General features: G+C 43.8%; 4 protein-coding genes and 1 long non-coding RNA gene across 16 annotated transcripts; 3 read left to right on the top strand and 2 right to left on the bottom strand.

The window, feature by feature from the left end:
* Positions 1–15335: 15335 nt before the first annotated feature.
* Positions 15336–16773, bottom strand: LOC120034555. The gene is made up of 2 exons (XR_005474044.1): positions 16615–16773; positions 15336–16499 (listed from the first exon to the last, which is right to left on the bottom strand). It is a non-coding gene; the product is annotated as an uncharacterized LOC120034555 (long non-coding RNA).
* A 10298-nt stretch (positions 16774–27071) lies between these two features.
* On the top strand, positions 27072–42121 carry LOC120034402 (chromobox protein homolog 1-like). The gene is made up of 6 exons (XM_038980939.1): positions 27072–27228; positions 29422–29543; positions 33814–33971; positions 41416–41599; positions 41705–41799; positions 41956–42121. Exons 2-6 carry the CDS (start codon positions 29472–29474, stop codon positions 42098–42100), a joined length of 654 nt encoding a protein of 217 aa, XP_038836867.1. The 5' UTR covers positions 27072–27228; positions 29422–29471; the 3' UTR covers positions 42101–42121.
* Positions 42122–49429: 7308 nt separating this feature from the next.
* Positions 49430–64932, bottom strand: LOC120034046 (endoplasmic reticulum membrane sensor NFE2L1-like). Its single transcript, XM_038980446.1, has 6 exons — positions 64618–64932; positions 62314–63099; positions 57183–57350; positions 53119–53208; positions 52864–53019; positions 49430–52724 (listed from the first exon to the last, which is right to left on the bottom strand). Exons 2-6 carry the CDS (start codon positions 62848–62850, stop codon positions 51384–51386), a joined length of 2292 nt encoding a protein of 763 aa, XP_038836374.1. The 5' UTR covers positions 62851–63099; positions 64618–64932; the 3' UTR covers positions 49430–51383.
* Positions 64933–65349: 417 nt separating this feature from the next.
* Positions 65350–83691, top strand: LOC120034047 (coatomer subunit zeta-1-like). Of its 11 annotated transcripts, XR_005473999.1 has the most exons (11): positions 65350–65501; positions 67054–67122; positions 67272–67356; positions 68155–68249; positions 78624–78679; positions 79601–79678; positions 79906–80029; positions 80342–80466; positions 80993–81031; positions 81868–81900; positions 83061–83078. XR_005473999.1 is itself a non-coding variant. In XM_038980447.1 (10 exons), exons 1-10 carry the CDS (start codon positions 65442–65444, stop codon positions 83106–83108), a joined length of 687 nt encoding a protein of 228 aa, XP_038836375.1. In that variant the 5' UTR covers positions 65371–65441; the 3' UTR covers positions 83109–83691. The 11 variants fall into 11 exon arrangements, 7 of the variants coding, with proteins under 7 accessions (XP_038836378.1, XP_038836375.1, XP_038836380.1 ...); XR_005474000.1 differs by lacking the exon at positions 81868–81900 and having other exon boundaries at positions 83061–83691; XM_038980447.1 differs by lacking the exon at positions 80342–80466 and having other exon boundaries at positions 65371–65501; positions 83061–83691.
* Positions 83692–95186: 11495 nt separating this feature from the next.
* On the top strand, positions 95187–115946 carry LOC120034436. Of its 2 annotated transcripts, XM_038980998.1 has the most exons (7): positions 109313–109578; positions 109712–109810; positions 110459–110518; positions 110659–110764; positions 110972–111243; positions 112231–112417; positions 115134–115946. In XM_038980998.1, the coding sequence occupies exons 1-7, from the start codon at positions 109462–109464 to the stop codon at positions 115298–115300; spliced, it is 1008 nt and encodes a 335-aa protein (XP_038836926.1). In that variant the 5' UTR covers positions 109313–109461; the 3' UTR covers positions 115301–115946. The 2 variants fall into 2 exon arrangements, with proteins under 2 accessions (XP_038836927.1, XP_038836926.1); XM_038980999.1 differs by lacking the exons at positions 109313–109578; positions 109712–109810 and adding an exon at positions 95187–95315.
* Positions 115947–144179: the final 28233 nt, after the last annotated feature.

The raw sequence follows: 144179 nt of genomic DNA, 5'->3' as shown, positions 1-144179 counted from the left end.
GCGACTCCAGGATGCTGGCCTTCTAGGCAGAGTTGCAAAGAAAAAGCCATATCTCAGACTGGCCAATAAAAATAACAGATTAAGATGGGCAAAAGAACACAGACACTCGACACAGGAACTCTGCCTAGAAGGCCAGCATCCCGGAGTCGCCTCTTCACTGTTGACGTTGAGACTTGTGTCTACACTATATTTCTGATCAATTTGATGTTTTTTTTATTTTTTTATCCCCTTTTCTCCCCAATTTTCGTGGTATCCAATCGCTAGTAATTACTATCTTGTCTCATCGCTACAACTCCCGTACGGGCTCGGGAGAGATGAAGGTCGAAAGCCATGCGTCCTCCGAAGCACAACCCAACCAAGCCGCACTGCTTCTTAACACAGCGCGCCTCCAACCCGGAAGCCAGCCGCACCAATGTGTCGGAGGAAACACCGTGCACCCCCCCCCCTCGGTTAGCGCGCACTGCGCCCGGCCCGCCACAGGAGTCGCTGGAGCGCGATGAGACAAGGATATCCCTACCGGCCAAACCCTCCCTAACCCGGACGACGCTAAGCCAATTGTGCGTCGCCCCACGGACCTCCCGGTCGCGGCCGGCTGCGACAGAGCCTGGGCGCGAACCCAGAGACTCTGGTGGCGCAGCTAGCACTGCGATGCAGTGCTCTAGACCACTGCGCCACCCGGGAGGCCCTAATTTGATGTTATTTTAATGGACAAAAAAATTAGCTTTTCTTTCAAAAACAAGGACATTTCTAAGTGACCCCAAACTTTTGAACAGTAGTGTACATCCTCCTCTACACGTCAATTGCCTTCTCCTCTTCTTGTGTTATGTTTCCTAACACCATCCCCACCTCTCCCTTGACATTCCTAGAACCCCCCCCCCCCGTTGCCCCCTTAACCAAATCAACCTGTTCTCCATCGTCAGGCCCGTCACAGAGCGGCTTATAGATGGTAGTTCAAGCGCCACGCCGATCAGAAGTATTGAGCATAGCGTAGCAGAGTCAAAATAAGTTCAATTGAGCGGGGATGATGGGTAATGGGTTAGGATGAGGCGAGGTGCCAAGGTCCTTCCCCTGGAATGGGATAGGCTGGCTTGGGCTGGAACACAGTGGGGGGGGGGGGGGGGGGGGTTAACATGGTGGATAGGGAAAGAGGGGAGTGAAGAGAAGAGGAAGTGAGGGACCATCGGGGCCAGATGGAGTAGTTTTAAATTGCAGCAGGGGAGAGAGTGTGTGGGGGGGGGTTGGGAGGGGATGACTAGTAGTCACAAAGTGCAAACCGTATGCTCCCAAACTAACGTTGTCAATGTACGTACCCTGCGTGAACTCGCTCAGTCTCAGTGAAAAAGAGCAGGAGAGGGTGAAAGGGAGAGCGAGGGCGTGAGAGGGAGAGTGGGGGACAAGGGGGAGCGGGAAAAGGAGAGAGAGGCGAGAGGGATAGAGAAAGGGCATTACATCAGTGCCTGGGTGCGTTGGCTCGGTGCATCTGGTGATGTAGAAGCATAATAATAAATGCAACGTTGATCCTCAGAAAGCCCTTTTCTCTTGAAGCGGGGGGAATGTAGAGAGAGCGGTGCACAGATGGGCCGGGGAGATGCTAAAACCACCTGTCACAGCAGAGAGAGGAGAGATGGAGAGAGGGAGCGAGAGAGCAGAGGAGGAGGGGGGGGATTTGAGAAGGAGAAATAGAAAAGTCGAGGAGGAAAGAAGGGAATGGAAGGAACGGATTAGGAAAACAAAAGGGACTGCGTGTGTGTAACTTTACTTGTGGGAAGAAAAAAACATTTTGTTGGTCCCCACAAGGTCAAATGCTATTTCTAGGGGGTTCAGGGTTAAGGTTAGAATTAGTGTTAGGGCTAGGTTTAGGGTTATGGGTTAGGGAAAACAGGATTTTGAATGGGAGTGAATTGGGTGTCCCCAGAAGGTTAGTTATACAAGACCCTGTGTGCGTGTGTGTGTGTGTGTCTCGTCATCTTTTCTGCTCTACCAGTCCCTCTCTTGGCTGCACTTGTTTAATTAGCCATCCTCCTGCTCTCTCTTCTCCTCATTCCCTCCATCAGAAGAGAAGGGCAGGATCAATGGTTTGGGATGTGAGAGTTGGGGGCGCTCTCTGGTGTATGTCTCTGTCATTACGGCCAGAGTCTGTGTTCTGTTTGCTGCATTGGGGTGCTGGGGTTTGTAGCTACGTTTATGTGCAGAAATAGAAGACATTGGGAAACAGCTGTCCCTCTCTAAGTCTTAACCTTTATCCCATACGGGTGGTGAAGTCCAAAAATGACCTTAGATCAGTGTCATGGGGAAAAACGTTCTATTTTTGTGACTATGTGCTCTAGCTACACACACACACACACACGTCTTAGTGTTTTTGCAGAATGCTTACACACTGAAAGTGAATGCTTCGAAAAAAGCATCAAAACCTTTACTTTTGTAACCATGCCTCAAACAAAGGCACCAAAAGTACAAACACATTTTCTGCTTTGCACTTTGTTTGCAATTCTGCAACACACTTTGCACTTTGTTTGCAATTCTGCAACACACTTGCAAAACACTACACTGTTTCTTACATTAGACACTTCGTTCAAGAATGAAATCTCTTGCAATCATCGGGAAAACACTTCTATTCAAAATGCAAAACAGACAGAGAGAGAGTGCGAGGACAAGAACAAAGAAGGGGACCAGGCAATAGACGGAGACATATTTCCGACGACATTAGGGCCACTTTGGTGGACCATGTCATAACTCATGGCCTGACGATGAGGGAGGCAGAGAGTCCAGCCCAACCTGAGTCGCTACACGGTAGCATCCAGAATACGGACATTTAGACTGGAGAACAGGTATGTCTTCTACTTTCTACACTAGACTGTACCTATGTAATTGTTGCACATCATTCTGCATCACAGTACAATACAACGTAGTCCTACAATATTAGGTCTATGCTCCTCAATGAACCAAAAAAATAGGTATAGTACTGTGAAGTACATGTAATACAGTTTTGGTGTTACTGTGTACAGTATGACAGTACAGTATGTAAAAAAGAACCTAATCAATGACATCATATTCTGACATTTTCTACAGAACTGCCAGATGACCTCCTGAGGGTGGAAGGCAACGTCTGTTCACCCATGAACAGGAACTTGCCGTTGTCAATCTGGTGTTGGCAAACAACACCATCCGCCTACATCAACTACCAGAGCAAATCATCGCAGATCACACAACATTCCATAATATCAACCGTGTCAGTATGTCGACACTCCGCCGCGTCAACACCAACTTACGATGAAGCAGCTGTCCAGGGTTCCATTTGAGAGGAACAGCGTTCGATGTCCAGGGTTCCATTTGAGAGGAACAGCGTTCGATGTCCAGGGTTCTATTTGAGAGGAACAGCGTTCGATGTCCAGGGTTCCATTTGAGAGGAACAGCGTTCGATGTCCAGGGTTCCATTTGAGAGGAACAGCGTTCGATGTCCAGGGTTCCATTTGAGAGGAACAGCGTTCGATGGCCAGGGTTCTATTTGAGAGGAACAGCGTTCGATGTCCAGGGTTCCATTTGAGAGGAACAGCGTTCGATGTCCAGGGTTCCATTTGAGAGGAACAGCGTTTATGGGGGCACATGCAGCTTGTAGTGTTGACTGAATGTGTCTGACCCACCCCCCACCCCCACAGACATTGTAGTCCTGTGTTTTGAGTTACACCATATTCACAGTACAGTGTTTGCATTTTCTGTTACAGAGAGTCTTGGACGTTGATGCAGCTGCACAGCCTCATGAGTTCATTTCCATTGATGAAGCTGGATTCGATCTAGCTAAAAAAAACAGGCGTCGGGGCCGAAATGTTACAGGACAAAGAGCCGTTGTGAATGTCCCTGTGCAGCGTGGGGGAAATATCACCTTGTGTGCCACCATTAGTCTGCAAGGAGTTCTCCATCACCATGGCACCCTGGGTCCCTACAATACTGCTCACATGTTCATATTTCTGGATGCACTACATAATGCAGCTGTACAGGACGGACCTGAGCAGCCCGGGTTTGTTGTCATCTGGGATAATGTTAGTTTCCACCGGGCTGCTCTGGTCAGGGACTGGTTCACCAACCACAATAACTTCCCAGTTGTATACTTGCCCCCTTACTCCACAGTTCTCATTCCGATTGAGGAATTACTTTCGGCTTGGCGTGTGTATGACCGCCAACCACATGACCGCCTGCCTCTTCTGCAAGCAATGGAAGAGGCATGCGGAGACACTGAGGTGGGGTCAGTCCAGGGTTGGATGCAAGGCAATATTTTCCCCGTTGCCCAGCCAGGGAGGACATTGTTTGTGATGTGGATGAGGTGATGTGACCAGACCCTAACAGAAGGCGGGATTCATAAACCATCCACCCCATCCCTTGCTATACTATTTTTTGTAATTATTTTTACAGTACTTTTACTGTAATTATTTTTGTTTTTGTGAGTTTACAGTAACATATTGTATTGATTACTGTACTTCTACTTTTCTTTGTGTTTTTTTGTTGTAAAAACTTGCAAAGGCCAAAAAAATAAGCTGTATATATTTCTTTCTGAAGCCTTTCTATTTTTTGTGTTCATTGAAATGTGAGTAGATGTACTGTGCTGGAACAATCTTTCACAGAAGCCTGTATGAGAAAAATGAAAGAGGTATACAAAGTACTAAAGACAGCAGTGTTTTGTATAAAGTCCATCAGTGTGTTGTTGCTGCTTTGAAAGAGTAATTCAAAATGGTGCAGGTGTGTCTCATTTTGTTGCAAAAATGCCATTTTGAAAAAGGATTGTTAGGTTTTGATGGCAGAGTTTCATTTAGACATAGAAGTGAGATATTTATCTCTTACTTGGCTTGTGTGTAGCGTTTTGACAACAGTGAGCCAAATTCCGCAACAAGTGTGTAAGCATTCGCAAAACACTGTAATTATCAGCACCGTCTGAAATGGTTCAGGGTAGATGACATGGCTCCTAGCAGCTGACAAAAAAAACTCTGTGACCATGGTAACATTAGACAGAGGGTGTCTTCTCTTGTCTCCCTCAACCAGAATGGTTGCCAATCGTAAAACACAGCTCCTGAAACAACTGCGATCCAAGTCATTACAGCATTTGGAGTAGAAAGAGAGGGAAAGAGGGAGAGAGAGGACCAAAGCGGAGGAAGTGGGCGAGGAAGCATATTTTAATTAGATCTGCTACTGTTTGTCTGCATGTTCGGTTATTTTATTTGGCCCCCCCTAAGTTTTATGAGAAATTCGTTTTTAATTGTTGTACATAAAATACTGTAAAAACACCAGTAAATCACCTCCAAGTGATAACATTTTTGTCAATCTGTTCCAAGTATTCCCATGCAGAATAGTATACAAACGTAAGCATGGTTTGAAATAATGTTTTTGTCAAACATTATATTTTTTGGGTCTTCTTGCTCCATTTCCAGTCTATAAAATTATTTGTAATTATGTTCTGGCCGCCGACCATATGCTCAAGACAAAATCGTCCCTCGGCTGAATCTACATATAGTTGACGATCCCTGCCTTACGGTATCAATACAGCTTTAATAAACCTTGCTCTGAAGCACCACCTCGTGGCCAAAAGCAGAAAAGCATATAGCTGTAAAGCATTCAGTATCGGACAGAGGAGGTATATTACGATCCCATTAACGCCTGGGGTGGGATATTCGTATCAAAGCCTGCTATTAGTAGTGGCTCGGTTTATGGCTTAGACAAGCCAACTGAGATAATAATGTATTGATTTTTCTTGTTCACTGTACCGACAGTGCAAGGACTCTACACACTAGACTAGATAGTATACTACAGGATAGGGCGAGTGGGGTCCATAGTGATATGCACTCCCAAGGGCACATAGGCTGAGTATGCACTCTGTTCTGGTAGTGCTCTGCTTGTAAATATTGTTATGTTTGGGAAATGTTTATGTAATATTGCTGTAACTATACCCAAAAGAGGGCAGAAACAATTCAGTAAATTGATTGTGTTTGGACACCTCATTTACCATTACTGCTCTTGTGACCAATGCCTGATTCAGAGGGATTGGGTTAAATGCGGAAATTTCCTCTCCGTGTGATCTGTACTGAGAGTCAGTACATTGGTTTTAACAGCTCACACAAAGGACAGTTTATATCTCTTTCAACTTGTACTTTAACTGCCACGAAGACACGTAAATCACACAATACTACCTAGTGCTACAGCAACATTTTACATGAACCCAATCACATCCAGCTTCCTTGTTAACATGGGATAACAGCTCCCACAAGCAGTCATGATATTCAATTAAAATACCCCTTTATATCAATTGATATACATGATTACACACACACTGAGTATCCAAAACATTAAGGACACCTGCTCTTTCCCTGACAGGCTGACCCAGATGAATCCAGAATCCAGGGTTAAACGCAATATTAGGAAAGTGGTCCTAGTGTTTGGTGTACTCAGTGTACACTACTATGCATATGACAGAAAACCCTACAGTCTGCTTTGCCTATGACAATGGTGCCACGGCTTCCCTTGGGCTGTAGTGTGCCAGAACCTTTTACTTCACTATAATGTTGGACGAAGAAATCTTTACAATTTTAATTGCAATTGTTCTACATTTTATTGTGTCAGTGACCACTCTCAGTATTTGTTTAAAAGAGAGCACTCAACACTATCCACAAGGTGGCAGCATTGAATAACCTTTGGAACTCATTCTTCCACATTAACCGGTGTGGACAATGCAATGGCATGTTCAGAAGATGTGCACTGTATTCCAATACTAACTCATGTGTTACTTTCCTCATCTCCTGCAGTGCCTCTTGACCCATGCTGCGTACAAAGTAGGGTTTTTGAGCACAAAACAGAGACAGAAGTGGGTGATGCCATAAAGGCATCGCAACATCATGACAACATGCAGTAATCAAAAGAAAACATAGCATTTGATTTCAAACTGAGATCATCCTAGAGCGTTATAACACATACAACGTATCCCAACACCACATGGTAACACTAAACACTCTACATTCTAAGAGTGGACCAAAAAACTACATTCTACACCAAATCCAACAGCTCTACGTTGCTACCAAAGAGAAAACACTCACTGCAATTTTGTGGATAAGTAAGTCTATTTGTATCATAAATTAGAGCTTCAACAGATTTGCCATTTATCCATAACTCTTAGCTCCAGTCTCTAAACTACCATAGCAGACAGGTAATGTTGTGTGTGCCTCTGTGTCTCAAAGGATGGGTTCATATACATCCTATCAGCTTTGGGGTCCTATCTCTGCCTTTGAGAAGTCCCTGTGTGGAATGTGGTGGAGCTTGGCCCTGGAGGAGCCTTCAGTGGACAACTCATCGGTCTGGGACCTCCATCCTGTCAACACCACTGATTGGCCAAAGAGCCAATGACCTCAGTGTTTGACCAGGTTGAGCGTGCCATCAAAAGGCCCTCGCCCCATGGCTTTCAGCAGGCCTGTAAAAGGCCTTAGGGAGATGAGCCTCTCTCTCAGCCTCCACTGCTTCAGTGACAGGGCAATACTGCCCACTGACCAGCACTATGGAGACCTTTGCTCACTGTCCCACAACCACACTCCACGAGAGCTCTATATTTAACTAAAACATATATACTCAATAAAACAGAATTGTTACTTTTACAGTAACAACTGTTTCGTGCCTTTCATTTACTAGCGCTTACATTCAGAATGATGATATTCAGATACATTTCATTTTTAGAAATGTGTATTAAACAGTTCTATAAACTGCGTAGTGTAGGTGCTAGATGGCACTGCAGTGGATAGCAGCCTTCTTACAGCCCCTGACCAATTCTGCTATCTTGTGTGTTTTTTTGTACACTGATCTGAATTATTATTATTATTATTATTTTTTTTTTTTTAAATGTCTACTTCAACGAGTCGGCTGCTCCGGATGTTCCGTTTACTCCGGAACAGGCCCTAATCCCCAGGACTCGAAAGAGGAAGCGGCGGTGAAAAAGAGGCAGGCCAGTCGGTACCCTGACGAGACAACATTGGCGATCAAACAAGAAAATGCACATTGAAAGGTTTCTCTTGGCCAGTGATTTTAATGGAGGGAAACTGAAATCCATTTGACCTAATTTTTACCTGTGCAACTAGATGTGAAAAAACTCTAGATCATCTTTATTAAACACACAGAAACTCATGCAAAGCCCTCCCTCACCATCCTTTTGGAAAATCAGACCATAATTCTATCCTCCTGCTTCCAAGCAAAAACTTGAACAGGACATACCAGTTTCAATACGGAAGTGGTCTGATGACGTTTCCCCAAGTACAGACTGGAATATGTTCCGGGATTCATCCCATAACATCGAGGAGTTTACCACATCAGTCACCGGCCTCATTAATAAGTGCATCGACGACATCATCCCCACAGTGACTGTACATATCCCAACCAGAAACCATGGATTACAGGCAACATCTGCACTGAGCTAAAGGCTAAAGCTGCTGCTTTCAAGGAGTGGGACACTAATCCGCAGTAGTTAGTGAAAATCACTGGAGAAGCCAAGCCAGAAAAAAAAGCCATATTACACCTACGTGTTGTGATAATTGCGTTGTTTGCTGTATAACCCGTTTGTTCATATGACTTGACACTGTGATATATAGGCCTAAGGCCGAGACAATAGGAAGACACAGTGGCAGAATAAATTCAACCACACCTTTGTTTTATCACAACACCGGAGAGCAACATCTGTCCAGTAAAGTCCACAAAGCATATTGCATGTAACAAACAGTTACATTATCTACAGCATGTTCAAACAAGTTAATGTTTCCGACATTTTCAGACCACTAAACAACAATTGATTTAGAACCACGGAGAGTTACTGCAAGTCGCAATGAAAACAGATGCTGCCTCCACTATTCACCACCATTTCAACTTCAACATAATCTAATCACCTATACTAATACAGTGACAACTCAAAGATACCAAAAACGATTTAGTCCAATAAACATAAGTTAAATATGATGTGGCTGTCCATGGTACTGATGTGTGTTTGTAAGTAGAAAAAAACATGTTGACTCACCCTATTTGTAGAGAAACGCCAATGCCAACCTCCTCTTTCCTGTTGCCTAAACGGTCAATTGCTGTCATACAGTACACACTTTTAGTTTTTGTTGTCCTAGGCTACCTGGCTAAAATGCTTGCTAGCTAGCCTAACTCCCTTTCATGGGCAACGATGCACCAGGCCAGCTAGTTAACATTAGCCTACTATATCTAGCTACATTTTGAATTACATCCTCTCAGGCAAGGGGCACAGTGTATGAATTTATGGTTGGATTAGAATCGCCATTATAATCATTGGCCAGTATGGAGAATTAAGTAAAACCAGAAGTCCAAATCCCTATCTATGCTAATTTAGGAAAGGGCCAATTTTAGCTAGCTAGCCACCGGAGGATAACGACACAACAATTCAAGTGTTCTTTCTGTCAATGACATTTGGCATCTGTTGTGATGTGATTGGTGCAAAGCCAAATCCCAACTGGCTTCCCTTTTGGGGTGTTCCAGGACCATTCGCAGCTGAGCTTATTCAGTTTAGCTCAATGCTTTTATTATTTACATTTTCTTATCGAGGGAGGCCAAATGCTCGCTGGATTTCCTTGCATTCAATGCTACGGCGGCAACTATGTCATACTCTTTTTGACCAGATGGCATCAGATAGATGGGCTACACATACGACACATGCCGCTTCGTTCGCTTTGATGCTTTCTCCAGTGAGATTCATTCAGCTTCTTGCAAATGTAAGGACATTTATGAAACACAGAGAAGAAAGATAAAACGTACAAAATAATGCAATATTTTTTTCTTGGTACATTTTTTGGGGAAGGCTGGCGTTCATTGGCATCTCTGAATACATGCCACTGCTAATCTGGACAGTTATATGAAATCCTGCTACAACCTCAGATGAGCCATCAAACAGGCAAAGCGTCAATACAGGGCTAAGATCAAATCCTACTAAACTGGCTCTGATGCTCAACGGATTAAAAAGGGCTTGCAAACCATAACGGATTAAAAAAGGGGAACCCAGTCATGAACTGCCCAGTGACACCAGCCTACCAGATGAGCTAAATACCTTATATATGTGCTTTGAGGCAAGCAACACTGAACCATGCATGAGAGCACCAGCTGTTCTGGACATCTGTGTGAGCTCGCTCTCCGTAGCCGATGTGAGTAAGACCTTTAAACAGGTTAACATTCGCAATGCCGCGGGGCCAGACGAAATACCAAGACGTGTACTTAGAGCATGCGCTGACCAGCTGGCAAGAGTCTTCACTAATATTTTCAACCTATTCCAAACCCGGTCTGTAATACCAACTTGTTTCAAGCAGACCACCATAGTCCCCGTGCCTAAGAACGTCAAGGTAACCTTCCTAAATTACTATCACCCCATAGCACTCACATGTATAGCCATGAAATGCTTTGAAAGGCTGGTCATGGCTCACATCAATACCATGATCCCAGACCCCCTGGACCCTCTTCAATTTTTACCCCCCTCAACAGATCCACAGATGACACAATCTCTATTGATCTCCACACTGCCCTCACCCACCTGGAAAAAGGGAATACTTTTGTAAGAATGCTGTTCATTGACTACAGCTCAGCATTAAACACCATAGTGCCCTCCAAGCTCGTCACCAAGTTCAGGACCCTGGGACTGAACACCTCCCTCTGCAACTGGATCCTAGACTTCCTGACGGGCCGCCCCCAGGCGGTGAGGGTAGGCAACAACACATATGCCATGCTGACCATCAACACGGGGGCCCCTCAGGGGTGTGTGCTTAGTCCTCTCCTGTACTCCCTGAATTTTTGTTAAAGTATGTCATTTTGAGAATATATTTTTTGTACATCTCAAAATAGCACTCTACTCATTTAAGAGATCTGTGTTACAAAAGAGATATCAGCTGGCTACAGTAGGCTAGCCAAGGACAATGCTAAAGTGTATTTTTTGTAGGTTTCTTTTTGCAGACAATCAACAGTAACCAGCATATTGCTAGTATGTTGTTCACTACTTAAAAACTTCTTAGGGCTAGGCATCAACTTCCGCTGAAACTGGAGGGCGCACAATTCAAATAAATAAATCATAAAAACTATGGATATTAAACATTTAGGTACATACATGTGTCTTATATTGGTTAAATTCTTGTTAATCTAACTGCACTGTCCGATTTACAGTAGCTATTAGAGACAAAAGTATGTCATGCGATTGTTTGAGGACGGCGCCCCACATTTAAATATTTTTCCACCGGCACAGATTTCATAAATTTACAAATAGCGATTAAATATGCACTTACTTTTTGAAAATCTTCCCCTAATTTGTCATCCAAAGGGTCGCAGCTATAACATGTAGTGTTGTTTTGTTAGCTAAAATCCTTCTTTATATCCCAAAAAGTCTGTTTAGTTGGCGCCATCGATTTGACTAATCCACTCGTTCAACATGCATAGAAAGGAATCCAAAAATATACCTCAAAACTTTGTTGTTTCAACAAGTCAAAATACACTTCTATCTACTCCTCATATACCCTAAAATGTAATCAAACTATAATATTTCTTACGGAAAGAAGTATGTTCAACAGGAAACTGATTTTAGCAGGTGCGTCCTTTCTTAATGGCGCGTGCAAACATGAATTTCCAAGACTGTTGCCCTGTACTAAAACTTCCAAAAATTGTTTTGGAAGTTACAAGCCTGAAACCTTTAACAGACTGCTGACACCCTGCTGACACCCTGTGGAATCCACAGGGTGCATATTGGGAGCTAGAATTGAGTATGCCCTTATACTTGCCATTGTAAGTGCATGGTCTCTCGAAAAATTAATTCTGGTTGGTTTTTCTTTGGATTTTCTCCTATCATATCTATTGTGTTATATTCTCCTACATTATTTTAACATTTCTACAAACTTCAAAGTGTTTTCCTTCCAATGGTACATATTATATGCATATCCTGGCTTCAGGGCCTGAGCAACAGGCAGTTTACTTTGGGCATGTCATTCTGGCGGAAACTGAGAAAAAAAAGAGGCCTAGCCCTAAGACGTTTGTAAGGTTCACTTTTCTAAATTACATTCCCTCAAATAAATAAACTCAGCAAGTAGATTAAACGGGCGCTTCTTTTTGCTCAGGACCGCTTGCACGTGCTGTGCGCGTAGCTATCAACTTCTGTGCTGCTCGAGAAGTTGCGAGTGACTCGTGGGAGTTTTGTGGTGCTTGAATGAACGGCCAAACATATTGCTAAATGACAAATAGCACGACTTTTCAGCATGTAGTTTCCAATGGTTTTCAATGGTAGGACTGCGACAGAGCAGGTAAATGTTGAACTGGAACGCAAAAATGCACTGAGAACTGGCCTGGTAGGTGCTGCTGCTGTCGCCACACCAGATGGAAAAGTACTGGGGTAAATGCGGTCGAGCTCCCTGCCATCTAAGACCTCTATATCAAAGATTCCAGACACCCTAGCCATAGACTGTTCTCTCTGCTACCGCACGGCAAGGGGTACCAGTGCGCCATGTCTGGAACCAAATGGACCCTGAACAGCTTCTACCCCCCCAAGCCATGAGACTGCTAAACAAGGCTGCTAAATAGCTATTCAAATGGCTACCCCAGCTACCTGCATTGACCCTTTTTTTAAATAACATTTTATTGGTCACATGCACATACAATTGAAGTCGGATGTTTACATACACTTAGGTTGGAGTCATTAAAACTAGTTTTTCAACCACGCCGCAAATTTCTTGTAAACGAACTATAGCTTTGGCAAGTCGGTTAGAACATCTACTTTGTGCATGACAAGTAATTTTTCCAACAATTGTTTTACAGACTGATTATTTCACTGTATCACAATTCCAGTGGGTCAGAAGTTAACATACACTAAGTTGACTGTGCCTTTAAACAGTTTGGAAAATTCCAGAAAATTATGTCATGGCTTTAGAAGCTTCTGATAGACTAATTGACATAATTTGAGTCAATTGAAGGTGTGGATGTATTTCAAGGCTTATCTTCAAACTCAGTGCCTCTTTGCTTGACATCATGGGAAAATCAAAAGAAATCAGCCAAGACCCCAGAAAAAAAATTGTAGACCTCCGCAAGTCTGGTTCATCCTTGAGAGCAATTTCCAAATGCCTGAAGGTACCACGTGCATCTGTACAAACAATAGTACGCAAGTATAAACACCATGGAACCACGCAGCCGTCATACCGCTCAGGAAGGAGACACGTTCTATCTCCTAGAGATTAATGTACTTTGGTGCGAAAAGTGAAAATCAATCCCAGAACAACAGCAAACCTTGTGAAGATGCTGGAGGAAACAGGTACAGTGTCTATATCCACAGTAAAACAAGTCCTATAATCGACATAACCTGAAAGGCCACTCAGCAAGAAAGAAGCCACTGCTCCAAAACCTACGGTTTACAACTGCACATAGATCGTACTTTTTGGAGAAATGTCCTCTGGTCTGATGAAACAAAAATAGAGCTGTTTGGCCATAATGACCATCGTTATGTTTGGAGGGAAAAGGGGGAGGCTTGCAAGCCAAAGAACCTCATCCCAACCGTGAAGCACGGGGGTAGCAGCATCTTTTTGTAGGGGTGCTTTGCTGCAGGAGGGTCTGGCGCACTTCACAAAATAGATGGCATCATGAGGAAAGAAAATGATGTGGCTATATTGAAGCAACATCTCAAGACATCAGTCAGGAAGTTAAAGCTTCACAAATGGGTCTTCCAAATGGACAATGACCCCAAGCATACTTCCAAAGTTGTGGCAAAATGGCTTAAGGACAACAAAGTCAAGGTATTGGAGTGGCCATAAAAGCCCTGACCTTAATCCTATAGAAAATATGTGGACAGAACTGAAATGCGTGTGCGAGCAAGGAGGCCTACAAACCTGACTCAGTTCCACCAGCTCTGTCAGAAGAAATGTGCCAAAATTCATCAGGTGCTGTAGGTGTCCTGGAGAGCAGGCAGTGTGCCACCGGTGATGCGTTGGGCAGACTGCAGCACCCTCTGGAGAGCCCTGCGGTTGCAGGCGGTGCAGTTGCCGTACCAGGCGGCGATACAGCCCGGCAGGATGCTCTCAATTGTGCATCTGTAAAAGTTTGTGAGGGTCTTAGGGGCTGTTGCTCTTTCTTCACCACACTGTGTGTGGGTGGACCATTTCAGATTGTCAGTGATGTGTATGCCTAGGAATTTGAAGCTTTCCACCTTCTCCACTGCGGTCCTGTCGATGTGGATAGGGGCGTGCTCCCTCTGCTGTTTCCTGAAGTCCACGATCAGCTCCTTCGTTTCGTTGAGGGAGTTATTTTCCTTGCACCACTCTGCCAGGGCCCTCACCTCCTCCCTGTAGGATGTCTCGTCATTGTTGGTAATCAGGCCTACCACTGTTGAGTCGTCTGCAAACTTGATGATTGAGTTGGAGGCGTGCGTGGCCACAAAGTAATGGGTGAACAGGGAGTACAGGAGTGGGCTGAGCACACACCCTTATGGGGCCCCTGTGTTGAGGATCAGCAAAGTGGAGGTGTTGTTTCCTACCTTCACCATCTGGTGGCGGCCCATCAGGAAGTCCAGGACCCAGTTGGACAGGGTGGGTTTCAGACCCAGGGCCCCAAACTTAATGATGAGCTTGGAGGCTACTATGGTGTTAAATGCTGAGCTGTAGTCAATAAACAGCATTCTTACATAGGTATTTCTCTTGTCCAGATGAGATAGGAAAGTGTGCAGTGCGATGACGATTGCATCGTCTGTAGATCTATTGGGGCAGTATGCAAATAGAAGTGGGTCTAGGGTGCCAGGTAATGTAGAGGTGATATGATCCTTAACTACCCTCTCAAAGCACTTCATGATGGCAGGAGTGCTACGGGCCGATAGCCATTTAGTTGTTACCTTTGCTTTCTTGGGTAGAGGAACAATGGTGGACATATTGAAGCAAGTGGGGACAGCAGACTGGGATAGGGAGAGATTGATAAAATGCCCGTAAACACTCCAGCCAGCTGGTCTGCGCATGCTCTGAGGACGCGGCTAGAGATGCCGTCTGGGCCAGCAGCTTAAATGTCTCACTCGCGTCGGCCACGGAGAACGAGAGCCCACAGTCCTTGGGAGCGGGCCGCGTCAGTGGCACTGTGTTATCCTCAATTCGGGCGAAGGTGTTTAGCTTGTCCGGGAGCAAGACATCGGTGTCCGCGACGTGGCTGGTTTTCCATTTGTAATCCGTGATTATCTGTAGACCCTGCAACATACATGAAGACACATAGGGGAAGACACAAAGGCAAGAAGCTGCTACCTGCTGCAGTTCATACAGTACATAATCAGTCCAAAAATAATAGAATGTAAACTGACATGATAAACCAGCTACTCAAGTTAAAACATGTCAATCAGCTTTAATTCACCAAATAAATTAGCACGTATAGGAATTTGACTATGTGAAATGGTGCTACCACAAACACAATATACATAGATGCAAATCCACATACAGTGTGTACACTATGAGCACAATAAGCTACATTATAAATGATGCATGTGTAAAGGATGTCACTCTGCTTGCTTAGCGAGTACCACTTCCTCCAGAGTCGGCCCATACCTGGCGGAAACTCAGGACCTCTGCCTCACACACGTCTCTCAAGCGTCTTAGCCAATCGCACCACCTCAAAAGCTAGTTAATAACAGGAGGAATGGACCCCCAAAAAATGGGCCCAAAAAGGTGACCCTTTTTTTTGCACTTCCTGCAGCCAGTATTGCTCCAAATGCGCATCACTCGTTCACTTACAGCCAGTAGTCATCCAAAGCCCATCGGATCTACACGTATCACATAGGTCACCTATTTTGGATTCAAAAAGGCGAATTTCGCCAAAAGGTGACTAGTGTCATCCCTGTAATAAGGCGACACAAACGGGACACTTAAGGCTGAGGATTAAGTTTCACACATCCCCATGTGCTACACATGTACGAGATGTGAGGAGAGTGCAAAGAGCAATTTGCAGTTCTAGGATAATAGTCCAAGGTGCATCGTCTGTGGATGAATAGTGCAAAGTCCACAGATGAGAGGTTAATCGTGAACCAGGTGGACGGTTGGTGAGGGCCAAGGCACAGGGGAAGAAACTGTTCAGGTGGCTGGAGGTTTTGGTTGTGATTGACATGAACCGTTTGCCAGATGGGACTTTTTGGAAGAGGGTGTGAAAGGGGGTCGGGCATGAAGGGGTTATGCAGGACCTCGATGGAGGGAAGGTGGTAGCCAATGACCCTCTCAGCAGACCGGACAATCCGTTGCAGTGATCGAGGAAGTGAGGATGGACTCGATGATGGTTGCATTCAAAGGACAAAACAACATGCATTCACCAAACATTGCACTGAGTGAAACAGATTTGTTTACAATAATTGTCTGATTGGGAACTACTATTGTCTATCAATTGTAGAATCTAAAATTATTTCAATTTGGCATGGGAAGTTTTATTGAATATATTACAGGAGTCAAATCGCACAGGGAGTCTCAGATCAGATGTTATCAGCAAGCCAGAGCCATCTGTGGAAAGAGCACAAGTTATAAGTGCAAACAGAATAAATGTATCATTCAACATGTTCCCACCTAAAACAATGACATGAGCTCTGTCCCAATTAATATCTGCTCAACTCCTCACTTCCTCTGCATGCCTCCTTCTCAAAACCCATTGGAGGAGGTCTGAGGCGAAGAACCTTGGGCCGGGGGGTTTTAGGAGGCACGATGGTCAGTCCTTGCATCCATAGCTGTGTCTATGAATTTGAGAGTGTTCAACATTTCTCCAGCTCCATCCCGTAGCTTTTTACTGAAACAGGAGCAGGGAAAGCGCTTTGTTATTGTTTTAACTGCTGATTGCCACTTTAAGAATCAGACATAAATGACCATACAACAGTGGTGGCTGCTGAGGGCAGAACGGCTCATAATAATGGCTAGATCAGAACAAAACCATGTGTTTGATACCATTTCACCTATTCCGCTCCAGCCATTACCACGAGCCTGTTCTCCCCACAATTAAGGTGCCACCAACCTCCTGTGGCATTCGAGTATGTTTAAGCATACATGACTGTTGGGAGTGTGGTGCCATACCTTTAGCTCCCAGGTGTAGCAGAGCTGACACACTGAAGACGAAGTTGCAGCAGATGTCTCGACCACCCTCTGGCTGTTCTCCAGACAGTGGTAACGCTAAAAGGTGTCCCAAGCGCCGTTTGTGACCAAGTCAGCTCCCTCAGAACTAAATGAAGATCTCCAGGTTCTTACAGTGGGGCATCAGCATCATCTATACAGAGAGCAGAACAATACAGGAGATGGAATAAGATTAGGTATGGAGTCAAAGTCCCAACTTAAAATCCTTGCACAATCCTTAGACATTGGTAAAAAGGTCAACAAATGTAAGGCACTGGAGTTGGAGGAAGGTGGAGCGATACATTTGAGCTGAGTTGTGTAAAGCATAAGATGAGTTGGTGACTCACTGGTCCAAACTTGGCGTCCTCTGCCTCATTGGTGTAGTGGTCCTGGGCGATGAAGTAGAAAGAAGCCTGACGTATTCTCTACACACACACACACACTGACATTTCTCCTGAGAACAACTGGAGTGAGACAGAGGAAAATCAGGTGTCAGAAATTAGAGTTAAAATGTGTTAACAAATTAGTGATGCACCGATGACATTTTTTGCCGATACCGATATCCAATATTTTCCTTGCCCGAAAAAACGATACCGATAACCGATATTTAAAATTTTAGCGGCCTTTTAAGCATTCTAGTGCAGTTAAATGGTTAACACACACACATACACACGGATGCAGCGGTCTAAGGCAATGCATCTCAGTGCAAGAGGCATCACTACAGTCCCTGGTTCGAATCCAGGCTGTATCACATCCGGCAGTGATTGGGAGTCCCATAGGGCAGCGCACAATTGGCCGGTGTAGGCCGTCATTGTAAAAAATAGTTTGTTCTTAACTGACTTACCTAGTTAAATAAAGGTTTTAAAAGAAAATTAAATAGCCAACCAAACTTTTGGAAAAAAATTGTGTTTGACCAGATACAATGCTATTTTACAGTGAACAAACTGACAAACTTTCAGCATGCTTATAGGGAAGGACATTCAACAAGCACAGCACTTACACAAATGACTGATGATTCGCTGAGAGAAATTGATGATAAAAAGATTGTGGGGGCTGTTTTGTTAGACTTCAGTGTGGCTTTTCACATTATCGATCATAGTCTGCTGCTGGGAAAACGTATGTGTTATGGCTTTATACCCCCTGCTATATTGTGGATAAAGAGTAACCTGTCTAACAGAACGTGTTCTTTAATGGAAGCCACTCCAACATAATCCAGGTAGAATCAGGAATTCCCCAAGTCATCTCTCTAGGCCCATTACTTTTTTCAAATCTTTACTAATGACATGCCACTGGCTTTGAGTCAACACTATACATGTCAGCTACTACAGTGAGTGAAATCACTGCAACACTTAACAAAGAGCTGCAGTTAGTTTCAGAGTGGGTGGCAAGGAATAAGTGAGTCCTAAATATTTCTAAAACTAAAAACATTGTATTTGGGACAAATCATTCACTAAACCTCAACTAAATCTTGAAAGAAATAATGTGGAAATTGAGCTAGATGACGTGACTAAACTGCTTGGATTAACCCCGGATTATGAACTGTCATGGTAAAAACATATGGATACAACAGTAGCTAAGATGGGGGGAAGTATGTTCATAATAAAGCGCTACTCTACCTTCTTAACAGCACTATCAACAAGGCATGTCCTACAGGCCCTAGTTTTGTTGCACCTGAACTACTGTTCACTCGTGTGGTCAGGTTCCACAAAAGGGATTTAGGAAAATTGCAATTGGCTCAGAACAGGGCAGCACGGCTGGCCCTTGGATGTACACAGAGAGCTAATATTAATAATATGCATGTCAATCTCTCCTGGCTCAAAGTGGAGGAGAGACTGACTTTGTCACTATTTGTATTTATGAGAGGTATTGACATGTTGAATGCACCGAGCTGTCTGTTTGAACTACTGGCGCACAGCTCGGACAGCCATGTATACCCCACAAGACATGCCACTAGAGGTCTCTTCACAGTCCCCAAGTCCAGAACAAACTATGGGAGGAGCACAGTACTACATAGAGCCATGACTACATGGAACTCTATTCCACATCTAGTAACTGATGCAAGCAGTAAAATTAGATTTAAAAAAACTGATGAAAATACACCTTATGGAACAGCGGGGACTTTGAAGCAACACAAACACATGCATTCACACACACACACGATAACATACACATTATGCACACACGTACACATGAATTTTGTACTGTAGATAGAGGTCGACCAATTAATCTGAATGGCCGATTAATTAGGGCCGATTTCAAGTTTTCATAACAATCAAATCGGTATTTTTGGACACAGATTTGGCCGATTTAAAAAAACATTTTTTTTTTAAATAATTACATTTTTTACACCTTTATTTAACTAGGCAAGTCAGTTAAGAACACATTCTTATTTTCAATGACGGCCTAGGAACGGTGGGTTAACTGCCTTGTTCAGGGGCAGAACGACAGATTTTTACCTCGTCAGCTCGGGGATTCGTTTTTGCAACCTTCCGGTTACTAGCCCAACGCTCTAACCACCTGCCTTACATTGCACTCCACGAGGAGCCTGCGTGGCAGGCTGACTACCTGTTACGCGAGGGCAGCAAGAAGCCAAGGTAAGTTGCTAGCTAGCATTAAACTTAAAAAACAATCAATCTTCACATAATCACTAGTTAACTACACATGGTTGATGATATTACTAGTTTATCTAGCGTTCCCTGCGTTGCATATAATCGATGCGGTGCCTGTAAATTTCTCATCGAATCACAGCCTACTTCGCCAAACGGGCGATGATTTAGCACTGTCGTTGCACCAAACCTAACCATAAACATCAATGCCTTTCTTTAAAATCAATACACAAGTATATATTTTTTAAACCTGCATATTTAGTTAATATTGCCTGCTAACATTCATTTCTTATAATTAGGGAAATTGTGTCACTTCTCTTGCGTTCCGTGCAAGCAGTCAGGGTATATGCAACAGTTTGGGCCGTCTGGCTCGTTGCAAACTGTGTTTAGTCCATTTATTCCTAACAAAGACCGTAATTAATTTGCCAGAATTGTACAGAATTATGACATAACATTGAAGGTTGTACAATGTAACAGCAATATTTAGACTTAGGGATGCCACCCGTTAGATAAAATACGGAACGGTTCCGTATTTCACTGAAAGAATAAACGTTGTGTTTTCGAAATGATAGTTTCCGGATTCGACCATATTAATGACCAAAGGCTCGTATTTCTGTGTGTTATGTTATAATTAAGTCTATGATTTGATATAACAGTCTGACTGAGCGATGGTAGGCAGCAGCAGGCTCGTAAGCATTCATTCAAACAGCACTTTTGTGCGTTTGCCAGCAGCTCATCGCAATGCTTCAAAAGCATTGAGCTGTTTATGACTTCAAGCCTATCAACTCCCGAGATTAGGCTGGTGTAACCGATGTGAAATGGCTAGCTAGTTAGCGGGGTGCGCGCTAATAGCATTTCAATCGGTGATGTCACTCGCTCTGAGACTTGGAGTAGTTGTTCCCCTTGGCTTTTGTGGAGCGATGGGTAACGATGCTTCGAGGGTGGCTGTTGTCGATGTGTTCCTGGTTCGAGCCCAGGTAGGGGCGAGGAGAGGGACGGAAGCTATACTGTTACTCTGGCAATACTAAAGTGCCTATAAGAACATCTAATAGTCAAAGGTATATGAAATACAAATGGTATAGAGAAATAGTCCTATAATTCCTATAATAACTACAACCTAAAACTTCTTACCTGGGGAATATTGAAGACTCATGTTAAAAGGAACCACCAGCTTTCATATGTTCTCATGTTCTGAGCAAGGAACTTAAACGTTAGCTTTTTTACATGGCACATATTGCACTTTTACTTTCTTCTCCAACACTTTGTTTTTGCATTATTTAAACCAAATTGAACATGTTTCATTATTTATTTGAGGCTAAATTTATTTTATTGATGTATTATATTAAGTTAAAAATAAGTGTTCATTCAGTATTGTTGTAATTGTCATTATTACAAATAAATAAAATAAAATTTTAATCGGCCGATTAATCGGTATCCGCTTTTTTTGGTCCTCCAATAATCGGTATCGGCGTTGAAAAATCATAATCGGTCAACCTCTAGTAGATACGTGGTAAAAATCTGTTGTTCTGCCCCTGAACAAGGCAGTTAACCCACTGTTCATTGTAAACTGACTGGCCTAGTTAAATGAAAGGTTAAATAAAAAAGTATATATAAAATAGAATGTGGTAGTGGTTGAGTAGGGGCCTGAGGGCACACAGTGTGTTGTGAAATCTGTGAATGTACCATAATGTTTTTAAAAATGTATAAGGAAGTTGCTGCATTGGTAGCAGCTAATGGGGATCCATAATAAATACAAATACTCTGAAACTGTGCAATTTTCCTGTACCAATCCACACTACTTGTCAGTCAGCATGGCTCAGTATTGAACAGCCTGCTGTCATTTCATGCCCAACCCACTTCGTGGAGAGCTATTGTTTAGCAATGACTATCACATACATTCAGTATAGAACCATATTTCTAACCAATAGACAGCAGCTGGTCATCATCCTCTCTACGTGACAAATGTCCTATGCACAATGCCTTCATACAGCGTCAATGAGATTTGAGGAACTCTCAGTACCACTAATGATTAAGTTAAATGGGTGATTGGTGGATGTCATGGTTATCTGCAGGAAGTCTCCAGAGTGCTGTGCATACAGGAGAGCCAAGGTAACCTACTTGGAACAGTATCTCCCGTCTCTGTCAGCTGAGCTGAGAACAACTTCACCACCATATTTTGGTGACAGTGGACCTACATGGAAAGAGGGATGGAGAGAGAGAAATAGTTTAAGGTCAATCTCATTTATTGTAACTGAACAAAAAAGTGAAAGTTACAAATCTTTATTTCAATCAGATTGTATCTCTCAAATTATGCAGTTAGCAGTTTACAATAATGGCTATTATTTGATTAAATAACCTCTACTTCCTCAGAAACCCGGGTCCGGGAGCACCCCCACCAGTAAAAAAGCTGACTAGCATAGGCTAGCATAGCGTCACAAGTAAATAGTAGCATCTAAATATCATTAAATCACAAGTCCAAGACACCAGATGAAAGATACACATCTTGGTAATCAAGCCATCATTTCTGATTTTTAAAATGTTTTACAGGGAAGACACAATATGTAAATCTATTAGCTAACCACGTTAGCAAAAGACACCATTTTTTTTACTCCACCAGTTTTTTACTCCATCAGTAGCTATCACAAATTCGACCAAATAAAGATATAAATAGCCACTAACCAAGAAACAAATTCATCAGATGACAGTCTAACATATTTATTGTATAGCATATGTTTTGTTAGAAAAATGTGCATATTTCAGGTATAAATCATAGTTTACCATTGCAGCCACCATCACAACTCGACTAGAATAACTACAGAGAGCAACGTGTATTACCTAATTACTCATCATAAAACATTTCTTAAAAATACACAGCGTACAGCAATTGAAAGACACAGATCTTGTGAATCCAGACAATATTTCAGATTTTCTAAGTGTTTTACAGCGAAAACACAATATAGCGTTATATTAGCTTAGCACAGTAGCAAACCACACAACAGCATTGATTCCAGCCAAACATAGCGATAACGTATTCACCACCAAAATATATTAATTTTCACTAACCTTCTCAGAATTCTTCAGATGACAGTCCTGTAACATCATATTACACAATGCATATAGAGTTTGTTCGAAAATGTGCATATTTAGCGGCACAAATCGTGCTTATACAATGAAAATAGTGTCCAAATACTCAAGCAATCTGTCCGGCGCCATCTTGGAAAGACACCTATTCTTATCGAAAACTATTCATAAACTTGACTAAAAAAATACAGGTTGGACAGCAATTGAAAGACAAATTAGTTGTTAATGCAATCGCTGAATTACATTTTTTAAATTAACGTTACTGTGCAATACAGGGTGCAATACAGGGTGCGATAACGCAAGGCTACACGGCAAATAATGGCGTCTTATGCATTTTACTTTTTCAACAGAACAACGAATTATCAGCATAAATAGTTCTTACTATTAGCTGAACTCCCATCAGAATCTTGGGAAAGGTGTCCTTTGGCCAAAAGAATCGTTGCTGGGTTGGAGAATGTTTTCTTCCAGGTTGCAATTAGCAGTACACAATGGCATGCGAGAGAGAGATACCCAACTCAATACAACGGCAGAAAATGAAATGCCCGAAAATCGCAATATACTGACATAAACTGATATAAATCGGTTTAAAATAACAAGATTATGATGTCTTTAAAGCCTATATCGAATAAAAACAGAGCCGGATATAACTAGAAGCTAAAACGGGAGCTTCTAAAACGACATCCCAATGTCCTTAGTGCGTCAGCGCTAAGGACTGCACTACCTGAGCCACTTGTGTGGGTTGTAGACTCCGTCTCATGCTACCACTAGAGTGAGAGCACCGCCAGCATTCAAAAGTGACCAAAACATCAGCCAGGAAGCATAGGAACTGAGAAGTGGTCTGTGGTCACCACCTGCAGATTCACTCCTTTATTGGGGGTGTCTTGCTAATTGCCTATAATTTCCACCTTTTGTCTATTCCATTTGCACAACAGCATGTGAAATTTATTGTCAATCAGTGTTGCTTCCTAAGTGGACAGTTTGATTTCACAGAAGTGTGATTGACTTGGAGTTACATTGTGTTGTTTAAGTGTTCCCTTTATTTTTTTGAGCAGTGTATATACACTGTATATTATCTTTAACTATGCATTGTTGGAAATGAAGCATTTCACTGTCAGTCTACACCTATTGTTTATGAAACATGTGACAGATGGGTCCTTGATGCTGATTGGCTGAAACAGCATTTCAGCCGTGTGTATATCGGACAATATACCACGGCTATTCAAAAATACTTGTTTACTGTTCTATTTATGTTGGTAACCAGTTTATAATAGCGACAAGGCACCTCTGGGGTTTGTGGTATACGGCCAATATACCATGGCAAAGGGCTGTCCACTTCGCAGATAAGAATTTAGCTGTGGTATATTGGCCATATATATATATTGCTGTGGTATATTGGCCAACTGACATTTACTCCTGAGGTGCTGCACCCTCGACAACTACTGTGATTATTATTATTTGACCATGCTGGTCATTTATGAACATTTGAACATCTTGGCCATGTTCTGTTATAATCTCCACCCGGCACAGCCAGAAGAGGACTGGCCACCCCTCATAGCCTGGTTCCTCTCTAGGTTTCTTCCTAGGTTTTGGCCTTTCTAGGGAGTTTTTCCTAGCCACCGTGCTTCTACACCTGCATTGCTTGCTGTTTGGGGTTTTAGGCAGAGTTTCTGTACAGCACTTTGAGATATCAGCTGATATACGAAGGGCTATATAAATAAATTTGATTTGATTTGATATACCACACCCCCTCGGTCCTTATTGCTTAATTATAATAGTCATTCCAATGGTAGCACATCATCTCTTGAAAGGTTGATCTCTTGCTGTTATCACTGTATGTAGATTGTAGACACGTTTTTCTACAACACATCACTTTCTCTGTCTTTATTTTTCTCTCTTCATCTGACCCTCTCTTTTCCTATTACTCTGTTTCTCTATATCTTACCCTTCTTTGTCTCTGTCTCTCTCTCACCCCCCCCCCCCCCCCCCTCTCATACCACAGGGCCACTGGTTCTAGTGAGTAATGGGGTAATTAGACCAATCAGGCTGCAGAGACACAAGATGAATTCTGTGTGCTCTCCTCTTTTGTTCTCCGCTAAAACCCAATCAGGTTTCTTTCCTCAACATTACCTGAGAGAGACCCTCTCACCCCTTATCCCCCTCCCTCCTTCCCCACCTCTCCCTTCACCCCTTCTCTCTCTATACCCTCTTTCATCCTACTGGGGTAGACTTCACCCCTCTCAACCTCGGTTATCCTCTCCTTTTTCAGGAAGATCTCACTTTTCCTTGTCCTCGTTTCCTCCCAGTTCGTTCACAACTTATTTCAATTTTTGTTCACCTCTTTCCTCTATTGGGAACTGAGATTGCTGGTTGAAGATAGATAGAGAATGTAATTTCTTTCCTACTGATTTTCAACAGAACATTGTGGCAAGTGGCAGCAACATGCTGATTTATGACTGCAACTTACATTTGAATATAAAATTGGCAATACTAACTAAAACACAATCATTAACTACATAAATTAAGGACATGGACCAGACAATTGGAGAAGTTCTTTGGCCACTATATCATTTATGTCATATACCATGAGAGTTAGGGTTTGTTGAAAGTTCCCACGAAAGTCACCTCTTTCCTACTTGTAATTGACTTGGGATCCTGGGTGAATAATGGGCTTCCTGTTAAAAGGGGTTGCTATTGGCTAATGAAGCTGAACGTGTTGTTTTCCCTGTCCCCCCTACCCATCTCCCTCCTCTCCCCCTCTGCATCTCCTTCCTCTTCCCACTTACTCATACTTCTAATGCAGACACCATATGCGTGCATGTGTTTGTGTACATGCAAAAGGGGGGTAGGGGTGCAGATGTGTGTTTGGAGGGGGAATAGGTGTGTTTGCATGCATGTGCGTGTGTGTGTATTCATGTATTTGAAGAACACATATGTTACCCAGCCTCAGGAGACAGGGGACATGATCACACCACTTGTCATCCTGCCTGACCCTTAACGCTTCGCCACACAGTCAAATCAATTAGGGATCTACATAAACAAATACACATTATACCGTCCACCTGCTCTTATAGACCTATGAGTTCATTCCTTCTCCTCTAATTCAAGCCTATCCAATTGATTCAATTCATGGTTTTGATGGGAAATGGAGAGGCATTTGCATTTCCATTCCAAAAGTACAGGTATGGTCGGACACCTCTTTATTTTTAGTGTCAAAGGAACAAAGAGGATATGACCCTATGTGCTTTGACAAGATCAGATACTGTAGTTGTGGGAGAGCAGAAGATCCTGTTTAATGGCTTTGGTTCGTGCATTCCAGATACAAATAATAATCACAATATATCACACACACACACACACACACACTCATCATCACAAGCACATACACACACAAACACGTTTGATACAGTGTTAGCCGCAAGGCCAAGCTCTGCAGCAGTCTAGTCTTGTTTTTAACAGAACTGTGACTGGTGCATGTGCAGGTAATGCAAGCGTTTTATTGATATTTTGTTAGTACGCATCACTGCCATGCTCTAAATCCTTTACACATTACTTTTGTGTTTTTTCATCTGTTCCTTTTGATTTACATGACAACATAATGAATGCACATTTTGGAAGCATTGTTTGTCTGAGCTATTGCCTGTAAACTATTATGATTAATAAAAATAAAAAATGAACAGGGTGGCTTCTAATGATACAGAGACACAGAGAGGGTGAAGATGGCAGCTCTCATGGGTGACATCTTCATCAGAGGTCTGAGGGTTTTCACATACAGCAGTTTGTCAGTCGGGACATCAAAGATGCTATACCTTCAGAATATGTATGATATAAGTGTCATTGCAGTCAGTTAAAAATACATCTGGCAATGGAGAAGAAGGGAAAGTCTGTCATTTGCCTTTCACTGGCTGAAGTCAGTGAAGGCTAACCAGCCAAAAGGAATAGAGAGAGAAACATGGAGAGCAAGGTGGGGGGAGACGAGTTCAGGCTTCCACAACTGATCATGAAATTCTAGAGTATAGAACCAAGTACAAGACATTGTAAGTAAAGTAATTGCTCTACCCATTTGCATGCTTGACCAATAACTAAACATTGAAAATGAAGATCATCAAACATCTCTGAATGATATGTTTATAATAGAGAAAATAAATAAATACAAATAAAATGTATAAAGACTTCATCTCCCATGGTGCCATACAATAACACGTTGCGTAGCCACGCTTTGCCGGAGTTGGCGGGTACGAGGGAGGCACTGGAGGGCTATTGTCTGTAGCTTTACGCAAAAACAAGAAGAGTGTCCTTTTAAAATATTTTACAAGCTGATCTTTACATAGGATAAGCACAACATATATATATTTTTTAGATAAACCATTGGTGTAATACTGGTTTTCATTTGATAAAATTAACCCAATTTCCGACAATTCATTCATTAGAGTCAAATCTCTGTAAAGGTAAGTGGCTAGTTACTTCACCATCGCCTTCTGCTCTTTAGCGGTCCCCCCAGCGTTAACCTTCTATTATGCACAATGGGTGATAAACATATTTCGATAGGCCAATATATTGACACGGCAATGTGCATCTTGCTACATTGTTGCATGCGGATTCTGTTTTGAGTGTTCAATTGTATTGTTTTCGCGCAAATTCGTGTAGATTGTTCGTGCTATGATTCAGGTCAACATGGACGACTAGTCATTCCATCTCGACAGCTCTGGGGGGAAAAAAACCCCCTAGTACCATAATGTGAAACGGGATCGGCTGATGGCATAGTGAACGGGTTGGTTAATACATTGCAATTGTGTGTAGCCCTTTACAGTTCCCGTGTATTTGACCCTTTTACTTTGTTGCACTGCGTGATTGCCTGTTTATTATTGAAGTAGGAAAACGATTAGGTTGCTACATTTCATTACCCCCTTTCAGTCAGGAATGTGGCTCATCGAATTGGCTACTCACGAAAGAGAGGAAACGTGCTGTAGCAAAGAGAGGACTGCTTACGAGACAAATATATTTGCATCGATTTACAAGTGGCTAAATTCACATCATTGATTAACATTGCCGGTTAAGAACATTATAGCCGCCAGCGAACTGCAGCGTGCACCTAAAATCAATGCTACCCCAATAGGGCAATGGAATCAGAAATCATCACCTTCTTGAAATGACTTAGATTTTGAAACTAACTGTTGAATTGCACGTCAAAAGCTGGCACTCAAATGCGTCGTTTAGCCTACACAATATTTGATGATACTGAAAAACGATATGTTTTATTTAATGATTTTAAAAAAATCAATTTGTGTTTGTATGATAGTGATGCTTTACCCCTGCTTACCCCACTGTTGAGTAAGGAAGGGGTGGGGGTAAGCGTTTTCATGCTGTTGTGTTTTCCATAGGGTAAGAATCAGGATGTCTGTGTGCCCCCTTCCTCCTCCAGACATTCTCTTGTTCTCACCGTGGTTTGTAGTGATTGTTGATTTGTCTGTATGTGGCAAAACTGTGCCTTGATGTCTAGATTTGAAGCTTGACCCCTTCATGCCGAATCTCATGTCATTTTATGTGCTTGACTGCGTAATTGCTGGTCTGATTGATATGATTGTGCTTCTGACATTTTAAACTTTCCAAACATATTAGTAGGTGTGCATTTGTATACACCACATCAAGGCTACAGCCCAATGGAATGTTCAAGAACTCGTATAGTCCCTACCCCCTGCCTAGATCATGTATTCAAGACAGGTACCAACCCCTAGGGCTCTCCTCTGGGAATCACACCAACAGTGTACCATCATTTAGACGGTCTAGTCATAAATATTTCTGGGAGTAGTGATGACAAACCTAAGAGGGCTTCTAGTCAAATATTCGTTTTTCTGTGTATTTATTTGCATTAGTTGCAGACTTGCAGTACAATGCATGCCAGCTTTTTTAATAGAAACATAATATATCGCCGCTCCATGCGTTTTAGTACTGACCACGTAGTAGGAACTGTAGTCAAAGATTATTTTATAACTAACCCAAGATAGACCACAGCCTGTTTCCAATAGGCGCAAATTAATCATAGTGGGCAGAACAAGCAAGGATGTGGGTGGAGCCAAGCACGAGCTAGCGAGATCCTATTGGCGCGTTCTTGCATGTATTTGCATATTTCTGTTAGGGAAAGCCTACTCTGAAGTGCACGTGCAGTAACTCATTTTGTCCTGATCAGAATTTTTTAAAACTTTGGCGAAGGATAAAGTTTCCAAAGCTTAGTCCATTCTGTTTGTAACAGATTGTAGTTTGTCACAGATCTGTATTGAGATCAAATGTTTTATAGATGAGAAAATAAGCAGAATGTCGCCCAAAATCCATCTCGCTCCATCTTCTCCCACTGCCAACCACTGGTCTTCCTCTGGTCACCATATTTGGTGGTGAGTGGAAATGCCAACTGGATGCTTCACATGTATACAGCCGATGGAACATCTGTCTCATTGTTCTATCTGTGATGTAGAGGTACGCATGCATTACACGTTAGTAATCGATTTGACTGTGAGAGATGATACCATGTGTTCTTACCAATGCCATTCTCTCCTGCCTTCTGTGATATCTCCCTGATGCCTCTGATCCACGACCCCCGGTCCTCCCATCACCCATGCCTAAGTAACCCCTCTCACCCTGTTTAGCTCTGCTGACAAGGAACCCGCTGGTTCCACTGCCTTCTCCCAGCCTGAAAATGAGTGAGCCTACCGCTACAGAACCCCCTAGCGATGTGACCCCCAGTGTTACTACTGGCGTTACCACTGAAGTTGTAGATCAACTTTCTACTAATGAAAACGGTAATCCATTGTTTCTGTCTTATGAATACCATAGGGGTGGGTGGTGGACTGGCCAGCTTCGGCAGAACTTAAACGCCCGCGAGCGGAAATTCACTTTTTGTGGGGTAAAAGACGATGCCCATAGCTTACCCATGATGTTACACAAGGATTTAAGTCGGTCGCTTTAGTCAAAGTGTTATATATTTGGGCTTGAAGTGATAACTTCAGATATTTTCCGTGTCAATGCCGTGTATTTCCCCTATGAGTTGACGTGCTAATACTTTTCAGTCTCAAGTTTTTCCACTCCACGTGGAAATCACCTCTGGAAGATCTCAATTGCATAATCCTCGCGTCCTCTCTCCTCGTCTCCTTCTCAAAACCCATTGGAGGATAAGGTCAGAGGGGAAGGACCTCTGGCTTTCTCATCCAATGGGTTTTGAGAAGGAGATGAGGACGTGAGGGTTATGCAACTGAGATCTTTCCCTCTACATTCCTACTCAGCTCTAATTCGTGAATATGTAATGTTGCTTGTATCATTCTTCAGCGGTGGAACATAAACGAGCTTTTACGCTCTAGAAGAGGATTTACCTCAAATGTATTTTTGTGGGGCCTCCAGAGGATTCTCTCTTACTTGGCTGCCCACCTTGACAAGATTAGGGGGATATGTACTAGGCTTGGGCGGTATCCAGATTGTCATACCTTCATAGAGACCTTGTGCCATACCGGGATATAATACTGGCACTGAACACAAGGGGCCATGTTTTCAAACACCACTGATACTCGGTAATCTGAAGGTTAGCAATGCTAAAAAGTACATGTAAAATTCCATAGAGAATACTAACTAAATGCTAACAAGCGCATTGCAAACATTTTGTATAGTTTCTGACCTAAACTATACAAGTAACTCAAAAATGATACTCAGTTTGCTGCACGCGAATAACAAATATTAGCCAGCAAGGCTCTTGATCCCAGAGGGGGTTTTCTGCTGTTACCAAGCGAATGCTTGATTTTGGAAGAAGCTAACCACTTCGCTAGATAGCTAACTAGCTACTAAATTAGCATACTAAATGCACAACTGCGGAGCATTTAGCACATTTAGACAGTTACCTTAATAGTTGTAAGAGATCTAGCTGGCCAACATTTAACTGTGAATTCCATACTGTAATTAGATCACCTGGCACATGCTGCACAACAGTGAGTGACTCAAGGCTCCGCTCTCTCGTCTTTGTGTGCTTGTAAACAAATCACATGACAGTAGACTAACGTAAGCCTCATAATAATGTGACAGCTGAAATCTAACGTATTGCAGAAGTTGACTGCGGGTATTTACTTAAGTAGCTAGAAATATTCCAATTTATTAAAACATTTCAAATAAATAGTTTAAACAGTATTGACGGTATTGGAAAAACCATCCCATAGCTTTTTCCGAATACCCCGGTATACGGTATAGTGCCCAAGCCTAATATGGAATGCGCTGTGTCCACCCTCTATACACACACACACACACACACACACACACACACACACACACACACACACACACACACACACACACACACACGCATTCGTCAATTATGCACTCATCTGTGACTGTTTGCTTTGGTCGTCTTCCTTAACACCATCTTGTCCATCCTATTTCAGATATCCAAGAATCTTATAGGTCGTGCCTTTTACTTTTTCAAGGGTGCAGACCCGCCCTTTGATGTTATGGTCCACGCTAGAGGTGGACCATAGTTTGAAAACAATTGGTAACACTTTTTTTTGTTGGCTAGTCTAACTGTAGATGCTCTACAGACTATCAGTAACATTTCAACTAATTATCTGCCAAACCTTTATCCTAACTCTAAACGTCGCCCTAACCTTTACCCGAAACCCTTATTCTAAACCTAACCTTACCAAGCAGTTGCTTATCAACAGATAGTTTGTTGATAGTTCGTCTGTAGATGCTCTACAGATAATATCCAAATAAAGTGTGACCAAAACCTTTCATTGGCTGTGTGACATCTCTTATCCTTTGCCCAACCTGTATGTCTATTTGGGCTTCAAATCAGCAATGATAGTGCATCCCTCTCCATGACAGTGTATATACGCTACCGTTCTAAAGTTTGGGCTCACTTAGAAATGTCCTTGTTTTTGAAAGAAAAGCAAAATATTTTGTCCATTTTAAAATAACATTGAATTGATCAGAAATACATTGTAGACATTGTTAATGTTGTAAATGACTATTGTAGCTGGAAACAGCTGTTTAAAAAAAAAATGGAATGTCTACATAGGCGCACAGAGGCCCATTATCAGCAACCATCACGCCTGTGTTCCAATGGCACGTTGTGTTAGCTAATCCAAGTTTATCATTTTAAAAGGCTAATTGATCATTAGAAAACCTTTTTGCAATTATGTTAGCACAGCTGGAAACTGTTGTGTTGATTAAAGAAGCAATAAAACTGGCCTTCTTTAGACTAGTTGAGTATCTGGAGCATCAGAATTTGGTTTCGATTACAGGCTCAAAATGGCCAGAAATAAATAATTTTATTCTGAAACTCGTCAGTCTATTCTTGTTCTGAGAAATGAAGGCTATTCCATGCGAGAAATTGCCAAGACACGGAAGATCTCGTACAACACTGTGTACTACTCCCTTCACAGAACAGAGCAAACTGGCTCTAACCAGAATAGAAAGAGGAGTGGGAGGCCCAGAGCACAACTGAGCTAGAGGATAAGTACATTAGAGTGTCTAGTTTGAGAAACCGACGCCTCACAAGTCCTCAACTGGCAGCTTCATTAAATAGTACCCGCAAAACACCAGTCTCAATGTCAACAGTGAAGAGGCAACTCCGCGATGCTGGCCTTCTAGGCATAGTTGCAAAGAAAAAGCCATATCTCAGACTGGCCAATAAAAGTTTAAGATGGGCAAAAGAATACAGACACTCGACAGAGGAAGATTGGAAAAAAGTGTTGTGGAGAGACAAATCTAAGTTTGAGGTGTTCGGATCACAAAGAAGAACATTCGTGAGACGTGGGAAAAATGAAAAGATGCGGGAGGACTACTTGACGCTATCTGTCAAGCATGGTGGAGTAAATGTGATGGTCTGGGGGTGCTTTGGTGGTTGTTAAGTGGGAGAATTGTTCAGGGTTAAAGGGATCTTGAAGAAGGAAGGCTATCACTCCATTTTGCCATGCCATACCCTGTGGACGGCGCTTAATTGGAGCCAATTTCCAACTACAACTGGACAATGACCCAAAGCACAGCTCCAAACTATGCAAGAACTATTTAGGGAAGATGCAGTCAGCTGGTATTCAGTCTATAATGCCAGCATAGTCACCGGATCTCAACCCTGTTGAGCTGTTGTGGGAGCAGCTTGACCGTATGGTACGTAAGAAGTGTCCATCAAGCCGATCCAACTTGTGGAAGGTGCTTCAGGAAGCATAGGGTGAATTCTCTTCAGATTACCTCAACTAATTGACAACTAGAATGGCAAAGGTCTGCAAGGCTGTAATTGCTGCAAATGGAGGATTCTTTAACGAAAGCAAAGTTTGAAGGACACTATTTCAATTAAAAATCATTATTTATTACCTTGTCAACGTCTTGACTATATTTCCTATTCAATTTGCAACTCATTTCATGTATGTTTTCATGGAAAATAAGGACATTTCTAAGTGACCCCAAACTTTTGAACGGTAGTGTATGTCCTTGAAATGTTAAATCCTTGGGTCCAGTCCCCATACCGGACACCTTAAAGCTACCCCAGGAGCATACCAAGCTCATCTAACTCCCTCTAAAAACAAATCCATGAGGATCAGTTGGAGGATCTCTCTTTGAATACAGAAACCCATTGCCATGGTTTGGTTATATTTACAGAGTTACAAAAACCCAATTTGAAAGTGGATCAGCCAGATGCTAGTGATTCAGAGCCAGAGACCTTGAAGCCTACATCAGAGAGCAGCATAGTCCACTACAATTCCATGAACTGTAATGAAGAAAGGGTTGGCAAACAGGGTTGACGATAAAAAGGTACAAAGGTTGCCATGCTGGCACTGCAGCTTAATTGCATAAAAGACCACCATTTGTATTTTGATTGGCAAATCAAGTCCGACAGACTTGATTTGGACGTGAATCCAACGTTTTGCAATGAATCCCATCTGTGTAATCTGACCGTAGTAAAGTGTGCCCATAATCAGTGGGGCTTATAGCCGTGAACAAAGTCTTTGGAGTCTAACCAAACTGTTCTGCACTCCTTCCCTTCACCAGAGCCCCCCAAGGAAGAGGTCAAGTTGGCGGCAACAGCAGGGAAGAAGCAGACCAAGAAGAAGGTGGAGGAGGTGGTAGAGGAAGAGGAGGAGGAGTATGTGGTGGAGAAGGTGCTGGACCGACGGGTGGTAAAGGGACGCGTGGAGTTTCTGCTCAAATGGAAAGGCTTCTCCGAGTGAGTTGAGACTTAATGCTTGTAATACTACAGTCACAAATGAAATTATCATACATTACATACAATCCTGTATACATTTTTTATTATAATTTTGCATCTCTTTATTGGTACCTATGGGGTAGTGGCGCTTGGGGTAGCTGGGGGTCTTGTTGCCATGCAACAGGAGTTGTAAAACCCCCTGAGCCCTCCGGATCTGCAACAGGTCAGACATATTGGTCGCCATTTTCCTCACAGAGCATGTTGCGCAAGGTCTACAATGGTCTCTAATGTCTCTGGCTTGAGACAAGTCGTGGTGTGGAACGCTTGCCAGTGGTTGGCAAGTACAGTGCATTTTGGAAAGTATTCAGAACCTTTGACTTTTTCCACATTTTTGTTACGTTACAGCCTTACTCTAAAATTGATTTTTTTTTAAATCCCACATCAATCTGCACATAACTCATAATGACAAAGCCCTTTTTTATTTTGCTCATTTTATTAAAAAACTGATATCACATTTACATAAGTATTCAAACCCTTTACTCAGTACTTTGTTGAAACACCTTCAGCAGCGATTACAGCCTCAAGTCTTTTTTATGTATGACGCTACAAGCTTGGCACACCTGTATTTGGAGAGTTTCTCCCATTCTTCTTGCAGATCCTCTCAAGCTCTGTCAGGTTAGATGGGGAGCGTTGCTGCACAGCTATTTCAAATCAAATTTTATTTGTCAAATGCGCCGAATACAGCACAGTGAAATGCTTACTTACAAGCCCTTAACCAACAATGCAGTTTTAAGAAAAATAAGTGTTAAGTAAAAAATAACAAATAATTAAAGAGCAGCGGTAAAATAACAGTAGCGAGGCTATATATAGGGGGTACCGGTTAGTTGAGGTAATCTGTACATGTAGGTAGTTAAAGTGACTATGCATAGATAATAAACAGAGTAGCAGCAGTGTTAAAGATGAAAGGGGGGGGAGCAATGCAAATAGTCTGGGTAGCCATTTGATTAGCTGTTCAGGAGTCTTATGGCTTGGGGGTAGAAGCTGTTAAGCCTTTTGGACCTAGACTTGGTGCTCCGGTACCACTTGCTGTGTGGTAGCAGAGAGAAGTCCATGACTAGGGTGGCTGGAGTCTTTGACAATTTTTAGGGTCTTTCTCTGACACCGCCTGGTATAGAGGTCCTGGATGGTAGGAAGCTTGGCCCCAGTTGTATACTGGGCCGTTTGCACTACCCTCTGTAGTGGCTTGCGGTCGAGGCTGAGCAGTTGTCATACCAGTCAGGATGTTCTCGATGGGGCAGCTGTATAACTTTTTGAGGATCTGAGGACCCATGCCAAGTCTTTTCAGTCTCCTGAGGGGGAATAGGCTTTGTCGTGCCCTCTGCACGACTGTCTTGGTGTGTTTGGACCATGATAGTTTGGTGATGTGGACACCAAGGAACTTGAAGCTCTCAACCTGCTCCACTACAGCCCCGTTGATGAGAATGGGAGCGTGCTCGGTCCTCCTTTTCCTGTAGTACACAATCATCTCCTTTGTCTTGATCACATTGAAGGAGAGGATGTTGTCCTGGCACCACATTGCCAGGTCTCTGACCTCCCTATAGGCTGTCTCATCGTTGTCGGTGATCAGGCCTACCACTGTTGTGTCGTCGGCAAACTTCGTGCTTGGCCGTGCAGTCATGAGTGAACAGGGAGTACAGGAGGGGACTGAGCACGCACCCCTGTGTTGAGGATCAGCTTGGAGGATGTGTTGTTACCTACCCTTCCCACCTGGGGGCGGCCTGTCAGGAAGTCCAGGATCCAGTTGCAGAGAGAGGTGTTTTGTCCCAGGGTCCTTAGCTTCGTGATGAGCTTTGAGGGCACTATGGTGTTGAATGCTGAGCTGTAGTCAATGAATAGCATTCTCACATAGATGTTCCTTTAGTCCAGGTGGGTAAGGGCAGTGTGGAGTGCAATAGAGATTGCATCATCTGTGGATCTGTTGTGGTGGTATGCAAATTGGGGTGGGTCTAGGGTTTCTGGGATAATGGTGTTGTGAGCCATAACCAGCCTTTCAAAGCACTCCATGGCTACAGATGAGTGCTACTGGTCGGTAGTAATATAGGCAGGTTCCCTTAGTGTCCTTGGGCACAGGGACTATGGTGGTCTGCTTGAAACATGTTGATATTACAGACTCGGTCAGGCACAGGTTGAAAATGTCAGTGAAAACATTTGCCAGTTGGTCAGTGCATGCTCGAGTACACGTATCCGTAACCTGTCTGGCCCTGCGGCCTTGTGAATGTTGACCTGTTTAAAGGTCTTACTCACATCGGCTACGGAGAGCGTGATCACACAGAACAGCTGATGCTCTCGTGCATGTTTCAGTTTTGCTTGCCTCAAAGCAAGCATAGAAGTAATTTAGCTCGTCTGGTAGGCTTGTGTCACTGGGCAGCTTGCGGCTGTACTTCCCTTTTTTAGTCTAATAGTTTGCGTGCCCTGCCACATCCGGAAAGCGTCGGAGCAGGTGTGGTACCATTCAAACTTAGTTCTGTATTGATGCTTTTGCCTGTTTGATGGTTTTGTAGGAGGGCATAGCGGGATTTCTTCTAACTTTCCAGGTTAGAGTCCTGCTCCTTGAAAGCGGCAGCTCTACCCTTTTAGCCTAGTGCGGCTGTTGCCTGTAATCCATGACTTCTAGTTGTGGTATGTACGTACAGTCACTGTGGGGACGACGTCATCGATGGACTTATTGATGAAGCCAGTGACTGATGTGGTGACTGATGTCCTCAATGGCATAGGAAGAATCCCGGAACATATTCCAGTCTATGCAAGCAAAACAGTCCTGTAACTTAGCGTCTGCTTGATCTGACCACTTTTTTTATTGACTGAGTCACTGGTGCTTCCTGCTTTCGTTTTTGCTTGAAAGCAGGGATCGGGAGGGTAGAATTATGGTCAGATTTGACAAATGGAAGGCGAGTGAGAGTGTTATATGCGTCTCTGTGTGTGGAGTAAAGGTGGTCTAGAAATGTTTTCCCTCTGGTTGCACATTTTACATGCTGGTAGAAATGAGAAAAAAATGATTTAAGTTTCCCTGCATTAAAGTCCCCGGCCACTAGGAGCGCCACCTCGATGAGCGTTTTCCTGTTTGCTTATGGCCTTATACAGCTCATTGAGTGTGGTCTTAGTGCCAGAATTGGTTTGTGGTGGTGAATAGACAGCAACGAAGAATATAGATGAGAACTCTCTTGGTAGATAGTGTGGTCTACAGCTTATCATGAGATACTCTACCTCAGGCGAGCAAAACCTCGAGACTTCCTTACTATTAGATTTCGTGCACCAGCTGTATTTTAAAATATACATAGACCGCCACCCCTTGCCTTACCAGAGGTGGCTGTTATATCTTGCCGATGCAGCGTAAAACCCGCCAGCTGTATGTTATTCATGTCGTCGTTTAGCCACGACTCGGTGAAACTTAGGACATTGCAGTTTTTAATGTCTCCTTCGTAGGATATACGTGATCGTAGTTCATCTATTTTATTATCCAATGACTGAATATTGGCTACAGCGGAGATAAACCTAGCCATTGAGTGACATTGAGAGAGAGAGGTTTTGTCTCTAGAGGCACCGGTTAAGCCAGGTGAGGTCACTGCATGTGTGGGGTGGTGGGACAAAAGTGCTATCTAAGGCATATTGGACAGGGCTGGGGGCTCTACAGTGAAATAAGACAATCACTAACCAAAACAGCAATAGACAAGGCATATTGACATTAGGGAGAGGCGTGTGTTGCCGAGTGATCATAGGGTCCAATGAGAAGCAATAGGTGATTCAGGGAGCCGATTCAGTAGTCGCTACTACGCTAGGCGAGCCGGAGACTTGGCGCTAGCTGGGCCTAGCTAGAGACTAGCTCAAGGCTAACTGGTGCTTTCTTCGGGACAGATATGTTAGCCAGGAGTGTCCACTCGGATTGCAGCTAGCTAGCTGCGAGGATCCGGTGTAATGGTCCAGAGCTTGCGGTAGGAATCCGGAGATGTGGTAGAGATAAAGCAGTCCGATATGCTCTGGGTTGATATCGCGCTGTGCAGACTGGCAGGTATTGACCGAGCTGAGGCTGGCTGGTGTCCGAGTTAACGGTGAAGACCGCTAGCAGTGGCTAACTGACTACTAGCTAGTTAGTTGGCTAGCTCTGATGGGGGTTCCGGTTCTAAAGTATGAAAATAGCAGATCCGTACCACATTGGGTGAAGCGGGTTGTAGGAGAGTATATTCAGTCTGTAGATGGATAGTGAGATTAAAATATATTCGAAAAAATACAAGAAACTATATTTACAACGGGACAGTATGGGACAAGACGGAACACACTTCCGACTGCTACGCCATCTTGGAATGAGGGATTTACTGAGGGATTTACCATCACCAAATGGACAGGCAGAAATCAACACCAACTAGCGATGGAGAGGAACCACTATTACTGCTCGGCCATCCCTAATTCAACGAGCCAGTCAATTGGGCATTTCTGCAGCATGTCCAGTTCGTGATGGTAAATGCCCATTGTAAGACATTGCCAATGGACAGTGTACAATTGTACAATTGGAAATGTATAAATGAGGGATTTAATATCACCAAATGGACAGGCTTGAAATCAACACCAACGAGCGATTGAAGAGTGTCCACGACACATATGCTATATTGTCAGTGTGAACATGCTCTTCTGCAAGTTGACAGTGTCCGTTGCATATCCATAAGGACTTCCCATTACGAAATGGACATGCTGAATCGACATCAACCTCTCATTCCAGTTCTCTGCTGCCAATGACTGGAATGAACTACAAAAATCTCTGAAACTGGAAACACTTATTTCCCTCACTAGCTTTAAGCACCAGCTGTCAGGGCAGCTCACAGATCACTGCACCTGTACATAGCCCATCTATAAATAGCCCAAACTACCTCTTCCCCTACGGTATTTATTTATTTATTTTGCTCCTTTGCACCCCAGTATTTCTACTTTGCACACTCATCTACTGTCAAATCTACCATTCCAGTGTTTTAATTGCTATATTGTATTTACTTCGCCACCATGGCCTATTTATTGCCTTTACCTCCCTTATCTCACCTCATTTGCTCACATTGTATATAGACTTATTTTTCTACTGTATTATTGACTGTATGTTTGTTTTACTCCATGTGTAACTCTTGTTATATGTGTCAAACTGCTTTGCTTTATCTTGGCCAGGTCGCAGTTGTAAATGAGAACTTGCCTACCTGGTTAAATAAAGGTGAAATAAAATAAATAAATCAATGATAAATTCTTACTTCCTATGATCAAACTTGACAAATAGACCTTCTAGGTTGATTCGGGGCTTAATAAGGTGATCTATCATTTGGTCAGTATATATGCCATTTGGACATTCCTTATGCCATTTGGACATGGTTCACTGACTTTTGGGTTCGGAATCTGACTTCCTATGATCATTTATGGCAAATGGACAAAACATGGGCCTTATGGAACAACTCAATAAAATAAGACAAATGTATATCCATAAAGTTTCTACATATGTATAATTGACAAAAAAAATCATTATTTTTTTGAACAACAGTCCAAAAAGTGCCAAATGAGGTTTTAAAAGTTTGAATTTATTTTGAGATTTTGAAAATGTCACCCTTGGGACCTGACTTTGACCATTTCCCATATGGAAAATCTACGGTGGAGCGCACTCACCACCTTTGGGATTTTTGGAGTATGACACTTGTCATATGCCATGTTCGGCTTGCAATATGTTTTTGAAGAACTGCCGTTTTATTTGTGGTATTTGCGATTGTGTATATGGTTCGCCCAATGCCAGTAAGATGCCATACATTTTTGCCCATTTCATGGGGGTCTCCCCTTTACTTGTCTTCATGGTTGTCTCATTGTCATGATGACCATCTAATATCAACATCAAGCATTGAAAAATTAGGTTAGCTATTGCTCACCAGTGGCCAGGAATCGCAGAAATGCTGTCCTTGAAATGAGTGTCTTGCTTCCTGATTTAGAGGGGCCACCAACTCCACTAGCTTACGGAATTGTTCAGGATACAACCCGGAAAGATTATGGAACTGGGGTACATCACCCAATTCCAGCTCCCTACACAAGTTTGCGTATGCTCATTTAGGGCCCTATATATATATTTTATTTTCTAATTCCGTTTGTTTTTCCCTCAATTTTTATATAGAACAAAATTGGATGTTGTAAGTCCACAACAGTGCTTAATCCACACCTGCAGACCACTTTTGAGGTCTGGGAAAAATGTAAATTTTTGGGTGTAGATACCCTTTTTTATATTCAAGTGTGCAGCCTGGCACCAGCAAGAGACCTGTAGCACACATGATTTGTTAAACAAATCACCACTGGATTGATGCAAATAATAATTCTGCCATGTAGGCATAGACTACTTTGTAGTAAACATTTAATTGAGAAGGTTTTTGGGAAAGCCTTTCCATCTACCAGAAGACGGTTGTAGTTAGCATCACCGCTAATGGCTATGTGGTAGACAAACGCGTGCACACACAGGGGCATTCCCGGGCCATTGCCTCTTCAAAGTTAAAGGAAAATATGAATCCCTTATGCTTTTAGTTCGTCTTATTATAATCTTGGGAAAATACATTTTCTAAATGATAGGACATAAACTAAGTTCAATACATGTTGGAATATTGTTGAATTCCATTTTAATGTCTGGATTCTGTCTGGGTTCTCCATATCGCATATTTTATAGGGCCCTGATCTTTGGGCTTGGCACTGCATCAGTGGGCTCCCGAGTGGCGCAGTGGTCTAAGGCACTGCATATCAGTGCTAAAGGCATCACTACAGACCCTGGTTCGATTCCAGGCTGTAGCACAACCGGCCGTGATTGAGAGTCCCACAGGACTGCGCACAATTGGCCCAGCGTCGTCCGGTTTAGGGTTTGGCCGGGGTAGGCCGTCATTGTAAGTAATAATTCATTCTTAACTGACTTGCCTAGTTAAATCAAATTAAAACATCTGCCAAGGCCTGCTACCTAATTCTAGGATTATTTGAACCATTGTGTTAAATCGCAAATTATTAGTATTTTTCTTTCCTTTGGTTGGTTGTTGTTCCTCTCGTCATCCTACAAAAAGTCAATAGCCATTACAAACATTTCCATCTTTTTCTGGTCCACGGTGACACAGAGATGGACTTGCTTGGTTGGTCTTCAACTGCTGTATATTTGGCATCCGTCTGTTTTACTACTTCGTCTTCCAGTGTTGCGGTGGTAGTCCTGCCACCTCGGGCCCTGACCCCTTTTTTTTCTTCATGTGCTATTACGACCACATCGGAATAATCTCAATTGTTAGCTGGTCCATGGGCTGGGGAATTTTCGATCAGTTGGTTCTGGGGTTTGGAACCGAATCTAATGGTTGTAGCCCAGGTATAAATGGACCTTTTACAGGTAGTGTCTTATGTTGTAGCCTTTTTAACCTGTATTTGTTCACCACAGTGAGGACAATACATGGGAACCGCAGGACAACCTGGATTGCCCTGACCTGATTGCGGAGTACATGCAGAATCATCATAACAAAAAAGAAAGTTACAAGAAAGAGTCTGGTGGCAAGAGGAAAGCTGGCGAGTCTGACACAGAGGCAGGGGGTGAAGAAGGCAGGCCCAAGAAGAGGAAAGATGAGGTGAGAGCCTGTACTTGGTTTCAATATTAAAGAACATGCCTGATACTATAGACCGTGAACGTAGCCCTGTACTGAACCTTCTCTCCTTATCCGTCACTCTTTCAGGCCGAGAAGCCCAGAGGCTTTGCTCGTGGTCTTGACCCCGAACGGATCATTGGAGCCACAGACTCCAGTGGAGAGCTGATGTTCCTCATGAAATGGTGAGTTCTGGGCTGCATTGGGATTTTGACTTTTTTGGGACTTTTCACTATACGGTACTGGGAGAGTGGAAGATTGGTCAAATACTAGTTGTCCCCTCCAAAAAAGTGGGACATAACTGATTGAAGTGGCTTCACCCTTAAATTCTGTCTCCACAGGAAGAACAGTGATGAGGCGGACCTGGTGCCGGCCAAGGAGGCCAACATTAAATGTCCACAGGTGGTCATCTCCTTCTACGAGGAGCGTCTGACATGGCACTCCTACCCCACCGAGGAGGAAGAGAAGAAGGATGATAAGAACTAGCCACAGGTCCAGGATGAAGGGGAAGGGGGTACAGAGGGTGGGGTGGAGGGTGTGGGACAGAGAAGCTGATTTGTTTCAAAACCTTTCTGCAAACCCGGACTGTTAAAACTAAAACAGAGGTTGACAGATGGGTAGGGATGATAAGACTTGTCAAGGAGGTGGGTTGTGGGGGGGCATGGGTAAATAGAACTCCTAAGTCTCAAGATCACTTTATCAGGCCTCACTTTTGGGTCTCATCAGATATAATCATGGGATATGTAGTTTTCAGTCCCTGAGCACTGAATTGCTTCAAAATCACCAGCTCCTCTTAGTGTAGTTTCGCCTCAGAAAAGCTTTTGTCAAGATACCTCGCTAACTCAAAAGTGTATCACTACAGCAGCTGAGTTTACAAAATGGAATGGTCTGATTCCAAAACACGATCCAGCAAAAGTTCTCAGCTAATAGAATTGAAATAGCCAATCTTAATTTCCAGTTTTCTTGCGTGAAATGTTGAAGTTGATTTCTTGTCAGAACATTATCTTGTACCTACACATCCCTCATCGAGCAACTTGCAGTGCTTTTTGTTTGTCTTTCTACTTTTTATGAAACCTGTTTTAAGTGTTGGCACCTGCCTTCCCTTGCCATATCATTATCATATAATGTGTAAATAGTTGCGGTTATATTTGGTTAGTTTTAATTGGTTATGAGAGCGATCTAAGAAGGATTTTATTTGAATTTTTGGGATGTTCAGACTAGAGTTCATTTAGATTCTGGTTTTTAAGTGTTACACATAGGAGGTGTATAGAGGTGTGAACAATGGTGTGGAGCAGGGTTTCCATTAGCAAAACATGGTGCTGGACATTTGACGGGCAGCATTTTGATTTACCAGACATTTGAGACGTTTTCCCGACCCATATGCATTGTGTGCGTAATCTGATTAGGGCGTACAGCCACGGTGCTCAGAATGACGGATCACATTTTAGATTATGGTCATTTGTTTTAAAAGAACATGCAAATCGAGGATGCAACAGCGGGCATCTTTACCGAATTCCGATGCGCACTTTGAAGATGTTAGAATAACTGTCCACTTTTACTTTTCCTCAGCCAGCAAGGTGAGTAACAAACAGCAAAATCCCTAGCCTATGTCAATATACTATTCCCCATAGTAGAACATTTGACCTATTTATTGGTCAGCTTGTCGTTCTGTGCGAGGAAAGAAATGGCCTACTCCAGACAGACTCTGGGACAACAGATCCCAAATGCATACAACCAGTAGGCCTAGGCTACATAACATTATTTATGAAAATAACCTTCAAGCAATGACGCTGATGCAACCGATCAGAACATTTCGCTTAAAATGTTGATTAAACTATAATTTCTTCACATACAGTACCTTGCAAAAGTACTAATCACCCTTGCCGTTTTTCCTATTTTGTTGCATTACAACCTGTAATTAAAATGTGTTTTTATCTGGATTTCATGTAATGGACATACACAAAATAGTCCAAATTTGCAAAGTGAAATGAAAAAAATTACTTGTTTCAAACAACACAAACAAAACTCAAAAAGATTGTACGTGCATATGTATTCACCCCCTTTGCTATGAAGCATCTAAATAAGATCTGGTGCAACCAATTACCTTCAGAGGTCACATAATTAGTTAGATTGCACACAGGTGGACTTTATTTAAGTGTCACATGATCTGAGTGTGTATATATACACCTGTTCTGAAAGGCCCCAGAGTCTGCAACACCACTAAGCAAGGGGCACCACCAAGCAAACGGCACCATGACGACCAAGGCGCTCTCCAAACAGGTCAGGGACACATTTTTGGAGAAGTACAGATCAGGGTTGGGTTATAAAACACATCCCACAGAGCACCATTAAATCCATTATTAAAAAATGGAAAGAATATGTCCTCACAACAAACATGCCAAGAGAGGGCCACCCACCAAAACTCACGGACCAGGCAAGGAGGGCATTAATCTGAGGCAATAAAGAGACCAAAGATAACCCTGAAGGAGCTACAAAGCTCCACAGCGGAGATTTGAGTATCTGTCCATAGGACCACTTTAAGCCGTACACTCCACAGAGCTGGGCTTTATGGAAGAGTGGCCAGAAAAAAAGCCATTGCTTGAAGAAAAAACTAACCAAACACGTTTGGTGTTCGCCAAAAGGCATGTGGGAGAGTCCCCAAACATACGAAAGAAGGTACTCTGGTCAGATGAGATTAAAATTGAGCTTTTTGGCCATCAAGGAAAAATGCTATGTCTGGTGCAAACCCAACACCTCCCATCACCCTGAGAAGACCATCCCCACAGTGCAGCATGGTGGTGGCAGCAACATGCTGTGGGGATGTTTTTCATCGGCAGGGACTGGGAAACTGGTCAGAATTGAAGGAATGATGGATGTTGCTTAATACAGGGAAATTCTTGAGGGAAACCTGTTTGTCTTCCAGAGATTTGAGACTGGGACAGAGGTTCACCATCCAGCAGGACAATAACCCGAAGCATACTGCTAAAGCAATACTCGAGTGGATTAAGAGGAAACATCTAAATGTCTTGGAATGGCCTAGTCAAAGCCCAGACCTCAATCCAATTGAGAATCTGTGGTATGACTTAAAGCTTGCTGTACACTAGTGGAACCCATCCAACTTGAAGGAGCTAGAGCAGTTTTGCCTTGAAGAATGGGCAAAATTCTCAGTGGCAAACTAATAGAGACACCCTGAGAGACTTGCAGCTGTAATTGCTTCAAAAGGTGGCTCTACAAAGTATTGACTGAATAGTTATGCACGCTCAAGTTTTCAGTTTTTTTTGTTTTTGGTCTTATTTCTTGTTTGTTTCACCCAAAAATATTTTGCATCTTCGAAGTGGTAGGCATGTGTAAATCAAATGATGCAAACCCCTAAAAAATCTATTTTAATTACTGGTTGTAAGGCAACAAGATAGTATTCACCCCCCCCCCCCATGGCATTTTTCCTTTTGCAAGCCACTGTATGTGCAGCAATGTACACAAGGCAGTAGGCTTCGCGTGAATGTTCGTTCCAAAATGCAATTAGCAGGAAAACACTTGTGAAATGCGCACTGCACATGCGAGCGGTTTTCATGAGATTAAAATATCCATTAGATCTCCCCTCTTAATCTAAAGATGCAACAACTAGCATGGGTTGCTAATATGACTAGGATTGTGCCTTTGATTACTGGAAAATGAGAGTGAGTTGATTTGAAAACCAATAGAACATGAGAGAAATAGGCTACTGGTTTCAATGGCATATGGAACTTTAAAACAATTGCCTTTACGTTTCTATGGTCGGATCTTGGCTAGGCTACTTTGACGCAAGGGAAGACAAGTCTCATATGAAGTAAAACATTCAGGTTTCAAACAATTACGAATGTTTTCTAAATGCATACTGCCTCCATTTCATTGCAAAGTGGTGTCTGAAGCCTGCATAGCGTTGCCTAGGCACTTAAAATAAGCACGCTTCAATTGTCAGTTAAGAAATACAAATAGTTGCTATTTTTAATGGTGGCCATCAACTTTTTTAACACGCAATTGCATTTAGAATTGTTGCGCAATGATTGGGCTTGTAAAAGCACGTTTTACTCCAGCAGCAACAAACAGGCGGTTTGAGAAGCTTTACCAGCAGCTCCTCAAACCGCAGATTTTTCCGCTCAAATTAGCCTCTGCATCTGTATGCTGTGTGCCTGTGATAAATAAGATGCATAAAGACTAACGGAAATACACATGCAGCAATTTAATTATGCAAATTAACCTATAGACTGATAAGCTTGACCGGTCAAATGTATTTGCATCGACTGGTATTTCCATCAATGAATAAGCTAAAGAGCATTATTTTGCAAGGGGATTTTTTTTTCTTCTCTCACAGACAATTGGCTGGTCGGACATTTTATTTATCGGCTTTTCACTTTTTTCATCTGCCAAAAACCGTCTATTACCGGCTAACAGAAACCCTGGTATGGAGCTACTAACTTTGTTGTGGAGCACCAGTATGACCTATGTAACCTGAGTTGTTTGTGGTCTCGTACCCATGGCTAAAAAGACTTGATTGGTGTGATCTACTTTCCTGCCAGATAACACACCCTCAGAAAACAGGAACCAAGTAAGAAGCTAGAGATGAAGATGCAAAAGATAGGCTTTCACTCAGATTAATCTTTGGTGGAAAGCTTTATTTACTATAACGCCCACATATTCTGTCCTTATTTCTTGTCGAGCTATTCCCATGTGCAGCACATGCTCACCATTCACAGGCTTCCTTGAGGGGATTGGGGCTTTTAGGAGGTTTGGTATTGTTGTCAAACTGCACTGGAAATACGTGGATTTGGATTAAGGTGGTGGGAAGGGTTAGGCTCAGTCAAGGCCCATGGTTTTAATGTGGTTGCGAAGATGAGGGATGGACAAAACAAATGGCTTTTTAATTTTTTTTAAATGCAACCAAATCTATCCCAAGAGGTATACACAGAGGAAAATGTAGTGTCTATGCCAGGGCTCTCCAACCCTGTTCCTGGAGAGCTACCATCCTTTAGGTTTTCACTCGAACCCTAATCTAGCGCACCTGATTCTAATAATTAGCTGGTTCATAAACTGAATCAGGTAAATTAAAACGGGGGTTGACGAGAACCTACAGTTGAAGTTGGAAGTTAACATACACTTAGGTTGGAGTCATTAAAACTATTTTTTCAACCACTCCACAAATTTCTTGTTAACAAACTATAGTTTTAGCAAGTCGGTTAGGACATCTACTTTGTGCATGACACAAGTAATTTTTCCAACAATTGTTTACGGACAGATTATTTCACTTATAATTCACTGTATCACAATTCCAGTGGGTCAGAAGTTTACATATGCCTTTAAACAGCTTGGAAAATTCCAGAAAATTGTCATGGCTTTAGAAGCTTCTGATAGGCTAATTTACATAATTTGAGTCAATTGGAGGTGTACCTGTGGATGTATTTCAAGGCTTACCTTCAAACTCAGTGACTCTTTGCTTAACATCATGGGAAAATCAAAAGGAATCAGCCAAGACCTAAGAAAAAAAATTGTAGGCTTCCACAAGTCTGGTTCATCCTTGGGAGCAATTTCCAAACGTCTGAAGGTACCACGTTCATCTGTACAAACAATAGTACGCATGTGTAAACACTATGGGACCATGCAGCTGTCATACCGCTCAGGAAGGAGACGCGTTCTGTCTCCTAGAGATGAATGTACTTTGGTGCGAAAAGTGCAAATCAATCCCAGAACAACAGCAAAGGACCTTGTGAAGATGTTGGAGGAAACCGGTACAAAAGTATATATATCATCAGTAAAACGAGTCCTATTTTGACATAACATGAAAAGCCGCTCAGCAAGGAAGAAGCCACTGCTCCAAAACTTCCATTAAAAAAAAAAGCCAGACTACGGTTTGCAACTGCATATGGGGACAAAGATTGTACTTTTTGGAGAAATGTCCTCTGGTCTGATGAAACAAAAATAGAACTGTTTTGCCATAATGACCATCGTTATGTTTGGAGGAATAAAGGGGAAGCTTGCAAGCCGAAGAACACCATCCCAACCTTGAAGCACGGTGGTGGCGGCATTATGTTGTGGGGGTGCTTTGCTGCAGGAGGGACTGGTGCACTTCACAAAATAGATGGCATCATGGGGCAAGAAAATGATATGGATATATTGAAGCAACATCTCAAGACATCAGTCAGGAAGTTAAAGCTTGGTTGCAAATGGGTCTTCCAAATGGACAATGACCCCAAGTACACTTCCAAAGTTGTGGCAAAATGGCTTAAGGACAACAAGTCAAGGTATTAGAGGCCATCACAAAGCCCTGACCTCAATCCTATAGAAAATTTGTGGGCAGAACTGAAAAGGCGTGTGTGAGCAAGGAAGCCTACAAAGGCCTACAAACCTCAGTTACACCAGCTGTCAGGAGGAATGGGCCAAAATGTCCCCAACTTATTGTGGGAAGCTTGTGGAAGGCTACCCGAAACATTTGACCCAAGTTAAAAAATGTAAAGGCAATGCTACCAAATACTAATTGAGTGTATGTAAACTTCTGACCCACTGGGAATGTGATGAAAGAAATAAAAGCTGAAATAAATAATTTTCTAGTATTATTCTGATATTTCACATTCTTAAAATAAAGTGATGATCCTAGCTGACCTAAGACGGGGAATTTTTACTGGGATTAAATGTCAGGAATTGTGAAAATCTGAGTTTAAATGTATTAGGCTAAGGTGTATGTAAACTTCCGACTTCAACTGTACATGACAGTGGCTTTCCAGGAACAGGTTTATAATGCCTTGGTCTATGCACATGCACCTCTGTTTTACTAAACCCCTGTTTTAAATACAGAGACGACGTGTCCCTAGGTAGTCTATATTGTGATTCAAAGTAAATAAAACGGTTTTATGGTGGTCTGTTTTTATAGTGTAAAGTAAATCTATCCAAGGTGTTGGCAGCCATGGAATATAGATCAATCTAGCAACTTATTCATCTCGCACAACTGACAAACTGAAATCGCAAGACCAGATCAAGACGACCTCTCCAACTAAGCTAATTCTCCTTTCAGACTTTACCGTTGAGCTCTGATGTTAATTCTCGCCGTGTCTGGATCTGTTATATTAAAATGAGCTGCCAATTTAAAGAACTGACCCTCACAGAGGTGGGTGGGTTATATTCAAGTTTGGTTTGCGGGGCTTTGCTACCTCTGGATTAATTGAAGAATTGTTCACTGCTCTATTGTGTCTGAATATCCCTCTTCTGGCATCTTTTAAATCCTAAATTGTTAAGTAAAGAATGTAATTGATTCATCACAGCTAACAATAGCTTGTATGAAAAATTGTTAATCGATTTAACTGGTTAATGGTGTCTAACATTTAAATGTTTAGGTACTGAAGACAACCACCATTACCAGGGGTTTTACAGCCCTGGTATAGAGCCTGTTGCTTTGGATTGATTTTGCATTTGGGCTCATTTTATCATGACAAGTCTAAGAGGGCCTGCGTGTCTTTTCTAATATACCAGACTGGAAGATCTCTATATATACATTATACCCTAGTCAAGTGGCTCATATGTAACCTTTTAGTTATTTTGTCTTTGACTCTTTCTTGTGTCTACTGAAGAGGCATCTCTTGTTGCATGTTTCTTGCTTTCAATCAGTCACCATTTGCAGTGGTTACTTTTACTTGTTTAAATGTTTTTTGGACAATAAATCATTTTTTTGTTAACAATGGTGTTTCATATCGTTTGTCGAAACAAGTTAAGCTTGTAATTCTTTGGTACGTATTAGTATTCCTAGTAATATCACTAAATCGTCAAGGAACAAGGGATCAAAAAGAGATGTAGGTTGAAAATGTTTTATTCACCCAAAAGCAACATCCCTTGGTTGCCAGCAAGTATTCAAAAGTATGAAACCGAATGGGGCGAGAACACCTCCTAAAACAAAATCTTGTTCTTTTCAAACCAATAATACAATAAAGCACCTAATTCAGTGTTTTTGTTAAATACTTTTCTGTTGCTGATATTGGACACTTGGAAAGTGCTTGACAAAGCATAGCAGTAGTGTGAGGACACAATCACAGTACTTGTAGTGGCATTTAATACATTTAAAACTTTTTAACGTTTATGAAAATGCTGTGATATTTTATGCAGCTTTAACAGCTGTATTCCACTATGATGACCGGTGATAAGGCATTCAATTTCAACTTGTTACAAATCAAAGTCCACAACCATATCATTAACACAATATTGTTAGTATCTACTAATAGTATCTATCTCCAGGTACTTTAAACTAGTCTATTTCCTGAATATCATTGTACCATGTCATGCAGTCACATCCCCTGAGAACCACAGATAGCTGTGTGGGTAACTAAGGCTTTACTAAAGGCACTATCCAACTCCTTCACTACCAGTTAATGGCAACTTGTGTTCGGTTGGCTTTAGACAGGAGCAAACCTTTTTGGTTCCCTTTTGTTCTCAACCAGGCTCCCCTGTCTTACCCTTTTTACTTGGGTATACACTCACCGGTCAATTTCTAAGGTACACAACCCCGTTCATTAAAATGGATCACTCCTACAGACAGTGAGTCTTGTGGCCGAGGCTTGCTATATAAAGCAGGTAGATGGGCATCGAGGCATTCAGTTACTGTTTGATTGAACATTACAATGGGCAACGAGTGCCCTAAGTGACTTTGAGCGTGGTATGATCGTCGGTGCCAGGCTCGCCGGATCCAGTATCTCAAACGTCCGCCTTCCTGAGTTTTTCACACACAACGGTGTCTCGGGTTTACCGAGAAGGGTGCGACAAATAATAAAACATCCAGTCAGCGGCAGTCCTGTGGGCAAAAACAGCTTGTTGATGAGAGAGGGCCACAAACAGTTGGGCCACAAACAGACAAATCACGCCGTAGTACAACAGTGGTGTGCAGAACGGCATCTCGGAATGCACAACTCGTTGATCCTTGTCACGGATGGGCTATTGCAGCAGACGCAATACCGGGTTAAACTCCTATTAGCTAAAAACAAGTGACTCCAGTGGGCATGTCATCACCAACACTGGACAATTGAGGACTGGAAAAACATTGCCTGGTCTGCTGAATCCCAGTTCCTGTTGCGTCATGCTCATGTCAGAGTCAGGACTTGGCATAAGCAGCACGAGTCCATGGACTCATCCTGCCTGGTACAGGCTGGTGTAGGTGGTGTACTGGTGTGGGGAATGTTTTTCCTGGCACATGTTAGGTCCCTTGATACCAATTGAGCAACAAAAGTTTCCGACATCTTGTAGAATCCATGCCCAGAAGAGTTTGTGTTGTTCTGGAGGCAAAGGGGGGTTTGAGCCGGTACTAGATGTATACCTAATACACTGTCCTGTGAGTGATGACTTCAAGGAACCTAGGCCCAACCTCTCAACATATAGGCACTGGAAAACTGGAACAGCAATGTGCCCGCATTGCGCAAAGGGCCCGGTCTTGTCTTTTGGCTGAAGGCCTTAGGCTAGCCCTTCCTCCTTGTCACCTTTTAGTGTTTTATGTACTGTATTTCTTTATTAACAGTTATTTTGCTCCTGAGACAGGTTTTCCCTTTTGTTTTTCCATGATGCTCACAAGATTCTTGCATGATCATATTTGTGCTACATGTCCTTTCCAGCAAATAAACTATCGGAGCAGATTAAACCGATTTTAGGAAGAGCATCCTCTTGCATCTTTCCTTTTCAGTTCCCTCTTATTGTGAGAAATTCTTGTAACTTTACAGCCATCTCCTTGTCAATCGACTCCAAACTACACACCGAACTAATTTTTTCACTTTTTTCCGTCCTTCTGTTTCTTGTGGGGCTTGCAGTTTTGCTCACTGGCTGAACCGTTCCGTGTAGCAAGCAGGACCTGTCCATCATTGCCAAATTGGAGGCTGTAGTCAGTGGCAAGCAAGGGTCTTCCTTGCTCATCCCGCAGACGGGAAAAAACCTCCTGGTACAGACCACTGAGCCGCTGCTTCATTTCCCGGACAGAGCGAAGGTTCTCTGCCTTTTCCTTCAACAGGCGGGCCTTGTGGCGGCATAATCCTTCTACCCCCTCTTCGAGCCCAAACAGGACATCAAGCTTGCGCCGGCGGCAGTTCTGAGCGGCCATCTTGTTTTTGCCCCGCCTGCGAATGTCTCGGATCAGGTTGAGCTGGGCCTCACTGAGACGATGCTTGGTCAGAAGTTCGTTGAACTCCTCCACGGGCAGGTTGACGATGAGATCGTTGGAGAAGGGGATCTTCATGGTGCGAGCCCGGCGCTCATCACGGCCCCAAAGCTTATCGGAAATGTCATGCTCATAGGGTTTGCTGTAACGCGACTTTGGTAGCTTGAGGGAATTTCCCTGCCTGGGAGAGGTGGCCCTAGGCTGGTTGTAGGTATGGTCGTGGCCCACTTGTTCCAGCCAAGGGAGGTTGTTGAAACGCCCAGGCTTCTGGTAGCTTGTGCTGCACATCTTGCTGACTTCTGGGGAGTAGCCTCCCACAGCACCCTCCTCTCGCTCCACAATAACCTCCATGTCAGAGCTGTAGCCCACAGCCCCTTCTTCAGAAAACACAGAAGAGTCAGACGATGAAGAGGACGAAGAAGAGGAATAGGATGCCTCCGAGCCGCTAGGGGATGCAGGGCTGTGGCTGAAGTTCAGAGAAAGTCCAGAGTCAGAGTCTAGCTCCTCCTCAAGTTGGGAGGCCTGTGTTGGGTTGAAGCTCTCCTCCAGAGCCAGGCCCTGGAAGCTAAGCTCATCCAGCAAGGCATCATCCAAGAGGGAGCCGAGTGGGCTAGGCAGGACTGGTTCCTCCAGAAAGAGACTTGACTGAATGGAAGGCATGGGGTTGCCAACTGTGCCATTGAGTGCCAAAGGTAGGGCGCTATCTGTCAGGTCAGATGGGCCAAAGGTCAAGTTAAAGTCAAAGTCCGGTCCGCTGGAGGACTGACTGAGCAGGGCTAGCTGGAGTGGGGCCTCCAGGGGAACACTGCCCCCGAAGCTGGGGTTGAAGGGGTAACTATCCTGGCTGCTTCTGGGCAGGATTGCCTGCTGAAGGCTGACATCCTGGTGAACGGGGTCCATCAAGCTGGAACTCTGAATAGATCCAGATTGCATTACATCTCTGTCAAGGTCCATATCCTTCCAAAATAGTACAAGAAGTTAGATTAGATTTTCTTTTGAATTACTTTCAGGGCAAGGGTATTTCAAAGTTTATACACTTTTCAACATTTTAAATAAATTATGAAGGGGATAAAATCAGAAACCACTTAGGACATACTTCTGGCTCCATGATGGCGAGAATATCATGCCACTGCTGCTCCAAGTCCAGAGAGGGATCCTCGTGGGACGACAGGGGGGACAGAAGAAGCTCTTGGACAGGGGTTGGGTCCTCTCCGCTTGCTTCCCCCAGATCTATGCCAACTGGGTCTGACGGCTAAAAACAGAAACATCACAATGGTCATCCAATGATCAACAAACCTATCAATGGTCATCTCTTACCCTAGTACCATCAAACAAAACAACTGTGCTGTACCTCTGTCTCCTCTCCAAAAGGGAAGGTGTCTTCCAAGAGCCGTAGACATTCCTGGAAGGACATTGAGGACTGAGCTTCCAAGCTGGCAAACTGATGGAGAAGAGAACAGGAGTGAGCAGAGAGCTAACTGGATGGTGACAATGGATCCTTTCTTCTGGGCTGAACTGACACAGATGGTGGAGATGATTAGGCTTTTACAAAACATGTTATGGCAAGAGGGTAAACTAAACAGAACAGCGTGGCTTTATCTGAATAATTTTGTAGTGTGGTATCGAATGTCAATTTCATTTCACTATACTGTATTTCTCCTTAGGTCAAGCAATCTCATGCTCCAGCTATACACCACCGAGGAGTGCAAATGCCTTTGTAATGATATGTGGCTGCCCCTGTTCCCAAAATTAGGTATAGCGGATAAGCAAAGGTTTCAGGTCTCTTCTAACCCGTAGGAGTGCAAGAGATTGGGGTTAGAAACTGCCCTATAAAAGGGAAGGTTTCTGGGTTATGTTGTTATTTTACACACTTGGGAAGACTGTTTCCTATCTCCACCTCATCTACCCCAAACACTCTATCCTGCTTCACGACGCACAGCCAGGATAGAAAACCCATATTTTGTTTCAAGCAACCGAAGTGTTATGCTTTCCCAAAGTGCACCTGTCAGGGCCTCTCAATCGGTCTGTGAGCTGAGGCGGAAAGTTTCCAGTGTTTGGGGAAAGCGGCTCCTATTCCATCTTGTATGCCAGTCTTGCCATGTCTAACATTTCAGCATGTGCGTTTATAACATAATTGAAGCAGGATGTCCAAGTGTACAGGTATACAGTGGGGCAAAAAAGTATTTAGTCAGCCACCAATTGTGCAAGTTCTCCCACTTAAAAAGATGAGAGAGGCCTGTAATTTTCATCATAGGTACACTTCAACTATGACAGACAAAATGAGAGAAAAAAATCCAGAAAATCACATTGTAGGATTTTTAATGAATTTATTTGCAAATTATGGTGGAAAATAAGTATTTGGTCAATAACAAAAGTTTATCTCAATACTTTGTTATATACCCTTTGTTGGCAATGACAGAGGTCAAACGTTTTCTGTAAGTCTTCACAAGGTTTTCACACACTGTTGCTGGTATTTTGGCTCATTCCTCCATGCAGATCTCCTCTAGAGCAGTGATGTTTTTGGGCTGTTGCTGGGCAACACGGACTTTCAACTCCCTCCAAAGATTTTCTATGGGGTTGAGATCTGGAGACTGGCTAGGCCACTCCAGGACCTTGAAATGCTTCTTACGAAGCCACTCCTTCGTTGCCCGGGCGGTGTGTTTGGGATCATTGTCATGCTGAAAGACCCAGCCACCTTTCATCTTCAATGCCCTTGCTGATGGAAGGAGGTTTTCACTCAAAATCTCACGATACATGGCCCCATTCATTCTTTCCTTTACACGGATCAGTCGTCCTGGTCCCTTTGCAGAAAAACAGCCCCAAAGCATGATGTTTCCACCCCCATGCTTCACAGTAGGTATGGTGTTCTTTGGATGCAACTCAGCATTCTTTGTCCTCCAAACACGACGAGTTGAGTTTTTACCAAAAAGTTATATTTTGGTTTCATCTGACCATATGACATTCTCCCAATCTTCTTCTGGATCATCCAAATGCTCTCTAGCAAACTTCAGACGGGCCTGGACATGTACTGGCTTAAGCAGGGGGACACGTCTGGCACTGCAGGATTTGAGTCCCTGGCGGTGTAGTGTGTTACTGATGGTAGGCTTTGTTACTTTGGTCCCAGCTCTCTGCAGGTCATTCACTAGGTCCCCCCGTGTGGTTCTGGGATTTTTGCTCACCGTTCTTGTGATCATTTTGACCCCACGGGGTGAGATCTTGCGTGGAGCCCCAGATCGAGGGAGATTATCAGTGGTCTTGTATGTCTTCCATTTCCTAATAATTGCTCCCACAGTTGATTTCTTCAAACCAAGCTGCTTACCTATTGCAGATTCAGTCTTCCCAGCCTGGTGCAGGTCTACAATTTTGTTTCTGGTGTCCTTTGACATCTCTTTGGTCTTGGCCATAGTGGAGTTTGGAGTGTGACTGTTTGAGGTTGTGGACAGGTGTCTTTTATACTGATAACAAGTTCAAACAGGTGCCATTAATACAGGTAATGAGTGGAGGACAGAGGAGCCTCTTAAAGAAGAAGTTACAGGTCTGTGAGAGCCAGAAATCTTGCTTGTTTGTAGGTGACCAAATACTTATTTTCCACCATAATTTGCAAATAAATTCATTAAAAATCCTACAATGTGATTTTCTGGATTTTTTTTTCTCATTTTGTCTGTCATAGTTGAAGTGTACCTATGATGAAAATTACAGGCCTCTCTCATCTTTTTAAGTGGGAGAACTTGCACAATTGGTGGCTGACTAAATACTTTTTTGCCCCACTGTATATGGTATATGGACATTTATAGTGGCAAGAAAAAGTTTGTGAACCCTTTGGAAATACCTGGATGTCTGCATGAATTGGTCATAAAATTTGATCTGATCTTCATCTAGGTCACAACAATAGACAACCACAGTCTGCTTAAACTAATAACAACCACACAATTATAGGTTTTCATGTCTTTATTTAACACACCGTGGAAACATTCACAGTGCAGGGTGGAAAAAAGTATGTGAACTCTTGGATTTAATAAGTGGTTGACCCTCCTTTGGCAGCAATAACCTCAACCAAATGTTTTCTGTAGTTGCGGATCAGACCTGCACAACGGTCAGGAGGAAATGTGGACCATTCCTCTTTACAAAACTGTTTCAGTTCAGCAATATTCTTGGGATGTCTGGTGTGAACTGCTCTCTTGAGGTCATGCCAAAGCATCTCAATCGGGTTGAGGTCAGGACTCTGACTGGGCCACTCCAGAAGCCGTATTTTCTTCCTTTTGAAGCCATTCTGTTGTTGATTTACTTATGTGTTTTGGGTCGTTGTCCTGTTGCATCACCCAACTTCTGTTGATCTTCAATTGGTGGACAAATAGCCTTACATTCTCCTGCAAAATATCTTGATAAACTTAGGAATTCATTTTTCTGTCGACGATAGCAAGCTGTCCAGGCCATGAGGCAGCAAAGCAGCCCCAAACCATGATGCTCCCTCCACCATGCTTTACAGTTGTGATGAGGTTTTGATGTTGGTGTGCTGTGCCTTTTTTTTCTCCACAGATAGTGTTGTGTTCCTTCCAAACAACTCAACTGCAGTTCCATCTGTCCACAGAATATTTTGCCAGTAGCGCTGTGGAACATCCAGGTGCACTTTTGCAAACTTCAGACGTGCAGCAATGTTTTTTTTGGACAGCAGTGGCTTCTTCGGTGGTGTTCTCCCATGAACACCATTCTAGTTTAGTGTTTTATGTATCGTAGACTCGTCAACAGAGATGTTAGCATGTTCTAGAGATTTCTGTAAGTCTTTAGCTGACACTAGGATTCTTCTTAACCTCATTGAGCATTCTGCGGTGTGCTCTTGCTGTCATCTTTGCAGCATGGCCACTCCTAGGGAGAGTAGCAACAGTGCTGAACTTTGTCCATTTATAGACAATTTGTCTTACCGTGGACTGATGAACATCAAGGCTTTTCGAGATACTTTTTGTAACCCTTTCCAGCTTTATGCAAGTCAACAATTCTTAATCTTAGGTCTTTTGAGATCTCTTTTGTTCGAGTCATGGTTCACATCAGGCAATGCTTCTTGTGAATAGAGTTTTTTTACAGGGCAAGGCAGTTCTAACCAACCTCTCCAATCTCGTCTCATTGACTGGACTCCAGGTTAGCTGACTCCTGAATCCAATTAGCTTTTGGAGAAGTCATTAGCCTAGGAGTAAGCCTACTTTTTCCAACCTACACTGTGAATGTTTTAAATTATGTATTCAATATAGACAAGAAAACTACAATTATTTGTGTGTTATTCGTTTAAGTACACTGTTTGTCTATTGTTGTGATAGATGAAGATGATTGTTGTGACTTAGATGATTTATGCAGAAATCCAGGTAATTCCAAAGGGTTCACATACTTTTTATTGCCACTGTAAGCCTCAGGACTGAGTCCCACCTGATCAGATAAATCCTGTGCAAGTTCTCTATTCGCACGGTCGTAAGAGCGTCCACCATCCCTCCAGATTTCTCTCCAGGTGTCCCCCACCAGCTCCTCCTCCTCTCCCTCCTCAGGCCACTGATGGCGTCCACGATCAGAGTGATCCTGCCAAAGCGTATCTGTATCCTGTGAACACACAATAATAATTGAAATGTTAGGCGAAGCAACGTTATCTGCACCTCCTTATTAAGCATAATAACTATGACATTCAATCATCCATACAATGCCCTATGTATCGTTGTATGTTTGATTTAAGTTATCGCTGTACTATTTTTTAGACGGGACACATGCCAGGGACAAAATGAGGGGATCGGAGCCACCTTGCGTTTTATCTACTATTGTTTAATTTTTCCATGACGGCCCATACATTAGTAGACATTGCATACAAACAGTGGGATGGCTATGAATAGACTTAACCTTTTCCTTAAGTTGGAGCTCAGTGATACCAACTGATCCAGTCATGTCCCTAAACCAGTTCTATATTTGCAGCTGATCCTCTCGCCCTCCACTGAAAGGGACTACTGGAGTTGGGGATGTTGCCCTTTGTGATGCCCCGATTCTACCTTACCGTACAGCGACCTGAGTGAAACTGACTAGCTGGCCTCTCCTTGGCTTTGACACTTTGACTGATTGGAACATTCTGATCTTGTGACCCCTTGAACCGTATTTGACAACATGTTTGACGTCTGACCATGGGTTGGAAACGAAATGATATACTACACGTTAGGAATATTTTGGTAACAGAAAATAACATTTTTAACTGGTTCTCAAGGTTAGAAAATAACGGTTCTGTTCCGGAAGAATAGAGATCACTTTGGTTCCTGGTTCTGTTTCCCTTCCGCCAATTTTTTTTCTCTCTGGTTTTCTGTTCTGTTCCCTGAACTGGTTCCAATCCCTACCTCTGACCATTCCCTGAGGCCTGTGGTCCTGCTACTCTGGCATCTTTGGGTAAATGTGTACCTGAATGTGACTGGAAGGGATTGCACAGCATGTTTTCCTCAAGCATAAGCACAACATGAGAAGTGTTGGGTAAGGGGGGTGTGAGGCCAAATGCAGCAGCTCTGGACAGATTTGGGCAGTGGATGGGGTCCATGGGGCTATGTGTAGAGTGCTCTGAGTATAGGGCTATACATATACATGCACCTGTCTGAAGAGGTCATATACTACTAGCCCAAGTCAGTAAACAAGCGTTGCGAAACCAAAGGTATAACTGTGTGCTAGAATGATGCCACCTCGTGTTACAAAACAAACAAGCTGTGGTCACAGGGCCAATGTTCTGATTGTAACATAACTACAAAGCTCTGAGTGCTATTTGAGCTCTGAGTCCAAGTTTCCAAGACAAACATCTGTGGTTTACAGCAGAGCTGGCGAGTCAATACTGATGTTGTCAGTTTGCCACCTTCCACAATATTGACGTCACAATATTACTGCCCTGAGATGCTCAGATAGATGAACTTGGCAGCATTTGTGTTTCATTGAGCAAGTCAAGGTAATAGAGCAGAGATGAGTTGTAATAGAACTGAATAACAAGTCTGGGAAGTTAAGACCAATTATAGCACTTGGCCTTAGGAGAGGTCCTTGGCCCCTCTGTACGAATGCACAGAGAGAGGGGAGGGCAACGGTTTCACAGAGCACTATCCCAGAAGAAGCTTAGTTGACTTTTCTCCTCTCACATAATACTGTAGGACTGGTTATGTCTGGCACGTTAGCCATGTCCAGCCTAGCCTTGTAACAATACCAACACCTATAAGAGGGGGAGATGTGGTGGCATGCCCCAGACCCAGACGGTACCACACATTGCTGCCATCATATGATGCAGCTGGAGTTGAAAAATACAGCCCAGCTGTCTCGGTGCGGTTGCTGCTTCACTGATGAGTTAGTCCGGGTGAAGATCGTTATCAGGGACACTTAGATCCTTGGAAGGAACTAAGAGTATCAGTATGTCTGAATCGTTACATCACGATTGCAGCACCTAACTTGGTCTCAGATGCTCATTTCAATATCACTTACTGGAATCTGGGTCGACCCAGAAAGCATAACCATCTATGGTAGTAAGAGCCTCAAGAATATATATTTTTAACTATGTTACAAAATATTTGTCAACAGGACTGTATTCATGGGGGGTTGGTGGAAAACATGAGGCATGTACATTTTAAACTGAGTACCAGTTAGCAATGCCAAAAAACATGCCCTCCTGTCCAGAAATAGCCAACAGGGCTACACGTCCAGTCTGAACTTTATACTTGGTCAACTGTGACAGTGGACATGCCAAATGACACCACTTTCTCTGCCCTGAGAGTGGCTTCTGATTTGGGAGGCTAAACCTAAAGCCTCCGGTGTCTGTGGATGTCTGCAGTCATCGTGGTTGAGACTGGGTACGCAGTCAAATAACCCAAAAGACCAGAAGCCAGGAGATGGCAATGACACGCAGAGGACTAAAACAAAACACCTCCCATACTTTCCCCAATCCAAAACAAGCTCATTATGGAGTGTTGATGAGTCCGGTGTAGGGTGCATACTCAGGCATGTTGCCAAGCAGATATACTGTATATTTAGACCCTACAGTGACTGAAAACTCCCTACACTCCCAAAGTGACTAATATTCTACCTCAGTGCTAAATGAAAGTGATTTTGGAATTCCCTTTCAAGGTCTAGGTTAGAGCAGTAAAAGTTGTCCCCTGTGTTTGCAATATTCAACAAATGGAGAGTAAATAAATAAATACATGTTTTAACTGTAATATTTTAGGTATCTTCCGATACATTTATTTCCATAGTAAAATCAAGTATTATTGTGATTGCACTTCTAAATATGATTGGCGTATAAATACAATTAGCCTACACGGAATGTGTGTACTTCTACAGTTTATTCCTACATCAAATCTGCTGGGCTTCGATGGGTATGGAAAGCTGTATGTATGGGGCAAGACTGAATAGCCAGTGGCTAAAGTGGGACACATTTCCAGTCACACATCCCTCTCTGGCCTACTTTCCTCTGACACAGAGTAGCCTGGGCCCCGGCCAACGCGCCCCTCACAGTTAGTGGACCATATCAACAAGCAGCTCTCCCTCAGCTGTTGGAAAAACAAGGGGAAGTCCAGCCAAGCTTTTGGCATGCTGCTGCACTCACTCCCCGCGATTCTGTCATTCAATGCCCAACACTGTTGCTCAATGAGTGTTTCGGGTTCCAAAACAAAGGCTCGAACAAAAGTGAGCACATGCTAAAACATAATGACGGGGTTGTGACTTGAGTTAATTGTAATTTCTTACAATTACTCAAATGTAACTGTTGCAATACAGTTGGATATCCACACTTATCAAGAATAGACTGGATAAAACAAGACTGTCGATATCTTTCCTGTCTTTAAAGTGATTTGTCGTATTTTCAAGTTCAGCAAGTCCTCCGAGAGTAAATATTGACTACTAATGACCTAAATGGTTTGCCTCGTCATATTGGTCATGATACTAATGCTATTGAAATCTGAAGAGGTCAGCCCACCAAACATCATGCCAAATATACAATCCCCAGGAACTTTATTACTAGAATAAAACAAATGTTATAACAGGAAAAATGTGTCACTTTAAGGCCTTCCCACCCTGTGCGTCGGATTCAGTCTTTTACGATTATTACATGCCACACTGTGAGATGTTACCAAATTAGGTTGTATGATTTGCTTCAGTTTTGTCGTCACATTTCTGCGATTGGCTTGAGAGGTTACGTCAGCCGACGTAGGCTTGGCCAACCACAGCGGTGTATTTGATCAGCACATGTGCCAGCAGTGCAAGCCTCTTTCTATGCTTACGCACGAGTGAATTGAACGTGTGTGTCTGCTAATTGTTTTCACATACAAACTTTTTACACGTCAGAATCAAATATGCGTCCCCAAAAAAACATGGCCACTGTGGTAAAACGTTTATTTTGAGTTGCGATTTTGTTTATTTATCAAAATCCAATTAGCTAGCCCGATTTTTCTGATGTCATGTAAAAGATGAAAGATTATTCGAGAAATCGTTCTTCTTGCAAAGCATGTAAACGTTGAAATCAAACTATTATATTAATCTGACACTTCAATCATGTTATTGTGTGCGTACTCCGTGTCCTGGCTGTGTTCCTATTGGTCGGGCACGGGGATTGGCTCGTAAACACCAGCCCACACTACACGATAAAGGCTCAACACTTTGTCAGAGCCTACGACTGCACATAAGTGGCACTTCATCGGCAGACCTAGACCCTGTCGCACAACAACCGGATGTTCCGGTTTTCAGGGGAAATGGAAAGAGCCTGTGACAAGACTTCCTCTTGTGGGCGTTAACAAGGCGACACTCCATCTTAACTCCTCCTCCACATTTACTTGATCAGTGCAGAAGGGAACCTCCCCCAACATTTTTTCCACTTTCTCGTCAAGACCAGTATGTAAAGGATCTAATTTCAGGCATGTCTTTTACGCCTGCTAAGTTATGTTAGACACACTGAATAAGCCAAGACGTCTGACAATCGTTTACGACCAGTCACTTATTCTGAAAAGTAACCTACACTTCATTCTTGACTTGCAATCTTAGATCCATTCTCTAATGCTGTAAATTAAGGGAGTTATAAATAGTAAATATCTCGCCTTGTGTGCATCGCAATCTCTTAGTTATGCAGGTTTGAAATTAACAGCATGTTACAGCAAATACAACCAGGAACCTTTCGCTTGCTTGAATCCGAGGAGGGTGGGAATCCCCACTGTGTTTCCCGAAAGGCTGTTTTCATACAAGGGTGTTCTTCTCTCCCAGTTAAGCCTCCTTTTTTATAGTGATCTCAGCCTCCGGTAAATCCTGCCCTTGATCCCTAATGATATATGACCGGTGTATCACTTGCCTTCTGTAAATCAACAGTTTGATAGTTGCCTAATTGAACACACTTCCCCAGTGGCAGAGTCTTGGACTGATTTGCAGTAATGTAGTTCCCTATTGTGAATTCATTTGTTTAAGGCACTGCATTGTATTTGAACATTGAATAAGCTCTGACACAGCCAATTCTCTTGAACACCACTCTATGCTGCCACTGGTCTTACTGACATAGAGTGTAGAAGAGTTCACCATAGTTTACCTCTTCATAGAGATCCTCATCCTTATCCTCCTCCTCATGGCTTCTTCTTAGAAGGGGCGCCACGGTGTTCGGACTGTCCTCTCTGATTGGCCCATATTCCGACTCCAGCGACCCCGCCACCACGCTTGACCTCATGACCGACCCCACCTGGTCAACTGCATGAACCTCCAACCCACCTGCACCTCCCTCCAGGGGGGCTGGCTGGCCAGGAGCCCCCACCACCAGGGCATCAGGTTCGCGCCGCACCAGCCAGGTTTCTAGCTCCGAGCTGGGCACCCGGAGGCGGTCCAGGGAGCGGACCCAGCCCAGAAGCCTCCGGGCTGTGAAGAAGCCGTCCAGGTCTACACTCTTGGGGTGGAGGTCCTGGCCGTCCAGCTGGTTGTGGAACTGGGTCTGGGTGAGGGCTGAGGTGGGGCCCAGGATCATCTCGTGCGAGGGGGGCAAGTAAGAGCCCACATCTACTCTGATGCCAACCAGGCTGAGCAGGATGGCTACTTGGATCAAGCCCTCTGTGAAATATTTCTTCAGACACATCATGTCTTGTCTTCAGAGTTTTACAGGGTGAGTGCAAGAAATGAGGGAAAGGGAATGGAGACGTGGTGGGTGGCAAAATGCCAAGTGTAAGCCTCAGAAGACGTATTGTCTGTTGATGGGTTATCTATAGCTTCAAGTCAATGTAATAAAGAGGCAAAATAAAGCTATTTAGGATACACCAAAATAGACACTATGGTGAGATGAAAAAGTGATGTATCCTCTCCTCTTCACTCTTCCAAATATCGTTAAATCCTATACGGACAAACACAACATGAAAGAATAAAGTTAGATAATACAATTAATTGATTAGTTATTTCAAAAGAATATCACATTGAAAAGACAATTCATAAAATAAAAAGTAGTGAATCCAACATAATTGATGAAATAGCAGAGGAAAAGGCTGCTGAATTGAACACCATAAGATCAGGGCCGCTTCCAGGCATAGATCAGGGTTGCTTAGGGCCTACGGCCGCTAGGGGGCCCATAACCCAAAAATATATATTTTTTTATTAGTAGTTAGTCTAGCCAGCTATCTAAACTTGTAGTAATCATGGCTGAATACTGACTGGGCACGTGGGCCTGGACCTCCATGGGGCCCCCAATGATTTTGTTAGTCATTTTCACTCCCGAAATTATATTAATATGCCTAAGTCATTATAAAATGTGTAGAATTGCATGAATGTGCTTTAAAACTGCAGAAATGTCTCTCCACCCCATGGCAAAATGTGTAGAATTGCAGGAAAATTTCCAAGAAACAGATTTTTTTCTATGCCCCATGGCAAAATGTGTAGAGTTGCAGGAAATTAACTTAAAAACGAATAAATGTCTCTCCACCGTTAAGACTGGGGCCACTAAAATGTTTTGAGCGAGATGGGAGGCCACCCAACCAAATCGTGCTTCGGGGCCCCAAAGGGCTTAAGTGTGCCCTATATACGATTATTGTATACTTGATGACCCAAAGCGAATTTAAAAAAAATATTCCTAAAGATAACAAACAGGGGAGTGTATTTATTATCAACAGATACCAGTGACTTCACTTCCACTTACTTCCTTCTATTCGTTCTAGAAGTTGTTTGGTACAGTAGTTAGCGCCAGGGCGGCTACTAGACACACAGTGGTAATCACACTGTTACCCGGGAAATAACAAGCATATTCTGCCAATCAATGGCTCAATGAATAACTTGACAACGCATTACTTCGGTAACTGTAGGCAACTATTTGTAATGTATTACGCCATGTAAATAAACAGGTGACCAATGTTATTCTGCTAGATGTTTTCAATAGGCATGTCTATTGCAGTTGTTCCTGCATGTAACATGTCACATGAGGAGCCCGTTCAACCAAAAATTGATTAAATTACTGAATTTGAACCTGTCTGACAGGGAGAACGTGGATCATTTAACCTGTAGGCTACTTCATCAAAGGGCACTGAACGACCCCGCGAAATCATTAGAAGTTATTTTGAAAATATCTGGAATTATGTATGAACGTCAAGGATCTAAAAACCGTTGACAGTAATTGTTCACCCTCATTCTTCAGAAATGTTCCACTTTTATTGGCAAATAGAAATGGGTCGAGCAACTGAATATCCCATGTAAAACTGTTATCAACTGTCCCATAAACTCCACTTCATCTCAATTTAAGGTATACAATGTGTATAGCCTGTTTACATATTTACTTACAGTAATAACACCCATATTAGGCCTACATAACTGCCAAATAACACAAACAAGTGTAGGAAATGTTAGTTTCCTGGTTTGACTCTCTTACCGGAGTATGGAGACAGAAGTTGACAAAAATGGGCACATCAGTGGAAACGCAGCAAGCCCAATCCTTTTGGAAGATTTTGTATTATGACTCTAAATCAGAGAGTGAAGAATTTTAAAACATGCTCAGTTCACGGAGCCGTTCGCTGTCTCCTCCCTACATGACGTAAAGCCTACCATTTCACTTTTCTGTTTTCTATAACTCCGCGGCGTCAAAAAACATACCCCCCTATAGGCTATACCGCCCATCTATATCAACCCTGCCAAATCAACTGAACACACACACACACACACACACACAGCCACACCGTCCGCAGGCTCCAAAGTAGAATATCCTACTGTCTGTCTGTCAATCCATCCATATGTGCATTGCTGCCATCTGCCGTGCTAGAACGAACTAGAACAGAAAGACATCCACGCTGCTAATCCAGACGAGCCTCGCAACATGGTTTGAATCACATATTTTTTTTAATAAAGTAGGCTATCACTTGTAACAAGAGTAGGTCATTTATGACATATTCTATACACATGAGATTAAAGATAATACTGATAGGATGTATATGCATAATGTCCCATAATTCACTACTTGGCCATATGAAGTAGGTGGTCATCAAAACCCTAACGGTGTTCATTTTGGAGTGACGCGTAAAAACACCACTATAAGAAACTGACGCCATTGTCGTTCCTAGAGAACGAGGACCTAACATCATTCACGAATTTGAGGGAGCCAACATGGCCGACTGAGGGGCTTGGTTTCGCGGAGCCTCCTCTAGGCCAGCAGAGGATCCGCCCACCCATGAGTCAGAGGATTTTGCGAGGTCTACTAGAATGACAGCTCAAACCTGTCCACGTCAACACCAGAGAACCACTATGGAGATCGCGTCTTTGGTAAGCAATCGGTAGGGATATGGAGCTTTATATGTATTTCTAAACGAGTTTTACCTTGAAAATGCATGATTAGGCCTCGTTGACCATTGCTTCAATAGCATTCATTGTAGCCCTTTGCTGCGTAAAATGTTGTATTCAGTGTTTTTGCATCATGCCCAGCCTAAGTGATTTTTTTGAGGTCTCTGACTGGCTGGATCTAATATTTTCAGGTACGATAGCAAACATTAGGAAGTATTGTATTCTGCACGACTATCGTTGTAATCTGAATGTAGTCTATGCGCTATTTGAGTGTGGCGTACTGAAATTCCACAACCAGCTGCAACATGTGTTGCACTTTTCCTCGTCAATGGGCAATTGCTATTGTACAAACTCGAACAGTTGCCAAATTATCCCAGAGAGAGGGGCATACTGTCTAAAAAAAACTACCCCATGTCACATATCTGAGATTATAACCTAATTTGTTATGATTTACACTTAAATGAATGGCATGAGTTGTCGGCTATCCGTTATACTTGTATTATAACTGTGACATCAGCCTGCCCAAGCATTGAATGGTGAACACTGGATATATTGTGTGCCACGTCTACGATATTTGGTTTCAACCGGAGGAGCTGCGTTTCGCAGCATTTTACGCGTACCAAAAACTTGATTCCACAGGTGGGTTTTTCAACTAAATATGCATAGTATAATTTTACACTTTTGAACTAAACTCTAGACAGATGATCATTGCACTACGATAAATTGTTTGTGTTAAGTTTTTTTTACTGTAATTTAAACTTAGAATAAAACAAGCAGCGCTGGACAAGGCCGCAATTACTTTTCGTTGATTAACCAACCTGCTGTACTTGACCCTCGGCCTCGAAATATCTCTCTCTCTCTATATATATTTTTTTTACTGATATCATTTTATCTGATGTATTGTTCAATGTAAATTGGCAGTGTTTTCTGTTAGTAGGCAGAGTCATTATGGCTGCACAGTACAGTGTCAGGATGTGGACTTCATAAGTTATGCACTCTTGATATTGATATTCACTGTGCTTAATGCATAAAATAATGTTGCACAAAGGACCATGGGACTGGTTACCTGACACCTGCACCTCATTGAACTATTCAAGGAATTAGTTAGACTACGGACTGTTTCTAATTGGCACAGACATCTGGATGACTGGTTTGGACTTTCCTCCAGTTCATCTCAATTCAAGGTCTAAAGTCCTGAATGTGATGTTCCTGGCCCAAGTTCTGTGATACACTTAGGCTCTGAGTCTGTGGTAGTCAGTGCATAACAGAACTTTGGCCTGGTTCAAACAATCCACCGTGGGATGGAAAGAACTGAAGGATCTGCGACCATCGACATCTACACTCACGTCTCTTTCTGACATTGTCATATCCCTCATGTTTTTGAATAACGTGACTAGATTGTATTATCATCACCAATATCATCATCATCAGTGTTCTATTAATAACTGTTAGGAATGGGTTCAGTATGCCTAGGTCCCATGGAAATGCAAATGGTCCTTTATTCTAGTCAACGTGTGGTCATACTGTCTTTCAGGAACCCTCGCTGTACACAGTGAAAGCGGTCTTCATTCTGGATAACGATGGCGATAGACTTCTATCAAAGGTATGCCAATAACAGTTGTCCAATAGCTACCCACATTGGCTATTGTTGTGGAGTCGAGACATTGTGAGAACTTCCCCAAATGAGCACTCTTGTAGATGGTGTATTTGTCATAACTAATGCGTCTAATGTCTGTCTTTGGTGCGTTTTAGTACTACGACACAGAGCTCTACCCCTCCATGAAGGAGCAGAAGAACTTTGAAAAGAACGTTTTCAACAAGACACACAAAGCTGACAGTAAGTTTTTCCCCATTCAAAAAAAGGACCCAGGAGACTATTGGAGTAGATGGTTGAGCTTGAAGCCTAATATTCTATTCCATGTTATAGTTTTAATGAACCAATGAGGTTAAGAAAAAAGAAGCTTCTAACAATGTGGTGAGAAAGTTGATGTGCACCGTCAGTGAAATCAGTATCGACGGTATCATAATGTAAATCAATGCATATGTGTACCAGTCTTCTTTGACTTCACGTTAATAGAAAACTGTGTAAATAATGAGTTAGTCAGGACCCGTGGTTCACACACCTTTTGTGTATCCTTCCACCATAGAAAAACACGAGACTGTGTTAGCTGTATAGCGTTAGCCCGCGGCTCAATCCTCATTGGTCAGTTTGTCTAAACATGAGAAACAGTATTGGTTCCTCTGGGTTCTTCAGTCCTCCCAAGCTCGCGTTACATCGAACAAAAGGGGAGGGAACCAGTTCAGCGACAGACAGCTCTCGCACTCTTTTGTTCCAATGGAATTCACAGCAGTCATCCGACACCCCGGGTCCACCTGCCCCTAAGGAGGATGCCCACTCTCTATCTCTATAGCCCTCCTTCCTCTCCATCCCTTCTTCCCCACACACATAGGAGTTGAGCATTTTATATGACAAAACTCACATTTAAATTGGAACCATAAAACATAAAAAAGAACCATAAATCCTCTCACTTGGGTATATCCGTAAATGTGAATAAGGTGTGGATGTGCTTTAATGTTTACTTGGTGGCTTGATCTCTCTTGATCTCTCTTCTCTCCCCCCCCCCCCCCCCCCAAGCAGATGAAATTGCCTTCGTGGAGGGGATGACGATCGTGTATAAGTGCAGCATCGACCTATTCTTCTACGTGGTGGGCAGTGCACAGGAGAATGAGGTAGGTAATGTGATGCAGAGGGAGTACAAGGCTAGACTGGTGCTTCAAAGACTATATGGCCCGGCTCCTTTTTGCACAAACCTTCCATTGACATCAATGCATAATTCACACAGTCTGAGTTAAGCGCTCACATATCAATTTAGAATTCGGGATCTCAGAAAGCAACATGTAATTTGTAGTAGCGGTGCATGGGTAAAATCACTGGGGAAGCCCAGCCTCCCCCCCAGCCCCCCCACCCCCATTACAACCTATGTGTTGTGAGAAATGCGTTGTTTCGTCTTTAACCTGTTAATTAATATGCCTTGCGACCATGATTATAAGAAGACGATAAGAAGACACAGTGGCAGAATGAATTCAACCACACCTTTTGTTTTATCACACAGCCGGAGAGCAACCTCTGTCCGGTGAAGTCCACAAAACGCTGCTTTCACTATTCCAGCACCATTTCAACTTCAACATTTCATCATCAAATCTCCTCTGATTTGTCTAATACAGTGACCAAAGATACCAAAAACAATTTAATCCAGTCCACGTAAGCTAAATATGATGTGGCTGTCCATGGTTCTGATTTCTGTGCGTGCGTGCGTGTGCATTCGTGCAAGTAGGAGAGCATGTTGACTCACCCTACTTGTAGAGAAACGCCAATACCATGCTCTTCTCACATGTTGACGAAATGGTCAATCGCTGTCATACAGTACACGCTTTTATTTTTTGTTGTCCCAGATTACCTGGCTAAAATAAATGATTGCTAGCTAGCCTAACTTCCTTTCATGGGCAACGTTAGCAAGTTAACATTAGCTTTCTACATCTAGCTATACACTACCGGTCAAAAGTTTTAGAAAACCTACTCATTCAAGAGTTTTTCTTTATTTTGACTATTTAATAGTGAAGACATCAAAACTATGAAATAACACATATGGAATCATGTAGTAACCAAAAAAGTGTTAACCTCTCTTGGGTACGTGAGACGTTAGCGTCCCACCTCTTCAACAGCCAGTGAAACTGCTGGGCGCCAAATTCAAATACAGAAATACTCATTATTATAAAAATTCAGAAAACAAAACATATTTTACATAGGTTTAAAGATGAACTTCTTGTGAATCCAACCACGGTGTCAGATTTAAAAAATGCTTTACGGCGAAGGCATACCTTACGATTATTTGAGAACATAGCCCACTAGACAAATCATTACAAACAGTAACCAGCCAAGTAGAACAAGTCAGAAATAGAGAAAATTAATCCCTTACCTTTGATGATCTTCATATGGTTGCACTCAGCAGACATTCATTTACTCAATAAATGTTCCTTTTGTTCGATAAAGTCTCTTTATATCCAAAACCCTCAGTTTTGTTCGCGCGTTTTCTTCAGTAATCTACAGGCTCAAACGCAGTCAAAACAGGAAGACAAAAAAATCCAAATTGTATCATTAAAGTTCATAGAAACATGTCAAACGATGTTTATATTTAATCCTCAGGTTGTTTTTAGCCTAAATAATCGATAATATTTCAACCGGACAATAACGTCGTCAATTTAAAAGGTAAACAAGAAAGGCACTCTCTCGGTCGTGCGCATGAAAAAGCTCTGTGACACTTTAGGGTCCACTTATTCAGACTGCTCTTACTTCCTCATTTTTCAGGATACAAGCATGAAACAATTTCTAAAGACTGTTGACATCTAGTGGATGGCATAGAAACTGCAATTTGAGTCCTAAGTCAATGGATACTGTAATGGTATTGAATAGAAAACTACAAAACCAACAAAAAAAACGACTTCCTAAATGGATTTTTCTCAGGTTTTCGCCGGCCAAATCAGTTCTGTTATACTCACAGACACTATTTTAACAGTTTTGGAAACTTTAGAGTGTTTTCTATCCAAATCTACCAGTTCAATGCATATCATATCTTCTGGGCCCGAGAAGCAGGCAGTTTAATTTGGGCATGCATTTCATCCAAATTCCGAAATTCCTACCCTAGAGAAGTTAAACTAATAAATATATTTGATATTTGATATTTTTCAAATAGCCACCCTTTGCCTTGATGACAGCTTTGCAAACTCTTGTCATTCTCTCAACCAGCTTCACCTGGAATGTTTTTCCGACAGTCTTGAAGGAGTTCTCACATATGTTAAGCAGTTGTTGGCTGCTTTTCCTTCACTCTGCGGTCCGACTCATCACAGACCATCTCAATTTGGTTGAGGTCGGGGGATTGTGGAGGCCAGGTCATCTGATGCAGCACTTCATCGCTCTACTTCTTGGTAAAATTGCCCTTACACAGCCTGGAGGTGTGTTGGGTCATTGTCCTGTTGAAAAACAAATGATAGTCCTACTATGCCCAAACCAGATGGGATGGCGTATCACTGCAAAATGCTGTGGTAGCCATGCTGGTTAAGATTGGCTTGAATTCTAAATAAATCACAGACAGTGTCACCATCAAAGCACCCCCACACCATCACACCACCTCCTCCATGCTTCACGGTGGGAAATACACATGCTGAGATCATCTGTTCAGCCACACCGCGTCTCACAAAGAAACGGTGGTTGGAACCAAAATCTCCAATTTGTACTCCAGACCAAAGGATACATTTCCACTGTTCTAATGTCCATTGCTTGTGTTTCTTGGCCCAAGCAAGTCGCTTCTTATTATTGGTGTCCTTTAGTAGTGGTTTCTTTTCAGTAATTTGACCATGAAGGCTTGATTCACGCAGTCTCCTCTGAACAGTTGATGTTGAGACGTGTCTGTTACTTGAACTCTGTGAAGCATTTATTTGGGCTGCAATTTCTGAGGCTGGAAGCTCTGATTATGAATTTACCCTCTGCAGCAGAGGTAACTCTGGGTCTTCCATTCCTGTGGCGGTCCTCATGAGAGCCAGTTTCATCATAGCGCTTGCTGGTTTTTGCGACTGCACTTGAAGAAACTTTCGAAGTTCTTGAAATTTTCCTTATTGACTGACCTTCATGTTTTAAAGTAATTATGGACTGTTGTTTCTCTTTGCTTATTTTAGCTGTTCTTGCCATAATATGGACTTAGTCCTATTTTGTAAAATACCATCTTCTGTATACCCCCCTACCTTGTCACAACACAACTGATTGGCTCAAAAGCAAATCAAGGAAATAAATTCCACCAATTAAGTTTTAAGAAGGCGAATACCTCATGAAGCTGGTTGAGAGAATGCCAAGAGTGTGCCTTGACGACAGCTTTGCAAAGGGGGGCTATTTTAAGAATCTCAAATATAACATTTTGATTTGTTGAACACTTTTTGGGTTACTACATGATTCCACATGTGTTATTTCATAGTTTTGATGTCTTCACTATTTTTCTACAATGTAGAAAATAGTAAAAAAATAAAGAAAAACCCTTGAATGAGTAGGTGTTCTAAAACTTTTGACCGGTAGCGTATATTGAACTTCCATCCTCTCAGGCCAAGGGCACAACAATATATTAATTAATGGTTGGATAAGAATCGCCATGGCCAGTACAGAAAATGAATTACAACGACAAGTCCAAATCTCTATTTCCATTCATGGCTAATTTAGGAATGTGCCAATTTGAGCTAGCCAGCTAACCACCGGAAGACAACAATACAATGAGATGTTTCTGTCAATGACGTATGCTCTTATTGCGATTTGATAGGAGTGATACCAAAATCCAAACTGGCTTCCCTTGACACTTTTTTTTGGTGCGCCAGGATCATTCACAGTTGAGCTCGGTCAGTTTAGCTCAACGCTGATTGGCAGATTTTGTATACTTTTTTAATTGAGGGAGGCCAAATGCTCGTTGGCTTCCCTTGCATTCAATGCTATGGGCGGCAACAATGTCATACTCGTTTGGACCAGACTGTATCAGATAGATGGCCTACACATAGAGAAACAGAGGGGCGCTGTTTCGCACGCTCGGATGCTTTCTCCTGTGAGATACATTCAGCCTCTTTTGCAAATTGAAGGAAAATTACATATACAGTGGGGAGAACAAGTATTTGATACACTGCCGATTTTGCAGGTTTTCCTACTTACAAAGCATGTAGAGGTCTGTAATTTTTATCATAGGTACACTTCAACTGTGAGAGACGGAATCTAAAACAAAAATCCAGAAAATCACATTGTATGATTTTTAAGTAATTAATTTGCATTTTATTGCATGACATAAGTATTTGATCACCTACCAACCAGTAAGAATTCCGGCTCTCACAGACCTGTTAGTTTTTCTTTGAAGCCCTCCTGTTCTCCACTCATTACCTGTATTAACTGCACCTGTTTGAACTCGTTACCTGTATAAAAGACACCTGTCCACACACTCAATCAAACAGACTCCAACCTCTCCACAATGGCCAAGACCAGAGAGCTGTGTAAGGACATCAGGGATAAAATTGTAGACCTGCACAAGGCTGGGATGGGCTACAGGACAATAGGCAAGCAGCTTGGTGAGAAGGCAACAACTGTTGGCGCAATTATTAGAAAATGGAAGAAGTACAAGATGGCGGTCAATCACCCTCGGCCTGGGGCTCCATGCAAGATCTCACCTCGTGGGGCATCAATGATCATGAGGAAGGTGAGGGATCAGCCCAGAACTACACGGCAGGACCTGGTCAATGACCTGAAGAGAGCTGGGACCACAGTCTCAAAGAAAACCATTAGTAACACACTATGCCATCATGGATTAAAATCCTGCAGCGCATGCAAGGTCCCCCCTGCTCAAGCCAGCGCATGTCCAGGCCCGTCTGAAGTTTTCCAATGACCATCTGGATGATCCAAAGGAGGAATAGGAGAAGGTCATGTGGTCTGATGAGACAAAAATAGAGCTTTTTGGTCTAAACTCCACTCGCCGTGTTTGGAGGAAGAAGAAGGATGAGTACAACCCCAAGAACACCATCCCAACCGTGAAGCATGGAGGTGGAAACATCATTCTTTTGGGATGCTTTTCTGCAAAGGGGACAGGACGACTGCACCGTATTGAGGGGAGGATGGATGGGGCCATGTATCGCGAGATCTTGGCCAACAACCTCCTTCCCTCAGTAATAGCATTGAAGATGGGTCGTGGCTGGGTCTTCCAGCATGACAACGACCCGAAACACACAGCCAGGGCAACTAAGGAGTGGCTCCGTAAGAAGCATCTCAAGGTCCTGGAGTGGCCTAGCCAGTCTCCAGACCTGAACCCAATAGAAAATCTTTGGAGGGAGCTGAAAGTCTGTATTGCCCAGCGACAGCCCCGAAACCTGAAGGATCTGGAGAAGGTCTGTATGGAGGAGTGGGCCAAAATCCCTGCTGCAGTGTGTGCAAACCTGGTCAAGAACTACAGGAAACGTATGATCTCTGTAATTGCAAACAAAGGTTTCTGTACCAAATATTAAGTTCTGCTTTTCTGATGTATCAAATACTTATGTCATGCAATAAAATGCAAATGAATTACTTAAAAATCATACAATGTGATTTTCTGGATTTTTGTTTTAGATTCCGTCTCTCACAGTTGAAGTGTACCTATGATAAAAAATTACAGACCTCTACATGCTTTGTAAGTAGGAAAACCTGCAAAATCGGCAGTGTATCAAATACTTGTTCTCCCCCCTGTACATACACTGCTCAAAAAAATAAAGGGAACACTTAAACAACACAATGTAACTCCAAGTCAATCACACTTCTGTGAAATCAAACTGTCCACTTAGGAAGCAACACTGATTGACAATAAATTTCACATGCTGTTGTGCAAATGGAATAGACAAAAGGTGGAAATTAAAGGCAATTAGCAAGACACCCTCAATAAAGGAGTGATTCTGCAGGTGGTGACCACAGACCACTTCTCAGTTCCTACGCTTCCTGGCTGATGTTTTGGTCACGTTTGAATGCTGGCAGTGCTTTCACTCTAGTGGTAGCATGAGACGGAGTCTACAACCCACACAAGTGGCTCAGGTAGTGCAGCTCATCCAGGATGGCACATCAATGCGAGCTGTGGCAAGAAGGTTTGCTGTGTCTGTCAGCGTAGTGTCCAGAGCATGGAGGCGCTACCAGGAGACAGGCCAGTACATCAGGAGACGTGGAGGAGGCCGTAGGAGGGCAACAACCCAGCAGCAGGACCGCTACCTCCGCCTTTGAGCAGGAGGAGCACTGCCAGAGCCCTGCAAAATGACCTCCAGCAGGCCACAAATGTGCATGTGTCTGCTCAAACGGTCAGAAACAGACTCCATGAGGGTGGTATGAGGGCCCGACGTCCACAGGTGGGGGTTGTGCTTACAGCCCAACACCGTGCAGGACGTTTGGCATTTGCCAGAGAACACCAAGATTGGCAAATTCGCCACTGGCGCCCTGTGCTCTTCACAGATGAAAGCAGGTTCACACTGAGCACATGAGCACATGTGACAGACGTGACAGAGTCTGGAGACGCCGTGGAGAACGTTCTGCTGCCTGCAACATCCTCCAGCATGACCGGTTTGGTGGTGGGTCAGTCATGGTGTGGGGTGGCATTTCTTTGTGGGGCCGCACAGCCCTCCATGTGCTCGCCAGAGGTAGCCTGACTGCCATTAGGTACCGAGATGAGATCCTCAGAGCCCTTGTGAGACCATATGCTGACACATGCACATTTGTGGCCTGCTGGAGGTCATTTTGCAGGGCTCTGGCAGTGCTCCTCCTGCTCAAAGGCGGAGGTAGCGGTCCTGCTGCTGGGTTGTTGCCCTCCTACGGCCTCCTCCACGTCTCCTGATGTACTGGCCTGTCTCCTGGTAGCGCCTCCATGCTCTGGACACTACGCTGACAGACACAGCAAACCTTCTTGCCACAGCTCGCATTGATGTGCCATCCTGGATGAGCTGCACTACCTGAGCCACTTGTGTGGGTTGTAGACTCCGTCTCATGCTACCACTAGAGTGAAAGCACTGCCAGCATTCAAACGTGACCAAAACATCAGCCAGGAAGCATAGGAACTGAGAAGTGGTCTGTGGTCACCACCTGCAGAATCACTCCTTTATTGAGGGTGTCTTGCTAATTGCCTTTAATTTCCACCTTTTGTCTATTCCATTTGCACAACAGCATGTGAAATTTATTGTCAATCAGTGTTGCTTCCTAAGTGGACAGTTTGATTTCACAGAAGTGTGATTGACTTGGAGTTACATTGTGTTGTTTAAGTGTTCCCTTTATTTTTTTGAGCAGTGTATATAATGTGTATATGTAAAAATACAAATAAAATGGGGGGGGGCTGGCTTCCTTTGGCATCCATGAATACACACCACTGGTCATTTGTCGGCATGACGTCATCATTGGAGACCCTATATATTGCATTTACATTTACATTACATTTAAGTCATTTAGCAGACGCTCTTATCCAGAGCGACTTACAAATTGGTGCATTCACCTTATGATATCCAGTGGAACAACCACTTTACAATAGTGCATCTAACTCTTTTAAGGGGGAGGGGGGGGTAGAAGGATTACTTTATCCTATCCTAGGTATTCCTTAAAGAGGTGGGGTTTCAGGTGTCTCCGGAAGGTGGTGATTGACTCCGCTGACCTGGCGTCGTGAGGGAGTTTGTTCCACCATTGGGGTGCCAGAGCAGCGAACAGTTTTGACTGGGCTGAGCGGGAGCTGTACTTCCTCAGAGGTAGGGAGGCGAGCAGGCCAGAGGTGGATGAACGCAGTGCCCTTGTTTGGGTGTAGGGCCTGATCAGAGCCTGAAGGTACGGAGGTGCCGTTCCCCTCACAGCTCCGTAGGCAAGCACCATGGTCTTGTAGCGGATGCGAGCTTCAACTGGAAGCCAGTGGAGAGAGCGGAGGAGCGGGGTGACGTGAGAGAACTTGGGAAGGTTGAACACCAGACGGGCTGCGGCGTTCTGGATGAGTTGTAGGGGTTTAATAGCACAGGCAGGGAGCCCAGCCAACAGCGAGTTGCAGTAATCCAGACGGGAGATGACAAGTGCCTGGATTAGGACCTGCGCCGCTTCCTGTGTGAGGCAGGGTCGTACTCTGCGAATGTTGTAGAGCATGAACCTACAGGAACGGGTCACCGCCTTGATGTGAGTTGAGAACGACAGGGTGTTGTCCAGGATCACGCCAAGGTTCTTAGCACTCTGGGAGGAGGACACAATGGAGTTGTCAACCGTGATGGCGAGATCATGGAACGGGCAGTCCTTCCCCGGGAGGAAGAGCAGCTCCGTCTTGCCGAGGTTCAGCTTGAGGTGGTGATCCGTCATCCACACTGATATGTCTGCCAGACATGCAGAGATGTGATTCGCCACCTGGTTATCAGAGGGGGGAAAGGAGAAGATTAATTGTGTGTCGTCTGCATAGCAATGATAGGAGAGACCATGTGAGGATATGACAGAGCCAAGTGACTTGGTGTATAGCGAGAATAGGAGAGGGCCTAGAACAGAGCCCTGGGGGACACCAGTGGTGAGAGCGCGTGGTGCGGAGACAGATTCTCGCCACGCCACCTGGTAGGAGCGACCTGTCAGGTAGGACGCAATCCAAGCGTGGGCCGCGCCGGAGATGCCCAGCTCGGAGAGGGTGGAGAGGAGGATCTGATGGTTCACAGTATCAAAGGCAACCGATAGGTCTAGAAGGATGAGAGCAGAGGAGAGAGAGTTAGCTTTAGCAGTGCGGAGCGCCTCCGTGACACAGAGAAGAGCAGTCTCAGTTGAATGACTAGTCTTGAAACCGGACTGATTTGGATCAAGAAGGTCATTCTGAGAGAGATAGCAGGAGAGCTGGCCAAGGACGGCCCGTTCAAGAGTTTTGGAGAGAAAAGAAAGAAGGGATACTGGTCTGTAGTTGTTGACATCGGAGGGATCGAGTGTAGGTTTTTTCAGAAGGGGTGCAACTCTCGCTCTCTTGAAGACGGAAGGGACGTAGCCAGCGGTCAAGGATGAGTTGATGAGCGAGGTGAGGTAAGGGAGAAGGTCTCCGGAAATGGTCTGGAGAAGAGAGGAGGGGATAGGGTCAAGCGGGCAGGTTGTTGGGCGGCCGGCCGTCACAAGACGCGAGATTTCATCTGGAGAGAGAGGGGAGAAAGAGGTCAAAGCACAGGGTAGGGCAGTGTGAGCAGAACCAGCGATGTCGTTTGACTTAGCAAACGAGGATCGGATGTCGTCGACCTTCTTTTCAAAATGGTTGACGAAGTCATCCGCAGAGAGGGAGGAGGGGGGAGGAGGGGGAGGAGGATTCAGGAGGGAGGAGGATTCAGGAGGGAGGAGAAGGTGGCAAAGAGCTTCCTAGGGTTAGAGGCAGATGCTTGGAATTTAGAGTGGTAGAAAGTGGCTTTAGCAGCAGAGACAGAAGAGGAGAATGTAGAGAGGAGGGAGTGAAAGGATGCCAGGTCCGCAGGGAGGCGAGTTTTCCTCCATTTCCGCTCGGCTGCCCGGAGCCCTGATCTGTGAGCTCGCAGTGAGTCGTCGAGCCACGGAGCAGGAGGGGAGGACCAAGCCGGCCTGGAGGATAGGGGACATAGAGAGTCAAAGGATGCAGAAAGGGAGGAGAGGAGGGTTGAGGAGGCAGAATCAGGAGATAGGTTGGAGAAGGTTTGAGCAGAGGGAAGAGATGATAGGATGGAAGAGGAGAGAGTAGCGGGGGAGAGAGAGCGAAGGTTGGGACGACGCGATACCATCCGAGTAGGGGCAGTGTGGGAAGTGTTGGATGAGAGCGAGAGGGAAAAGGATACAAGGTAGTGGTCGGAGACTTGGAGGGGAGTTGCAATGAGATTAGTGGAAGAACAGCATCTAGTAAAGATGAGGTCAAGCGTATTGCCTGCCTTGTGAGTAGGGGGGGAAGGTGAGAGGGTGAGGTCAAAAGAGGAGAGGAGTGGAAAGAAGGAGGCAGAGAGGAATGAGTCAAAGGTAGACGTGGGGAGGTTAAAGTCACCCAGAACTGTGAGAGGTGAGCCATCCTCAGGAAAGGAACTTATCAGGGCGTCAAGCTCATTGATGAACTCTCCAAGGGAACCTGGAGGGCGATAAATGATAAGGATGTTAAGCTTGAAAGGGCTGGTAACTGTGACAGCATGGAATTCAAAGGAGGCGATAGACAGATGGGTCAGGGGAGAAAGAGAGAATGTCCACTTGGGAGAGATGAGGATCCCAGTGCCACCACCCCGCTGACCAGAAGCTCTCATGGCATTGCAAATGCCCATGAGAATAAATGACTGATAATTCGATTTTCTTCAGCACTTCTTGTTGCTATGTACATTGCTAGCGAAAGACCAGTCCCTTTATGGCAAATTGGCATACATATTCTACAAGCAGTGTGAGTCAACCACACCTGACTTTTCGCTCTCTCTCCCTCTCTCTTTCTCCCTGTCTCACAACCTTTCTCTGTTTACTTCGCCTGGCTTCCATCTATACTTCTCAATTCTCTTTTCATCCTCCCCTCCCCTCATCCACTGCCCTGCTCTCTATTCCTATAGCTCATGCTCATGGCTGTGCTGAACTGTCTGTTTGAGTCCCTCAGTCAAATCCTAAGGTAAGTGTTGTCTATGTTGAAGTAACCTCCCTTTTTAAAATGTGAGAATGTCGGTCACCTTTAGGGGCTAACGATTGTAGACACATTGAGGAGAAAATTGTAACAAAGTCAACAGCGATGCAGGAAACGATTTAGATTTTTTAGTTAATTATTAGAGAGCATCACTCTTGTAAATGTTTTTTGATTTTACCTTTATTTAACTAGGCAAGTCAGTTAAGAACAAATTCTTGTTTACAATGACGGCCTAGTAACAGTGGGTTAACTGCCTTGTTCAGGGGCAGAACGACAGATTCTTACCTTGTCAGCTCGGGGATTCGATCCAGCAACCTTTCGGTTACCGCTCTCGCCACTAGGCTACCTGCCGCCGCTAATATGGGGACAGGTCAACAAAATTAGAAAGAAGTTAATTTGTGATTTGACAAGCTCTGGTGTAATTGTTTCCTTCGTGCGTTCAAAATATGGGGAACCGTATCAGTTGGAAGGCCACACTAAGTTGTTGATCGTTTATTTTGGGTTATATATATGATGGGATGACAGTGACACACCCTTGGCCTCTCAGTGAAGGGGAACAGCTTGACAGGGGCTGGTGCCGTTACCATAGAAACCAATGCAGTAGCAATGCAGGTAGGGAGAGAGTGAATTAATCTATTTGCTTCCTCTCTCCACTCCTTTTCATGCAGTTTTCTCCTATTTTTTTAAAATGGCAACTGTTCGGTATCATTTCAAACCTTGACAACTGGTGCTACGGGAAGTTAATTTAAGTCTGTGTTTTTTAAATGTACAGAATAGCCTAAGGTGTTATGAGCCCTACATTTCTGGTCCACAAGGCAATAATATGAGAGCCAATCACAGGTTTCATCCCTATTGGCTACACATACTAACTACAATTCAAGTCAGTCATTGAAGTTTTCTTACTCACAGGAAAAATGTGGAGAGAAGGTGTCTATTGGACAACATGGACGGAGTCTTCTTGGTAGTGGACGAAATTATTGACGGGGGGTAACGTATAGATTGCATTTGGATTACTGTTACATTGCTATTTGGGTTGAAAATTGGATTCGTTACGACATTTCTTGATTTCTTGTTTTGGAGCAAAAAAATCAGATTATATGTGTACCTGTTTGACATTTTACTGCATTGTTAGGAGCTAGTAACACTGCACCCGCTATAACATCTGCTATACTGTGTATGCGACCAATACACTTTGATTTGAGGTATCATTCAAGGGATGGAGTTGGGAGTTACTGGTACACTATCTTGTGTTCTCTTAATGACCGCCCTTACCGTCGTGTTACCAGGGTGATCTTGGAAAGCGACCCCCAACAGGTCATCCAGAAGGTCAATTACAGGGTAAGACAGCTACAGTCACTGACTGTGTCTACTGTATGGATTAATACATGGATTCTGATATGGGGACAATACTTGAAGACACAGATGACTATGGGAAATTGTGATTTTTTTCAGACCGACAGATGTAGGGATTGTCTAGTGGATTGTTGTTGACTCTGATAACCTGTATGTTTGAGGAAAATGAATTAACTTATTTGATGTCACAACACCAAATGCCAGTCTTCAGCACCCCCCCACCATCCCCTCAACACCCAAGTCCATCTTCCTCTTTCATGTGTCCTCTCTCCCCCGACCCCACCCTCACATTGTCAGCTGGATGGTTCAGAGCAAGCCTACGGCTTCGACCTCTTTGATTACATCGTTGGTAACATTGATGGACAGACGGACAGAAGCCAGTGTGCATAGCAACAGACTGCCCCTACAACCAGAGATGACGGGTGAGGGATAGCGGGTGAGGGATAGAGGGTGAGGGATATCCAGTGCAGGTAACTGCGTGATGAGAGAGCATATCACTTTAGGTTCTGATAACCTCCAGATAACCACCTCACAACGTTGGAACAACTGTCCACTAAGTCTGTGTCTTGCTGTGGTTTGTCAGGGGTTAGCCTGAGGTTGCCCAGAGTGTTTCAAGGCGTCCGTATGGGGTTCTAGGAAATACCATAGGTGTTGGTACACTAAGAGCAGCAGGGCCCTTTGTTGTACTCCCTTGCACAATGCATGCCTTGTGTGAGGCAGCCATTTTGATTGGATTGTGGTGGTCACTGACATATTCACCAGTGTCGGAGTGCATTTACATTCGCAATGCAAGGCTTCAAATGACTGTTTTAAGGGCATTATTGTTATCTTACACAGTTGTTGCATTGCTTTATGTGTTTGACTCCGTACACACACAGCCCCTAATGGTGTGTGTGCTTGATTGCTATGACGTCACGTCCCCTCTTTCTTTGACTCTATCTATTCCAGGCGGATGAGAACCCACTGTCAGAGCAGAGCGTGGCTCAGGTGAGGTCATACACACGCACCCACACACAAAGCAACGTAACCCTGCATGCGTGGTATGATGACCTTTTCTATGGATAGAACTTTAGCCATTCATTTCAGCTCACACCTGACGACATAACCTTCTGTTCTGCTGTCATATACAGTACATGAATTGCATATAAACTATAACACGGTTCTTATCAGGGTTGGGGTCAGTTCCGTTTTGAATTCTAGTCGATTCAGGAAGTACACCAAAATTCTAATTCCAATTATCTTCAATGCTTTGAAATCGAATTTGGTTTACTTTCTGAATTGACTGGAATTTAAACGGAACTGACCCACAACCCTGATTCTTACCTTTCCAGTTACCCATTTTCGTCATTTCTATACTAAATTCTCTGTAGAATAAAGCCACAGTAAACAATATATGGATAATTGTCTCCCAGTGTTGTTAAATTTTAAAATGATCGAATATTACTACTCATAATACCGGGTTGATTTAAACGATAGGGTCCAGTTGTATGACATGCCGTCAATACTACCATAGGATTTACATTTGACTAAAGTCACTGCATTCAGACATAGATTCATCCATTTGAATCAGGTATTCTTCATGAGTGCCAAACACACTGCATTCATACGTGCCTTCAATATCATTTAGGAGAATTGCCAGCTTTGCCAGCATGTACTAACCTGCATCTGAATTTGATGCCATGCTCACACCTGCATAGTCAATGATGGAATGGCTCACATTGCATGGTCAGCATGGCTGCTGAATTGCTCTTAGCTTCGTGCAATGTTCTGCCTGTTACATCCTCTTTCCTTCTTCTCCTAACCTTTTGGTTTAACCCTCACAGCACATTACGGACAAATTGGCTATGACCTCCAATGTAAGTCCTCTCACTCCTCACCCTCCGACGTGGGACATTTTGAGTCTCCTGGGGCTTGTTCAGAAGACCAGAATGTCCAGAATGTTGCAGATATAATAATATATATTTTTTTAAATGTAACGTTTATTTGACTAGGCAAGTCAGTTAAGAACAAATTCTTATTTACAATGACGGCCTAGGAACAGTGGGTTAACTGCCTTGTTCAGGGGCAGATTGACAGATTTTTACCTTGTCAGCTCGGGGATTCGATCCAGCAACCTTTTAGTTACTGGCCCAATGCCCAACGCTGCCGCCCCTGATAGATAGATGGATAGATATGAAGTATATAGAATGGACACATCATGACTGTTCTATACTGGTCATCTCTATGTGTGACTTTCAGACTGCCCTGTACTCCTGAGTCAGACCCTGCTTGCAAGGAAGGGTTCATATCCAAAGCTATTAATTAACTATTTGCCTTGTGACAGTTTCTCTCCCAAGTTGGAACCAAACTTTAAATGACAATACCTTGAAAACCCTCTAAGAGACATGGAATTGTCATGGTGCCTATATAAAAAAAACTAGACCTAGACAATAAACCTAAAACACTGAACTTAACAGTAAACTACTAGACGTAGACAATAAACACTAGACACAAGTTCATAATTTTACCTGGGTTCCTTGCGCCCCCTGGTGCATAGTTTTATGCTATGCGTCTCTGTTTCACCAGCCCCCCAAAAAATGCTGTTTTTCTTGTGGAATTTCATTTTAGCAGGGAGAGTGACGATTATAAATCACCGAGGCACACTTGCATCAGGTCGTTACCGATCTTGAATATAATTGAATTGTGTTTCTAAGCTAGATGAAAATGCATTTTAAGTCTGCTCAGAGAAGCCAACTCGCTTTTTTTTGTGTCTACTACACAAAATACACTTACAAAGTTTGTTACACTTACGAAGCTTATGGGGCTCATATTTCATGTAAAATATGAACGTTTGAGGAGTTCCATTCAAATTCACATGAATACAATAGTGACACCTACTGGTTGACTTGTGTCACAATTAACAATAAATATAACACACTACTACAGTATACTATAATAGGCTACTATTATTGATCTGTGATAATGTTGTTTCTCCACACTCAATCTGAAAAGGTGTTTTCTGTTTTTTTCTCTCCAGATAATGCAGTCTGCCAAAGAACAAATAAAGTGGTCAATACTCAAATGATCTACACTGCCTGTCCAAAGGTCTTACAGTAATGGACAGTACGAATTTATGTGTAAATATTAAGGGGTGTATTTAGCGTTTATGCTTAAATAGACTATATTTATAGTAATTAGTGGCAAATACAGCGTTTTTCCTATGACGGCAAGAAGACATTTTATATTTATTATATTGGAAATAATCTGTTTAATTTATTTGATTTGCAATAAAAAAATCTGAAGAATTATGCTAGATTATAGCATATGATTTTGTTAATTTCCCTTAACCCACACAAAATGCTCTGTAAAGAATGTTTTAACCTAACCAAGAGAACTGAATGTTGTTTTAATGTGCGCAGGCCTACACAACTAGGGGAACTGTTGCTTAGGCTTCAATGATTATGAAGTTAAGTTACAGAGAACTTTAAACATGACGTTTTGATATACTACATCTCAAAGCGTTGTAAGTTTAACAGAAAAAAAGGCAATAGCCTGTGTATTGTTACAGTAGTTCAGTTTCTAGTTGTTAGTTTTGTTGATTTATATTGCCATCTGTTTTCTCATTCGAGTCTGCCTGTTGTCAAGCTAATTAAACTATATTATTTGTATTTTGTGTTGTCAAAATGTCTCTTGTTCCATATTTATCGTATCTAATTTGACCCAATATGTTTTTTATTATTTCCTCAAAAAGGCTTCCTGTGAGCAGTGAAGGCTTTATGTAGCCCAGAGTGTCTTTTGAAATGAATATTTTGAATGGTAATCTTAGTTGTTAATATTCATGAGACATGGGATGTGGTGTCTGTTTTGATTGGACGTCGGGGTCTGACGTCATAATCCCTGCCTTCATATCAAGAGCCAATGAAGCGTTTCAGATGTTAAATCTCAAAATGTGATTGGATGTGTCTGGTGCAGGGTGGAGCTTTATGTATTCCATATCATTCTGTGCTAAATATCGTTTTAATTGTTCAATGTAGGCTGTAATTAGGGAAATTTAGCATAGACAATGAAGATGTGTCTGTGGTGAATGTTATAGTATATGTAAAGACATTGAATAGCATACAAAGCTGCTTGTAGGCCTATTTTAGATTACATTGCGTTGCTTTAGATGTAAGAATTTGTAGAACTGGTTCGCTATTATATAATTGGAAAACATTATTATTATAGGTTTAAGAATTATTTCGATTCTGAAATTATAATGTTTAACGAATTTGATGGCAAGAGGGCATATAGGTCTCTTAAAATGAACACTTGGTCCAAATGTACAAGGAGCACCAGCTACTTTCATATAAGGATGGAGGAAAAAAGGAAACGGATTACATTATATTTATTTTTCCTACACATCTAAAAATCGAATTAACTCTCTAAATCTTTAGTTTACGATGTTATATGCAATTTTACTGCCATTCGTGTTTAGCCTATTTTCGTTTGAAAATAATATGCACAATTGCATTATAAATAAAGAAATGTATTATAGGCTACATACGCTTCAAAACGCTTGTCAGTCTGGCGTTTTAAAATGTATCTATATGAATATAAATGTGTGATAGTGAAAACAAATGCAACATGTTCACTTCACAGTAAGCTATAAATTGTGTTATGCTACAGTGGTCCATTTATTAGTTTTAACGACACCAAAAACGAATTAATCTTTATTGAGCGCATGAAATTGCCAGCTCATAATTATAATCGGCCTGATGATAAGACCTGTCTGCGTACACTGCCCACCAAGGATTCGTTTCCCCAACCTTGGCATTGCTGCCATCTAGTGGCGTATGACCGCCTTGCAGCATTTCATGTGGAGTAATTTCCTCTCTCCCCACTGAAAAGTCACTGATAGGGATATCATTCACATAAAATTGGGATTGACAAACTACCATGACATTCAATCTCATAACCAAGCCCAATCAAATAGTTGGGAGTATTACCAGAATATCTCCATCTCATCATGGCTCGCCTAGTACTAGTGCCTTGTAGTAAGGTAGGCCTATACTTATAGCCTATCACGTTTTGTTCATTACCATTATGCTTATTACAATTTCCATAAACATAGGCTAATAATAATTGAAAAACCATATAGGCCTAGGTTATTTCAGAACCTTTTATAATCCAATAATAGGCTTATTGTAATCTGTATTTATCTACAAAGATTGAAACGTCATTTTTGTAGCATAGTTCACTTTTCCTTTGTACCGTAGCCAAAGCTTTTATTTCGAATCAAATCAAATGTTATTTGTCACATGCTTCGTAAACAACAGGTGTAGACTAACAGTGAAATGCTTACCTACAGGTCCTTTTTCAAAACAATTTAAGATAAAGGTCAAAAAATAGAAAATAAAATACAAATATTGACACGGGGAATAAATACACAGTGAGTAACAAATCCTTTTAAAGAGTCAAAATCACATGGCTATATACAGGGAGTACCAGTACAGAGCCGATGTGCAGGGGTACGAGCTAATTGAGGTAGCTATGTACATATAGGTCGGAGTAAAGTGACTAGGCAACAGGATAGATAATAGACAGTACCAGCAGCATGTGTGTGTCGTCAGTATGCATGTGTGCGTATGTTATGTGTGTGTTGCGGTGTCAGTTTAAGTATGTGTGGGTAGAGTCCCGTGTGTGTGTGTGCGTAGAGTCAGTCCAAGAGAGTTAGTGTAAAAAAGGGTCAATGCAGGTAGTCCTGGTAGCCATTTGATTAGCTATTTAGCATTTTGTTTAGTAGTCTTATGGCTTGGCGGTAGAAGCTGTTCAAGGTCTTGTTGGTTCCAGACTTGGTGCACTGGTACTGCTTGCTGTGCGGTAGCAGAGAGAACAGTCTATGGCTTGGATGGCTGGAGTCTTTGACCGCCTGGTATAGTGGTCATGGATGGCAGGGAGCTCGGCCTCAGTGATGTACTAAGCCGTACTCACCATCCTTTGTAGAGCCTTGCGGCTGGGTGCTTTACAGTTGCCGTACCAAGCGGTGATGCAGCCAGTCAAGACTCTCAATGGCGCAGCTGTAAAACTTTTTGAGGATCTAAGGGCCCATGCTAAATCTTTTCAGAGTGGGGAGAGGCGCTGTCGTGCCCTCTTCACGCCTGTGTGGGTCTGTGTGCACCATGTTAATTCCTTAGTCGATGTGGACACCGAGGAACTTGAAGCTCTGCCTCATCGTCGTTGGTGATCAGTCCTACCACCGTTGTGTCGTCAGCAAACTTGATGGTGGTGTTGGAGTCGTGCGCGGCCATGGAGTCATGGCTGAACAGGTGTTACAGAAGGGGACTAAGCAGCGCACACCCCTGAGGGGCCCCATGTTGATGGTCAGCGTGGCGGGTGTGTTGTTGCCTACCCTCACCGTCTGGGGGCGGCCCGTCAGGAAGCTAACGATCCTGTTGCAGCGGGAGATGTTCAGTCCCAGAGTCCTGAGCTTGGTGATGAGCTTGGAGGGGACTAACCTGCCTAAATGACTATCGACCCGTAGCACTCACATCTATAGCCATGAAATGCTTTGAAATGCTGGTCACCTGTGGATCTGTTGGGGTGGTATGCGAATTGGAGTGGGTCCGGGGGTGATGTGAGCCGTGACAAGCCTTCAAAGCATTTAACGGCTATAGATGTGAGTGTTACTGGGCGTTAGTCATTTAGGCAGGTTAGCTTGGCATTCTTGGGCACGGGGACTATGGTGGTCTGCTTGAAACAAGTTGGTATTACAGAACAGGTCAGGGATAGACTGAAAATGTCAATGAAGACACTTGCCAGCTGGTCAGCGCATGCTCTAAGTACGCGTCCTGGTATTCTGTCTAGCCCTGCGGCCTTGCTGGGAATCTTGCGGCTGCGTTTACCTTTGTAATCCGTGATAGTTTGCAAGCCCTAGCACATTCGTTGAACGTCAGAGGTCGGCATAGTAGGATTGGATCTTAGTCCTGTAATTGACGCTTTGCCTGTTTGATGGCTCGTCAGGAGGTCATAGCTGGATTTCTTATAAGCGTCTGGAATAGTGTCCCGCTCCTTGAAAGCGGCAGCTCTATCCTTTAGCTCATTGTGGATGTTGCCTGTAGTCCATGGCTTCTGGTTGGGGTATGTACGTACAGTCACTGTGGGATGACAACGTAGATGCACTTATTAAAGGAGCCGGTGACTGATGTGGTGAACTCATCGATGTTATCAGATGAATCCCAGAATATATTCCAGTCTGTGGCATTACGTGGCATTAATCGGTTAATTACGTGGGATGATACATTTCCTGAGCGAAAGGGTCAATCACAACATCCTCTCTTCTCCTGAGCTGCACTCAGCACCAGCAATCGTCATCAACGCACCAGTTGACTGTGAGCCCGCGACGCACGTGTGCCACATCCTCCGGAAACTCGCAACATCCATTATGGCCTTTTAGAAGCGAGGCGTGAGTGCTAATAGATATCAGATACATCTCCATCTGTCACGGCGAACTCAAAAGCAACCCAGCTGGCCTTTTTATGAGATTTTTTTTTTGCTCTACGAACATCTGTTTTCCAAACGTTTTCTCAAATGCGTTCACGTCCCGCTACTGTCTGAACTGTACGGGGAAATACAACACACACAAACACGTGGCTCCGTCATCTCATATCAGACGGAGGCAGAAGAGAGTGCTGAAAGGTCAGTTCAAATCCACGAGGAGATGAAGAATAAAATAGCATCTGTAGGCTAGCAAATGCCCCATAATTAAATTAAAACAGACACTTTAACACACATCAGATATGAAACTTTTTTTTTTTTTATAGCTTGATAGACCTATAGGCCTTGGCCTAGCAAATAGGCTTACCAAGTAAAATTATGAATTCATATTGGTTTCAGCCACAATATATGTACATATATATATAATATATATACGTACATATATTTTCATATTTTACTTTTCTCTGTACGTATACATATATAATCATATTCATATATATTCGAAATATACTTTTCTCTGAATAGCTCTGTGGCTGAAACCAATATGAATTCATAATTTTACTTGGTAAGCCTATTTGCTAGGTCAAGGCCTATAGGTCTATCAAGCTATAAAAAAAAAATATATATATATATATATATATATAGAGAGAGAGAGAGAGAGAAAATTTAAAAAAATGCCTTTCACGCCACCCTTTCCCATAAATACCTAAAAAAGACATCTTATTTACGTTGTATGATCTTTTAGCAGCTTGAGTTCAGAGAAGTGGCCATATCATCAGTCAAAATGTGCCCTCAAACAGCTGCCAGTGACTGGTGAGAGGATGAATGAGGAGGGCACTCTGGCTACAACCTCCCTAGCCCCCATCCCTGTGACGCCCACTGACAGAGCCTAAGTGGGAGTGGGAGTTTGACAAGGGGTTTTCACACAGGGATAGGCTACAACATGAGAGAGCGAGTGAGAAAGAAAAAATTGAGAGAAATGGAATGAGAGAGAAAATACACAGGGAGGGAAATTGAGAGGGAGTGAGGGAGGGAAGCAGTGATAGGAGAGAGAGAGGAACTATGAACAATAGACAAGCGCGCACACACACACACACACACACACACACACACACACACACACACACACACACACACACACACACACACACACACACACACACACACACACACACACACACACACACACACACACACACACACACACACACACACACACACACACACACACTGGCTCTGCAGCCCCATGGGCTGGCCTCCATCAAAGCAGGTGTGACGCAGAGGTCCGAGGCTCTGAGCACAAGTGGGAAGCGCACACTTACACACATTCAGCCCCCTTTGTGAGAGAGCCAAGTCAAACAGGGTGAATTATGTTACACAGCTCTGACAGAGTGACAGGGGGTGATTTGTACAAGCCAGGCAGAGGCAGTGCGTGGCCACGATGGGGCCATGGTGCTCTGGGTAATGGGAGGGGTTCAGGAGGAGTGTCCAGGAGTAGAACGGGGATCTGGGGCTGAGATTCCTGAGATACATGGACTGCAGTCGGGCCGTTGGGTCAGATTCTCCCAAAGCTGGGTCATAGGATTATCTAGGGTGCACTTAGTTAAGACAACACTGGATAGTGTTACAGACAGACATAGAATGTAGTTATGTCATTCTGTAAATCCTGCCCTTGTCCACTCGATCAATGTATTCTCAGGCTGTTGTGTTGTGTAATGTTACTAACGTGTTATTAACGTTTTTTAATGTTCTTAACGTAGGATACTTAAGTAGTTGGTATTGACAAAATACAATTCAGAAAGGACATCCACATAAATAGGTGTGTATATCCATTCTTTCTGCCTTTCTGTTCCACTAAGATAGGCCTACATCCCAATACAAAAGTCATCTAGCTCGATCAACTCCATGCCTGGTATCCATCAATACGCCTATAACATCAGCCTCAAGGTATGTTCTGCTCAGTTTCATTTAGTTCCATACGATGATCCAGCTGGCTCCCAACTGTCTATGTGACAGATGCAGCTCAGGTCCAATATATATATATATAGCCATGGAGCACAAAGGCTGACTCTTATTGGCTCGAATGTATTACCATATCTTTCGCTGATTGGTGTGTGACCTGACATTGACAAATTGGTCTCCAGCTGATTGGATATTCCAGTGATGATGTAAAAGTGGGCTGAGCTGGATGGAGATAGGGAAGGGTGGGGTGGAATAGGGGGTAAACTGTCAATCATCAACTGTGATCAAAGGAAGACATGCTATTTTTTTCTTTTTTTCTTTAAATACGACTGTGGGATTGCATATAGGTTGTATCATGTTCTGCAGTCTAACATCTTGTTATGTGTTGTCTATAACAGAATAAACAAAGAATACAAATGGAAAGTGCTTTACTGATTAACTGGCCTATGAGAACTAAAACCTCTTATGGAATTACAATTTATATAAGATTGTAACATTTTCACAAACTCCATTTTATTTTCTAGGCTATAACTGTCAAATGCCTCTGCCTTATTGCTGTAAACTTTAATGTGAGCCCTTCTACCCTGTAGGTCTATTGTTGACGGTCTGTGGAGTATAGACCATCATCATGTTGGAACTATAATTTGACTGAAAGTACGCCCTATATCTATTATGTTTTAAGGAGTGCATTTGTTTTTATTGCACAATCAATAACCCCCTTCACAATCTAATTATCTTGCAAAGATTGAATTCGTTCTACACGAAAGTTGAATTTCATATTTTCACCTGCGCTATGGAAGCACAATATGTCCTACAATTAGCACGTTTTAAACTCTCCAATATTTGTCCATTGTCCAACGCTTTAGCCTGTGATATGTCATATTTAATGTAATCTTGAAATGTAATTATATTTCTATGAAGTTCCAGCTGGACATATAAAATTCATTATCACATCCACATGGGGTTGCGAACGACGCCATAAAGAATACGGACAGCCAACAGCCCGCACTCGAGGCCAGTCAGTCTCTGTGCCCGGCGCCCGGCCCCGTGGAAACAGGCGGGTCTGTTTCAACAGAACACCAGTCCTGTCTCCTGCATCTTGTCAAAAGCCGAGCCAGGCTGCCAAACTCTCGTCTCTCAATCAGCGACGGAGGACCACATGCTCCTTGGGGCCGTTTTGTACCCTAGCGTGCCACATGCTCCATTTCAAATAAACACGTAGCCCTTTTTGGCGCACCAAAGCCCACCATCTGCCCAAACAGAGCGCGCGGGATATAAATGATGGCCCCATTCTTAAACAAATAAACTCGCACACAATCTCAGACCGCGGACGCACAGTCTTCGTAAAATGGAGCCAAATTAGAAAAAAATAAAACGATTTATCGTCTTGAGAGGTAAACAAGCGACAGGTTTCTGAAAATATTAGGTGACAGGCGGGGCTGAGAGGTTTCACCCAAAAAAAAACATAATTAACAGGAAGTCAATCAAGCGAAAGTAAATTCGAGCCTTATGTTGGAAAATAAAGGCTGAAGTAGGCTAACGTAGACTGCCTTGTTTTGGAAATGGGATTCTCAATGCCATGTAAGGCTGAAGTTTGTAGGCTATTTTACCAATATTGGACCTGGACACTCGGTCTCCAAAACACCACATGCTGTCACTAAAAGGCCCAGAGCGTCCTAAAGGCCTCTATATTTAGGCTATGTCACCATCATTTTATGTGCTTCATTATATTATATATATATATTTTAATAAAACATAGCCTCTATAGCCTTGCTTTAGGGCTACACTTTATACATAAACTTTGACTTCCGTTTCAAATTTATTCAAATTATGTAACGTATATGGTAAGCTATCTGAAAAATTAACATGTTAGGCGTCAGTTACATTTGATAATCTATTTTTTTTTTTTTTAAAGGCCTACATTTCCCCAAATCTGGACATTGCAATTGTTTTGCCTACCAACTGTTTATGTTTATAATGGTTCACATCAAGGTCCATTTCAAGCTAAATATTGAGGGCCAATTATGGAGTTTTTATTCCTTCAATGCATACACTCCAACACACATGTTTGACAACGATGAAATAAGTGTTTGGTACGCTACCATTTGTTTGTTTATAACTAAGTAACCCCTAATCAATTAGTAAAATGTATTACACTTACATATTTAAAGGCTTATTCATAATTATTTGATTTAGGGGAACAATAAATTATTTGTAGTATCTCATAGAAAACAAAAGCTGTTTTCCCTCTACACTGAGTATACCAAACATTAAGAACACCTGCTCTTTCCACGACAGGCCACTCAATATTGAGATGTTCCTGATATTTGTATACTCAGTGTATCGATAGGCTACGTAAACATGATGGGCATGCAAGTGGTACTTCCTTTTGGCCAGTAGATGGCAGAAGAGTACAATGGTCTTTAGAAAAGCCATGCACACTAAAATCACTCCTCAGTCTTTTAAATATATATATATATATTTCACCTTTATTTAACCAGGTAGGCCAGTTGAGAACAAGTTCTCATTTACAACTGCGACCTGGCCAAGATAAAGCAAAGCAGTGTGACAAAACAACAACACAGAATTACACATTAACAAACGTACAGTCAATAACACAATAGAAGAATCTATGTACAGTGTGTGCAAATGTAGAAGAGTAAGGAGGTAAGGTGATAAATAGGCCATGGAGGCGAAATAATTACAATTTAGCATTACCACTGGAATGACAGATGTGCAGATGATGATGTGCAAGTAGAGAATAGAGATACTGGGGTGCAAAAGAGCTAGAGGATAAGTAACAATATGGGGATGAGGTAGTTGGGTGTGCTATTCACAGATTGGCTGTGTACAGGTACAGTGATCGATAAGCTGCTCTGACAGCTGATGCTTAAAGTTAGAGCGGGAGATATAAGACTCCAGCTTCAGTGATTTTTGCAATTCGTTCCAGTCATTGGCAGCAAAGAACTGGAAGGAAAGGCGGCCAAAGGAAGTGTTGGCTTTGGGGGTGACCAGTGAAATATACCTGCTGGAGCGCGTGCTACGGGTGGGTGTTGTTATGGTGACCAGTGAGCTGAGATAAGGCGGGGCTTTACCTAGCACAGACTTATAGGTGACCTGGAGCTAGTGGGTTTAGCGACAAATATGTAGCGAGGGCCAGCCAACGAGAGCATACAGGTCGCAGTGGTGGGTAGTATATGGGGCTTTGGTGACAAAACGGATGGCACTGTGATTACATCCAATTTGTTGAGTAGAGTGTTGGAGGCTATTTTGTAAATGACATCGCCGAAGTCAGGGATGGGTAGGATAGTCAGTTTTACGAGGGTATGTTTGCCAGCATGAGTGAAGGAGGCTTTGTTACGATAGGAAGCCGATTCTAGATTTCATTTTTGTTTGGAGATGCTTATTGTGAGTCTGGAAGGAGAGTTTACAGTCTAGCCAGACACCTAGGTATTTATTGCTGTCCACATATTCTAAATCAGAACCGTCCAGAGTAGTGATGCTAGTTGGGCGGGAGGGTACGGGCAGCAATCGGTTGAAGAGCATGCACTTAGTTTTACTTGCATTTAAAAGCAGTTGGAGGCTTCGGAAGGAGTGTTGTATGGCATTGAAGCTCGTTTGGAGGTTTGGTAGCACAGTGTCCAATGAAGGGCCAGATGTATACAGAATGGTGTCGTCTGTGTAGAGGTGGATAAGAGAATCACCAGCAGCAAGAGAGACATCATTGATATATACAGAGAAAAGAGTCGGCCCGAGAATTGAACCCTGTGGCAACCCCATAGAGACTGCCAGAGGTCCAGAAAACAGGCCCTACGATTTGACACAATTAATTCTATCTGAGAAGTAGTTGGTGAACCATGTGAGGCAGTCATTTGAGAAGCCAAGGCTATTGTGTCTGCCAAGAAGAATGCAGTGATTGACAGAGTCGAAAGCCTTGGCCAGGTCGATGAAGATGGCTGCACAGTACTGTCTTTTATCAATGGCGGTTATGATATCGTTTAAGACCTTGAGCGTGGCTGAAGTGCACCCATGACCAGCTCAGAAACCAGATTGTATAGTGGAGAGGGTACGGTGGGATTCGAAATGGTCGGTGATCTGTTTGTTAACTTGGCTTTCAAAGATGGATATAGGTCTATAACAGTTTGGGTCTAGAGTGTCTCCCCCTTTGAAGAGGGTAATGACAGCGGCAGCTTTCCAATCTATGGGTATCTCATACGATACGAAAGAGAGGTTGAATAGGCTAGTAATAGGGGTTGCAACAACTTCGGTAGATAATTTTAGAAAGAGAGGGTCCAGATTGTATAGCCCAGCTGATTTGTAGGGATCCAGATTTTGCAGCTCTTTCAGAACATCAGCTGTTTGGATTTGGGTGAAGGAGAAGTGGGGGGGGCTTGGGGAAGTTTCTGCAGGGGGTGCTGAGATGTTGGCCGGGGTAGGGGTAGCCAGATGGAAAGCATGGCCAGCCGTAGAAAAAATGCTTATTGAAATTGTCGATTATTGTAGTTTTATCAGTGGTGACAGTGTTTCCTACCCTCAGTGCAGTGGGCAGCTGGGAGGAGGTGCTCTTATTCTCCATGGACTTTACAGTCTCTGGCCGGCACGTCTCTCACTCAATCTGAACGTAAACTAAAACTGTTGATGTGTGTTACATACAAACGACACGAAGAGGAACCAACGTGGGCTCATATCTTTATCGTGAGATGTAATGACGGTCTCCACCTTGACTGAGAATGCATCTTCAGAGCTTCTTTCTTACATTCATTGGCTTACGTTCAGTCCAAAGTATGAACACAGTCACAGTCATTCCAGAAGAATCTTCCCAAAACAAAGACATTTACTTCAAACATGAGACAGTTTGAAGACAAAGGAGGACGATTAAAACATAAACAGCTACACAGTGTGGGAAACACAAGGTAAACATACAAAGTAAACATACATGGTAGAGGTTTACAGAGCTAAAGTATATTTATAAGTTCTTTCCAGTACGATTACAAACCATTGGTTAACAATGCGTATCAATTGCCAGAGTTTTATCAAAATGTCATGGTGTGTTATGTAAACAAGCACTCTCTCACCAACCCCCATCCTATACTCCATGATAAACTCAATAGGAAGGCATACGTGGAATGCAGCGTTCTTAAAACGTTGCCATGACGTTACTTTGGGGTTTGACACCCATGGGTCTAGTCTGATCGGGTCAGATGGGGACCAAAAGCTCATTCAAACTTTCAAACGCTGCCGCTGTCAAATGCTTTCAATGGCCATCACTTGCCTTCAACTGCAGTTATTTAGCTGGACCGAATAGTGGCGGTGACTGAGAAGTGAAGGCTTCTTGCTTGGCTGTGGCTGGCTATGATTGACAAAGCATGGCAGTTAGGGCGGTTGTGTGGGAGACTGATGTCGCCTCAGTACCCCGTCACTGGTCAGATTTACAAAGGCCGACAGAGTTGACAAAGGCTTGTCAGAATGCTCACACAGGCGCAGACAAACACATTTTTCTGTCTTTGTCTCTGTCTGTCTGTCTGTCTGTCTGTCTGTCTGTCTGTCTGTCTGTCTGTCTGTCTGTCTGTCTGTCTGTCTGTCTGTCTGTCTGTCTGTCCTTGCGAAATAGGGCGGAGAAATTGGTGGAGGGCTGTCTGAGTGTTGTGATGTCAGACGGTGGGTGTGACTCTCAGACACACATGTAATTGGTGGCAGGCCTTGGCAAGAGAAAGAGAGAGAGGGGGGAGAGGGATGTTAGCGACGGAGAAAAAGGTTTGAGAGGGAAACCAAAAGTGTTCGAGAGAGAGGTTTAACACAGCGCCCAGATTACACCTTTAGAGCGTTGGACTAGTAACCGAATCCCCGAGCTGACAAGGTAAAAAATCTGTCGTTCTGCCCCTGAACAAGGCAGTTAACCCACTGTTCCTAGGCCGTCATTGAAAATAAGAATTTGTTCTTAACTGACTTGCCTAGTTAAATAAAGGTTAAATAAAAAAAATAACAAAACACACCTGCTGAATGAAGAAGTCGCCATTCAGAGGTTACAGTAGTCCAAGCTGTTACATAACTTTGGAGATTGTTGCAGGGCCACATAGAGGCCCATGATGCACCCCTGGGAGTATAGTGAACTTAGAGCAAGATCGTTAACCACTGGTCTGGAGAATCATAAATATTTAACATGACACTGTCATCAAATGCTTTGTTAGTCCCGCAAATTGTAAAGACAATGGTGTCTGTAAGTGTTTGAGAAGAGTCCACAAGCAGACACTGTGGCAATTACAGGACACACTACATTCAGACACACACAGATCCTTAGAAAGTTGGTTCATACACAAAGCAGCCCCAAGGATGTTCATTCTCATGTACTGTGCTCGACATATAGTCTCTTCTTTATCAGACTGTGTGAAGGCAGAGTGAGATATATTTCCACACATTCTGTGGACAACAGTACCAGATAGAGTCAATATCAAAGAGCATGTTTAGCTCAAGCACGTAAACTACCTCGGCTTTGCACAGAGGATGCGGTAACGCTCAGTGTAAAAAATGGATGACACACTTTCAACTATGTGTGCTTTGTCTATTTCTGCTGACTGGTGAATCAGCTGACTCGCTCTGGGCGGAACTGCTCTGTTCTTCTAGGAAATCAGATGCCATGAGTGGCTAGCGTGTACCAGGAATCAGCCACCACAGACAGTAGAGGTCTCCCCACTCTGAGACTTTGACGAGTTCATCTGTTTTCTTTTCTCGATGTCCCTTTTCGTCTAACTAACTATCTAAACTGTTCACTTAAATGCAAGAGAAATATATAAAAATAGAGTTTGATATGGTAGCGTGAGGATTTGAAAATCACTCGAAGGACAACAGATAGAATTGAATGCTAAATATTTCAATTGGCTCACATGCTGCACGAATGGGGGACAAAGACCCTTTTGTTTTGTGTTACGTATAGAGGTACAAGGTCGGCAAAATAACCCCTCCAGGTGTGGTGTGACCGGACACAGCCTGCCTCCCAAGTCCCCTTGAGGCCATGCCAACACTGGAAAGCAGGAGACCAAAATGGCTGTCACAAAATGGAACAACAACTAACCAATGTTTCTCCCTGAAAAGAAAGAGGGATGACCTGAGATGTGACTAGAGGTAGAAGGTAGAAGAAACGTAATGCCAATACACTGGCGGATAAAAAAAAAGACGGGCGAGTGATTGGGTGCTCCTCAATAACGTCAACCTGTCACGCTCAGCGGATCACTCGATAAGGCGCATGAAGGGGGCGAGACCTGCCGTGACACTAAATCAATCCGCCAACCACGCTTCATCCCGGGGCCTCTGGTGCTGTATTATGACACGCTAGGCAGCTCACACGGGCGTCCGCCGCGTTGCAGACTCCGCTGGCCTCCTCTCCTTCCCCTGTGCAAACTCCTACCTTTAAGGATCCGATAAATTCCGCCGGCCCCCGTAGGGTTTTGACAAGGCGCGGTCTAGCGTGGTCGTTTATGGTCGAGGGGACAGCAGTCGGTGATTAAGGCTGATCCGAAGGATGGACGGGGATCAATGGAAGAGGGTCGGAGTGGCAGAGGAGCGGAGGACGGGCCAGTGTTTAATGGGCGTTGGGGGAGCAGGGGGCGGGGGGTTCTAATTGAGCTAATCGCGAAGCAGGCTCCTGTTATGATATTAGAATGGATCCAATGTGCAAGAAGCTACGAGGTATGAGGGATGAGGATCAATGAGCAGGACGGGATGGGACAGAAGGCCCTAGAGTGCAGGTCGACACACTGAGAACTCTGAGGAGAACCATGGAGGAAAGCACAGGCAGGCAGTTACATGAAGGAGTGTGCGAGTCTGAGTGAGAGTCGAGGACGTATTCCCGCCTGAAGGAAGAGCAAACTCCGGACATACTGTATGTCAGACGTGCTTATGATAGTAAATGCACGTCATGAAGCGACTGACTTGATTGTCACGGAGTAGCCCAAACTGTCAAGTGAATCTATTGGCATCGGTGCATAATATGTAGCCTATGCTGATGTCAGTGGAAGATTTGATTGAAAGCTTGACTTACTGGCACATCTCAAGTCAATGGACCTCCGAGAGTGTGTGCCTGAGTCTAAGTACAAGCAGGCGTTAGTATCAGTGTCTGAGGCCATACTGGCGGAGGGCTGAGAGAGATTTATGATAAAAATGATGCAAATTGCACCCAGCAGTTTGAGGCTGGAGCTGTCTCTAGTCTTCCCCCTCACCCCCACGTCAGCTCTCCACTTATGAAACCATTACGCGTTGTAAAGGATCCAACCTCCACTGGTTGGAACGCTTGTTTATGTCATACAGGAATTAAAATACACCTCTAGGACTGACACAGGTCACACATCCCACCGTGGGTCATTCTTCTCTCTCGAACGCAGAGCCGTGTTTCTGCTAATCAGGACCCCGCGTGCGCTTGCAATAAATCTCCGGGTCTTGACGGGCCTTGCAAATAAAGCAAACAGCCCCCATGGTTCTGTCGTGATGTTTGATTTCCATCCGCCCACTGGAAAGTAGGCCCAGCCATCTATCACCCGCTGGATCTGCCTGCCTCTCAATCTCTCGGCACTCACCAGAAACGAGACCCAGCCTGATTGGGCTTAATGTCAAACACATGGCCCTGGTTGGCCGGCGCAACTTTCCCACCAGAGCTCCAGAAGAGGCGCCCTCGCTGATCAAGAGAGGAACCAACCAAAAGCCAAGCGTCGTAGACCACCTCTTTGGCAAGCGGTAAACAAAACAAGATTTTTTTTCTCAGGGATTTTGACATGTGGTTTGGTTCGGGAATGTTTATGCCTTTGCGTTTTCTTTAGCTATGGTGGTGGGTTGGATTCCGATGAATAGGAAAATAATTTATGTTTGGATGGATGGTGTTTGAAGGAATTGGTGTGTGTGTGTGTCTATTGTCTGTAGTCCTGACTAAGGGATCTTGATTGAACCTCACAGCACCCCCCCCCCAACCCCCCACCCCCTCTCTCTCTTTCATTCATTCACAGTGAGGAAGGCCTTTGGTGGGCAGTAAAAGCCTTTTAACCTGGAAGTGCTCTGATTGGACCAGGGGTCAGTCTGTAGACCTCTAAAGCCGCTCTGCCCCATCCGTCAGTGTCACACCAATATTAGTGCTATTATCATCAAAGTCACACTGTGAATTATAGCACATGCAAAAAGCCCGCTGTCCGGATTCTGCAGTGACCTGCGCCAAATGATTTAACAGGGGTGAAACTCCCATTGGTGACATCACTGAGGGGAGAGGAAAAAAGGACTCTGCTAAGATGCTTACACAGAGGCTAAGATGGCTGACATAGAGGCTAAGATGGCTGACATAGAGGCTAAGATGGCTGACATAGAGGCTAAGATGGCTGACATAGAGGCTAAGATGGCTGACATAAAACGTGACAGACTGGCTGAGAGGGTTTTGGCGGGGTGAATGGCATCTGGACAACTAAAGCACCCAAAACTATACTACTAGTCAGACACCTGAAGACAAAATGGCTAACTTCTCTGAGACATTTGTAGTCATGTCCTGCATCTGGGACGTTTGGCATCAATCCAGTCTCAGTATCAATTAATTCAGCAGATTCATTTAAATTCTCTTCAGATTTATACCAAGGCCATACATTGCCATATAGTATTTGTAGATGACTGTGCTCACAACTATCACAATAGTGCACCTTGGCCAACCAAATCACATCGCTATATTTTCAACCAAACTACCTCCATACAATTACAACCAAACCACATCCCTACATTTTCAACCAATCTACCTCCATACATTTTCAACCAAAATACCTCCATATATTTTCAAACAGCATTAGTCCCGTTGGAGAAATAGAAAACATGATCTTTATAATGGTTTTGCTGAGCAGCTGAAGCTTCTGCTCTCCACATGGTTTCTCATGTCTGAGGCCTTTCCCTCTACTTGTATCTCAGGAAGAGACGTTCACTGTTCACAGCCTGGCCATGCCTGTGTCAGTCTTAGTTATGGCCAGAGCATGCTTCTCCCAGAAAACATTATCATCCCCTTAAATCAGCCGCTGCATATTCATGAGGGGCGAACAAAACGGTGTCGGCGGAGAGGAAGAATCGGCACGGTGGGGGTCTGATCTGCGAGACAGAGCGTGGAACGTTCTCTAAACATTAGCTTTCAACCTGTCCATCAACGCTAGGCCTGTGGACTTGAAGCACAGCAGGTTAGCCACAAACTCACTCATGCTACACTCAGAGAAGCACAGGCAGCCAGGCACACACAGATATAAACTACGATCACAGACACATATGCCCAGCAGAATGAAACAAATAGACTCACATTTCTTTGATTCACAATCACACACTAGATAGAAATAAAAGAAAGAGAGCAGAAAATGATTAGATACGTCTATGTTGGATTGTGTTATGTCTATAAGCATCAATTCTTGCATTCATGTGTAATGTACAGTGCATTCGGAAACTATTCAGAGCCCTTCACTTTTCCCACATTTTGTTACGTTACAGCCTGATTCTAAAATGTCTTAAATGTAAAAATGTCCTCTTCAATCTACACACAATGCACCATAATGACAATGCAAAAACAGGTTTTTAGAAATTTTAGCATTTTAGTTACTGTTTTTAAAAACAGCCTGTTTTTAAAAACAGTAACACCTAATTTACATAAATATTTGCTATGAGACTCGAAATTGAGCTCAGGTGAATCCTGTTTCCCTTAATCGTCCTTGAGATGTATCTACAACTTGATTGGAGTCCACCTGTGGTAAACTCAATTGATTGGAGGTGATTTGGAAAGGCAAACACTTGTCTATATAAGGTCCCACAGTTGACAGTGCATGTCAGAGCAAAAAACAAGCTATGAGGTCAAAGGAATTGGCCCTAGAGCTCTGAGACCGGAGTATGTCGAGACACAGATCTGTGGAAGGACACTAACAAATGTCTGCAGAATTGAAGGTCCCCAAGTACACAGTGGCCTCTATCATTCTTAAATGGAAGAATATTGGACCAACCAAGACTCTTCCTAGAGCTGGCTGCCCGGCCAAACTGAGCAATCGGGGGAGAAGGGCCTGGGTCAGGGAGGTGACCAAGAACCCAATTGTCACTCTGACAGAGCTCCAGAGTTCATCTGTGGCGATGGGAGAACCTTCCAGAAGGACAACCATCTCTGCAGCCCTCCACCAATCAGGCCTTTATGGTAAAGTGGCCAGACAGAAGCCACTCCTCAGTAAAAGGCACATAACAGCCTGCTTGGAGTTTGCCAAAAGCACCTAAAGGACTCTCAGACCATGAGAACCAAGATTCTCTAGTCTGATGAAACCAAGATTGAACTCTTTGGCCTGAATGCCAAGCGTCAAGTCTGGAGGAAACCTGTCACCATCCCTACGGTGAAGCATGGTGGTGGCTGCATCATGCTGTGGGAATGTTTTTCAGAGGCAGGGACTGGGAGACCAGTCAGGATTGAGGGTAAGATGAACGGAGCGAAGTACAGAGAGATCCTTGATGAAAACCTGCTCCAGAGCGTCCAGGACCTCAGACTAGGGCAAAGGTTCACCTTCCAACAGGACAATGACCCTAAGCACACGGCCAAGACAACGCAGGAGTGGCTTCGGGACAAGTGTCCTTGAGTGGCCCAGCCAGAGTCCGGACTTGAACACAATCGAGCATCTCTGGAGAGACCTGAAAATAGCTGTGCAGCGACGCTCCCCATCCAACCTGACAGAGCTTGAGAGGATCTTCAGAGAAGAATGGGAGAAACCCCCCAAATACAGGTGTGCCAAGCTTGTAGCTCCATACATAAGAGGACTCGAGGCTGTAATCGCTGCCAAAGGTGCTTCTTCAAAGTACTGAGTAAAAGGGAGTGAATACTTATGTGAATGTGATATTTCAGTTTTTTATTTTTGATACATTTGCAAATAAAATTTAAAGCCAGTTTTTGCTTTGCCATTATGGGGTATTGTGTGTAGATTGATGAGGGGGAAAAACAATTGAATCAATTTTAGAATAAGGCTGTAACGTAACAAAATGTGGAAAAAGTCAAGGAGTCTGAATACTTTCCCGAATTCACTGTATGTGTTATTGTGTGTGTGTGTGTGTGTGTGTGTGTGTGTGTGTGTGTGTGTGTGTGTGTGTGTGTGTGTGTGTGTGTGTGTGTGTGTGTGTGTGTGTGTGTGTGTGATTCTATGTGTGAGTGTCTAGGCCTCAACAGTGGTCACTGATCCCATGTGAATATGTGTTTGTGTATGTGTGTGTGTGTGTGTTTGTATAAACGTGCTTGTGTGTGTCTACCTCGGCCACCACCGGCTCTGTTCATCAGCACAAAAATCATTTACAGCCCTCCAGGGCGGCTGGGGGAAGGAGTCAAAGTTCAACCCTGACGCCCCCGTCTGGTCAATCAAAACCCACTCAATGCCAAAGTCCAGCCTCTCTCTTTATGGCACCATTCATTCTATCAATCTGTAACGGGGGGCCAGGCCGGGGAGGGAGGGAGGGAGGGAAAACGTCCTGCTTCTGTTGGATGGAGCCTTCGTTTTTCAATTATCTCCAGGGGCACGGGGCCACAGTTTCAATTTCACTCCGGAGGAGAGGTTCCGTGTGTAACCTTATCGCCGCCTGATAAACATGACTTTTTCCTTTGAACCCCCACTTTGGCCCCTCTAATATCGCATGTAATCTGTGTTTGGCTCTTCAGCTGTCAATAGGGACACCCCTGAGTGGGGCAGTCAGGGCCCTGAGCAGGGGCCAGTCACCTGGATTGGTGGAGATAGGCTTCTTAAAATAAGTGTGATTGCATGGGAAGAAGGGAGGTGAAGCAAACAAGCTATAACTGTGGCTAAAGACGTGTCATGTCAGGTCTCACAGGCAGGTTCACAGAGATGTGTGTGGGAGTGACTGTCACTGATTCTCTCTCTCTCTCTCTCTCTCTCTCTCTCTCTCTCTCTCTCTCTCTCTCTCTCTCTCTCTCTCTCTCTCTCTCTCTCTCTCTCTCTCTCTCTCTCTCTCTCTCTCTCTCTCTCTCTCTCTCTCTCTGTCTGTCTGTGTCTCGGTGTCTCTCTCTCTCTCTCTGTGTCTCTCTGTCTCTCTCTCTCTCTCCCTCTCTGTGTCTCTCTGTCTCTCTCTGTCTCTCTCTCTCTCTCTCTCTCTGTTCTCCATCAAAGACAGGAGGCAAAGTATAGATTCGATGGCTTGCTGGTGCTCTGCGGACGAATCTTCCTCAGAGAGAACAGTAGATGTCGATGCGTTATCAATATTCCTGCTTTTTCTGTGTCAGACCCACTTAAGTGTGAAAAATATGCAGTGGATGGATCAATAGGTTATTCCCAGGGGGAGCCGCTCTGTGCTATGTGAGACACAATTGCTACAAGGGAAAGGGACTGTTACATTTATGTAAATCCTTTATGTCTAGCTAGAGTCAAAATATACACTTCTTGGATATACTTATTCAATATTCATGTCATAGTTCAATGCCACGCTTTTTATAAATTCTGGCATTTTAGGTCACAATGAGATTAAGTTCTACAAACATTTTATTAGAAGGACACAAAGGGAACTATCAGGATATCAGGAATGAACTGGGCATGAATGAAAAGGCTATTGATTCGTATTGCACATCAGGGGACAAGTTGTGGGTCATATTGTTTACTTCAGTGGTTATTATGAGTCACTGCACACTGGGCACAAACAGCATTTCAACGTCTGGTTTGGATTTACATTCGGTTGACTTGTCAAGTAACGTGAATTCAACGTGAAATCAACGAAAAATGTCACCATGTCATTGGAATTAGGGTTAAGAGTTGGGTGAAAAAAAGACACAATTCTTAACGTTGAGGACTTTTTGCAAATCCAATCTGTTTTCCACATGGTTCAACATCCTCACGTTGGATTTCTTTGTTGAAATTACATTACAATTATAATTACAATGTTGATTCAAACAGTTTTTGCCCAGTGTCTAGAAAACACCAAGAATACATTGGCACCATGATAAGATCTTGATAAACCACACAACATGCATCTGGTCACAAGTTACAACCCGGGAATTGGCTACACATCACCAATTAGGGAACTCTGATGCAGAGTATTGTGGTGCCGTTTTGTTTTGTTTGTTAAGAAGAGGAACCACTGATAGTGATCTGTTTCCAATTCAACAAATTGATCACAGACAGTTTCTCTTTCTATAGCAACCATCAGATCAGGGGTACCAAAACGATTGGACAGTTCATATGAGAACCTACATTATGGTGCCACACACACACACACACACACACACACGCACACACACACGCACACACACACACACAATCTCTCTCCTCTGATCCCTGAATCTGTTTCCTCTTTTGAAAGCTCATGTGCTTGTGGATGACATTTTTTTTTTTTTTTGTATCGCTTCGGTGCAATTTTCACAAGTGTGCGGTACATTTTCATAACTCTTAGTAGGAAACTCAAAACAGATCATCCAAAAAGGCAGTTGTGACAAAACTCAAAGCACATTTTCAACTAAAGTGCAGCACAATAAAATCATACAGTCACTTTTTCACCTTTTTCATCTCAAAATCCATGTTTCACATTGCAGTACATGTTCGTAATAAAGTAATTGCTTTTCATAATGCAACGCTCGCATGACTTTTGATATGATTATCTTCTCTTTTGTTGAGATACATTTGATTTTTACTTAATCCGACGGCTCTTAATTGATGATCACTTAATCATTTGGTAAACCTATAGATTTTATGCCTACTATAGATTTTATGTCTACTATAGATTTTGAGAACTACATAATGAAAACCTATTTCTGTAAAGTAGAAACATATAAAGTATGATATATACTGAATATACTACTATGATGATGACTATCATGATTTTACTCCACAGTAAGTTAAAAAAACAAACACATATTGACGAGACCAGAGATGTATTGTATGTAAACAAATCAAATCAAAGTTTATTGGTCGCACACATAGATCAGCAGATGTTACAACAGCTACAGCGAAATGCTCGTGTTTCTATATCAACACAATACAATACCAATACGCAAATTAAAGTGTGGCTGCTTTCGCGAGCCATACTAATGATCCAGAAAGTCCAAAATAAGAAGGACATCCGATACAGTAGTCCTGTATCCAAAATGAAGTAGCTTTTCCAAAATTGCATAGGCCAACACAGTACTGTAATAACTGGCAATTACGTAGCAGACACTTTTATACAAAACGATAACAGTCCACACAAACCTCGGTATGTGACCCCAGTTGGGAATCGAACCCACAAATCTGGTGTTGCTAGTGCCATGCTCTTACGAACTGAGCCGTGTACAGGACCCCTACAATACATATGTACAATACAATACTGTAAAATACAATACACAATTACAATACAGGTGGACATAGAGAAGTAGAAGTGCTGAGTGTGCTACAGCAATCACTGATAAATAAATAAATAAATATGAAGAAAAAAATTTGAAAATGTTTTGAAAAAAATTCATGTGAAAACTAAAGAGACACGTGAGGTCAGCTGTTCACATGTGAAACCATATGTTCACATGTATTCAATATAGAGTTCACATGTTAACGCCAACGTTTCAGATGTGAGGAGGATAACATGTTTTCACGTCACGTGAATTGCAGATTCACATGTGAAATTTGCCATTTTACACGTGAAAACCTAACTCTCACATGTGGAATTTGCAGTTTCACATGTGGAAAAATGTCACATGAAAATCTAACTCTTACATGTGTAAATTGGAATGTTGTCACGTGTAGTGGCACATGTTGACATTTTGCATCCCCATGTTGTTTTCTTAAGGGACAGTAGCCTAGCCTACACTGTAGGGTACTAGGGGGTAACTAGCCCCCTGGGGTAACTGCCCCCCCCCCTGTAATTCACATTAACAACACCAAATTATTTTTCCAACACGCCCTGGCTGCCACTGCTCTTGCTCAACAAAAAATTAGATATATTGCAACAAAGTTAGATCTATATACAGTACCAGTCAAAAGTTTGGACCCACCTACTCATTCAAGGGTTTTTCTTTATTTTTACTATTTTCTACATTGTAGAATAATAGTGAAGACATCAAACTATGAAATAACACATGGAATCATGTACAGTTGAAGTCAGAAGTTTACATACACCTTAGCCAAATACATTTAAACTCAGTTTCACAATTCCTGACATTTAATCCCAGTAAAAATTCCCTGTTTTAGGTCAGTTAGGATCACCACTTTATTTTAAGAATGTGAAATGTCAGAATAACAGGAGAGAGAGAGAACTATTTATTTCCGCTTTTATTTATTTCATTACATTCCCAGTGGGTCAGAAGTTTACATACACTCAATTAGGATTTGGTAGCACTGCCTTTAAATTGTTTAACTTGGGTCAAACGTTTCAGGTAGCCTTCCATAAGCTTCCCACAATAAGGTGGGTGAATTTTGTCCCTTTCCTCCTGACAGAACTGGTGTAACTGAATCAGGTTTGTAGGCCTCCTTGCTCGCACACACGTTTTCAGTTCTGTTTGTACCTGTTTCCTCCAGCATCTTCACAAGGTCCTTTGCTGTTGTTCTGGTATTGATTTGCACTTTTCGCACCAAAGTACGTTCATCTCTAGGAGACAGACCTCCTTCCTGAGCGGTATGACAGCTGCGTGGTCCCATGGTGTTTATACTTGCATAGTATTGTTTGTACAGATGAAGGTGGTACCTTCAGGTGTTTTGAAATTGCTCCCAATGATGAACCAGACTTGTGGAGGTCTACAATTTTTTTTCTGAGGTCTTGGCTGATTTCTTTTAATTTTCCCATGATGTCAAGCAAAGAGGCACTGAGTTTGAAGGTAGGCCTTAAAATACATCCACAGGTACACCTCCAATTGACTCAATTAGCCTATCAGAAGCTTCTAAAGCTATGACATAATTTTCTGTAATTTTCCAAGCTGTTTAAAGGCACAGTCAACTTAGTGTATGTAAACTTCTGACCCACTGGAATTGTGACACAGTGAATTATAAGTGAAATAATCTGTCTGTAAACAATTGTTGGAAAAATTACTTGTGTGTCATGCACAAAGTAGATGTCCTAACCAACCTGGCAAAACTATATTTTGTTAACAAGAAATTTGTGGAGTGGTTGAAAAACGAGTTTTAATGACTCCAACCTAAGTGTATGTAAGCTTCTGACTTCAACTGTTGTAACCAAAAAAGTCTTGAACAAATCTAAATATAGTTTATATTTTAGATTCTTCAAAGAAGCCACCCTTTGCCTTGATGACAGCTTTGCACACTCTTGGCATTCTCTCAACCAGTTTCATAAGGAATGCTTTTCCAACAGTCTTGAAGGAGTTTCCACAAATGCTGAGCATTTGTTGGCTGCTTTTCCTTCACTCTGTGGTCCAACTCATACCAAACCATCTCAATTGGGATGAGGTCGGGTGATTGTGGAGGCCAGGTCATCTGAGGCAGCACTCAATCACTCTCGTTCTTGGTCAAATAGCCCATGCACAGCCTGGAGGTGTGTTTTGGGTCATTGTTCTGTTGAAAAACAAATGATTGTCCCACTAAGCGCAAACCAAATGGGATGGTGTATCACTGCAGAATGCTGTGGTAGCCATGCTGGTTAAGTGTGCCTTGAATTCTAAATAAATCACTGACAGTGTCATCAGCAAAGCACCCCCACACCATCGCACCTCCTCCTGCATGCTTCATGGTGCGAACTACACATGCAGAGATCATCTGTTCACCTACTCTGCATCTCACAAAGACAACGCGGTTGGATCCAAAAATCTCACAGGACAGATTTCCACCAGTCTAATATCCATTGCTCATGTTTCTTGGCCCAAACCAGTCTCTTCTTCTTATTGGTGTCCTTTGGCAGCGGTTTCTTTGCAGCAATTCGACCATGAAGGCCTGATTCACGGAGTCTCCTCTGTGTGAGAGGTGTGTCTGTGACTTGAACACTGTGAAGCATTTATTTGGGCTGCAATTTCTGAGGCTGGTAACTAATGAATTTATCCTCTGCAGCAGAGGTAACTCTGGGTCTTCCTTTCCTGTGGCGGTCCTCATGAGAGCCAGTTTCATCATAGCGCTTGATGGTTTTTGTGACTGCACTTGAAGAAACCTTCAAAGTTCATGAGAATTTCCAGATTGACTTAAAGTAATGATGGACTGTCGTTTCTCTTTGGTTATTTGAGCTGTTCTTGCCATAACATGGACTTGGTATTTTACCAAATAGGGCTAGCTTCTGTATACCAACCCTACCTTGCAACTGATTAGTTCAAACGCATTAAGAAGGAAAGAAATTCCACAAATTAACTTTTAACAAGGCACACCTGTTAATTGAAATGCATTCCAAGTGACTACCCCATGAAGCTGGTTGAGAGAATGCCAAGAGTGTGCAAAGCTGTCATCAAGGCAAAGGGTGGCTACTTTGAAGAATCTCAAATATAAAATATATTTTGGTTTGTTTAAAACTTTTTTGGTTACTACATGATTCCATGTGTTATTTCATAGTTTTTGATGTCCTCACTATTATTCTACAATGTAGAAAAACCCTTGAATGACTAGGTGGGTCCAAACATTTGACTGGTACTTGAGTAAAGAAGTAATATGTTGGATGAGTGTATTGCTCCCCCTGTTAGCGCTGGTTTATGCTAACTTGCTAGCTGCAACTTCACAAGCAGTAAATAGTTAGTTAGCATGAGCTGCTAGCTGGTGCTAACTAGCAACCTTACTACTAGATCATCTGAGGTAAAATACATTAAAAAAGGTAACGTGACTTAATTGCAGTTGTAAACGTTTCCACTAGCGACCGATTGCTTTACAGTTGATGTTACTTTATAGCATTTAAGCTATTTTACACGGCATTTTATGTCATATAGCTAAATAGCTAGCTACGTTTTTAAGAGAGAGGTTTCAATTGGCATCTCACCCCGTTTTCAGTCACAGGTGGGGACTGAATTAGGTGTGAGCATTGCAGGAGGTGGGCCCATGAGTTGTGCTCCAATTTTACTGGGGATAGCTTTATCTGTGACCTACAGGTACAAATTACAATTGAGCAATAGCAGAGCAAAAGAGAGTTGCCACATCAATGTTAGGCTGAATTAATCCGTTAAGTTATGAGTTATTCTTATTAATGCTTATATTCCAATGTTATTAGATATATTCCATTCCAATATTCCAATTCATTTTTTTTTTATGAATTAAAAACAACTATTGAAAACCTTTTGCTCCTGAATGTCATTTTAAAGATGGCTGGGATAAAACATATTGCAATATTCAAATAATATTTTGTGCAATTGTACATAATGGATTGTATGGAAAAGGAACAAAGAAAGAATAAAGGAAATGAATGTGCAGGTGAGTTAAAAAAGAGGGACTTTACATCATATCTGGTCATAGTGCGTATATTAATTGTGACATGTGAAACAACATTTCCCCCCATATTCTATTTCAATAATTCAAATAAGACAAGTAGACTTAGCTTTTAAGTATTACTTACTAAATAATTTCGCAATAAAACGGATTAAATGGATTTTAACACACTTGCGTGAAACCCTATCCCAAAGTCTTCTACTGGGGTAACTTGTTTTTATAGAAAAGCCCCGAGGGGGGGGTCTAGTTACCCCCTAGTACCCTAGTAATGCAATTGAAATTCACATAGTGTACTTCATCCCTTCGAATAAACCCTCTCATTCAAATAATTGTTAAATAAATAAACAATAAATGTACTTGAAAGTCATGATCATGCCCAAAGCTATAACTGCTGCTTTCATCTTGAGCAGGCTTTGTCCAATCTTGCCATGTCATGCCACGGTACATTTCACCGAAAAACAGCTTAAATCAAGTGTGTTGAACACAGTTCTACTAACTGAGATGAAATAAGTACACAAAGTAGGACAACCGTAACAAATATTGTTCCCCCGCACCACGGCTGATGCGGGTGCCTACCCAGCATTGACGCGAAAGTCTGGGAGCCGAGCACAGTGTATTGACCAGCATGTTCAAGAAGCAGCCAGTGTTTCAGCGGGGGGAAAGGATAATGGGAGAAAGATGAGAAGGAAAACAATAGCAAAGCGCATTTTCGACCTCGAATATGAAGAAGAGGAGGAGGAAGACCCCAAATACGAAGACTTTGGCAACACGACATCGCACAGCCAGCCTCTATGTGTACGTAAACGTTTAACGGTTATTTGTAGTCTGGTCTTCATACAGTAACGATAACTGCCCATTCCGTGAGGGGCGAGTATTTGTCGCTCACGATTTATGTCGCTAATTACCCTACCCGGACTGTCTATTACAGCACAGACTGCAGAAGAGAAGAAAGCACACACACCCGGTGAACGAGAACGTAGAAGAGAATCCACCATGCAACATCGCTCTCCAGAAGTTGAAAACGAGGGTTTGGGTCAACTATTATCATATCATATTTTTGGCGACAAAGTTTTCTCTATTATCTGTCGGGGTTGGCACGCGTCTGCTCATTGTGGTGGCATCATATGCGCATGTTGACCGACCGACATGAATCCTATTTGTACGTTAGTAATATAGCACCCCACCTCTTCACTTAAGGGGTTACAACTTGGAACCACACGGCTGTAGTAGTAGTGACACAGAGAGCATTCACCTCTCAGCTGTGTTTTGTTCTAATGGCGCATATGTGAGAGAGGGGCATGGTGAGGGCAGCCATTGATCTCAATGATGGAGAGGAGGAGGAGAACACAAACATTTGGCAAGGGGAAGTGGTGAAAAGAACGACAAGCCAAGACAGCAACAAGTAACATGTTGTTGCTGCTCCTAAATAAAGGAAGGATGCTGAATCATAGCTTGACAATGAAACTTTATTTATTTTCTGTCAAGACAAAATCATTTATGAAGAAGAATATGGTATCATCATCACAGGGATTTGCTGATGCTTCAAGCTGGCTGTGATTTTTCACCATAGCAGACCATAGCTGACTATACATAATACAATAAATAACATTTAAAAACTGTGACAATTACATACAAGTGAGACAACGTATATGACTGATTTCTTATCTCAAAACAGATACCAGTGTCAGACAACCCCAGTGTGGAACGCATCGAGGAGGGTGACTTCATGGCAGAGGTACACTGGCTGATGGCAGTGTCTGTGTGAGTGCTTCTGAGTGTGTGTGTGTGTGTGTGAGTGCTTCTGAGTGTGTGTGTGTGTGCGTGCATGTGGTTTAGACTTTCTATGTATGACTTTTTGACTTAATGTCTCTAAAGGGTCTTGGAGGCCTACAGTCACGTTCAAAGGCTGACCTGGTTGCCATGGTGCTGAGCATGCAGCGAGAGATGGACAACCTGAGGGAGCAAATCAGATGCCTCACAGGTGAGGGCCAGGCAGGAGAATTAGGAGGAAGTTGCCCCTAGACACTGATCTAAGTTCAGTTTTTCATTTCCCTTGCTAGTGGTTAAGGTCAGGAGTAAGGGAGGGTATGCTGTTCCTACATCTGTGCCTAAGAGCAACCCAGGATGCTTTAATCTCTTGAATTTTTGTGAGATTCATGCTATTGACTGCCATACTATCGTATGCTAGCGTGTGGAAAGTTGGCACGTAACCTGGAGGCCCTGATCGAGAGGACGGAGGTGTGGTCGAGCAGCACGGACCGGAGAACTACATCTCCCAGCATGCCTGAGATCCTGGTGAGGAGTGGTGCCATGACAACGTCGGCCCTGCTGGCCTCTCCAGGGGTGCTGAACGGGTGCTGGGCGACCAAACTAGAGCCCCTCCACCCCCACCAGAATGGACAACCTCTGGGGTCTCATGAGGGGGGTTCCCAGATCAATGGACCACCTCTCTATCAGGAGGTGATGAACCACTTTAAGTGTCTTTGACATCAAAAATATTTAGCAAAAGTTTTCGGGAGAGGTTAAAAACTGTACTAGAAGTCACTTTTGATGTCATGCAATATACAAAATTATATGTTTTCTTTGAAGTTGACTGAATAGGCCTTTGGTCTTGGTCTTATAGCAGAATGACAATATACAGTGGGGTCCGTAATGATTGGCACCCTTGATAAAGATGAGCAAAAAAGACTGTATAAAATAAATTAGACAAATACCAAGCTATACTGTATGCAAAAAAAATTAGTAAGTAATAGTAATAATGAGTAAGTAATAAAACAAAATATAGGTGTCAAAATGATTGGCACCCCTGTTTTCAATACTCTAGCACTCTCCTCTTGTGAGGATAACCACACTGAGCCTTTATCTAAAATGTGTTATGAGATTGGAGAACACATTGGGAGGGATCTTAGACCATTCCTCCATACAGAATCTTTACAGATCCTTAATATCCTTCAAACCACAGGTTTTCAATGAGGTTCAAGTCCGGAGACTGAGATGGCCATTGCAAAAATGGCAAAATGTTGATTTTGTGGTCAATGAACCATTTATTTGTGGATTTTGATTAGTGCTTGGGGTTATTGTCTTGCTGGAAGATCCACTTAAGGCCAAGTGTCAGCCTCCTAGAAGAGGCAACCAGTTTTTTGGCTAAAATGTTCTGGTACTGGGTAAAGTTCATGATGCAGTTGACCTTAACAAGGGCCCCAGGACCAGTGGAAGCAAAATCATTGTGACCCCTATCTCTTTCTCTGAGCAATTGTATTAGTATAAAATAATATAATTTCCTTTTTTTTTTGTTGCATACAGTATAGCTCAGTATTTGAATTATATATACAGTCTTGTTTGCTCATCTTTATCAAGGGTGCAATAATTACAGACCCCACTGGATCTCTAAAATGGGATGGGCCACTACAATTTTAAAGATGGAACCTAATGTCTTATACCCTCCAGTTCATCACTGCGGAGCTGCTTGACCACTGTAACACAGGGACCACTGCCCAGAAGCTGACCAACGACCTGCTCCGGGGCCTCTATGAGAGGGACTGCCTGGCCTCTCACTCCATCTCCGGCATCGTCAACAACAAGAGGGGCCAACCCAAGCCTGCCCTGCCTGCAGACGAGATCCAGGCAATACTGAGTAAGGTCTCGTCTGTACTGCAGCCTGAGACAGCTAGACACACCCCCTCATAACAGCTAGGCACACCCCCATACCGCAGTTGAACATGTCACACTTCCCGCCCTAAACTCATGCCACAATGTAAATACTTTTCACATCAACTTCACACTTTCCTATTAAAGTTATGTGACCGCGGTGGCTGTAAGTCGATCTGGATAAGAGGGTAGCAGTGTTGTTATTTCCGTTTGACCTCCGCCATTGCCTGGGACTCGAACTGTCGTTTACAGACCGCGGTAATCTTGGTACAGGCATAGAGATGCATAGAGATCTCAACTTTGTATCTGTGCCATTATGGCATCTGACAACGTGGGCAGCGCCATTGAGGCTCTCTCCATTTGAAAGATTTTGATGAGTTTTAAGTTTGAAAAAAAGTGTGAAGCTAATATAGGGGATTTGCTGCCACCCGCAGTGCTGGAGTCTTAAACCAAATCTTATCATTCATTTATTGTGCCCACTAGATCGATGGCAGTGATACAGCTTAAAGCCATTTACAAACTAGGCAAAACAATTTGCTGAAGAAGACACCATCGTGCCCACAAAGCGTATCACTAAGCTAAGGACCCTGTGACTAAACACCTCCCTCTGCAACTGGATCCTGGACTTCCTGACGGGCTGCCCCCAGGTGGTAAGGGCAGGCAACAACACATCTGCCACGCTGATCCTCAACACTGGGCCCCTCAGAGGTGCATGCTTAGTCCCCTCTTGTACTCCCTGTTCACCCACGACTGCGTGGCCAAGCAGGACTCCAACACCATCACTAAGTTTGCTGACGACACAACAGTGGTAGGCCTGATCACCGACAACGATAGGGAGGAGGTCAGAGACCTGGCAGTGTGGTGCCAGGGCAGCTACCTCTCCCTCAATGTGAGCAAGACAAAGGAGCTGATTGTGGACTGTAGGAAAAGGAGGGCCAAACAGGACCCCATTAAAATCGACGGGGTTGAAGTGGAGCTGGTCGAGAGTTTCAAGTTACTTGGTGTCCACATCACCAACGAACTATCATGGTCCAAACACACCAAGACAGTTGTGAAGAGGGTACGCAACACCTTTTCCCCCTCAGGAGAATGAAAAGATTTGTCATAGGTCCCCAGATCCTCAAAAAGTTCTACATCTGCACCATCGAGGGTATCCTGACCGGTTGCATCACCACCTGGTATGGCAACTGCTCGGCATCCGACCGTAAGGCGCTACAGAGGGTAGTGCGTATGGCCCAGTACTTCACTGGGGCCAAGCTTCCTGACACCCAGGACCTATATACTAGGTAGTGTCAGAGGAAGGCCCAAAAAACTGTCAAAGACTCTAGTCACCCAAGTCATAGACTGTTCTCTCTGCTACCGCACAGAAAGCGGTACCGGAGCGCCAAGTCTAGGACCAAAAGGCTCCTTAACAGCTTCTACCCACAAGCCATAAGACAACTGAACAATTAATCAAATGGCCACCAGGACTATTTACATTGACCCCCCCTTCCGCTCTGTTTTTACACTGCTGCTACTTGCTGTTTATTATCTATGCATAGTCACTTTACAAATTACCTCGACTAACCTGTATCCCCGCACATTGACTCGGTACCAGTACCCCCTGTATATACGCTACCGTTCAAAAGTTTGGGGTCACTTAGAAATGTCCTTGATTTTGAAAGAAAAGCAATTTTTTAATCCATTAAAATAACATCAAATTGATCAGAAATACAGTGTAGACATTGTTAATGTTGTAAATGACTATTGTAGCTGGAAACGGCAGATTTTAATGGAATATCTACATAGGCTTACAGAGGCCCATTATCAGCAACCATCACTGTTCCAATGGCACGTTGTGTTAGCTAATCCAAGTCGATCATTTTAAAAGGCTGATTGATCATTAGAAAACCCTTTTGCAATTATGTTAGCACAGCTGACAACTGTTGTCCTGATTAAAGAAGCAATAAAACTGGCCTTCTTTAGACTAGTTGAGTATCTGGAGCATCAGCATTTGTGGGTTCGATTACAGGCTCAAAATGGCCAGAAACAAAGACCTTTCTTCTGAAACTCGCCAGCCTTCTTGTTCTGAGAAATGAAGGCTATTCCAAATGAGAATTTGCCAAGAAACTGAAGATGTCGTACAACGCTGTGTACTACTCCCTTCACAGAACAGAGCAAACTGGCTCCAACCAGAATAGAAAGAGGAGTGGGAGGCCCCGGTGCACAACTGAGCAAGAGGACAAGTACATTAGAGTGTCTAGTTTGAGAAACAGACGCCTCACAAGTCCTCAACTGGCAGCTTCATTAAATAGTACCTGCAAAACACCAGTCTCAACGTCAACAGTGAAGAGGCGACTCTGGGATGCTGGCCTTCTAGGCAGAGTTTCTCTGTCCAGTGTCTGTGTTTGTTGGCCTATCTTCATTTTATTGGCCAGTCTGAGATATGGCTTTTTCTTTGCAACTCTGCCTAGAAGGTCAGCATCCCGGAGTCGCCTCTTCATTATTTTATTCGGCGCATGTGACAAATGCAATTTGATTTGATTTGATAATGCTCTGATCATTGGCTGATCGCTCCCAACTCATAGGAACCCCCACCCAGTTGACTACTTTAAAATGGTGGAACCCCTCAATGGCAATGTCCATGCAAAAACGGGTTATTTCCAAAGTAATGATAACTTTACATCTCTATAGGTTTCTGATCTTTGACCTCTCACCCACAGGGGCGGTGCAGCACTACTTCCCAGGGAAGACGGACTCGGAGATCAAGGGCTACATCCGCCAGAAGCTGCAGAACGAAGCCAAGCGGCTCCGCAAGAAGCCTCATCTGGCCGTGAAGGTGGAGCCAGAGGCCGGGGCTGAGGGAGCGGAGACTACTTTCTACACCTAAGCGGTGTGGCCCCGCCCAAACCCCACCCCCTGTTCTACCCAGGGAGGGAGGTGCCCCGCCTCTGTCCAGGTTAAAGTGCAATTATGGGAGGGAGACTCACGTAAAAACTGCTGTGAGAGGGAACCAAAATGGAGCAGCCTTATCAACACCAGTCTAGTCTGTTTGTCTGTCCATTCCCAGCCACGTCTCTGGGCTGGGAGAGAAATAGTCTAGTGAGGGAGGAGTCTATTTGTCTGACAATGTGATCATTCCAGGGGAAGTGTTATGGACTCCAGTCTGATCGAGACTAGTTACTGCTCAGGTGAAGTTAGATGATACTGTAGCTTATTCTTCCTCTGCCCTCTGGCATCGTTCTCAAGCCTCAGCCAGCTAGCCAGCCAGCAGTAGTAGGCCTAGTAGATGGCAAGTGATTTGTTACCAAGTGTAGTACTCTTGTTTCTGTGAAAGAGGTAGCAGTCAGTCGGTGCTCTGTAGAGAAGTCGTAACAGAAGCCCTGAACAACATGGCCGTCAGCGAAGCTGCGCTGCACTCTGTGCCACTTCAGTTCGATTTACAGTATTGTCATTGACCTCGTGAAATGAACCTAGCCTTAGTATTGAATTAATGACAATGTTGCTGAATAAAAAATGCCTGTTTTCCCCCCCCCCAAAAGCATCATTGTGCTTTTTTAAAACATTTTTTTTTAAACTAGAACTGATACTTACACGTCACGTTATCATAGCAGCAATACTCTCGAGACATTTTAGAAATGGTATCTTGTAAAACATAAGGTTGAAATTATTTTAAAATGAAGAGATCCCCAACCCACCCTTTTCTAATGATTACTCTTTACGTTGCATGCTGCATCAAAATTAACCCCTAATTATTACCTAACAATTATGCCAATGCAACTGGAGACCAATAACTTTACCAGATATTGGCCGCCAGATTCAGCTGTCTTTCAAAAGGACCTGTGTTCTTCCTGAAGCCCCAGGATGAACAGGAGTTTTCCCTGGGTCCTCAGAGGAACCCAGCCTCGTCCTCACTCACCACCTGTGCTCCTCACAAAAGACCCACAACGGAGAGGCTCCCACCAGGAACAAAGGATAGCGTGGGAACCACATATGCTCCATAATCAATACACCCCTATGCTATCTCTCTTATCCCACACCCGCACCCAGTCAGACAGACATATGTACGCCACACATTTGCTTCATCATTATCCGTGCTGCATGAAGCTAATCCGTTTCGGTGTCAATAACACCACAGATAAGTGTGTGACAATGGTTTGTGTAGGACCAGGGTTGATTTAGACCTGGGTGGGACAAGGGAGTGTCTCTTTTTGGACAATCAGTTATCTCAGCCATCAAATCAAATGATATTTGTCACATGCACCGAATACAACATGTGTAGACTTTACCGGGAAATGCTTACTTTACGAGCCCTTTCCAAACAATGCAGAGTAAAAAAAAAAGTTACAAGTAATAAAGAAAAATGGATTTGGTAACACAATAAAATAACAATAACGGGGCTGTATACAAGGAGCATGGTACCGAGTCAATGTGCAGGAGGTAGTTGAGGTAATATTTACATGTAGGTAGGGGTAAAAGTGACTAGGCAATCAGAATAGATAAACAGGGTAGCAGCGTATGTGAAGAGTATGAAAGTCTGTGTGTGTGTGTGTGTGTGTGTGTGTGTGTGTGTGTGTGTGTGTGTGTGTGTGTGTCAGTGTAGTATGTGTGTGTGTCAGTGTAGTATGTGTGAGTGTGTAGTATGTGTGAGTGTGTAAGTAACGTCCAGTGGGTGTGCATAGAGCCAGTGCAATAATCAGTCCCGTTTCCTGAAATCGAACCTCTCTCTGTAGATGGAATTCCTTTGTTATGAGCATCTGCCTGGTTTTGCCACTGTATCTCTGTCCTGCAATATTCATGACTGAAATGCATTCCTGCCATTTTCTCAGCAACTCATCAAAGATGTCGCTTTAGATCTTGAAAATATATATTATGCGACCCAATGCATTGCTCTGTGACACTATACATATTCATTTGTGATACGGAGATCTTCTCTTTCAGTCGATTTTTGAGAGCATCTAACATCAAAATAGTCACCTCTCAATGAAAGGAATCAGAGGTTTCTCCTAAGGTGTGGCGGTAACGACCGGGCCTAGATAACAGTGGCCCCTTCAGGCCCCTCTTCTCGAAACCTTGGGGGCCATAGATAGATGTATAACCTCACCATGGCTCTCTCCCTGAACTGGGTCAGAAACAGCAGGGAGGGAAACACAGATTAGACGTGTATTAAAAGTGAATTGAGTGTCTTTCCCCTGCTGTGATTTTCAATATATCATTTACACCACGTTTCTGGTGGCAAGCAAACATATCCCAAAATGACTTGGGACGCAGGGCGCCAGGGTACCCACAGTGCCACACTCGCACAACCCACGCGCCGCGTTTGCTTTATATTCATCTTCCATCTCTGTCAAACCGCAGAAAAAATATTCTGGGGGAAAATAAACTGTCTAATTGACAGAACAATGATTTGTCTTTGTTGTGAGTAGTTTGGCAACAATACGTTTCTTCCAAACAAAGTATTTTAGATTTGTAGCTCTGGAAAATATTTTTTTCTTCTGTAATACTAATGTATAACTGTTACAGTTAGGATTGTAAGTTGTTCTCTGCTCAAGAATGCTGTAAACTATGAGCAATACTTCTTCAAATCAGCTTTATCCCAGTGAATGTATGTGGCCAGTCAGTTGGCAAGGCTGTTTAGGGAACACATGCTTTCCCAATGTCCTCAAGTCTGACGTGTCCCATAGACCGAGCATAGAGAGGCTTACAGACATTACAGTACTCAGAAATAGGACAGTATGTCATCTAATAACGCTGATAAAAGTGGCTAACACTGTAGCTGTCCACTCATCTACGCTATAGCCCTGCTACCTTATTCATTTCACATGACACTCAGCAGACAAACCAGAGTCCTGTGATGTCACAACAACCATGAGTCATCACAGCAATGCAGGAACATGTTGAGATGGGGTCATTTTCCTCAAGTCCCAATGAGGATGCAGGCTAGTGGTCGGAACAGAACAGGATAAGGCTCCTAGGACAAGGGTCTGGTCTGCATGATTGAATGGCTAGAGATCCGCTTCTCTGCTCTATTTAATAGCCTGGCGCGCTCTCTCTCTGAGAAACAAAGAAAAGGGGTTAGGACACTCGTAAACGCTATGTTACGAGAGGGTAGAATAAAGGAATTGACGTTTGTGTCAATATGTGTGTGTGTGTAAACTGGACGCACATTTTGTCTTTGCGTACAAAACCGCTGCGATCCGTAAGTATTTGGAGACATACCAATGAATGTGTCTGTACTCAAGCATGTACACATGTCCATGTGAGTGTAATCTCTTTGTCGTGGCGCAAGGAGCAGGGGTAGTGCTCTTTCTGGTGGTAGCCGCTCCTCTTGGGGACGACTCAGTGTCTGTCTGTCTGTCCACCGGTCTGTTCGTCTGTCTGGAGCCCAGGCGGTAAAAGAGGTCACCATCGCCCCCAGCAGCCAAACACACAACGCACCGATCACCGCCGGCATGGCCGGTTGCCAAGGCAACCCCAGCCCCTCGAGATGGCCGATCGTAGATCGTGTGTGTGTGTGTGTGTGTGTGTGTGTGTGTGTGTGTGAGGGGAGAGGAGGGGGATGTCTGACTCTGAACCAGGGGACAGGGCTCGACTCAGCCCCGGCCCTGGTCTGCCTCACAGAGCACTAACACCTGCCCACTCATGATCTGTGGGGAATTGTGGCAGAGAGCAGATGAGGACCCTTAAAATGTAGTGAGGGATAAGAGAGAGAGAGAAGGCAAAGGGAAAAAGGGAGGTGGGCTGGGTACGTAGGCAGGCAACTAGGCAGGGTTAGGGCCCAAATGAGAGCAGCTGTCCAATGAGAGGAGTGGAATTTATTTATTGTCTGCTTGGAAGAGGTTGTTCCACAGGGTGGTTTGATTAATGTCCAGCCCTCCATCTTGTCAGTCTGTTTTTGTCCGCTGAAAGGAAAACAAAGCGCAGGGGGCCAGGGGGATGCAGGGAGGGGTGTGGGGTGGCGGTTAATGGCTGCCGCCGCCACTCCTTTTCATGTCGTCTGGGCCTGTCAGCCCTGATTGATGGCTCCGACAATGATTGGACAGACCCCCGGCTCAGTGCTTATCATGGGCGGCATCGTGACAGAGAGGGAGCGGAGGAGATTTTGACTCGTCCAATGGTGTAAAGAGAAAAAGGTACAACTCACCAATAGCAAGGGAGAAGCAGATCGAGCGAGAGAGAAAGGAGAGAGAGAGGGATTTGGTCGTCCTATGGCGTTGCTGGGAGAGAGAAAGAAAGAGAGAGAGAGTGAGAGAAAGAGAAAGAGGAGGGAGGGATTGTGAGAGGTTTTGTATTGAGCCTGTCCAATTACTCTAGATTACATATTTGGATACAACATTCACAAAACGTGACTAGTGTGTACAAATCTTTGTCTTGGCACAGTGGGCACTGACACATTTGGTGTTAGTGTATTAATCTGCCACCACCAATATTGCTCAGTTTACCAACCTGCTTCCATTCCTGCTGTTTCAAAACCCCTTACCTCTGTCAACCTCATTGGGTTATACAGAGTACACGGGATCACTGAAACCGAGTCATGTCGTAGAGCCAAAATTAAAGAATGCAAAATGAAAACGACCCTGGAAACCAGATGGTATATGTGCTTGTTTCAATTAAGATGAAAGAAAATAAAATCTCATTACAATTACATAGGTAATTTACATCTACCAAGTCAATACTAAATAAATACCAGGCAATTAGAGGACTGTAAAATAAAGTATAACTCATCTGTCATATTTATAATTACATACATGACACTGTAACACAACAAGCTTCAAATATTCAATATGTATAGTTTTCTTAAAAGTAATGCCAGCTGTCATAATCTGCCCTGACTTGTCATGGCCAGATTTACACTGAGTATACAAAATATTAGGAACACCTTCTTTATTTTGATTTACACCCCACCCCCCCCCCCCCCCCCACACCCCCTTTCTGCGCTCCGAACAGCCTCAATTCGTCGGGGCATGGACTCTACAAGGTGTTGAAAGCGTTCCACAGGGATGCTGGCCCATTTGGGTGGTGTACTATTCTTTATGCACACAGCAAAACTGTTGAGCGTGAAAACCCCGGCAGCGTTGCAGTTCTTGACACACACCGCTGCACCTGGCACCTACTACCTTACCACTTTTAAGGCACTTAAAAATATTTTGTCTTGCCCATTCACCATCTGAATGGTACACACACAATCCATGTCTCAATTGTCTCAAGGCTTAAAAATCCTTCTTTAACTTGTCACCTCTCTTTCATCTACACTGATTGAAGTGTGTTTAACAAGTGACATCAATAGGGGATCATAACTTTCAACTGAATTCACCTGGTCAGTGTATGGCATGGAGAGAACAAGTGTTCTTAAGGTTTTGTACACTCAGTATATATACAAACACACATTCACATGGGATCAGTGACCACTGCTGAGGCCTAGACACTCACACATGACACACACAAATAGAAACACACACACACACAAACACATACATTGCACATGAATGAAAGAAGTCATGCTTATAGACATATAACACAATCCAACATAGATGTATTTAATAATTTGCTACTCTCTTTCTTTTATTTCTATCTAGTGTGTGATTGTGAATTAAAGAAATATGAGTCTATTTGTTTCATTCTGCTGGGCATATGTGTCTGTGATCGTAGTTTATATCTATGTGTGTGCTTGGCTGCCTGTGCTTCTCTATGTGTAGCATGAGTGAGTTTGTGGCTAACCTGCTGTGCTTCAAGTCCACAGGCCTAGCGTTGATGGACACGTTGAAGGCTAGAGAACGTTTGTTAAGCGTTAACCACGCTTTGTCTCTTGATCAGCCTCCTGCCGCGCCGATTCTTGCTCACAATGTTTTGTACACTCAGTGAATGTCATCTTGTGACAATATTTATGTCAGCATAGTGCCGTGTAGGGATATGTTATGACTAAGGGGCAGGAGTCTGACCACATGACCAGACCAGACAAGGAAAACATCTGTGACTGGTTCTGGTCATGTCACATGATCCGGAAATACCCAGAGCCTTAGTTATGACAGTAGATTTCTGCGGAAATGTCTCAGGAGGTTGTACTGTCACTATGGTATTACGGGGCAAGACTTCCTGGTGAACCCTAGTCTCACAAGTCAGGTAGCAGCACGGAAATGAAAGACAGACTTCAAGGCTAGGTGAATCCCTCTGGATAACACTCAATACAAAGGAGACTGGGAGATAACCCCTTTCTCCTTCATTCTCAAATTTTCCACAAGTTCTTCAGTGCTTTCCTCAGTTATCTATCTTGAAAGCAACACCTTTCAGCATGCGAAAGATTACATAACCCCTACTGCACTGACTCCGAGTGATCAGAGTCCTGTCTGGTCCGTTAGCGTTGCTTCATTTGGACCCCCCCTTCCTGATCAAAGCTGTCAAAGGGGAGATATGAGGAGAGAGGAGGGGGTCTCCCAGGGCCCTCTGAGTCACTGTGATTAGGTTTGGGAACTGGAACATATGCAAAAGGAGCCTCGGTGGCTGGGGGGGGGGGGGGGGTCCTGATCCTGTGGCGCATCCCGGTTCCTCCCTCCCCCCCCTGCCCAGTGGGCCAAATGGATCCACAAATTGAGTTAGTTCTGCTTAGAAAATCAGATTTAGCATGGGAGGGCCCCGCCATTACTGGGCTGTAGTGTGTTTAGGGTCATCTGGGTTAGTTGGGGAAATTGATTTTTGTGTTTTAGCCCCCTTGTCCTCCTCCTGTTTCCCTGCCACCGATGCACACGTTTCTCCCCTCTTTTTGACCTTTTCTTTCCCCATGGCTGTCTCTGTTTCTCTTGAAGTGAGTGTGGGGTCTCAGAACTGGTATAATTTGATACCTCAGTTGAGTGAACCAGAAACTCCCAGCCTGAGCACATTGGAAGCTGTAAGTGTAGCGGAGGTGTTTGAACTAACCAAAAAGTGAAGTGTGTCAGGACGTATATACACAACTTCCCGTGATTTCGCAACTAAATTGGACGTGACCAGTCGTGTTTAAAATGCTTCATGTTTTTTAATCGAGAGATAAATTCAGAAAAAAGAAACGTCCTCTCACTGTCAACTGCGTTTATTTTCAGCAAACTTAACATGTGTAAATATTTGTTTCTGAACATAACAAGATTCAACAACTGAGACATAAACTGAACAAGTTCCACAGACATGTGACTAACAGAAATGGAATAATGTATCCCTGAACAAAGGGGAGGGGTCAAAACCAAAAGTAGTCAGTATCTGGTGTGGCCACCAGCTGCATTAAGTCCTGCAGTGCATCTCCTCCTCATGGACTGCACCAGATGTGTCAGTTCTTGCTGTGAGATGTTACCCCACTCTTCCACCAAGGCACTTGCAAGTTCCCGGACATTTCTGGGGGGAATGGCCCTAGTCCTTACCCTCCGATTCAACAGGTCCCAGATGTGCTCAATGGGATTGAGATCCGGGCTCTTCGCTGGCCATGGCAGAACACTGACATTTCTGTCTTGCAGGAAATCACGCACAGAACAAGCTGTATGGCTGGTGGCATTGTCATGCTGGAGGGTCATGTCAGGATGAGCCTGCAGGAAGGGTACCACATGAGGGAGGAGGATGTCTTCTCTGTAATGCACAGCATTGAGATTGCCTGCAATGACAACAAGCTCAGTCCGATAATGCTGTGACACACCGCCCCAGACCATGACAGACCCTCCACCTCCAAATCGACCCCGCTCCAGAGTACAGGCCTCGGTGTAACGCTCATTCCTTCAACGATAAACGTGAATCAGACCATTACCCCTGGTGAGACAAAACCGCGACTCGTCAGTGAAGAGCACTTTTGACAGTCCTGTCTGGTCCAGCGATGGTGGGTTTGTGCCCATAGGCGACGTTGTTGCCAGTGATGTCTGGTGAGGACCTGCCTTACAACAGGCCTACAAGCCCTCAGTCCAGCCTCTCTCAGCCTATTGCGGACAGTCTGAGCACTGATGGAGGGATTGTACGTTCCTGGTGTAACTCGGGCAGTTGTTGTTGCCATCCTGTACCTGTACCGATGGTGTGATGTTCGGATGTACCGATCCTGTGCAGGTGTTGTTACACGTGGTGTGACACTGCGAGGACGATCAGCTGTCCGTCCTGTCTCCCTGTAGTGCTGTCTTAGGCGTCTCACAGTACGGACATTGCAATTTATTGCCCTGGCCACACCTGCAGTCCTCATGCCTCGTTGCAGCATGCCTAAAGCACGTTCACGCAGATGAGCAGGGACCCTGGGCATCTTTCTTTTGATGTTTTTCCAGAGTCAGTAGAAAGGCCTCTTTTAGTGTCCTAAGTTTTCATAACTGTGACCTTAATTGCCTACCGTCTGTAAGCTGTTAGTGTCTTAACGACCGTTCCACAGGTGCATGTTCTTTAATTGTTTATGGTTCATTGAACAAGCATGGGAAACAGTGTTTAAACCCTTTACAATGAAGATCTGTGAAGCTATTTGGATTTTTACGAATTATCGTTGAAAGACAGTTTCTTTTTTTTTGCTGAGTTCATGTCGCTGATAATATGTTAGTGGAAGAAAAAAACTTTGCTCGCGGTTAGGCGACACTTAGCACGACACTTAGTTCCTCAGAAAACCTACTACAAAAAAAGAAACAGTTTTAATGTGTTCTTTTATTTTCCTTCCACTATGCCGCTTGAGGATGAAAGACAGACACTTCAAAGCAACGCCACCCGTTCCAACCACCTTCCGAGAGCTACAACACCTCGCTCTCGACCACAGCTCTCGACCACAGCTCTCGACCACAGCTCTCGACTTCCATCAAGATCCTAATGAAAGACGCTATTCATCAGGGATTCCAACGTTTTGCAGGTTTATAGCTTATGCCCTGCAATTCCACACACGTTGTGATGGGGTGCAGAGAAAAGCTCATGTCTAATGTGTATGCATGTGATATATGAGGGACTCAAACACTACAACACTATCTATAGTCTAAAAAAACATAGCAAAAAAAGATTTCGCTGACATGGGCTAGTTGATCTGGCCATTTCCGACAAGTTATAAATAGATCTCGAAGGTCTGCGATGACTAACATGACAAGAGGAATTGATGATGCACTACCCAATTATCGAAACTGTGCTTTGCGCATTCTACTATTACAACTTTCAAGAGTAAGTTGAAAGCCAGACTGAGGGTTCGCCCTCCCTGCCGAACCCTCAGTTTGGGAACCACTGCTATACTAGCGGCTAGAAGTGCACTGTTGTTGTTGTTCAAGTGAGTCACACACCGCTGGCACAGTTTTAATAGCTACATGGTAATAATCAATTACCCCAAATTAATTAACACCCCTGTCTCATGACAATACTCCCAACCATCCATCCACCCACCCACACACACACACAGAGTCACACACACTTCTTCTCCCTCTCTGGGAGTTAGTCACACACTTCCAGGGAAGACTGACTACAGCGAAATACAAAGTTCTCGTGCCAATGTTGAGTCGTGGCCTGGTAAAGGGGAAATTATACAATCGCTTTGCATGCTATGCTAACGATATGAACGCTAACCACACTGTTACGTACACTCTTAGGGGGGAAAAAAGGGTTCTCTTTTATCCAAAGGAACTTAGTCATACGTATGGGTGGCCCCAGTAGGAATCAAACCCACGACCCTCGGCATTGCAAGCGCCATGTTCTACCAACTAAGCCACACGGGACTGCTCACGGCCTGTTATGTGATGATGTTGGGGAAGCATACGGGATTGTGGGAAGTGTTTCCTAAAGTCTGAAGTGACTTTGCGGCTCTGTTCGCCCTCCTTTTCTCCAGTCATCTGCCTCTCTTCCTGTCTTAAGATGCCTCTCTCTTTCCTTCCCCTCTTGTCCACCAGTGAGTCTACGTCAGCGCTTTTCTCAGTTCTTTCCTTTGACCTATAACCCCTGTTCCTCCATTGCCCTGGTCCCCATCTCATTTCCTCCTCATCCGTCCCGTGTACGTTACTCTTCTCACTCCCTCTGTTTTTGTCACTTTCTCTCGGCATCTTTATCTCCTTCTACCTCTCCTCCTCTCTCCCCATCCTCTTTCTGTCTCCCCATCCTCTTTTTCTCCCCACCCTCTCACTCTTTCGTTCGATGCATCACTCCACCTCTCTCTGTCTGACTGGTCTCCTCCCCTAGTGTGCATGCGTGTGTGTGCGCGCGCGTGTGTGTGTGTGTGGAGAGTAGGAACACTGCAGGCCTAGAGGGGATTGTCGTGGAAGACGAGCAGGAAGCCAGCAGGGATTCTAACATCAACCAAGCACAGGAGGAGACCAAACAGAGAGAGAGAGAGAGAGAGAGAGGTAGAGTAATTTACAGAACGACACACACACACTGACAGAATCTTGTAGTCGGCTGGAGGCTAGAGAGGGTCAGTGTGGCAGGACTACGGGGGAGTGGAGGGTGTTTGAGGGGGTCCCATCCCCCCCCCAGGGGCACGCACAATAGGGGGGTTTCTTCCGCGCCTCCCGGTGGCAAGGGGCCCCCTCCCTCACCCCTGGGCCCCGGGCCCCTCTGGTGTCGTTAAGTGAGCCCTGAGTGAGATTGATGGGGGTCAAGACCCCCCCCCCCCCCTATACCCCGGGGCAGTGCCCAGCCCTCATCCCCTCCTTTTCCACCCCCTTCTAAAACACGCTTGGGCCAGTCCAGCTGCTCTCGTTCCTCTCACTCTCACTCCTCTCTCTGTAGCCTACTCTCCCCTCTTCCCTCTCTTTTGTGACCCTTCCCTCCTTTTCTTTTCCTACTCTGTCTCTGGATTCTCTCTGATTGGGTTTGTGTTAACTGCCTCTTTGCTGGAAGACCGTAAATTACACCGGTGGGAGGAAATGGGGTCCTCCGGCATCCTCCTTTTCTCTCGGTTTTCCCCCTCTTTCTACAGATACTGGGGCTGGAAGGGTGAGGGACCGGGAGAGAGAAGAGGAAAATAGACAGAATGAGTGAAGTCAATGAAAATGTGTAACACATTTCCCCCTCTTGAGTGGTCTTTGTTGAGCTGAACTAATTATCAAATGAAAGGGGTGTTTGTTGAGGAAAAAAGGTTTTGAACCCAAAAAACATACTCGTCCCCCCCAAAAAATCGGTGAATTTGTCTCTTTTGAATATGAGCCACTGTGTTGTTGATGGAGTACACATGGGATTCCCAATACACCCACCTCTCTCTTTCTTTCTCTATACCGATCTATCTCTCCTCCCTCACACACACACACACGCATCCACACACACAGAAGCCCCCTTTTTCTCTCTCGGGCCCAGTGGTTGTTGTTTATCTCCAGCTGAGATGAAACCATCGGTCCGTTCCTCTCAGTGCAGGAGGACATTTGTCTTGCCTGGCAGCCCTGCTCCCCTGATCCCTCCTTTGGTCATCTCCACTGACCAGCCATGGAGCATTCCCATCTTCCCCTCTGTCCCCCCTCTGTCCCATAAGTCCTCCCCTCCCTCCCCCCATCCTCCCCTCTGCATCCCCCTACCCACCGCATCCACACACCCTATCCAGCAGAGGATACCACAGTAAACAAGCTTTTCTGTGTCCATCTTGGGCAGGGCTCCATCATGGACCATACTTCTAGAGCGTGCTGGTCTAAGGAAAACCCCAAACTTTCTTCTTCTTGAAGTTCTCTCAGCCTGCCAGCCATTCTAATATGATACCTTGTCGCATAGCCTCATGGGACATGTAGTAAAGGACCAACATTATTCGGGTTCTCGATGTGAGTCTCCTGCATTAAGAGGTGCCCTTCTTACTGATATCGCCGTGAGACATTCTTAAGTGCATCACGTGAGTGAATGCACTTATCGCGCGGTTGTGAAAGCCCCCAAAGGCAACATGCTAATGTGTTGTCAATAGCTTTAAAACGTGTATGTGATTAAAATTCTAAAATGTGTCATTGGAGCGGCGTTAAGAATCAATAGCTCAAAATCCGAATCAACATTTTGATCCTTGAAGGTATTTTACACCAGAGGATGAGAACACCGGGCCACATGATTTGGTTTGAATGAAAAGCCCAACACAAAGACACACAACATTAATAACAGCTGAAGCCTCTGCCTGACATTACCACAGAGCCACAATTGTGTTTTTAATGGCCCTTACTTTCTCCTCTCTCAATTTCCTCGTTGTCTCATACCTGCCTTTCCATGGTTTCTTACTATCCTCCTTTCTCGCTCTCCCTCCTTTATTGTTTCTCCCTCTAATAGTCTCTATATCCCATCTCTCTGTCTCTCATATTCCATCTCTCTGTCTCTCATATTCCACCTCTCTGTCTCTCATATTCCATCTCTGTCTCTCATATTCCACCTCTCTGTCTCTCATATTCCATCTCTCTGTCTCTCATATTCCATCTCTGTCTCTCATATTCCACCTCTCTGTCTCTCATATTCCATCTCTCTGTCTCTCATATTCCATCTCTGTCTCTCATATTCCACCTCTCTGTCTCTCATATTCCATCTCTCTGTCTCTCATATTCCACCTCTCTGTCTCTCATATTCCATACCACTGTCTCTCATATTCCACCTCTCTGTCTCTCATATTCCATACCACTGTCTCTCATATTCCATCTCTCTGTCGCTCATATTCCATACCACTGTCTCTCATATACCATCTCTCTGTCTCTCATATTCCACCTCTCTGTCTCTCATATTCCATCTCTCTGTCTCTCATATTCCATCTCTCTGTCTTTGATATTCCATACCTCTGTCTATCCTCAAAGATCATCTTCCTATCTCTCTATTTCCCCTCTCTCTCCCTCCCCCCCTTCTCAACATTTTACCCCCCTCCCTCCCTCAATCCTTCTCTCTCTCTCCCTCCCTCCCTACTTCGTTCTCTCCGCAGGAGCAGCGCTGTAGCAGAGAGATAATGGCCGCCGGCTCCTCAATCTTGCGAGTGTAATGTGTTTCTGACGTGGGATTGTGCCGCCCGCGCCAGGGGGAAGCATGGAGACAACACCATGATCGAGTGGCAGGTGCTGCTGGCAAATATCTCTGTGTGTGCACTGTGCAGAGTGTGTGTGTGTGTGTGTGTTGGCAAATATCTCTGTGTGTGCACTGTGCAGAGTGTGTGTGTGTGTGTTGGCAAATATCTGTGTTTGTGCACTGTGCAGTGTGTGCGTGTGTGTCTCTCTGTGTGTGTGTGTGTGTGTGTGTGTGTGTGTGTGTGTTTGTCTCTGTGTGTGTGTGTGTGTGTGTGTGTGTGTGTGTGTGTGTGTGTGTGTGTGTGTGTGTGTGTGTGTGTGTGCGTGCGTGCGTGCGTGCGTGCGTGCGTGCGTGCGTGTGTGCCATGCTAAGAGGACTGCTGTGAATCGCTCTGCATATCAAAAAGTTACAAAACGATGTCTATTTCCTTCGCCAGTATCCTTGACAGGCGGGACCACCAATGTGTTTTTTTCCCTCTTGCAAAAATACCCTCTCTTTTAACCCAAGAATTCCTTCAGAAATGGATCGGAGCGACTCTATTCAAACGTGAGGAAGTGATGGCCCCAAGGCTCCTACTTTTATGACCAAGGAATCTCCATGCCATGCCGCGCTCTTCAGTTACCGCGGTGTGACGTGCGGTTTGATTGTACTGTACGAGTCTAATGGGCTGCGTGGGCTGCAGGAGAACACTCGCTGGCCACTCAACCCGACGTGCTGAGGCGTCAATATGTCCTGCCCTGCAAACTCCCTGTCTCAGGTTTTGATTGAATAGGCCACCCAAGTACTTGCTTTTAACTTCACAAAAGGACAATAGAGAGCCTGCTCCCACATCATTCAGCACTCTCCCTCTTTGCCCAAGTAGCTACATATCTCCCCCAGAGCCAAAAAGAGGGAAGCATTGTAGCTTGTGTAACGTGGCTGTCATTATGTGCCGTCTTAAAGTAGGCCTACATACCGCTCTTTCTTCAATATCTAACCGTCACACATACGGGGTCAACAGCCTAACCACGCAAACACCCCCCCCCCCCAAAAAAATGCCATTTTTTGGGAACATGCGTCCATCGGAACCTCTGACTAATCCGAATGTGAGATTTGGAATGCCATAGATCTGTGACGTGACAAAGGGCCTGGAGAACAGCGCGAGAAAAGGACGCTACCTGATACTGCACATCTCTGTAAGAGATGACCTTCCTCTGAGAGAGCACCATGCTTTATGACTACAGGGGCTGACCTCGGAGGCCTGCGCAGAGAAAGAGAGAGCCATTAAAAAACAGATATTTCTCTGTCCTGCTGACACGGGGGATCCCGACGTCAGAGGCCTACGGCAACACAGAAGCCCTGTGTACGGATCACGTCCACGCTCTGGTTGTGCTAACATTTTCAGACAGGTGTAGATGATTAAAAGAGGCATTGTGAACTGATTGTGATCAGATCTTGTAAGTATAAACGCAAAAAAAGGACGCATGTTAGAACCATATATAAACGGGGTTACTGAGGCCATACATTACCGGCCTGATTGAGTCAAAGGAAGAAGAGTTTTCTTTTTTCTGGTATGAAGAAGAGAGCTTGCTGGGAAAAGTGGGCGACTGAGGACAGCTCTGAATTCAAAGATGTTGGGTTGTTGGAGTGCATCTGAGAGGGTGATTTTGTATGTCTGTGGATATATATATCTGTGTTCTGTAAATGTGTACAAAGTACGAACCTATCCTGCAACTATCTACAGCAGGGGTTCATTTGGCTGGCAAACTAAATACCCGTTTCTTCATCCCATCTATGTGTGTGTGTGTGTGTGTGTGTGTGTGTGTGTGTGTGTGTGTGTGTGTGTGTGTGTTTGTGTGTGTGTGTGTGTGTGTGTGTGTGTGTGTGTGTATGTGTGTGTGTGTGTGTGTGTGTGTGTGTGCTGGGCTGAACCGAACAGCTGGCTCATCTCCTCTCTCTGGGTTAGTGACGGCTCTCACTCACAGACACACCAGAGGATTTTGGGGCCTCACAGGGCCACGCTGCCATCTGATAGGGCCACTGCAGGAGTGCTATTTATCTAAGGTTAGGTTACAGCAATTACAGCAGGGTCAGGCAGACTGACACACACACATGCATGCTAACACACACGCATGCACGCTCACACACTCACACAGTGATACACACGCCCACACACACACAAACACACGCACGCACACAATTATAACAAAAGGAGTCAGACTCTCTCTCTCCTTCTCTCTCACACGCTAAACACAGCGAAAGCGCTACAACGTTTGTCACTGACAAGCTTCTAGCGAAATTACAGATCTGACATCGACCTCCGTCATGCTGCCCTCTCCTCTCGTCAAACTCTCTCCCCCCCTGTCTCCCCCGTCCCCCCTCCACCTTCGCTAACCCCTTTCCTACCTGTCACCTCATCCATGACAATGCTTTTACAGCCGAAGCCCTCCTCAACCCTTAACGTCCCCCCTCCTCACCCCTTAACGTCCCCCCTCCTTACCCCCTAACTTCCCCCTCCTCCCCCCTCCTCATGCCTGCTTCCCTGTTTATGAAAGCAGATGCTGCTCTGTGAAACACTGGCCTACCGCCAACAACCTCATATATTATGCACATGGTGGTTCACACAGTACTGGTTCACATAGTACTGGTTCACACAGTACTGGTTCCTACAGTACTGATTCACATAGTACTGGTTAATATAATACTATTTCATACAGCACTGGTTCATATAGTACTGGTTCACACAGTACTGGTTCATATAGTACTGGTTCACACAGTACTGGTTCACATAGTACTGGTTCATATAGTACTGGTTCACACAGTGCTGGTTCATATAGTACTGGTTCACACAGCACTGGCTCATATAGTACTGGTTCATATAGTACTGGTTAATATAGTACTGATTCACACGATACTGGTTCATACAGTACTGGTTCATACAGTACTAGTTCACACAGTACTGGTTCCTACAGTACTGGTTCATATAGTACTGGTTCACACAATACTGGTTCCTACAGTACTGGTTCATATAGTACTGGTTCATATTGTACTGGTTCGTACAGTACTGGTTCACATAGTACTGATTCATACAGTATTGGTTCATATAGTACTCAGCTCAAAGAGAATGAGGTGGATATCTGGGTTCTAAACCATGTGTGGGAGCAAATCAGTAGAGGTTACCCTTGATTCAAAACAAGTGGGGTTAGTGTGTGTGTGTGTGTGCGTGTGTGCGTGCGCGCGTGCGCGCGTGCGTGTGTGCGTGCATGGTTGACATGTGTATTTGTTATTGAAGAGCAAATTCTATACGAGGATGTTCCTAATGCCTAATTTTCGCCCCTGAATTAAAAAAGTACAAAACACATCATGTTATTTTTAAACTAGGAAAGTCAGTTAAGAATATATTCTTATTTACAATGACAGCCTAGGAACAGTGGATTAATTGCCTCCTGCGGACAGATTTTTACCTCATCAGCTCGGGGATTCGATCTAGCAACCTTTTGGTTACTGGCCCAACGCTCTAACCACTATGCTACCTGCCTTCATGTTATATGAAGAGAAACATTACCAAATATTGTTGACACATTGGAATCCAGCTAAAGTGTTATTTGTTATAAATGGCATCTTATTAATTATTAAGTGATGCCCTACAATTACTACCAAATTCACCCACGTTGAGAAAATGGTCAAATGGTAATTACATAATGATTACCTAATAATTACCATTTAGTTTCTTTGGGATTAATTAAATGTAGCACCATAATATGTCATTTAGCACTCGATTGTTAACACTTGTGTTGAATGAATGAATAACTCATTGTTAATAACATGAATGAATAACTCATTGTTAATAACATGAATGAATAACTCATTGTTAATAACATGAATGAATAACTCATTGTTAATAACATGAATGAATAACATTTGGAAACCTCTTTTTAATCCGATCCTTTTAAAACCATGTGGACCTGCAACAGCAGAGCGCGGGTATCTTCCTTTTCCCCTCATGTTATTCAACTGTTGCCATGCACCCGCAACAGAGAGAATTTAGATGTGCCAATGCCTTTTGAACTGTAAAACCATGTGGACTATTGCACCTAAACTTTGAATGTAAACGGAATGTTGACTGTGGAGAGCAGCATGTTTTGTTTTGCCTTTTTTCCTTTTCATCCAACGAACCAGCTTGAGATACTAATGATACTAAATGTTTTTGGGGGGTCTATGTGTATGTTTTTAGTTAAATAAAATAAAATAATAGGCCTTTACCATTGAAAACCATCTTGCCTAGCAGTTTTGATTGAATGGGGACCTCACACAGCAATCCTATTGCTTATTCTCTACTGGGTTTGAGTGACTCTGGAACTGTCCTTTATGGATCATGTTAGAGATACGTCCGTGTTCTGTTCTAGCCTATGATAAACAAAAGCCAGACTTGACATGGTAAAAACAGGCCCACCCAGTCGTTCACTGCTCTGTGGTGCCACTGTCTCCCTCTCCCATGACCTCTGACCCCTAGCGTAATGTCACCCCCAAGGCACTGGTAAATTGACCCTCTCGGAGATGGACGCACAAGGACCCTCTGTTTGCGTTGTTGGAGGAGGGGTGGGGTGGGGGGGGGGGGTCCAGACAGCTTGGCTACAGGGTGACAGGGAGGGACACTGGGGCGTGTCATCTATTCTATCCTTCTATCCTTTCTTGTCCTCTTCCTTTCCTATCCTGTCCTGTCCTGTCCCTGGTGCTGTTGCCACAGTGCCTGGCAGATGTCATCAGGTGGTGGCACCTCTGGTAGCTGGGTGACAGACAGCCAGTGGCCACGGTTTACGTGTCTATCCCTTAGACCTCTGCTACCCGACCCGAGTCTGACGGGCCCCGACATTATACAACGGGTTAGGGCTGGGTAGGGCCTGGTTTTCATCAATAACAAGGGTACAGGAAGGGCTCGGGTATCACTAAATTGATCACTAACATTTTGAAGCTGAGCTCTCCTGCATTGTACAGTCCTATCTGACGAAGATCACAACATGGTGTCAGACGTGCTTCAACCTGTTTTATCAACCTGGTTGATAAAACAGGAAGGAACAGTGTTTCTTGAGTTTTGTCCGAGTTTAGAGTGACGAGAAGTAGCTAACAGCTAACTGCTCTCTCATGTCTCTTCATTGAGCAGAGCAGCCCAAGCGACGCCGTTGCCACGGATACGCACAGACCCAGAGCCGCCATGAGCAGAGTGCATGCAGAGTGAGATGCACACAGGGAGAGAGTGACAGACAGAGAGGAGCAGCTAATGGATTTACTAACGGGGGAATGTATTTCTGGTTTCGGGTTCCCGGGCAGGGCTGGGCCTTAAATTTGTCAGAAGCAATCGGGCCTGGGTAGGGTAGGACCTGAAGGTCGCGGGCATTGGGTAGGGCTCAGAATTAAAATCCATGCCCGTGCAGGGCTCTACTGTCACTGTGTGTGTGTGTGTGTGCGCGTGTGCGTGCGTGCGTGCGTGCGTGCGTGCGTGCGTGCGTGCGTGTAGCTTCTATTTCAAAGACACTATCAGAGTTAGCTATCATTCAGATTCACATTGACAAAATACCCAAACACAGATTTGAGGGCTACGTCCAAAATGGCACCCTAATCCCTAAATAGTGCACTACTTTTGACCAGCAGTGCAAAAAGGTAGTGCACTATAAAGAGAATTGGCTGCCATTTGGGACGTAACCAAGACGTGTCAGATGAGTGGCTTGAATCTGAGTGCGTCAGCCTTCTATAAATCCTCATATAAATCCTCTTCTGTTCCGTCGAATCACTGATGTGTCCATGCAGGCAGAGCTATGGTCGTCATTACCACTAACGAGGAACATTTCTATTCATGTATTCCTCTCCTATCTTATATATGGCATTTATGTGTTTCTATGTTGAACCGTTAATCAGCTGGGCCGGTTAATTAGATGCCACTTTTCCATTTACAGTAAATAACACAATGGCAAGACGTGTGTTAGTTTAGGTACCAATGGTTTTAGATTGTCTCAAATGAGTACACAGTTCCATATCATTCCATACAATGTCTCTGTGAATACCAGATAAACTCATCTGAAATAGGACTGTGAATAAATACCATCTGAAAAAATACCAGTTACAAGTTACCTCTACAAACAGTAGTATTACATGCTGTGAGACCCACAGCTGTAAGGGGCAACATAAATGTGATCCATAACTGTCAAATCATTACTGTTACACACAGTTCCCCTTGTGTTAGAGCTGATGTTCCTCTGAAATGGGCCTCGGGACAATGCAAAGAAACTGGACGTTTGCCATGGAGGAAGGGCAGAAGAGAGAGAGAGAGGAGGAGAGGAGAGGGGAAGAGAGGGGAGCGAGGGGCTGCCACCTCCTTCTCCAGATGCGGTCGCCATGGCATCAGCAGGCTGGGAACCTGACCTTTGATCCTGCCTGGGTTCTGTACTGAGGGTCGCCGGCTGACCCCTGTTGTTTGTACAGAAAGTCCCGCAGGCCACGAGAGAAAGAAGGGGGGCAGGGTCGGGGAGCGACATCTGCTGGCGTGTGTGTGTGTGTGTGTGTGAGTGTGTGTGTGTGTGTGCGAGCGTGTGCATGCGTTCTTGCACGTGTTAAATGATATATGTTATAGTGTACTCTTGTGTATGTACTGTGTAGTTAGTGTGTCATGAAGCATATTGGCGTTGCATTACTCAACTTTACTCCTAACTGGGAACTTAATTTAACTTTCTTTTTAATGTTGGTGTTTTATATTAGGCTAGACAACTCCCTTCATTCATGATCACACTAACTCCACACAGACATATTCTATATGTATCCGTGCCCATAGCAAGGCTAGGCGCCAAAACCACTACTGCCATTTACTGAGTAATGTCTTTTTCCCACGTCCTCAGCTACACTGATGACAAAGTTGTTCCTGTCAATCAAACTGACAATCTCAATCCTGATTGGACAACATCTCTCTCTCTCTCTCTCTCTCTCTCTCTCTCTCTCTCTCTCATTAATGTGATTGGATAACTCTCTCTTTGTGTAATGAATGTGATTGGTCAACTCTCTCTCTCTAACTCCTCATACCTAGGCTCCACCCCTCTCCTCTACTCTCTTTGCGCCAGTGGTTTATGTGTTAAGGAGCAGCTCCACACTAACACGGCTTGCCTATCTCTCTCTCTCTAACTCCTCATACCTAGGCTCCACCCCTCTCCTCTCCTCTCTTTGCGCCAGTGGTTTAGGTGTTAAGGAGCAGCTCCACACTAACACGGCTTGCCTATCTCTCTCTCTCTCTCTATAACTCCTCATACCTAGGCTCCACCCCTCTCCTCTCCTCTCTTTGCGCCAGTGGTTTAGGTGTTAAGGAGCAGCTCCACACTAACACGGCTTGCCTATCTCTCTCTCTCCGATGCCCACGTCCCAAATGGCATCCTAATCCCTATACAGTGCACTACTTTTGACCAGACCTCTACGGGCCCTGTTCAAAAGTAGCGAAGTGTGAAGCAATAGGGTGCCCTATGGGACGTATCCATGGTCTCCCTGAACATACCGACACCGTCATAAACGTCTGAACATGAAGGAAGACTTCTGGGAGTGATGCTCCGTTGTTGCCGAGCACAGTAGACAGGTATGCAGACATACATACATGACCAGGACATTACACCCAGTTTACAGGGGGGGCGGTGTCCCAAATGGCATCCTATCCACTTAATAGCGCACTACTTTTGACCAGCACCTGGTCACAAGTAGTGCACTACAAAGGGAATAGGTTGCCATTTGGCAAGCACACCATGGCTCTGCTCCAAGACCTTTATGGGTTTGTGAGTCCTATTGTATGAAAGGGCCTTATGGGGAGAGTGAAGGGTGATGTGCACATAGGTATATACCAGTACATACAGTATCCAGTGTCTAATTACAGTATGTAACACATATCCCTACATTCATACAGAATACAATCCCTCACCTTTGGCTATTTATAGTGTCTTCTCACTACATAAGAGGTATCTGTTTGACAGTTTTGGTATTTCTCAAAATCTTCATTGGGCCCCGTAGTACAGTGTCAGGGTGTGAAACACACACACACACACACACACACACACACACACACACACACACACACACACACACACAAAGCTCTCCAGCCTCCTATCCTTTATAGGTCTCTTTATAGAGCAGCAAGGCCTGTTGGGATCTCAGGGGACTAGGACCAATGAGGGAGGTGGGGGAGGGGTCAGGGGCCACAGACACTTCCTGTCTGTAATCAACGTTCCAGGTGTAATGGATGCCATGTGACAGCTGCACAGACACATGCTCGCGCACACACGAACCCGCACTCGCATGCACACCCGCATGCACTCACTCACTCACACACTCACAAACAAACACACACATACATGGGTCGGCCCACTATAACGTCTTGTCCAGCCACAGTGTGTGATGTTAAACATACGTCCCAGCCGCCTGGCAAGCCTATTTATTACCAGTGGGGTTAATGTCAACACAACTAGGAGTGTGCAGACTTGGATGAATGAGGCAAAGCTATGACATTACACAGAGTGTGTGTCTGTGTGTGCGTGTGTATTTTGGTGTGTGTGTGTACTCTTGAAAAACGCTGATCTCTCTCTGTCTCTTACTCTCCCCCATCTCTCTCGACCCATCTCTCTCTCTCTCATGCTGTTAAAGACGTAGACTAACTTAGTGACAGCTCGATGGTTGTCAGGTTGAAGCGTCTCTCCTGTAAGCCCACTGTCAGGGGGTGTTGTTTTATAATTAGCAACTAATTAATACAGCTGTTGTAGCCCGGGCCCAGTCACAAGTTGACACAATACAACTACTGGTAAGAACCAGAACCATCCAGGTGAAACATGAAGCCTGTCTTCCCAGACTAGATCCGTCTAGAAGAGGATGTTTACTCGGCTCTCCCTCGTAGACTAGAACATCTGTTAATTATAGCATGTAGTGTATTTCTGGGTATTTTCATCATAAAATAAAAACTTGGGAACAGTCGTTTGAATACTGCTGTACCACCAGCTTGATGTTGAGTATTTGTTCTTTTTAGTTCATGAAACAGGAATCAAGTCAATCGAATATTACCCAATTCATACATATTCATAAAAAAAAAAAAAAAATCGAATTCAGAAATGTTTCATTTAAAAAACGCAATTATTTGTTATGAGGAGCTTTCATCTAATTATGTTTAAATTTATGTAAAATATCAACACCCTAGCCAGGATAGCCTACATACAGATGGATGGGAGGCATCCCATCTTAGAGACGAATAAAAAAAAAAATTGCAAGCAGGCACTGTAAAGGCCTCTAAAATTGATACTTCTGTAGAGGGAAGCATGGTAACACATTGAATACTGTCAGCGGATTGGCTATCTACATCATATTTGATCTGCTGGGACAGACCCTATCCGTCTCTTAGCTATGGACGGGGTATGATGTTATTGTTTTAACAGCTTGTGACACAGGGTTTTAATAGAAATGACGGATGTCGTGTTTTCGCAGCGCCAAAAGATCCTCGCCACTTACCACTGATAACTCTGGTGGTGCGTTAACCCTGCCACTCGACAACCATATTATTAAACGTTCCCGGCTAAAAGATGAAGTGGAGGAGAAATGGACGCGATTATTTCCCTCTCTAATGCTTCATATTTATCTCTGTGTATTAATCTGGTCATGGATAATTGTACATTTTCACGCGCACGCACACACACACACACACACACACACACACACACACACACACACACACACACACACACACACACACACACACACACACACACACACACACACACACACACACACACACACACACACACACACACACCTAAGCATAATACTACCGTAGTAATATTGTCAATATACTGTGCTTTTGGCCATGTAATGTAGCACATTATCTGTCCATAAAACATTAAAAGACAAGTTTTATTATATTCAATTATATGTAAAATAACTGTTTTAAATAAACAAATGCAGGCTTTACAGACTCACTGAAAGCCTACAATTCAGAAAATGCCAGCTTTGAGGCCCCTCAAAATGTGTCCAGATCTGTCCAGAGTATTATTATGGAAATGGTGTCAGATACCATGCAGTGAATTCATTATCATTCCTTTATTAAGATCTCATTTGCATAGAACTACAAAGACAAGCTGGCAAAGGATCCAGACATGATTTACATGTGTGTGCCTCTTATGCAGTGTGCGTGTGTATATTTATGTGTGTATCTTCAGCTTGTACAGTATGTTATAAACCGGCATCGTGTTTCTTGTCATTTATGGGGAAGTAAACATGCATGTAATGTTGCCTTTGTGTGTGTTCGTGTGTACGTGTGTGTGTGTGTGATTGTGTGTACTTGTGTGTGTGTGTTTGTGTGTACGTGTGTGCGTGCGCGTGTTTGTCTTGAAGGTGTGTAAATCTGTCGTTTCGGCGATTGCATTTCTCTTTGCGGACGAGAGTAAGCGTTTATCTGTGCTCTGCAAGAGGAAGGGGTGTGAAAATGCTGACGTGTGTGTGTGTGTGTGTAAAAGTGCCATGAAACTGATTGCACGCTTACCATAGCATTTGGATACGGACAATACAAAATGCATAGAAACAACCATTTTGTCACGCCTCTTGCAATCCACAGATCCCATAGTAGAGATGTAGTCCAGTGTGGCAACATATTAAAGCGCCTTCATTAATTCTGAGTGTGTGCAGTGTACGTCATGTCCCCTGCTCTCGAGACAGCTCGGGCCTCGTCAGAATCAAATTGATGTGTGTTAACGGTGCATGTATTCATTAATATACCTGAGCTGGAAAAAGGTTAGTCCTTAGCATCACTAAAGTGTAGGAGACTACTAGATTGGCATGGTCCAAAACTGGGATAAGTACCAATCATTGTGTACCAGTCCAGAGCAAATTAAAGGGACAGTTCACTCTAAAATAAACATTTCTCCCACGCGTCCACAGCTCAAATGTAGTTTAGGTATGGACCGTAAAGACTCCATATCTCACTCTATCTGTTCTTTAGGTCCCATTATGCAATACCATACATCTACAGGATTGGGAATGAAAGGACAGATAGGCACCATCTAATTACATTTCAAATGGTCATCAACCCAATCATCATTCGCTCTATGGGGCTACAAAAACGTTGGTGCTGTTCCCTAAACCAAGACACCATCATCTATCCCTAAACCTACAGACCCGGGTCTTAGTCTTAGTCTAGTTACTCTTTTAACATACTACGAAGCGGAAGGGAGAGAGTTAATGCCGATCGGCAGCCATCAGTTTAATCATAATCAGGAGGCTAAAGAGGAGTAATGGAACTCAGGCTCCGGGCCACGCTTGTGTTCCGCCGTAGATTAGCCGCTGATTTGCATAGCGCCTTCCTTCATCCCGGTAGCGGCGGAGACAGGTTGTCCTCCTCGGACACAGTCAAGCGTAGCCCCCGGAGCCGCTTTGACAAATGGATCCGCGCAGCGCTTGTCTTTGGGCTGGAGGGACCGGGGGGGAGGAGGGGACGTGGAGGCGGGGAAGGGGTAGCGGTGAGGACAGTGATTGATAGCCGACGTGGTAAATAGTGCAGAACTTTTTTTTAATAGGAGTACAAGAGGTGTTTAAAAATCGCAGTAATGGAGAAATATGGAGCCGCGGGAGGGAGGGAATGGGAGGAAGGGAATGGGAGGGAGGGAGGGAGGGAGGGAGGGAGGGAGGGAGGGAGGGAGGGAGGGAGGGAGGGAGGGAGGGAGGGAGGGAGGGAGGGAGGGAGGGAGGGAGGGAGGGAGGGAGACTTAGGAGGGAAGGGGGAGGGTTGGAGGGAGGAGATTTTATTTAAAAAGAAGGGTTTTTGATTTTTGAGAGGCGTGTTTCTGCGAGTGTGCGTGTGTGTGTGCTACTGTGTCACTCCCTTGTTGTATCAATTGAACATATTTTGCTGAACCGAATTGAACGTTTTCCATTCCATGTCAGTTGATCTTGGAAACAATCCCAGTTGTCAAGATGTGATGGGATGTTGACACTAGCTGAGAGGGGTGACAATGCTTTGTATATTAAGCAGCAGCTCTAGCATGCTCAGATTGGATTCTGAAACCAAATGTTTGGCCTATCTGTCCATCAGAGGAGAGGAAGAGGAAGTACCGGGTAGCTCACCTGTTAGATGTAGGAAGAGGGAAAAAAAACTCCTGGGGACTCTATATGGTTTGTACTTTCATGCTTTCAACTAGTGTCATCCACTATCTTGCCAATTCCAATGTTCGTCACTGTTGTCATTACCGTCACTGTGGTCATTGCCGACATTCACACAGTCGTCGGTGTTAGACGCATACGTCTGTCATCACAGCTTTGACCATGAACGGAGTTATGAGTTATTGCGGCGTTGACACAGCTCGATTACACACAATTTGAAACGGGAAGTGGCTATTTAGCTACATGGATAAAGAAGGACCATACCACAGTATGACTGAATGGGTGATCCGCTGGGCAGGGCCTGGAGGTACTGAAGGTAACTCGAACAGCAATAAATGAGAAAATATGCCACTGCCGATCAATAAAGGATGCCGTGAATGGTTGTGTCAAACATGTCACAGACATGACCATCACTGCAAGAGGAGAATAGAAACCGGGCTGTCGTCCGATACTTTATCCCCCATCCCGGCACGCTCTATCCGCCACTCGCATTGTAACCTGTAACGCTGGTGTATATTGGACCTGACTGGAGAGGAAGTGGCCATTAAAGCACGGGTTACAGCTAATCTGTTACACCCATGCATTTTGAAGACATGGCCGGGGCGAGGGAAGAGGGTGAGATTGCTTGCGTGTTTGAGGTGGTTGTTGTGAGTGTGTGTATGCATACATGTGTGTTTGGGTTGTGGGTGGGTGTGTATTTGTGGGTCAGGTATGTGCGTATGCGTGTGTGTGTAGGACTGAGGCTGGTGGTGGGGTTCTAATGGATGGCTCCCATCACTCACTGTGCCTCCTCCGTCGCCCTCGGTAACGAGGTTCTGGAGTGATGGGGTGGGCATGAAGAGAGGGAAGGAGGGATAGAGGGATGGAGGGAAGCAGGAGGATGCAATGGTGCTTTGAGTGTCCTGCTTGACAAAGAGAGAGAGGGAGAGAGAGGGGGGTGTGGCCGGGGGTCCCCACTGCAATGAGTTAAGCTCTCTCTGCTGTGAAATTAAAATGGAGTCGCACGCGAGACGAGAGAGGGGAAGGAGAGCGAGAGAGGAGAGAGAAGGGGGGCTACCTTGTGCTTAAGGGGACAGCCCTCCTTCAGAATCACATTTACAGAGCACCTCTCTCTCTCTCTCTCTCTCTCTCTCGCTCGCTCGCTCTCAATTCAAAGGGATTTATTGGAATGGGAAACATACGTTTACATTGCCAAAGCAAGTGAAATTGATTATAAACAAAACTGAAATAAATAATAAAAAATTTACAGTAAAGATTACACTCACAAAAGTTCAAAAGGAATAGAGACATTTCAAATGTCATATTGTGGCTATAACAGTGCTGTAACTATGTGCAAATAGTTAAAGTACAAAAGGGAAAATAAATAAACATCACTCTCCTCTTTCCTCCCTCTTCATTATTCTACCAATGATCGACCCATTGTTCTTCACTGCTCTTTCCTCTGATTGAGTAGAATACTGTATTTATAAACTGTGTGGCTGAATCCTAAAATATACAGAACATTCTCAATTGTTATTATGAAATCACGAGGTTTTGAGTGTAAATAATGAGTGTCAATATGCTCTACTGCCACCTGGTGTCCTATCACCATACTACCGCAAACAAAGACTACAAAAAAAAGTTCAACCCGTTGTGCCCATCTGATCATCTTCCCTGCAATGATAGGATGAGACCACAGGGTGGCAGTGTTACTTAGGACTCCCTTACAACGTCAACCATCTCATGTGCGTAGACAACAGCTATTGGTAAGTTTAAAAAAACACCCCCCAACATATTCAACCTGGTTCTTCTCCTGACATCAGTCATTTCAGTGGCGTCATGGTACAACAATCCCCACTAGCAACAGGTGGACTGTAGTCTGTAAGTCTGTCGGACACTCCTCAGGACTTGGAGCAGGACCCAGAGTTTCTAGCTGTGCTAGACTGACCCAGTGGACCCACAGCCAACGTGCCACATGGGAGAGCAGCACCGAGGTGCCATGGAGGTTTCCTAGTGCCAGAGAGCAGGGTGGCCTAATTGCTTTAGAGGTCTGCCACCAGCAGGACAGCACGAGTGAAGTTACTGCCATGGCAGAGTGCCAGCCCTGTGTTTGATGTCAGAGAGCCCAGCAGTGCCCAGTGATGTCATGTACAATGCTGGTTGGATGCCCTCTGCTGGGTAATGTGAGTACTACATCAGGTGACATGCTATTTGATAGTCTCTATTGTTTTAAGGAAATATTTGACCCAAATGCCTCATCTGATATCAGTAGTAGATTATAAAGAGGACACTATCACAGTTTTTCTTTGAGATGTCACATAGCTTTTTTTTGGGGGGGGGGGGGGGGGGGGGGTGGCCAAGGTGATGGAATCCTTGCATGTCTCTCCTGTCATTGGGTGTATGTGCATTTCTAGTCTCTGTCCACAAGGAGGTACTGTTGCAAAAACCACTTCAACTCAATAAACAATTTATACCCACTGGCTGATTACTGGCAGACAACACCTAACAACACAACACATGCATAACCAACAACATACCAACATCAAAACACTACAGACACTCACACACACAAAACGACAAGAATGACATCTGGGTAAAACACAGTGCATATTGTATTGACATGCCTTTACAGTACGATGTGACAGTGCCAGTTTCTCTAGTAGATTGGCAGGTAGATTATAGTGTACGTAGAATCAGTTTGACAGGAAAGAATCTTCTATTTGGCTCGTGGCACGGCTTTCCTTTATCTCCGAGCCAGTTGTGATTGATGCCGGGGACGTATTTGCTTATCTACGTCGCTACAGTTCTGTACGGGGTGCCTGCTTTGAATGAGCGTTTCGTTCATTTGTTTACTAAATTTTCACATAGAGTTGATCATCTAGTATCAGCGAAGAGTCATGTCAAATTGCCATCGATGTAAGGTAACATTACTGTTGATCACGAATGATATTTAATCCGATCTTCTCTCAAGTGAATGATTTGGTGTCTACTTTTTTGTTGTCATCCACCAAGTAAACCAAATCAATATCAGTAACTAGGACCCAGTCGTAAGAAGTAAAGTTCACTCCCATTTTCCCCACCCAGGTACAGACCAGAGCAGAAATGTTCTGTGCTTTCTGTAATCGACCGTCAGAAACAAGGCTCCATTTGTAGGGCCACGTGCTGCTGTCTGTCTAAGGTCCCTGTCACCTTGAAGTTCAAATCAAATCAAATGTTGGTGTAGACCTTACCGTGAAATGCTTACTTGCAAAGCCCTTAACCAACAATGCAGTTCAATAGAGTTAAGAAAATATTGACTAAATAAACTAAAGTAAAAAATATTCAACCTGGCTCTTCTCCTGACATCAGTCATTTCAGTCGTGGTACAACAAGCCCCACTAAAAAATAAAATAAAAAGTAACACAATAAAATAACAATAGCGTGGCTATATACTGTGTAGAACCATGTGAACTCTTGTGCAGTGCTGGTAAAAGATAGCGTTGCTGGGTGTTGGATGGTGTGTCCCTTCTCAATTGTGTTTGTTGTTCAGGCATCTGCCAGGCATCTGCCAATAAAACACTCATGCTGAGACACACACACACCCAGCCTGTCCCAGAAAGGGGGGGAGAGGGAGAGGGAGATTTGTAAGTCGCTCTGGATAAGAGCGTCTGCTAAATGACTTAAATGTAAGGAGAAGGAGAAGGAGAGGGAGAGGGAGAGGGAGAGGGAGAGGGAGAGGGAGAGGGAGAGGGAGAGAGAGATCAGATCAGATCAGATCAGACAAA

Source organism: Salvelinus namaycush, chromosome 41 (assembly GCF_016432855.1).
Source record: "Salvelinus namaycush isolate Seneca chromosome 41, SaNama_1.0, whole genome shotgun sequence".
In the NCBI taxonomy this organism is placed as follows: domain Eukaryota; kingdom Metazoa; phylum Chordata; class Actinopteri; order Salmoniformes; family Salmonidae; genus Salvelinus; species Salvelinus namaycush.
This window is presented reverse-complemented; position numbering and strand designations above follow the sequence as displayed.

Coding starts and splice junctions, on each gene's coding strand:
- LOC120034402 (XM_038980939.1), top strand. CDS start 29,472: ATGAGTGAGCCTACCGCTACAGAACCCCCTAGCGATGTGACCCCCAGT. Junction 29,544..33,813: donor CTACTGGCGTTACCACTGAA/GTTGTAGATCAA, acceptor CCCAAGGAAGAG/GTCAAGTTGGCGGCAACAGC. Junction 41,600..41,704: donor CCAAGAAGAGGAAAGATGAG/GTGAGAGCCTGT, acceptor TCACTCTTTCAG/GCCGAGAAGCCCAGAGGCTT.
- LOC120034046 (XM_038980446.1), bottom strand. CDS start 62,850: ATGATGTGTCTGAAGAAATATTTCACAGAGGGCTTGATCCAAGTAGCC. Junction 57,351..62,313: donor ATGAGGATCTCTATGAAGAG/GTAAACTATGGT, acceptor GTGTGTTCACAG/GATACAGATACGCTTTGGCA. Junction 53,020..53,118: donor CTTTTGGAGAGGAGACAGAG/GTACAGCACAGT, acceptor TTCTGTTTTTAG/CCGTCAGACCCAGTTGGCAT.
- LOC120034047 (XM_038980447.1), top strand. CDS start 65,442: ATGACAGCTCAAACCTGTCCACGTCAACACCAGAGAACCACTATGGAG. Junction 67,123..67,271: donor GCGATAGACTTCTATCAAAG/GTATGCCAATAA, acceptor GGTGCGTTTTAG/TACTACGACACAGAGCTCTA. Junction 78,680..79,600: donor TCCCTCAGTCAAATCCTAAG/GTAAGTGTTGTC, acceptor TCTTACTCACAG/GAAAAATGTGGAGAGAAGGT.
- LOC120034436 (XM_038980998.1), top strand. CDS start 109,462: ATGAGAAGGAAAACAATAGCAAAGCGCATTTTCGACCTCGAATATGAA. Junction 110,519..110,658: donor AGGGTGACTTCATGGCAGAG/GTACACTGGCTG, acceptor ATGTCTCTAAAG/GGTCTTGGAGGCCTACAGTC. Junction 112,418..115,133: donor CGAGATCCAGGCAATACTGA/GTAAGGTCTCGT, acceptor TCTCACCCACAG/GGGCGGTGCAGCACTACTTC.